The sequence below is a fragment of the Mya arenaria genome, chromosome 10, assembly GCF_026914265.1.
Source record: "Mya arenaria isolate MELC-2E11 chromosome 10, ASM2691426v1".
NCBI classification, from domain to species: domain Eukaryota; kingdom Metazoa; phylum Mollusca; class Bivalvia; order Myida; family Myidae; genus Mya; species Mya arenaria.
Window position 1 is genome coordinate 45,207,762 of NC_069131.1, and position 144,179 is coordinate 45,351,940.

General features: G+C 36.6%; 2 protein-coding genes across 3 annotated transcripts; both read right to left on the reverse strand.

Annotated features, from left to right (window-relative positions):
* Positions 1-8,258: 8,258 nt before the first annotated feature.
* LOC128205293 (sorting nexin-17-like) lies at positions 8,259-82,536 on the reverse strand. 2 transcript variants are annotated; one of them, XM_052906825.1, is made up of 16 exons: positions 82,014-82,535; positions 76,247-76,321; positions 71,657-71,774; positions 71,273-71,337; positions 62,060-62,170; positions 58,952-59,042; positions 56,971-57,061; positions 56,165-56,234; positions 48,656-48,748; positions 48,087-48,227; positions 45,881-45,943; positions 45,403-45,507; positions 22,776-22,853; positions 21,271-21,357; positions 15,256-15,318; positions 8,259-14,101 (listed from the first exon to the last, which is right to left on the reverse strand). In XM_052906825.1, exons 1-16 carry the CDS (start codon positions 82,071-82,073, stop codon positions 14,009-14,011), a joined length of 1,404 nt encoding a protein of 467 aa, XP_052762785.1. In that variant the 5' UTR covers positions 82,074-82,535; the 3' UTR covers positions 8,259-14,008. The 2 variants fall into 2 exon arrangements, with proteins under 2 accessions (XP_052762785.1, XP_052762786.1); XM_052906826.1 differs by lacking the exon at positions 15,256-15,318 and having other exon boundaries at positions 82,014-82,536.
* A 38,638-nt stretch (positions 82,537-121,174) lies between these two features.
* Positions 121,175-124,257, reverse strand: LOC128204738 (zinc finger MYM-type protein 1-like). The gene is made up of 2 exons (XM_052906142.1): positions 123,980-124,257; positions 121,175-123,233 (listed from the first exon to the last, which is right to left on the reverse strand). Exons 1-2 carry the CDS (start codon positions 124,255-124,257, stop codon positions 121,175-121,177), a joined length of 2,337 nt encoding a protein of 778 aa, XP_052762102.1.
* Between the last annotated feature and the right edge of the window lie 19,922 nt (positions 124,258-144,179).

Sequence of the window (144,179 nt, forward strand, 5' to 3'; positions counted from 1 at the left end):
CATAGTCTTATGATTGAACAAGGACGATACTATAATATTTCTAGAAAATTCAGACATTGTTTTTATTGTGAAGGTATGGTAGAGAATGAAATACACTTTGTTTTGATTTGTCCTCTATATAATGATATTCGTGAGGAGTACATTCCACCTGCTTTTACATGCAACCCTTCTCATGTTGTTAAGTTTTGTCAAATAATGTCCACAATAAATGAAGAAACCATTCGAAATCTTGCTATGTATTTGTATTATGCATTTAAACGGAGATTTGACTACTTAAAAATATTTGAATAGACTATTTGAATAGATTATCAATAATTTATACAAAATGACTTGTTATAGAATATATAAATACTGATGTTTAATAATGGATAACACTTTATGTATTATTGTATGTATAACTAGCATATACTGTATGTTTTCGTAATAATGTATATATTGTTGTGTATGGGCCGGTGGCCTGCATATCACGAATAAAGTTTGAAGTTTGATAACCACATATATTCTTAAAGTACAATCTTTAAATTACCTTTAAAGCCAATAAAAAGGGGGGGGGGGGCAAGTTATTCCTAAGAAAAATCACTTCACTTAAAAAACAAACTCTAAAAATTGCACCGTCCGCCATGACAGTTCTTCCAAAATGACCTTTCAACTATAGGGCAGCGGTTTATGCTTTAATCTCTACTCTAAATGATAAATCAAGCAAGAATAGATACTTAAGGTATAAAAGTTTCAGGAATAATGATATTTTTATTTACAGTGTATTGAGCATGTGAAAACATGTCTATCAATCATAAGAACAATTTTTTATTGAGAATTTTCCACACAACGGAAGTACATATGACGTAATGGTGACGTCATTCCTGATAAGGCTACATTCTACTTAACAAATTAGCGCTCGTGAAATAAATAACTATTTTTTTTAGATGGTGCGGGCGCAAGTGATAAAAAAATAAAAAAATATTATTTTTTTTGCTTTTCTGAAGAACTAGGTGCGGGAAATCCGATGAACAAGTTATTAATTTGGTGTGGCCTAATGTGTATTATCAAAATATTATAATTCGGCAAATAAGATTCCTTAATAATTTAGAAAGCCTCGCATTAAAAAAGCCGCCATATTTGAGTCATCCGTTGATTTATAAAGCTGGTAATTTAGCGCCCATCTTGTGTGGAATTAGATATTTTGTACAACAACCATAACAAAAATCCCTAACATAAAACTGATCAGACACTCTAAGATTTCTAATGTTATCATTTAATTAACAAAAACAATTGTTCGAATAACGTCATGCTAAACGTTTTAATACAATACGTATTGAAAAAGAAACAGGTATAGGGGTTAGATTATTTGATACTGCGCAAAAACGAAGTCAGTAAGGTACACTTTTCTTGATATCAGGCGATTTGTAATAAAACATCGAAGACATGTATTTAAAAAATCAAAAATTGAACGAGCAGCTTTTTCAAAAATTAAAGAACGGCGCACGTTATCCAGAGAAAAACGACGCCGTGTTTTCCGCGAAAAAATGACGTTTTAGACGAATTTAAAATAAAAAAAACGTAAAACAAGCGAAAGAAAATTATATGTGCGTGAACGTTTTCACAACAAAGTTGACAGAGTTATGATGAAGATGCAGTTCTAATGAACCTTTCAAAAGCATTCGCCTGTCCCATGATCTAATCAACATTCTATTATATAGTGGTATTCGTCACTATTGCAACGTGTGCATTTTCTATTCTCGTACGGGATATTACTTCACTTGACATGGTAAGTTGTGACTTCTCGTTCGATATTTTGCAGTGTTTGCGTCTTGATCAATGTTAAAAGGTTGTCGACGTGATATATGCGCTACGTGGCTAGGTGACCCGATGTGGGACATACTGGGTAAAGGAAACCATATCGAATGAGAGCTCCTTATAATACTGACCATTTAAGAATGATTCTCATGACTCAATTTTGCCTAGATTTGATCCGATTTATTAGTCTTGCTGGAGTTTTTTTTTAAGTTAAAAGCATTCTTGATAGTTCATGTTCAATAAGGACTAGGCAAGATTCATGTTAATGGCGTCACGTACATTTATGTGTCTACAATTTGTTTATAAATACTAAGATTTTGTGAGTAGAAAGAAGACCATGTACATGTACATGTATGTACGATTATAAATCTGTCACGACAATGACCCCGATCTAATAAACACGATTTCATAGCATGATAAACGCTTTAGATGCGGTTAAAATGCGACTCCAGTTTGATCTTCTTCGACACTATCTTGAATAGACTCATCAACAAATGCTCAACTATGGCTATTTTACGATCAACAACACTGTCATCTTATATTCTTTTGCTACGTTACTGCTATGACAATGCAGTGATAAGCCGTGCAGACGTCATCTATCGTCGAGTAAGTCACGGTAATTGTAGTAGTAGACCGTGCCTTAGAGATAGCGTTGAACCGGGCTGAATGCATACAAAATGTTGATTTTCCCTAAAAATGACAAAAGCATTGTACCTCCCGATTGATGTGCAAATTGACTTGTTTTATAAGCTAGTTAAACCAATACTTCTTTATGGATGTGAAATATGGGGATTAAGAATCTTGGCGCTCAGCAATATAAAAGGTAAAACATTTTTTAAAGCACTTTTTAAGCCTTCGCTCCTCAACACCAAACTCAATGGTGTGTGTTGTGACTGAAGTATGTCCTGTTCAAATTGACAGAAACATGGATGGTTAAGTTTTTGGCAAATCGATTTCAACCTCGACAATTAAGCTGTCTACAATACTGTACTATGTAACATATTGTCTTTATGATGATAGGCATAATAACGGTATTGAAAATAAATTCAGCTGGATAAATAAACAATATGTTAATTAAGACAGGCATACATGGAATTCGGTTATCACACACATTTAGTAAATGTAGGTGACTAGCCCTCTCAGAAACACAAACAGTTAAATTATTTGTTTATTAATGACTGGTACAGTAAATTAAATACGTCTACAAGGTTTCGATTTTATAAAAACATTTTTAAAAAAACCAAACTTTGCAAATGATCTTTAGAAAACTTATGACATGTACAAACACTGCAAAATATCGAACCAGAAGTCACAACTTAACATGTCAAACTTGGCGGTGAAATAATATACAGTACGAGAATAGAAAATGCACACGTTGCAATAGTTCAATAGGTGACGAATACCGCTATATATTAATTTAATGTCCCGATTTTGAGGCTTAATATCGCTAGGCCTGCAGACTTTTATAACTGCGGTTGTCAACGACCTACTATATATTTACATTTACATCTAAATGATCTGGTCTCCAATCTGTTCTTAGTAGCTTGCTAAAAGTAGCGCTAATTCGCTGTAGTGAGTATTTGCAATATATATATTAATATAGAGCGTCAATAAGCTGAGTTTTTGCGTACTTACTCAATTACAATCGTAGAAAACGCATTATTGATATCGAGGAGGTACAAAACGCTATATTTAAAACAAAAGAATTAGCAAATAATTTCAAATGAACGCGTACTGAACTTGTTAATGTGAGGTTGGACACATCTGGCGTGCAACTCAAGTGTGACTAACGCATGACTAGCGTGTGCCTAGCGTATGAGGTGCGTGAACCAGCAATCGATTAAGACAACCCTGAAAACTATCAACGTGTGCTGCTGTGTCACTGGCGCGCTTCGAACGACTGACGAGCGTGTTGAGCGCGTGACTAACGTGTGTGACTTAAGACGTTTGACATCATTCACATGCTGCGTGCGCTAGCGATACGTTCAATGGTCGTTGACAGGTCGCCAGTGAGTGGTTCACTGCAAAGCAAAAATTGTGAAAACAATAAAAAAAAAAACATTAAACCAATGTAACGAATGACTAACAATAGCCGAACGCGTGCAACGTTCGGTGGACGTTAGTACAACGTTCTACGGACGTTCTTCAGTGTTTAAAGTGAAACGTTCTATGAACGCTGCTATCCATGATAACTGTTCTGCATGTTCAAAACTTTATTTTCTGACCAACGTTCTCCGCCGAGCATCGCCGATACCAGCTTTACCAGCGTTCACACAACGCTCTTGGTGATAGTAATTCATTTATAATTTTATTAGTATATTTTCTATGTTTAAAATATCCTTAATCGGTTCTTGCTTGATAATTTTTGATAAAGATTGTAAGTATGCACAAAATGTGTGTTTTCGGTCCGTTATCGTTGTGTGTTAAAACGCAAAAACCCGGGCGTTATCGGTAGAAAACGTGCATTATTCATAAATTCACGCGCCGTTAATGACGGGCGTTTTGTTTTACATAAAAGCATTCAGGGCTTGCTTCATAACAATGGACGCTGAGCGACCTGGTTTCTGACCGAAAGTGGGTCAACGATGCCAACTTTTGCACAAAACGAATTTCAGCATATATAGCTGTATACAAATATCAACAAATTAAACAAACCGCATTTAACTTAGATATTTTCTTCTGAGTTGTCTTTTCCTGGCAGGCTGATGTGTTTACTAGATTATATTAAAGTATCTTCCATGGCCGGGAGTGCCAGTAAGATAGGTTCATTCCGAACCGAGCGAAGGGTGTTTTGCGGAAACGAGGTTTATTTTTTTTTTTGCTGGAACTGTTTTGTGCGTTGTGACGTGGATATTTGATAACTCGTTTAGTCTACATCGGCTCGATTGATCAACACGTAGCAATAGAATACAACTATTTTCAACAATATACATTGTACTTTAAAAACATATTCTTCATTAATTTTATCATCTATTTCAGGTTTTTTTTCTTTATTTGACCGATTTACACTAGTCCTTATTTAAATGCTGAGAAATTTTCTGACTGAGTTCCCTTCTCCAAAATTGCGGAAAACGCGCGTTTAACGCGCGTTAAACGCAGCGGTATTGGCACTGCGTTTTAAACGTATTTTTCTTACCGAGTGCGCAAAAAGTGAATAAAATTAAACAGAAAACTTACATAAGCGTATTTTTTTCTGCGCTTTTTACAAAAAACGCACTAAAAACGCACTTGAGTGTATTTTAAGTGCGTTTTTGTAACAAAAAATACGCTTAAAACGAACTTACACCAAAAAAAACGCACTAAGTGTGTTTAAACCGCGTTTTATGGGGGTAAAAAACGCACTCAAAACGCACTTCTGTGTAAAACCGCACTTAGAAGTGCGGAAAACAACCGCACTACGCAAAGAAGGGCGTTTAACTGCGTTTTTAACCCCAAAATGCGCACTAAAAACGCACTTGAGTGCGTCTTTTCTAGAAGTGCGTATTCTTTCCCAAAAACGCTGTTTTTTGGGGAAAGAATACGCACTTCTTGAAAGTGCGTTTTTAGTGCGCTTTTTGGACGTAAATACGCACTTCTAGAAAAGACGCACTCAACTGCGTTTTAAGTGCGCATTGTTGGGTAAAAAAACGCAGTTAAACGCACTGCAGTAAAGAAGTGCGTTTTAATCCCTAAAAAACGCGCTTTAAACTCACTTTCTTTTTACTGATTAAAAGGGAATCTTTTGCACCCAAATTTTATGAAAAAATGCGTTAAAAGTGCATTTTTTCTTTGTTAAAAGAGCATTTTTCTGTGTTAAAAAAGAGCACAAATTCACTCTGGTGCATTTTACCTGCATTAAAAGTGTCCATTTATGCAAATATATATATATATATATATATATTGAACCATCAAAAATAGAACACATTTGAATAAATAAATACACATTTTGTTTCATTTAAATGTCCTAAACATGAGTTTGTGTTACATATAATTTATATATTTATTTTTTTATCTCATAATTAATTTAACACGACACCTTGTAACTGGACATATTGTATTTGCAGTCAGACAAACAAGTACATATTTGTCAAAGTTAGCAATAATAAAATAACCTTTTACTCAGTGGCAAAAATATGATAGAAAATCATGAAACTGTAAGCTACAAATTGGAAAATGACAGTCTCAAGGATCTTTTGTTATATTTTTGTCAAATCTAGAGATTCCCGACAGCTCTGGAATAAAACAGGGTATCATATTTTAAATAAGAAATGACTTTATTAGTACTTAACTTAAATTGATTGACCCAATTTGGCCAGTTTCCAATAACTTACCAGTTACCATATATGTGGCAGATGGCAGTTTTATGACCCCTCCAAAAACCAACACTGTAATCATTTGTATAGCTTTAAAGGTGCTAGTGTGCATATGTATGGAAACATGGCAATTTCAGCTTAATATGTTAATATTATGTTAACATATATAAGGATAAAAAAAGTGCATCTTCATAGAGTTTTCAAACTACATCTACTATCTGGGACCAATAATCCTACTTTCAGCTACAACAGCATTGTTATTTATTAAAATATATGTGCACTAGATTGAAAGTTGACAAACAAAAGTCCCACAAGTAGTCAAATGTCATACCAGTGAAATTAACAACTGAAATAAAGAATACATACTATGACTTGAGTGCTTTCACATGTCAGTTTATCACAAATCATCCAATAGTGGTATTGTCATGTTTCTAATCATAGTTCATATAAATCCCTTTAATATTAATTTGTTTTAATTGGTGTAAATTCATTTATTAATTAAAACATCATCAATATTCTTTTAATGAAATCCCAACAAAATGGCTACCAGTAGCTTTGATTTGAAATTGGCTACCTAAATGTTGAGATTTGATTGGTCCTTGGTACAATCAGATAAGATCAGGCTTATCATGCATGTTGTAAAATTGGAAAGGAAATGACAAAATTTGGTAGTCATTACAAGAAACTTAAGGAATAATAATTCTATAAATATTGTAATTACATGCAATTGATTCTTGCCTATAAGTAAAATGTGTTATTTTGATTACACAATAAATAAGAAATTATAAAAGATTTTTGATTTTTAAAATAATTTTTATTTCATTATTTTTATTTTTTTATTTTGAAGGTATATTGATCAATAATAAAATGCTTATTTACTGGTTGATTGATTCATTCATTCATATTCTTGTATTTCATAAATGTTTTTTTGAGAAGGGCATGAATCACATTAATATTAAAAAAAGTAAAAGATTCACTTCTTAACAAAAAGACGCACTTAAAACGCACTTACTGGTGGTCAGAAAAATATCAAAATAAAAGACGCACTTAAAACGCACTTATTGGTGGTATAAAAAGAAACAAAATAAAAGACACACTTTTCCCTTAAAAGATCCACTTAAAACGCACTCTGCTGAAAACGAAAACCAAAACGATTCACTTTTAACGCACTTCTGTATAAAAAGCGCACTTATTGACACAAAAAATACACTTAAACGCACTTCTGTTAGAAAAGACGCACTTATTCACACACAAAAATACACTAAAACACACTTCAGTTAAATAAGACGCAGAAAAAATGCGCTTATTTAGATAAAATACACTTATAACGCAGGTATTCATAAAAATACGCAGAAAAAATACACTTTTTCAGAAAAATGCAGGAAAATTACCCTTTTTAGTGTTTTAAGCGCGTTTTGGTAAAAAGCATATTTTTTTGAGAAGGGTTTTTTGAAGATTGCTTGAACACTGATCAACTCGTTAAAAGAAATAAGAAACTTTAACACAAAAGTTTGTCTCGATAATTGACCTAATTCTTTTAACAGAGATGAGCCATAGTCACACTGGTCTTAAATATCATGTGGAGTAATATGCTTACCATGTTTCATGAAGATCAGATAAAATGACACACAAACTGTAAGGTAATACAATATTCGTTACAACATAAGGTTTTGGTTTGTGCAATACAGCAATACTACTCAACATTCTTGTAAACAATTTAATTGCAAACAATAATTGCTTAATTGGTAATAGTCCATCTAATCATACTTTTTTTCTCATTTTGTTACAATAGTTATGATTTAACTGAATAAGTTAATTTCCCTTTCATATCATATTAAGAGGAACACATGGTATTTTTTTAAAGAGTAAATGATGTCATGAACATGTTGCAAATTATGAGGTCATCAACTGGGTGTGACATCACCATTTAAAAGAAAGCAAATTTCGTGAAAAGTAAATTGTTTATGTTGATAATTATTCTTACTGGATATCATCTTAGTATTCATTTTCAGTATTCATTTTCTAATAAACAGAATTAAAATTCTTATTGATGGTAATCAAAATACTTAGTAAAACTGTAGCTATTAAATTGAAAAACATTTGACAAGGTATTCAAACTATTTGGGTCTTGGATATAATTTATATCCATGAAAAAAGGACACAACAAGCATGTTCCACTTTATTTGATTTATTATGGTTATTTGGCACAATTTACATTGCAATAATCTAAAATAGAAGCAGTTATTTCTCATTATAATATAGGCTGTACGAGCATGTACTAAGGCCGAGTTATGTGTCAATTGTAATGAGTTTATCGTTGCAAATAAGTTTCATATTGTAATATGTACTATAAGGAGGGCATGCATGTTTTACCTTAAATGAGTACTCATGAACTAGTGAAGTTTGTTTACTGTAACAAATGTTACATTTAAGAATATAAAGAATATAAACAAAACTCTGAAATATATTTTAGAAACACAGATTGAAATTAAAAAAATTACCATAATCAAAATTGAATACACTCAAGTATGACACAAAAATGATATTGTCTAGTTTTCTAACAATTCAACAAACAAAGGCAATCAGTGCAAATATGTTGAACACATTTAAACCAATCCATTTCATAGGATATCAAGCACAATTAACTGCTCTGAAATCTGCATGGAGAACACATAACTGGATTGTTCATTATGTCAGTTCCAGAACACATGAAAATAAACACACAGAATGAAGGTCTTTTATAGGACTAAATGTGCTGAACATGAATGGTACAAACAGAACAAAACAGTACAATAAGAAACGTAATTCAATGTGAGAACTGTAAAGACATAATTCAAAAATAAAACATCATTTTCAAACTGCTTACAACCAAGATGTGTTTGACTATTAATATTGTGAAATTTTAGTATAAAATAAAACAATGGAAAACATTAGTCTACTTTTAAAACAAAGTCCAAATTCAGTATATTTTGGTATATACCCGAGATGTGTACAGTTATCAAGGATGTTTTGCTGCTATCAATTTCAAACTTATAATATCTGCTGATCTTCAAACACTTGATATTTGGCCAAAACACTTATTCACAACCAATTAATAGCAAAAGTTACATGTCATAAAACATGACGGTCTTCTTTGTAAATGTGCACACACTCTTAATGTAAACAGTTATCATCATGTATTTTCATGGAGTAATTTGTTTTGCAATAAATAAAGAAAATCTTACATGATGGTTTTGAAAAAAAATATTAATTCTGTTTACGCTAGCAATTCTAGCATTAATTGCAATTAACTTTAGCAATTCTAGCAATGTAATTCTTACATTAATCTAATGTACATAACTAAAAGTGTTTGTCACTAAAACATTGCTTCTTAACTGTAAAAGAACCTTGATTCTAGAAGGATTCATACAAATAACAATCAAGGCACAAATCTAAACTAAAGTGCATACGCAATTTAAGCTTGAAAAGGAAACATAACACATGAACTTTTTGACATAAATGTACAATTTAGAAATGTAGAAATTAAATGTACAAGCAAATTAAAATGGAATGTGTGTTTTGAAAGGAAAGAATTAGCATGAATGGTCATTGAAACACATGGACATATAATAATATCAAAACAGATATATACAAAGGCATGCCCTTTTTAGTCAAACATAATCATATTTCATAAACATTTATGTAACTTTAAATATTCTAAAATATACTTACATATAATATATACTTTATAAATAATTGTTAACTGACAGTCATGTTACCAATACAAGAGGACCATGATCGCCCTAAATTGCTCACCTGAGTAAAGTGTGAAGTGTAAAGTAAACCTTTGTAATCAATAAAACTTGATATTTGTTCTCAAAGCTGTACATATGGTCCAAATTTCAAAACTGTAGCTTCAAAAATAAGGAAGTAGGTCAAAAGGTCACCTGACAATGTCAATATTGATTATGTTTCCAAACTGTACACATGCTCGAAAAATTCATAACAGAAACTTCAACAATAAGAAAGATCAAAAGGTTACAATTAAGGTCATCCAAGCACAGCATTGATATTTGTTTTCAAAACTGTACACATTGTCCAGATTTCAATGCTGTAGCTTCAAAAAAAAGATAGTACATCAACAGGTCAAAGTCAAGGTCATCCAAGCACAACACTGTTAGTTGTTTACAGAACTGTGAACATGGTCAAAATGTTTTTGCTGTAGTTTCAAAAATAAGACAGTAGGTAAAAAAGGGTGGGACCGACTTTGACCCAAGGGGTATAATTTGCACAATCTTGGTGTTTATAGGACCACTATAATTTTTATGATGCTTGTAACAAATTATTAAAGGTCTGGGCCTATCAGTTTCAGACAGGAAGATTTTCGAGAATACCCTATATAAGCCCACAGGAAACCTGGGGGTGTGGCTACTTTTGACCACAGGGGCATAATTTGATGTTCACAAGCAATGTGTTGAGTACAGACACACAAACGACGGACAGTGCACCATCCAATAAAAGCATTCAACTACATTAAACTCGCAGGATTTGATAAAACTGCACATATATTAGGTTCTTCCATCCAACACAACATAGATTTTCTTATGTACATGAGAATCAAATTCTTGTGTTTATAAGGTGTATTCACTAACCACATAAAATATAATATTGTACCTTTCAATGGTCTACATGTAGTTCAATGGAAAAGTCTGATAATTAAATTCATCATTGAGTTAAAACAGAGAACAAAGAGACATAATAATTATAAATATAATAATTACTTTAAGCTATAAACATACAAAAAGAACAATTATTACCTTAGAAGTGACTTCTTTGAAGAATTATTAAAATTTAAAATATATTCCCTTGTCACTAAAAATAGACAACTAAAAATAGACAATAATGTTATCTCCAAAAGAAAGGGAGACCATATAAGCAAGATTGCTTCCCTTGCTTCAAGAGTAAACTTAACATAACTATCAGATTTTAACAAAATTTATATTGAAATTTAAACCAACAGGGTGGGGCCAATTTTGACCCCTGGGGCATAATAAGAACAAACTTGGTAGACAACTACTAGACAATGTTACATACAAAATATCTAACCTCTAGGCCTCATGATTTTTGTCAAGAAAAGTTTTGTAGTTTTTCCCTTGCCATGGAATTCATTTCTTTGAACAATTTTTTAAGAGCACCAACCACGGATCATTCCTATAAAGTTTCATTGTTCAAGCCGTTTCAGAGAAGATGATATTTATAAGCAATTGTTGAAGCTGGACGACAAGACATAGACAGATCACAATAGCTCACCTTGAGTACCTTCCTTATGTGACCTTAAAACATACCAACAATATCAACTTAAAACATACCAACAATATCAATGCATTTATAACCATGCAAAATCTAGAAAATACTTGCAGTGATCTATAACCATGCACAATCAAGTAAAATACTTGCAGTCATTTATAACTATGCATAATCCAGTAAAATACTTGCAGTCATTTATAACCATGCAAAATCTAGAAAATACTTGCAGTGATCTATAACCATGCACAATCAAGTAAAATACTTGCAGTCATTTATAACTATGCATAATCCAGTAAAATACTTGCAGTCATTTATAACCATGCACAATCCAGTAAAATACTTTCAGTCATTTATAACTATACATAATCCAGTAAAATACTTGCAGTCATTTATAACCATGCACAATCCATCCAAAAATACTTATATTCATTTATAACAATGCATAATCCAGGAAAATACTTGTAGTCATTTATAACCATGCACAATCCAGTAAAATACTTGCAGTCATTTATAACCATGCATAATCAAGTTAAATACTTGCAGTCATTTATAATTATGCATAATCCATCCAAAAATACTTATATTCGTTTATAACAATGCATACTCCAGGAAAATACTTGCAGGTCATGTATACCAATGCACAATCCATAGGAAAAATAACATGTAGTCATTTATAACCATGCATAATCCATAGGAAAATACTTGTAGTCATTTAAAACCATGCATAATCCAGGAAAATACTTATAGTCATTTAAAACCATGCATAATCTAGGAAAAAACTTGTTGTCATTTATAACCCAGGTTAATACTAGCAGTCATTTTTTGAAAAAATAAAACATGTTTACATTATACATGTATCTATAAAAGATATCACATTCATGTATCTATAAAAGATATCACATTTAGTAATTAACTCAACAACTGCATTTAACTTTGACATGTATAGTCCACATCCTAACACTATTGAAGAGTACATTTGACATAAGACAGACAGACAGACAGACAGACAGACAGACAGGCAGGCAGGCAGGCAGGCAGGCAGGCACACAGACAGACACTTTTATTGTCATAAACTTGTTTCAAAAAGTTTCTTGACAAAAGATAAATTAAGAATAGCTTTCTAGGTGTACATGAAACTATTGCCAAACTAAAATGTTTGATCCTGCGCTAAGAGCCATCATAATGAACAGTACTCCTTAAATCAACATTTAACAAGCGATGTTTGTAAAACATTTATTCCCTCCTTATAGCATCAACTAAGTCCTTTTGCATTCAATATCTGTTAGGTAACTTAAGGTTATGACCAACATCCCTTCCAAATTTGAGGATAGTCGGTCTAGTTATTGACCTGTTCTAAAAGTTGTTATAAAAGTTTTAGATTCCAGTAAAAAAAGTATATTCCTCCTGAGAGCATCAAATGAGTAACATGGATAACATAAAGTTAACAATATGTACAACACATGTAATACAAATTATAATACAGATACATGTAGTTGTTAAAAGTTAAATTGAAGAGGTCACCAATATGTTTATAATAATATGACAATGGTCAAATTCTTGTATCTTTCAAGCAAAACATCAAGTTTTTAACAATTTATAAAATTACCTCTTTTTAAAGGTAACTCATGTTTAATCTGGTGACCTTGACCTTTTGTCTTTCAACAGGGATCAACAGGTCAAGACCCACCAGGTTTGTTACAGAAGATGCAAGGTTCTCCTTATATCAGACAGAAGTTTTTGTGTTTAAGGTCACTGTGACTTTAACCTTTGACGGACTGATGTTCATTTCAATATTGGTCCTCTGCAGGTCATGACCAATCTTCCTTCCATCTTTAAGGACCTTAGTTATCAATGGACAAGCTATTTGTGTTTAAGGTCAACATGACCATTGACCTCAAAATCAATCAGGGTCATCTGCTGGTCATAACCAACCTCCCATTCAAATAAGAGGACCTAAGGCCCAAGTGTACTCTATAGTTATCATTTGGATAATGGTCTTATCTACTGACCAACAAACCAACATGAGCAAAGCAATATACCACTGCTTCTTTGAAGGAGGGCTTTATATTATAAATGTTTAAGTAAGGTGAGTTAAAACAAACATTGGTGGAACTGTGTACTGAAAACTAAATGCATCATAAAAAGTGCACAAAAGTCCATCAACATATTTCTTAATAAAATGTTTTATCAGTATTATAGTCTTGTAAAGGTACCTTAGTGTTACAAGAAGGATCGAGTAAATGGCAAACCATAAAATATCCCAAACCTTTATTTAACTAGGCTAAATCAGTTAGTTTTCCAATCAAAAGTCCTTGCTACATATTACAATAATAAGTAAAGTCTAGAGGTGAATTACATCCTCTAGATACACACATGTGTTGGTCTTAATGTGCTGCTTGAACACCTTATTGCTGATATATCTCTGCACTAGGTAATGTTTTCTTTGTTAGTTCATATACTCATTCATTATAGCATAATTGTGAAGTCAGCTATAATCTTTTAAGTTACAAAACAGTACTCATTTCTTTTTTGAGGGCCCAAGAGAACATCCCTGGGAGAACCAGCACGCCCACTAGGGTGAGAGGCAGACCAGCTCAAGACCATTCTCACCCTCTATTTCTCCAGAACATTTGTGACTAGAGATCTTCATCTCCGATAGCAGCATCAAATGCACTGTTCCCCACTGAGTCTCCATTTTGGCCTCCTTTACTTTTACCCGATTTGAAGTCCTGCAAATAAAAATGTTGCAGTTATTGTATTTCTCTAACTCAATCTAAGTGGTTTTTTTACCAAGATAGTTATATAGGTGATTACAAGGGGCTTAACTTAAATTTACCAAAAAAAATAATTAATGGACATATAAAAGAGTAAATCAAATATAATTTTATGATCAGTGGCCATATAAAAGATTTTCTATAATCAGCTATAGTTTTTGTATTAAAATTGATGCAAAGTGTTAAAGTACCTTGGTACATGTATATAAATTATTCAACAAGTATATATTTAGAAATATTTATTAAAAAACTTTCAAGAAACAGAAAAAGTCTGAGTCAAACCACATCTTACCATTTGATATCACAAAACCAAATATTTTAGCACTTTAATTTAAGGTTACCATTTCAAAACAAGAGCCCACACAGATGCAAAATCCTTTTTTTAGACCACCAAATTAGCCAAATTTAGAAAGAGAACACTGTACAGTTTTTGCAAATTCAAAGGTCATAACTCTGGAGAGACTTCTAATGTTATTGATCAGACAAGATCAATTTAAAGTATTTTGTATAATTAAAGGACACCCAAAATATAATGCCCAATATACACCTTCTGACCATGTTTGGACAAAGGCTTCTAATGGTATTGATCTGACAAGACCTATTTTAGATTATTGATATAATCCAAGGCCCATAACTCTTGAGTGACTCCAGAGATATGTTTGGTTATCAAACTTGTCTGATATATTCTACCCATACACATTCTGACCTAATTTGGTGATGACTGGAGAAAGCTTCTTAAGTTATTGATTGACAAGACCAACTTAAGGTAATTTTTTATTGATCAGACAACATACTTGATGCTGCCAGCCTGAAACAATTTATACGTCCCATTCTATCAACAGGTGTTTAATTAAGATCACTGGTTCCAACCAAGGCATCCCAGTAGATTCCTTGAATGGGACTATTTTGATTTTGGATTTTGGTCTGAAAAACAAGTTTCCTCTGGGAACCATTGTTTCCCCCACAATCAAGACCATACTCATCATGCGTACAAAAGTAAATAATATAATGTTGTAATAATTGATTTCTTAATTTTGTAAAATGAATAATTTCAAAATAATATACTAGAAACTCTTGGCACATTATCTTCATCACATTCATCTACTTACAGAGAAGTTGACCTGTCTGGTGACCAGTCTAGGGACAGGTTTTGACAGGTGCTTGTCATCTCTCTGCAAGGGGAAAGGAGGGGGAGTTTGTGCAAGGCTATAATAAGGGGAAGAATTGGAACATGATTGATATTTGCAATTATACATTCTCTTACCTATTTCGGATCATTTAAGAAACATAGTGTAGATATGACCGTATGGTATTCTGATAAATGTTGCTAAGGAAAATAAGGGTGTGGAACATGGAGCACTTTGAAAATGCTTTGGGTCATAAAATACGATAAATATTAGTTTGCATGATACAAAATTTATATTAAATATAACTCAACATATAAGTGATATTTAATAACCCGAATAACTCTTTAAACAATTTGTACAAAATTTGAATGTAATTATCATTTTGCAGTTAATTCTGAACATTTACCCCGAACACCTGGTCGTATTAACAATGGATAGGAATGTGAATACCGTATGTTTTCTCAAAATAAGGTATAAATTCAATTCAATTCTGGCTTAAAACGAAATGTTTCTGACCAAGAAACTGTTTTTAAATGGGACTTAGAGGGTTTTCATTAGAGTTGTGCAACCAGAATTTAAATTACAGTCCAAACTCGCTATGTCGACGTCAGATATCTCAACTTTCCGGTTGTGTCGACTTTTTTCTCCGGTCCAGAATTTATTCCTTCTTATTCTGCATAAAATAAATCTGCTTAAGTCGATTTTTCTATCTCCATTTTTTTCGCTATGTCGACCTTCTATTTCAGTCCCTGTGGTCGAATTTCATGCATGATCCTTGTTTCTTATGTCAAACTGTAGATCGGGTTGTAGGTGCCAAAATATTCATGATGGTTTGCGGCATGTCGCTAAATTACCGTGTGTGTCAAAATAACAAACTGTCATAATTGGAGGTTTTTTGGTAAATGTGAATAATTAAAGTTGTTTGTTTATGTGTTTGATTAAAGAGACATTTATATTGCTCAAGCTTTTCATTGAAACGCACAAGGACGCCGATGACAATTCATCGGAAAATTTGAAACATTGAAAGTTATGTGACGAAGACATTTCTATATACTGCATTTAGAAAACAAACAGGCATAACGACCATTTAAAGTTGTTGTCATATGTGCTACACTGTTTGCTTACACTGTACAAGTGTATGTTTATTGTGGTTTTATATCTGTTTTGTGTAATCCATAAACGTGAATAAAATGAATGTGACACTAATAATTCATTTTTCTTCACTTTATTTTTCAATAAAACATTAACTATTTTCACGACGGTAACAAGATCGTTCAATTGCAGAAGTCGGATGACGACATAATTAAAACTCAAATGTGTTGGGATTCGTGATATTATTTTTGTAATTTATTTGTGTTGAATGTTCGTTATCTCGACTTTTTTCTCTAGGTCCTGACAAAGTCGACATAGCCAGTTTCGACTGTACATGATAAATATGAGAAAAAAAAGAGAAAACAATCCAAATAGAAGGAATAGGACGTCGAAAATGGGTGGCAGTTGGTGGAGTATTGGAACGGTTGGCTAATTACTGGTCTTTGCAGTTTCATAATATTAAATAATAAAGAAAACACAAAATAAGATTAGTCTTTGAAATAATTTCCCCTTTATTTCTTCAGGATGCCATAATGTGTCAAAGTGCTCCGTACGAAAAGTGATGGTTGTAACAAATAACACATAAAGAGGCTTCCAATCAACATTTTGAAATGAAATTTTCAATCCTTTATCACAAAATTTATTGAATGACATGTGGTATATGTTACACTGTTACAGGTGGAATGATTTGCTCCTGTCCACAAACTTTAGGAGCAGCCCTCGTACATGATTGTACATACAAAATGTTTTCTCCCATCATTGCCCATTAATACAACAACATTTTCAAATACTAAAATATTGTTAAATTGACTTCACTTTCACATATGAATTTAGAAATCAACAAGAAACTCCGCAGTGGGATGAAACCAGGTTTTAAATGAATGACAGAAGAACTTCAGCCTTCGTTGTGTGATTCAGTTTTAACTGTTTTTCTTCTATTTTTAGTAACAGTGACCTTGAGGTTGACCCTGCAATGGGCTCCAAAAGCAATCCAATGGTAGTCCTCCATAAACTTTTCCTACATACCAAGTTGGTCACAATATGTCAACCCTAACTAAAGTTGTTCAGTACCAAACTGTTATCTATTTTAGTAGCAGTGACCTTGACCCTTGGGGCCTCGAACGCAATCCTATGAAAGGTCTCCATAAACTCTTCCTACATACCAATTTGGTCACAATATGTCAACTCTAAAGTTGTTCCGTACCAAACAGTTATCTACTTTTAGTAATGGTGATCTTGAACCTAGGGACCCCAAACACATTCCCATGAAAGGTATCCATAAACTTTTTCTAAAGACCAAGTTTGGTCAAGATAAGTCAACCCTTATTGAAATTATTCAGTTTCATAGGTGAGTTTGACATAGCCCAGCAGCCCACCCGACCGGCCGCGTCATTACTTACGTCATTCTAGTGTCAAACTATGTGAAAACCTGGTTAAAAACTGTTCTCTACCATTGTTTCTCTGAAATAATATAAGTTTACTACTTGGTAAAGAACTTCAATTGACCGAGTTAATGAAATAGTTATAAAAAATATATGATTCTTTACAATTTTGATATTATTTGTGTTTTTCATTGTAATTGTGTATGAGTAATAAGTTGCTGTATTGGTATATTTTAAATGCACTCTTACTCCCAAGTAAGATGTTCCACAATTAATACATTTTTTTATTTACTGAAAAGGATAAATAAACATAAAAAAACAATGGTTCTTATGGATTATGCCATGTTTAATTCTGATGTCTCCCCTTAAACTGGGACTTAGTTGTAGACAGATAATAATGAAGGACGGGCTAAAATAGTTTCTAAATTAGCATTATAAAAATAAACAAGTGGAGATAACTCTGCAATTAAGTGTCCCAAGTGAAAGTTTTAACCTGTGTTTTTTTGTGACAATAAATGAGTTTGATGGTTTATAGTCATGCAATTTGGGATTAATAGCAAACTTCTATCTTCTGGAAAAATAATACATTCTTCGGATTAATCATAAAATAAAACATTTTGTAAGGTATCATTTGACAGATATATTTCACAATGATATTATTGACTGTTATCATCTTGTCAAAATAACACAAGCAGTTTTATCTGACAAATTTGCATTACATTGCAAATCAATATTGCAAACAATGTCTTGCAATGTCTGCTTGTATTTGACTGCATACTTTTTGCTTGCACACTGACTGGACTACTTGCCTGCACTCTGACAGGACTTCTTGCTTGCACACTGACAGGACTTCTTGCTTGCATATTGGCATTGTCAGAACACTGAAAAACTTCTTGAATAAATACTAATTGGATACATTGTCTGCATAGCCACTGGCAAGACTTGATACAGCTGCCTTGTAGACTGACAGGACTTGATACAGTTGCCTGCACACTGACAGGACTTGATACAGTTGCCTGCACACTGACAGGACTAGATAAGTTGTCTGCACACTGACAGCATCTGATACAGATGCCTGCAAACTGACGGCAGCACTTTGTGCAGTTGCCTGTACACTGACAGGAATATGTTCAAATGCCTGCACACTGAATTCTTGCTTGCACATTGGCATTGTCAGAACATTGAAAAACTTCTTGAATAAATACTGATTGGACATATTGCCTGCATAGCCACTGACATAACTTGATACAGCTGCCTTGCACACTGACAGGACATGATACAGTTGCCTGCAAACTGACAGGACTTGATACAGTTGCCTGCACACTGACAGGACTTGATACAGTTGCCTGCACACTGACAGGACTAGATAAGTTGTCTGCACACTGACAGCATCTGATACAGATGCCTGCAAACTGACAGCACTTTTTCTATAGTTGGTCCAAAATAACCAATAATTTATATAAAATGAGATCGTATTTGTTTATCAGGCAGTCCATCCTTGTTGTTAGAATGTCACATGTCCTAACCTTTGCTCGAACCTAAAAATATCATTTGGAGTAACAAATGTACATAACCAATTTACCCTGGTGTAGCTGTCAAAATGAGGAAATATACTACCTTAAGGCCACACCAAACTGATCTTTAGTTCTGCGGATTTACTGCTCCGATTTTTTTGAAAATGTGCGCCCGCACCTACATTTTGATCGCCAACCAGATTTTTTCTTGAAATATTTTTTTAAAAGGCTAAAAAATAATCAATAATTTTTCTATGCTAGTTTAAGTGTTTTTGTAAAAGGAAGCTACGGATGCGTGATGTCTTTATACTGTATATCGAACGGTTAATCAAAACGGCGGCTTCTGGTATAAACAAAGTGGCTTGAATTTTGGAAATTAAATTTAATTTTGACAATAAATGTGTTTTGAGCATGTTTAAAGTCATTGTATATTTTCTCATGCACTTAAGGATCATTAATAAAAGCAATAATTATGCAATCAGCATGTGTATCTGAGACTGGTAGCTATAATATTGCGTAATTAGTGATTCGTTTTGGGTGGAAATCGGAATTATCAACTAAATATTATTTAATTCAGGTCATAATACAAGTGAGCCTAAGTTTATCACTTTAATGTTGTTTTTTTTCTTTTGCAGCATAATTCGGGATTATAATGCACCAGTCAACAATTGTAATCACTGCCTCCAAACCCACTCACCCCCAGTCTGGAGGGAACAGGGGACAGCGGGGGCAATGGGCTGTGTTTTTACCTTTCAGATGGCCCTGCAGTGTCTAGTGAATGCTGTGATTTTGTTTTCACTCGGAAAATAGTGGGGAATGGGCTTTTACCTAGATATCCCGGGGATGTGGGGGCATTTGGCAGGGATTTTCCCAGCAGTTTGACCCTGCAGGTATTTTACTCAGAATTGGATGGACCAAAAGTCAAAGTCCCAGTCATTCCAGACATATGGGGGTGTATGCAGTTGGCTGGTGCATTAAAACATCTAAATGACCATAAAAGTATTCTGAACATACCCTTGTTCTTTTTATTTTGATAAGCACATGACATTGCATTTCCTGTGATAATAAAAACAAGAAACCCCGCAATGCGACGAAACCAGGTTTTTAATGATTGACAGAACTCCAGCCTCTGTCTGTTTTTCTATTTATAGTAATAGTGACCTTGACCCTAGATACCCCAAATGCAATCCCATGAAAGGTATCAATAAACTCTTCCTTTACACCAAGTTGGGTCAGGATATGTCAACTCTAACTTTAGTTATTCAGTTTCAACAATTTTTCTATTTTTAGTAACAGTGACCTTGACCTTGAATCTAGGGACCCCAAACGCAATCCCATGAAAGGTATCTATAAACTCTTCCTATAGACCATGTTTGGTCAAGATATGTCAACCCTTACTAAAGTTATTCAGTTTCATAGGTGAGTTTGACGCCGCCCGGCCGCCCCCCCCCCCCCCCCCCCCCCCGCCCAAACAAGGACGTTCGTCATTCTAATAACCAGGTTTCACTATGTGAAAACCTGTTTAACAAAACTTAGTCTAGAAATTTAAATGTATATGGAGTCTGATGTTTGATGATGCCTTTGTTAAACATCATTTAGTTTCCGGACAAGAAAAAAGTAACAAAGGGCAATTACTCTGTAGTTGGCTGAAATAGAATTGCGGTTCTTGTACACTACACTTCCACTCATTATGATCTATCATTGTATGAAGATTTATTAAATTCCATCCAATAGTTTTCAAGTTATGCTCCGGACAAAAAAAAGAAACAAAGGGCAATTACTCTGTAATTGGCTGAAAAAGAATTGCGGCTCCTGTACCACTGTCCTGAAATGGGCACACAACACACACACTGTCCTGAAATATGAACACAGGGCACAACCACTGTCCTGAAATGTGCACACAGCACACACACTGTCCTATGAAATGCACACCACACACACACTGTCCTGAAATATGCACACAGCGCACACACACTGTCCTTAAATATGCACATAGAATGCACACCTACCTCTGTACTATTCTGATGAGACAGACCAGAAGCAAAGCTGTTTTCCCTTGCAAATGTTCGCTTCCCCCTCTTTGCTCTATCTGATGGCTTGAAAACAAAACAACATTCAAATGAAAATATGCCTCAACTTAATCTTCCATGCCTTCTGGTGAACAAAAAATCATTCTGACCAACATTTATTCGTTTTGAAAAAATTAGACATGAATATGAACAGCAGATAATCACATTTTTTAGATAAAACTAACTGTGAATATTCTTTGGGACAGTGTGCTGTCATTCTGTGTTTATTTCATTTTCATGATGATCGTTTTTTTAGGATAATTCTTGCCTTAAAAAACAAATGTTTTTTTTTGTACAATTAAACCAAAATTTCTGTTTCAACCTAACTTTTTCCACAAACCATATCAATCAATTAACAAGAGCTGTCGTAAGACAGCGCCCTCGACTATGCCGCTTTGACTTAGAAGTGAATACAATATTGATGTATGTGCCTGTCTTAAGCAATAAAATTCAAATTAAAAAGTAAACAGTGACCATTACTCTCAGGGGCCCAAAACACAATCTCATGAAAGGTCTGTGTGAACTCTTTATACATACCAAGTTTTCTCACAATATGTCAACCCTTACTTAAGTTATTTAATACCAACCATTTTTTCTATTAAAAATAACTTTTACCTTGACCTTGATCCTACCGGCCTCAAACGCAATCTCATGAAAGGTTTCTATAACCTCTTCCTATATACCAAGTTTGGGCACTAGATGTCAAACCTAGCTAAATTTATTCGATACAAAAGGTGACTTTGACGCTGCCCTCCCACCAGCCCGCCCAAAACAATGACACAAGTCATTTTTACAACTTGTTTTCCCTTTGTGAAAATCTGGTTAAGAATATAAAAATGTGCTTGTCATAAGAAATAAAACGAAATTAAAAAAAAAAAAAAAAAGGGCCATAAATGGTATTTAGGGTTTAAATGGAGTTATGTAACCTTATTGTAAGATGGTCGTCATTAATTGTGCGAAGTATTAAGTCAATTGAATGAAGGGTATAGAAGTTATTAATAAATATCCCAACCTGCCCTAAAACTTTAACCTAAGTTCCAAAGTCAATCAGAGGCCATAACTTGTATAAAGGATACTATGAAGTTATCTAACCTCATTGTGTGATGGTCCTGAACAACTGTGTGAAGTATCAGGTCAATTGAATGAAGGGTATAGAAGTTATTAATAAATATCCCAACCTGCCCTAAAACTTTAACCTAAGTTCCATAGTCAATCAGGGGCAATAATTTGTATAAAGGATAATATGGAGTTATCTAACCTAATTATGTGATGGCCATGAACAACTGTGTGAAGTATTAAGGGAATTGAATGAAGGGTATTGGACTAATAAGTGAAAATCCCCATTGCCTTAAAACTTTAACAGGACGCCGACACTGACGCTGTGGCGGGTAGTAAAGCTCTCCTTATTCTTCAAATAGTCGAGCTAAAAACTATTGTGCACAAACCTTTTTCATTTTCTTTCCCTGTTTCTTCGTAATCAGCTCTTCCACCATTCCTTGGAGGCACATGCTCATTAAGATTGCCTGAAAAATAATGAAGTCATCAATATAAAAGGTTCCAACAAGAGCAGTAGTAACAGTTATCAATACAATAGGTTCCAACAAGAACCATAGTTACAGTTATCAATATTATAAGTATCTATCATGTGTTTCCAGTACGGATAGAAAAATCCGATTAAAGGGCACAGACTTAAGCTGGTAACAAAGCTTGCCGAGTTACCGGTCATGCAGCGTGCCCAATGGTCGGATTTTTCCATCCGGACCGGAAAAACATGATTGATATTTTTTTTTTAAATACCTAAAATTATGAAATTGTGGAAAAAATGACATAGAAAACAAACTTTTGAACAATTACACCAAAAAGCGCGTGTGACGTTGTTTACTGACGTGATAGAGGGCAGTAATTTTAAATAACTAAAAATAGCGTTATTACGATGAATTATTTTGAATTTTAATTAAACGTCTTGCAAACATATATATTTTATTGCGCTTTATTGAAATGGCATAATATATCTTTAATAAACCATACAATAATTGAAATAAGAAGTGGCGCATTGTTGCGCATGACTCATCTTACATGGGGTATGTAAGATGGGTTTTTCCAGCACTGGTCACATGACTGGAAACACACGTCCGGTATGCAAGAAAATAGGTTCCAACAAGAACCGTAATAACAGATGCCTATATAATAGTTCCAACAAGACGTCAATGTGGCAACGCCGCATTAAAGCCGGATTTTTTATTTGATGATGCAATTTTGCAAACCTAATATTTGAGCTAGTATTTTTAACCCAAAAGACCCATATTTATACTTAATGGTGCCAGAGTGGTAGTCTGTAGTTTCACTGTGGTGCTGACAGGTCAATGGTGTGTGTGCAAGTGTGAAAGCATGTGTGCGCGTGTGTGTGTGTATGTATGTAAGATAAGCAATTGTCATGAAAATTGAAAAAACTGTAATCTTTGCTAATTTTTTATTATAATTTAATGTGACTAAGATATCCTGGAGAAAAATTTTTTGTAAAAGTTTCATGAAAATTTGAGAATTTTTTTATGAATTGGGAAAATATTTCCTAAGATTTGACCTAGTTTTTAATCTGAGGTGACCCATATTCACAAATGTTTAAGACAACAAGTAGACAAATATTCTGAGCAAGTTTAATAAAGATTTGACAAAAATTAATGATTTTTTATGGCCGTGGAGTTCTTTCTCCTAAGGCAGTAACTCTGTAATTAGCTGAAATAGAATTGCAATTCCTTTACACTGCACTCCCTCTCATTATGATCTATCACTGTATGAAGTTTTATTAAATTCCATCCAATTGTTTTCAAGTTATGCTCCGGACAAGAAAAAAGTAACTAAGGGCAATAACTCTGTAATTGGCTGAAAAGGAATTGCGGTTTCTGTACATTACACTTCCTCTCATTATGATCTATCACTGTATGAAGTTTTATTAAATTCCATCCAATAGTTTTCAAGTTATTCTCCGGACAAGAAAAAGTAACAAAGGGCAGTAACTCTGTATTTAGCTGAAATAGAATTGTGGTTCCTGTACAATGCACTCCCTCTCATTATGATATATCACTGTATGAAGTTTTATTAAATTCCATCCAATAGTTTTCAAGTTATACTCTGGACAAGAAAAAGTAACAAAGGGCACTAACTATGTAATTACCCGAAATAGAATTGTGGTTCCTGTACACTGCACTCCCTCTCATTATGATCTATCACTGTATGAAGTTTTATTAAATCCCATCCAATAGTTTTAAAGTTATGCTCCGGACAAGAAAAAAGTAACAAAGGCCAGTAACTCTGTAATAAGCTGAAATAGAGTTATGGTTCTTGTGCACTTCACTTCCTCTCATTGTAACCATTGTATGAAGTTTTAATAAATTCCATTGAGTAGTTTGCAAGTTAATGTCTGGAAAAAAAATTGACAGCAAAAAAATAAATAAAGGGCAATAACTCAGTAATAAGTTTAGGTAGAGTTATGGTTCTTGAACACTGCACTTCCTCTCACTGTGCTTTACCATTGTATGAAGTTCCAATGAATTCCATCCAGTACTTTCCAAGTTATACTCCGGACAAAAAAAAATAACAAGGGCAATAACTCAGTAATAAGCAAGAATAGAGTTATGGTTATTGTACACTACACTTCCTCTCACTGTGCTTTACCATTGTATGAAGTTCCAATGAATTCCATCCAGTACTTTTCAAGTTATACTCCAGACAAAAAAAGTAACAAGGGGCAATAACTCAGTAATAAGCAAGAATAGAGTTATGGTTATTGTACACTGCACTTCCTCTCATTATGCTCTACCATTGTATGAAGTTTGAGTACCACTGGGTAAAAACTCTTGATTTTATTACATAAAATGAAAACTTTAACGCAAAATTGTTAATGCCCGCCCGCCCAACCGTTATCAATACAATAGGTTCCAACAAGTGCAGTACTAACAGTTATCAATATAGTAGGTGCCAACAAGAGCAGTACTAACAGTTGCCAATACAATAGGTGCCAACAAGAGCAGTACTAACAATTGTCAATACAATAGGTTCCAACAAGAGCAGTACTAACAGTTGTCAATACAATAGGTGCCAACAAGAGCAGTACTAACAATTGTCAATACAATAGGTGCCAACAAGAGCAGTACTAACAGTTGCCAATACAATAGGTGCCAACAAGAGCAGTACTAACAATTGCCAATACAATAGGTGCCAACAAGAGCAGTAGTAACAGTTATCAATACAATAGGTGCCAACAAGAGCAGTACTAACAATTGCCAATACAATAAGTGCCAACAAGAGCAGTACTAACAATTGTCAATACAATAGGTGCCAACAAGAGCAGTACTAACAGTTGCCAATACAATAGGTGCCAACAAGAGCAGTACTAACAGTTGCCAATACAATAGGTGCCAACAAGAGCAGTACTAACAATTGTCAATACAATAGGTGCCAACAAGAGCAGTACTAACAGTTGCCAATACAATAGGTGCCAACAAGAGCAGTACTAACAGTTGCCAATACAATAGGTGCCAACAAGTGCAGTACTAACAGTTGCCAATACAATAGGTGCCAACAAGAGCAGTACTAACAGTTGCCAATACAATAGGTGCCAACAAGAGCAGTACTAACAATTGTCAATACAATAGGTGCCAACAAGAGCAGTACTAACAATTGTCAATACAATAGGTGCCAACAAGAGCAGTACTAACAGTTGCCAATACAATAGGTGCCAACAAGAGCAGTACTAACAATTGTCAATACAATAGGTGCCAACAAGAGCAGTACTAACAATTGTCAATACAATAGGTGCCAACAAGAGCAGTACTAACAATTGTCAATACAATAGGTGCCAACAAGAGCAGTACTAACAGTTGCCAATACAATAGGTGCCAACAAGAGCAGTACTAACAATTGCCAATACAATAGGTGCCAACAAGAGCAGTACTAACAGTTGCCAATACAATAGGTGCCAACAAGAGCAGTACTAACAGTTATCAATACAATAGGTGCCAACAAGAGCAGTACTAACAGTTGCCAATACAATAGGTGCCAACAAGAGCAGTACTAACAATTGTCAATACAATAGGTGCCAACAAGAGCAGTACTAACAATTGTCAATACAATAGGTGCCAACAAGAGCAGTACTAACAGTTTCCAATACAATAGGTGTCAACAAGAGCAGTACTAACAGTTGCCAATACAATAGGTGCCAACAAGAGCAGTACTAACAATTGTCAATACAATAGGTGCCAACAAGAGCAGTACTAACAGTTATCAATACAATAGGTGCCAACAAGAGCAGTACTAACAGTTGCCAATACAATAGGTGCCAACAAGAGCAGTACTAACAGTTGCCAATACAATAGGTGCCAACAAGAGCAGTACTAACAATTGTCAATACAATAGGTGCCAACAAGAGCAGTACTAACAGTTACCAATACAATAGGTGCCAACAAGAGCAGTACTAACAGTTGCCAATACAATAGGTGCCAACAAGAGCAGTACTAACAGTTATCAATACAATAGGTGCCAACAAGAGCAGTACTAACAATTATCAATACAATAGGTGCCAACAAGAGCAGTAGTAACAGTTATCAATACAATAGCTGCCAACAAGAGCAGTACTAACAGTTATCAATACAATAGGTGCCAACAAGAGCAGTACTAACAATTGTCAATACAATAGGTGCCAACAAGAGCAGTACTAACAGTTGCCAATACAATAGGTGCCAACAAGAGCAGTACTAACAATTGCCAATACAATAGGTGCCAACAAGAGCAGTAGTAACAGTTATCAATACAATAGGTGCCAACAAGAGCAGTAGTAACTGTTGCCAATACAATAGGTGCCAACAAGAGCAGTACTAACAGTTGCCAATACAATAGGTGCCAACAAGTGCAGTACTAACAGTTGCCAATACAATAGGTGCCAACAAGAGCAGTACTAACAGTTGCCAATACAATAGGTGCCAACAAGAGCAGTACTAACAGTTGCCAATACAATAGGTGCCAACAAGAGCAGTACTAACAGTTGCCAATACAATAGGTGCCAACAAGAGCAGTACTAACAGTTGCCAATACAATAGGTTCCAACAAGAGCAGTACTAACAATTGCCAATACAATAGGTGCCAACAAGAGCAGTAGTAACAGTTATCAATACAATAGGTGCCAACAAGAGCAGTAGTAACTGTTGCCAATACAATAGGTGCCAACAAGAGCAGTAGTAACAGTTGCCTTTATAATAGGTGCCAACAAGAGCAGTAGTAACTGTTGCCTTTATAATACGTTCCAACAAGAACCGTAGTAACAGTTTCCTATATAATAGGTTCCAACAAAAGCAGTAGTAACAGTTATCAATAGAGTAGGTGCCAACAAGAGCAGTACTAACAGTTATCAATAGAGTAGGTGCCAACAAGAGCAGTACTAACAGTTATCAATAGAGTAGGTGCCAACAAGAGCAGTACTAACAGTTATCAATAGAGTAGGTGCCAACAAGAGCAGTACTAACAGTTATCAATAGAGTAGGTGCCAACAAGAGCAGTACTAACTGTTGCCAATACAATAGGTTCCATAAGAGCAGTAGTAACAGTTTCCTATATAATAGGTGCCAACAAGAGCAGTAGTAACTGTTGCCTTTATAATACGTTCCAACAAGAACCGTAGTAACAGTTTCCTATATAATAGGTTCCAACAAAAGCAGTAGTAACAGTTATCGATATAATAGGTTCCAACAAGAACTGTAGTAACAGTTGCCAATATAATAGGTTCCAACAAGAGCAGTAGTAACAGTTAGTAAAACAAAAGGTTCCAACAAGAATTGTAGTAACAGTTGCCTTTATAATAAGTTCCAACAAGAGCAGTAGTAACAGTTGCCTATATAATAGGTTCTAACAAGAACCGTAGTAACAGTTGCCTATATAATAGGTTCTAACAAGAACCGTAGTAACAGTTGCCTATATAATAGGTTCCAACAAGAACCGTAGTAACAGTTGCCTATATAATAGTTCCAACAAGAGCAGTAGTAACAGTTATCAATGCAATAGGTTCCAACAAGAGCAGTAGTAACAGTTATCAATACAACAGGTTCCAACAACAGTTGTAACAGTTAGTAACAGTTGCCAATCATCTGTTTTCTCATTCAATCAAAGATGCATCACTCATAACTAAATACTTCAAAGTCACAAACTTACAACTCTTCTGTGTACTGTAAATGACTGGGTATAAGACGATAGGGTGTATAAGACGCAGGTAAAAAAAAAATCCATGAAAAATCTGAGTAAAAAACTTTTAATCTATGTTTTGGGTTATAAGACGCATAGAAAATATGTCAAAATTGTCTGCCGCGAACGATCACAATGTTTGATGACAGTGACGAAAAAAGAAAAAAATCGTGAAAATGGCGATGGTTATTTTTAAAACCATACAATACTAATACAAAGAACACAAATGTTATTTAAAACATAACAAATTATTTAAAATTTGTAGCTGGATGGCACTGAAAAGTACCTTTTATGACAATTTGTAAGATTTGATTTGTAAAATTTCTTTCTGACAGTATATCATAAACGATAACCTGTCAAGCATGAAAAGTTTAGTAATGCAAAAACCTTATATTGTACGGGTTTGTTCTCAAAATGTCAACACCTACAGAAAAGAATAAAAAATGTGGCAAAGTACGAAAAAACAAGACCATTATCGCAACAGTTTGTAGTATCGGTATGTTAAACAGCTTTAATGGCAGTGCGAGTTTTTCACACCTTATCGTACAACTGACAAAAATATTTTGACAGTGCACAGCTTTGCTTCTTTATATGCATGTTTAATTATTGTTATATTCTAAATAATATAGAATAATTTTAATAATTTTAATCGTCTTACGATATACCGTATCCCGATCTTCAACTGCCGTTTTAACCCATATATACTGGATCGATATTTCGCGAGTAACATCCCTTTCTACATAAATCTAAACAAACGCTCGGCCCGAAATCGATATCAGAAAAAAAGTTCAAAAGCTTGTTACTGGTAATAAGACGCAGGCATTTTTTTACATCGAAATCTGAGGGAAAAAAGTGCATCTAATACCCAGTCATTTACGGTATTGTCTTGATGGACATTTGTTAACATCCTAAAGGGTATTAAAGTTTTGGCGAACATTTTCCCATATACATATATCATTCCACAAGGACAATAAAACCAAGGCAATTACATGACCTTAATGGGGGGTTTTTATTAAAAAAAAGAGGAGGTAAAAATACATTGTTAGAAATATTGGTTAAAGTATAGTTAAAAAGTGACATGTATGGTTTAAAATTAAAATTTAACCTAAAGATGACCACTGACTAGGGATAGTTTCTAAACACCACACTTATCACTTTGGCTCACTTATTTGACTTTATTGCAATCAGACAATTGTGATTGGATTTAAATTTAAATTTAATGTGATAATACAAGGGCTATTTTTAAAGTTGGTGGACAATATTAAAAACTGAAAATTATGTTTACCTAAAACAAGTAATAATAATACAGTCAAATGGTACATATAATTTACACAGAGAAATTACAAAACAAGAGCTGTCATAAGACTAGACTAAATGCTGGACTAAATGCTACTTTGTCTTAGAAATAAATACAATAATGATGGTATATGTCCCTGTCAGTAAACAATAAAAAAAAATCAAATTAAAAAATAAACAAGAAACGCCGCAATGTGACAAAGCCTGGATTTCAATGATTGACAGAAGAACTATATGTATTGACGCCGTCTTCCAGCTGGCCAGCCAGAACAACAACATAACGTCATTCTAATAACCAGATTTAACTTTGTGAAATACTGGTTAAAAATATTATAAAGTTTTAAGTAAATAAAAAAATATGTATATAAAAGTCAAGACCCGGCCTTAATTTGTATTTAGGGTTAATATGGAGTTATGCAACCTAATTTTTTGATGGCCCTTTACAACTGTCAGAAGTATTAAGTCAATTGAATGAAGATTACAGAAGTAATTAGAGAAAATCCCAAATTGCTCTAAAACTTAATTAAACTGGTCACAATGTGCTCTTTAACTTAAACCTAAGTTCCTAAGTGAATCAGGGGCCATAATATTTATTTATTATGAAATGGTGTAATGTAACATTACTCAGGCATGCACAACGGCTTCTAAAGGCATACAAAACGGCAATTCTTTTTTCTTTCTGCTCATTTTTTAAGTAGGCTGGGTACCCATTTTGCACAAACTTTCCGCAATGCTGAGGCTCTGGAAGATAGTCTGATAGACAAAATTTGCACAAATTCCCATTGTATCATTTATTTTCCAAACACTGTTCCTGCAACCAGTTTGAACAATATCTCCTACCCATGCTTTATTGAGTTCAGCCCTATACAGCAGGCCTGTTTTTACAGTACCCTCCAAGCTGTTCTTGCTGTCTCTAAAATGCTTGAGAAATTAAAACACAAGACATCTGGAACATTTCACAGTACCACACTCCAACTTCAGAATTGCTGCGGTGTCATTCCTGTTATAGCACAATGTTTAATAACTGAATTTGATGTTGGCTGAGCGCATTCACTACCTACACGTGCTGTAATCATCGTTATTCGTTACAGCAATCAAAACTTGTGTAATAATGTTAATATTTCTGCTAAGTATAAATATGATACCATAGAAGTTGCACTCAACATGTAGACACAATTTGGCACCAAATTACTGTTTAAATGCCTTAAAAGAGAAAGCTCTTGTTTCATGTTATGATTTGAAACCAAAAGGCTCCATAATGACTATACTAGGTTTCTTTAAGGACAACTTTAAAGTTTCTTTTCTCCATAATGACTATACTAGGTTTCTTTAAGGACAACTTAAAAGTTTCTTTTCTCCATAATGACTATACTAGGTTTCTTTTAGGACAACTTAAAAGTTTCTTTTAGATTTTTTTTTATATTGATGCAACATTGAGTGTTTAACTTTTGACTGTAATATATATGTTAAAAATGTTAAGTATTTCATCAAAACTGTTGTTTATTTAAAGGGAGTAGACACCAGATGGTCCCAAAATTGGCAAATACAGTATCTCCTCAAAACATTAAGTCTAGAATTATCAATACAATCTTGTATGACGCCAATAATTCATCATTTTACATGATTAAAAGAATATTTTGTTGCTGTTTCAGCTGAGTTTTTAGATTTACTGGGATTGACGTGATAGACAAACCCAGTAAAATACGGAAAAACTTCAAAAGATACATGTGTCGTAATTGATGTGATATATCAGTTAGATTCAATGCATTGTACACAATGAAATGAATTATATGCAAGTTTTTGACAATTTCTCTTTTTTTTCTTGCAATGGTATTATCTGGTGTCTAGTGCCTTTAATAACGTTAATTTATAAATTTCCAACAACTTTAACCAAAAGCCCTCAAATTTAAGTATTAGGATGTTTTATGAATACTTGTAACCCTGAAATTTTGATTATGTTCTAGGGTTTATTAATTTAAATTGGCACTAGTATTTAAAGCTGCACTCTCACAGATTAAACGTTTTGAAAACTTTTTCAATGAAAACCAGTTATATTTAAGTTCAAAAATTGATGTTTTATGCATTTTTCTTAAACCGTTAGTAACTGTTTAAGCCATAAAACATTAATTTTCGAACAAAAGTATAAATATCTAAGATCTGATTTTTTGTCAGCAATCTTATATCATTGTTTTGCAGATATTTATGCAAAAATTTGCTCTGTCTAAGACAAAAAAAAAAAAGTTGTACAAATGGTATATCTGTGAGAGTGCAGCTTTAAAATCGATACATACACATGTATAACGAACATAAATTTTGAGTGATAAACCTTGAATTACTTACTAAATAATGCATACATGGAAATGGAAAATATTCAAGATTGTAACCATGTATTTAAAAGTTGAAAACGCACATTCCACAAATATTAAATGACTGGTGGGTCCTAAAAGATTTACAGTGATCAACTATCATCTCTTAAGGTAGAAATGCCTTGTTTTCTGCACCTTTCTTTCAAATTAAACATAGTATCCTTCATAATAACCATTATATCATTGTTTTTGATATTTATTCATCGTTTTAGGTAAATTAAAATAAATGTTTTACAGAGATCAACAAATTAAAACAAATGTTTTAATTGTTGTACATCTTTAAATTGTCATAAACAAATTGCTTTGAAAACTAAAATAAAATCTGAATTAGGATGTATTATAAAAACAGACCAAGATTAAACATTTCCTACCTGAGACTCTACTATGATCCACTAAAGAGTGTCTAGAGCTATGATGTACGTACCTGTTGAGACTGTTCTGTGTAGGGATGGCAACGAGTAGTAAAATTAATACTCGAGTACTCGGACGATCGTTCGATCGAGTACTCGGGTACTCGATTACTCGGAAAAATTGAATATGTGTTCGCAAAGACAAGATTGTTTATACATGTATCGTTAATGACGTATATTGTGCGTTGGTCGTATTATTGGTCATTTTCACCTTTAAAGTAAACTTTCATTACATATTTTTACTATTTTAACAAAAAAATGATATAAAAAGAAAACAAATGTTGTTTCAGGCTTTTAATTTGTCTTATTCGTTTCATTTTATACAAGTATGCACTGCAGAAATGAACAACAATCAGAATTACAATGAACAAAAATTAATGGCATACATAAAAATAGTGAACTAAATTCAATACGAAGTTCAGTTGTTGAGTTGTTTACTCTACATTTTTTTTTTAAATGATAGTTTTTCGTACTGTGTAAGTGTTGTTTACCTCATTAATATTCATAATTCTTGATTTAATATCAACCAATAAATTGTGATAATCATTGCAAAAATAGTTAAAATACGCCCATTAAGAAATCAATTCTCGTAACGGTCTCTAATTGAGATACAATAGAATAGTGTAGGTGAAAGTACCGCTATCAAAACTTCGCTAATTGACTTCAGTGCTAATTTGAATTAGGGGTCGTTTGTTGACAGTTTGCAACTATCACAACAACTGTCAACTAATTGATTGAGGTCAATTGTGTATACAGCGGGGATTAAAGGGACCGTAAATTGTCCTCTTGGCAACTAACCAGATCTGATATTTTGTCTTTAAATCGTGTATTTGGTGATTTATATAGTTTTGTTTTTTTCCGAGTACTCGAGTAGTGATTTGGTACTCGAGTACTCGGACGTTCGATCGAGTACTCGAGTACTCGGGTACTCGTTGCCATCCCTAGTTCTGTGATACAATGCAAGGTGGGTGTTACCTGGTAAGACTGCACTGATCAGCTGCAGTGGTATTAAGTGATGAGGTAACCAACATATTGAGACTGTTCTGTGATATACTGCAGTGTGGGTATCATTTGTTGAGACTGCACTGTGATCCACAGCTGTGTGTCTCCAGCCATGAGGTTACCAACCTGTTAAGACTGTACTGTGGTTCATTGGAGTGTGTCTTCAGCCATGAGTTTACGCACCTGTTGAGACTTTACTGTGATCCACAGCAGTTGTGTCCAGCCATGAGTTTAAGCAACTGTTGAAACTTTACTGTGTTCCACAGCAATGTGTGTCAAGTCATGAGTTTACACACCTGTTGAGACTGTACTATGATCCACAGCAGTGTGTCCAGCTATGAATTTACACACCTGTTGAGACTGTACTGTGATTCACAGCAGTGTTTGTCCAACAATGAGTTTACGCACCTGTTGAGATTGCACTGTGGTCCACAGCAGTGTGTGTCAACTCATGAGTTAACGCACCTGTTGAGACTGTACTATGATCCACAGCAGTGTGTCCAGCCATGAGTTTACGCACCTCTTGAGACTGTATTGTGATCCACTGCAGTGCGTCCAGACATGAGTTTACGCACCTGTTGAGACTGTACTGTGATCCACAGCAGTGTTTGTCCAGACATGAGTTTACACACCTGTTGAGACTGTACTGTGATCCACAGCAGTGTTTGTCCAGACATGAGTTTAAGCACCTGTTGGGACTGTACTGTGATCCACTGCAGTGTTTGTCCAGCCGTGAGTTAATGCACCTATTGAGATTGCACTGTGATCCACAGCAGTGTTTGTCCAGACATGAGTTTACACACCTGTTGAGCCTGTACTGTGATCCACAGCAGTGTTTGTCCAGACATGAGTTTAAGCACCTGTTGAGACTGTACTGTGATCCACTGCAGTGTTTGTCCAGCCATGAGTTAACGCACCTGTTGAGACTGTACTGTGATCCACAGCAGTGTCTCCAGTCATGAGTTTACGCACCTGTTGAGACTGTACTGTGATCCACAGCTGTGTCTTCAGCCATGAGTTTATGCACCTGTTGAGACTGTACTGTGATTTACAGCAGTGTGTCTCCAGCCTTGAGTTTACACACCTGTTGAGGCTGTACAGTGATTCACAACAGTGTATGCCCAGTCATGAGTTTACACACCTGTTAAGACTGTACTGTGATTCACAGCAGTGTATGCCAAGCCATGAGTTTACACACCTGTTGAAACTGTACTGTGATTTACAGCAGTGTGTCTCCAGCCGTGAGTTTACGCACCTGTTGAGACTGTACTTTGATCAACTGCAGTGTGTGTCCAGCCATGAGTTTACGCACCTGTTGAGACGGAACTGTAAATTACAGCAGTGTGTGTCCAGTCATGAGTTTACACATGTGTTGAGACTGTACTGTGAATCACTGTAGAGTGTCCAGCCATGAGTTTACGCACCTGTTGAGCCTGTACTGTGATTTATAGTTTTGGTCTCCAGCCATGAGATTAAGCACATGTTGAGACTGTACTGTGCTCCACAGAAGTATGTCCAGCCATGAGTTTATGCACCTGTTGAGACTGTACTGTGATTCACAACAGTGTGTCTCCAGCCATGAGTTTATGCACCTGCTGAGACTGTACTGTGATTCACTGCAGTGTTTGTCCAGCCATTAGTTTACGCACCTGTTGAGACTGTACTATGATTCACTGTAGTGTTTGTCCAGCCATTAGTTTACACAATTGTTGAGACTGTACTGTGATTCACTGCAGTGTTTGTCCAGCCATGAGTTATCCCATCTGTTGAGACTGTACAGTGATCCACTGCAGTGTGTCTCCAGCCATGAGTTTACGCACCTGTTGAGACAGTACTGTGATTTACAGCAGTGTGTCTCCAGCCATGAGTTTACCCACCTGTTGAGACTGTACTGTAATCCACTGCAGTGTGAGTCCAGCCATGAGTTTACGCATCTGTTGAGACTCTACTGTGATTTAAAGCAGTGTGTCTTCAGCCATGAGTTTACGCACCTGTTGAGACTGTACTGCGATTTACAGCAATGTGTCTCCGGCCATGAGTTTACGCATCTGTTGAGACTGTACTGTGATTTACAGCAGTGTGTCTCCAGCCATGAGTCTACGCATCTGTTAAGACTGTACTGCGATTTACTGCAGTGTGTCTCCAGCCAGGAGTTTACCCACCTGTTGAGACTGTACAGTGATTAACAGCAGTGTGTCTCAAGCAATGAGTTTACCCACCTGTTGAGACTGTACAGTGATCCACTGCAGTGTTTGTCCAGCCATGAGTTTACCCACCTGTTAAGACTGTACTGCGATTTACAGCAGTGTGTCTCCAGCCATGAGTTTACCCACCTGTTGAGACTGTACAGTGATTAACAGCAGTGTGTCTCAAGCAAAGAGTTTACGCACCTGTTGAGACTGTACAGTGATCCACTGCAGTGTGAGTCCAGCCATGAGTTTACGCACCTGTTGAGACTGTACTGTGATTTACAGCAGTGTGTCTCCAGCCATGAGTTTAGGCACCTGTTGAGACTGTACAGTGAACCACTGCAGTGTGTCCAGCCATGAGTTTACACACCTGTTGAGACTGTACTGTGATTTACAGCAGTGTGTCTCAAGCAATGAGTTTACCCACCTGTTGAGACTGTACAGTGATCCACTGCAGTGTGAGTCCAGCCATGAGTTTACGCACCTGTTGAGACTGTACAGTGATTTACAGCAGTGTGTCTCAAGCAATGAGTTTACCCACCTGTTGAGACTGTACTGTGATCCACTGCAGTGTGAGTCCAGCCATGAGTTTTCACACCTGTTGAGACTTTACAGTGATCCACTGGAGTGTGTCTCAAGCAATGAGTTTACGCACCTGTTGAGACTGTACAGTGATCTACTGCAGTGTGTCTCAAGCAATGAGTTTACACACCTGTTGAGACTGTACTGTGATTTACAGCAGTGTGTCTCAAGCAATGAGTTTACCCACCTGTTGAGACTGTACTGTGATCCACTGCAGTGTGAGTCCAGCCATGAGTTTTCACACCTGTTGAGACTTTACAGTGATCCACTGGAGTGTGTCTCAAGCAATGAGTTTACGCACCTGTTGAGACTGTACAGTGATCTACTGCAGTGTGAGTCCAGCCATGAGTTTACACACCTGTTGAGACTGTACTGTGATCCACTGCAGTGTCTCCAGCCATGAGGTTACGCACCTGTTGAGACTGTACAGTGATCCACAGCTGTGTCTTCAGTCATGAGTTTACGCACCTGTTGAGACTTTACTCTGATCCATTGCAGTGTTTGTCCAGCCATGAGTTTAAGCATCTGTTGAGACTGTACTGTGATCCACAGCAGTGTCTCCAGTCATGAGTTTACGCACCTGTTGAGACTGTACTGTGATCCACTGCAGTGTAAGGTCAGCCATGAGTTTACGCACCTGTTGAGACTGTACTGCGATTTACAGCAATGTGTCTCCGGCCATGAGTTTACGCATCTGTTGAGACTGTACTGTGATTTACAGCAGTGTGTCTCCAGCCATGAGTTTACGCATCTGTTGAGACTGTACTGCGAATTACTGCAGTGTGTCTCCAGCCAGGAGTTTACCCACCTGTTGAGACTGTACTGTGATTTACAGCAGTGTTTGTCCAGCCATGAATTTACCCACCTGTTGAGACTGTATCGTGAATTACAGAAGTGTGTCTCAAGCAATGAGTTTACCCACCTGTTAAGACTGTACAGTGATTTACAGCAGTGTGTCTCAAGCAATGAGTTTACGCACCTGTTGAGACTGTACAGTGATCCACTGCAGTGTGAGTCCAGCCATGAGTTTAGGCCCCTGTTGAGACTGTACTGTGATTTACAACAGTGTCTCCAGCCATGAGTTTACGCACCTGTTGAGACTGTACAGTGAACCACTGCAGTGTGTGTCCAGCCATGGGTTTACACACCTGTTGAGACTGTACTGTGATTTACAGCAGTGTGTCTCAAGCAATGAGTTTACCCACCTGTTGAGACTGTACTGTGATCCACTGCAGTGTGTGTCCAGCCATGAGTTTACACATCGGTTGAGACTGTACTGTGATTTATAGCAGTGTGTCTCAAGCAATGAGTTTACCCACCTGTTGAGACTGTACAGTGATCCACTGCAGTGTGAGTCCAGCCATGAGTTTTCACAACTGTTGAGACTGTACAGTGATCCACTGGAGTGTGTCTCAAGCAATGAGTTTACGCACCTGTTGAGACTGTACAGTGATCCACTGCAGTGTCTCCAGCCATGAGGTTACGCACCTGTTGAGACTGTACAGTGATCCACAGCTGTGTCTTCAGTCATGAGTTTACGCACCTGTTGAGACTTTACTCTGATCCATTGCAGTGTTTGTCCAGCCATGAGTTTAAGCATCTGTTGAGACTGTACTGTGATCCACAGCAGTGTTTGTCCAGACATGAGTTTACGCACCTGTTGAGCCTGTACTGTGATCCACAGCAGTGTTTGTCCAGACATGAGTTTAAGCACCTGTTGAGACTGTACTGTGATCCACTGCAGTGTTTGTCCAGCCATGAGTTAACGCACCTGTTGAGACTGTACTGTGATCCACAGCAGTGTCTCCAGTCATGAGTTTACGCACCTGTTGAGACTGTACTGTGATCCACAGCTGTGTCTTCAGCCATGAGTTTATGCACCTGTTGAGACTGTACTGTGATTTACAGCAGTGTGTCTCCAGCCTTGAGTTTACACACCTGTTGAGGCTGTACAGTGATTCACAACAGTGTATGCCCAGTCATGAGTTTACACACCTGTTAAGACTGTACTGTGATTCACAGCAGTGTATGCCAAGCCATGAGTTTACACACCTGTTGAAACTGTACTGTGATTTACAGCAGTGTGTCTCCAGCCGTGAGTTTACGCACCTGTTGAGACTGTACTTTGATCAACTGCAGTGTGTGTCCAGCCATGAGTTTACGCACCTGTTGAGACGGAACTGTAAATTACAGCAGTGTGTGTCCAGTCATGAGTTTACACATGTGTTGAGACTGTACTGTGAATCACTGTAGAGTGTCCAGCCATGAGTTTACGCACCTGTTGAGCCTGTACTGTGATTTATAGTTTTGGTCTCCAGCCATGAGATTAAGCACATGTTGAGACTGTACTGTGCTCCACAGAAGTATGTCCAGCCATGAGTTTATGCACCTGTTGAGACTGTACTGTGATTCACAACAGTGTGTCTCCAGCCATGAGTTTATGCACCTGCTGAGACTGTACTGTGATTCACTGCAGTGTTTGTCCAGCCATTAGTTTACGCACCTGTTGAGACTGTACTATGATTCACTGTAGTGTTTGTCCAGCCATTAGTTTACACAATTGTTGAGACTGTACTGTGATTCACTGCAGTGTTTGTCCAGCCATGAGTTATCCCATCTGTTGAAACTTTACAGTGATCCACTGCAGTGTGTCTCCAGCCATGAGTTTACGCACCTGTTGAGACTGTACTGTGATTTACAGCAGTGTGTCTCCAGCCATGAGTTTACCCACCTGTTGAGACTGTACTGTAATCCACTGCAGTGTGAGTCCAGCCATGAGTTTACGCATCTGTTGAGACTCTACTGTGATTTACAGCAGTGTGTCTTCAGCCATGAGTTTACCCACCTGTTGAGACTGTACAGTGATCCACTGCAGTGTTTGTCCAGCCATGAGTTTTCACACCTGTTGAGACTGTACAGTGATCCACTGGAGTGTGTCTCCAGCCATGAGTTTACGCACCTGTTGAGACTGTACAGTGAACCACTGCAGTGTGTCCAGCCATGAGTTTACACACCTGTTGAGACTGTACTGTGATTTACAGCAGTGTGTCTCAAGCAATGAGTTTACCCACCTGTTGAGACTGTACAGTGATCCACTGCAGTGTGTGTCCAGCCATGAGTTTACACACCTGTTGAGACTGTACTGTGATTTACAGCAGTGTGTCTCAAGCAATGAGTTTACACACCTGTTGAGACTGTACTGTGATCCACTGCAGTGTGAGTCCAGCCATGAGTTTACGCATCTGTTGAGACTGTACTGTGATTTACAGCAGTGTGAGTCCAGCCATGAGTTTTCACACCTGTTGAGACTTTACAGTGATCCACTGGAGTGTGTCTCAAGCAATGAGTTTACGCACCTGTTGAGACTGTACAGTGATCTACTGCAGTGTGAGTCCAGCCATGAGTTTACACACCTGTTGAGACTGTACTGTGATCCACTGCAGTGTCTCCAGCCATGAGGTTACGCACCTGTTGAGACTGTACAGTGATCCACAGCTGTGTCTTCAGTCATGAGTTTACGCACCTGTTGACACTTTACTCTGATCCATTGCAGTGTTTGTCCAGCCATGAGTTTAAGCATCTGTTGAGACTGTACTGTGATCCACAGCAGTGTCTCCAGTCATGAGTTTACGCACCTGTTGAGACTGTACTGTGATCCACTGCAGTGTATGGTCAGCCATGAGTTTACGCACCTGTTGAGACTGTACTGCGATTTACAGCAATGTGTCTCCGGCCATGAGTTTACGCATCTGTTGAGACTGTACTGTGATTTACAGCAGTGTGTCTCCAGCCATGAATTTACCCACCTGTTGAGACTGTATCGTGAATTACAGCAGTGTGTCTCAAGCAATGAGTTTACCCACCTGTTAAGACTGTACAGTGATTTACAGCAGTGTGTCTCAAGCAATGAGTTTACGCACCTGTTGAGACTGTACAGTGATCCACTGCAGTGTGAGTCCAGCCATGAGTTTAGGCACCTGTTGAGACTGTACTGTGATTTACAGCAGTGTCTCCAGCCATGAGTTTACGCACCTGTTGAGACTGTACAGTGAACCACTGCAGTGTGTGTCCAGCCATGGGTTTACACACCTGTTGAGACTGTACTGTGATTTACAGCAGTGTGTCTCAAGCAATGAGTTTACCCACCTGTTGAGACTGTACTGTGATCCACTGCAGTGTGTGTCCAGCCATGAGTTTACACATCGGTTGAGACTGTACTGTGATTTATAGCAGTGTGTCTCCAGCCATGAGTTTACGCACCTGTTGAGACTGTACAGTGAACCACTGCAGTGTGTGTCCAGCCATGGGTTTACACACCTGTTGAGACTGTACAGTGATTAACAGCAGTGTGTCTCAAGCAATGAGTTTACCCACCTGTTGAGACTGTACAGTGATCCACTGCAGTGTGAGTCCAGCCATGAGTTTTCACACCTGTTGAGACTGTACAGTGATCCACTGGAGTGTGTCTCAAGCAATGAGTTTACGCACCTGTTGAGACTGTACAGTGATCCACTGCAGTGTCTCCAGCCATGAGGTTACGCACCTGTTGAGACTGTACAGTGATCCACAGCTGTGTCTTCAGTCATGAGTTTACGCACCTGTTGAGACTTTACTCTGATCCATTGCAGTGTTTGTCCAGCCATGAGTTTAAGCATCTGTTGAGACTGTACTGTGATCCACAGCAGTGTCTCCAGTCATGAGTTTACGCACCTGTTGAGACTGTACTGTGATCCACTGCAGTGTATGGTCAGCAATGATTTTACGCACCTGCTGAGACTGTACTGTGATCCACAGCAGTGTCTCCAGTCATGAGTTTACGCACCTGTTGAGACTGTACTGTGATCAACAGCAGGGTGTGTCCAGCCATGAGTTAACACACCTGTTGAGACTGTACTGTGATTAACAGCAGTGTGTCTCCAGCCATGAGTTTACACACCTGTTGAGACTGTACTGTGATTAACAGCAGTGTGTCTCCAGCCATGAGTTTATGCACCTGCTGAGACTGAACTGTGATCCACAGCAGGGTCTCCAGTCATGAGTTTACGCACCTGCTGAGACTGTACCGTGATTAACAGCAGGGTCTCCAGTCATGAGTTTACACCCCTGTTGAGACTGTACTGTGATCCACAGCAGGGTCCCCAGTCATGTGTTAACACACCTGTTGAGACTGTACTGTGATCCACTGCAGTGTCTCCAGTCATGAGTTTACACACCTGTTGAGACTGTACTGTGATTAACAGCAGGGTCTCCAGTCATGAGTTTACACACCTGTTGAGACTGTACTGTGATTAACAGCAGGGTCTCCAGTCATGAGTTTTTGCACCTACTGAGACTGTACTGTGATTAACAGCAGTGTGTCTCCAGCCATGAGTTTACGCACCTGTTGAGACTGAACTGTGATTCACAGCAGGGTCTCCAGTCATGAGTTTACGCACCTGCTGAGACTGTACTGTGATCCACAGCAGTGTCTCCAGTCATGAGTTTACACACCTGTTGAGACTGTACTGTGATTAACAGCAGTGTGTCTTCAGCCATGAGTTAACGCACCTGCTGAGACTGAACTGTGATTCACAGCAAGGTATCCAGTCATGAGTTTTACGCACCTGCTGAGACTGTACTGTGATCCACAGCAGTGTTGCCAGTCATGAGTTTACACATCGGTTGAGACTGTACTGTGATCCACAGCAGTGTCTCCAGTCATGAGTTTACGCACCTCTTGAGACTGTACTGTGATCCACTGCAGAGTGTGTCTAGCAATGAGTTTACGCACCTGTTGAGACTGTACTGTGATCCACTGCAGTGTGTGTCCAGCAATGAGTTTACGCACCTGTTGAGACTGTACTGTGATCCACTGCAGAGTGTGTCTAGCAATGAGTTTACGCACCTGTTGAGACTGTATTGTGATCCACAGCAGTGTGTATCCAGTCATGAGTTTATGAACCTGTTGAGACTGTACTGTGATCAACAGCAGGGTGTGTCCAGCCATGAGTTTACACACCTGTTGAGACTGAAGTCTGTGATTAACAGCAGTGTGTCTCCAGTCATGAGTTTTCACACCTGTTGAGACTGTACTGCGATTTACAGTAGTGTGTCTCCAGCCATGAGCTTAAGCACCTGTTGAGACTGTACTGTGATCCACTGCAGTGTGTGTCCAGCAATGAGTTTACACACCTGTTGAGACTGTACTGTGATCCACAGCAGTGTGTGTCCAGCCATGAGTTTACTCACCTGTTGAGACTGTACTGTGATCCACAGCTGTATCTCCAGCCATGAGTTTACGCACCTGTTGAGACTGTACTGTGATCCACAGCTGTGTCTCTAGCCATGAGTTTACGCACCTGTTGAGACTGTTCTGTGATTTATAGGAGTGTGTCTCAAGCAATGAGTTTACCCACCTGTTGAGACTGTACTGTGATCCACTGGAGTGTGTCTCAAGCAATGAGTTTACACACCTGTTGAGACTGTACTGTGATCCACTGCAGTGTGTGTCCAGCAATGAGTTTACACACCTGTTGAGACTGTACTGTGATTTATAGCAGTGTGTGTCCAGCAATGAGTTTACACACCTGTTGAGACTGTACTGTGATCCACTGCAGTGTGTGTCCAGCAATGAGTTTACACACCTGTTGAGACTGTACAGTGATCCACTGCAGTTTGTGCCCAGCAATGAGTTTACACACCTGTTGAGACTGTACTGTGATCCACTGCAGTGTGTGTCCAGCCATGAGTTTACGCACCTGTTGAGAGTGTACTGTGATCCACTGCAGTGTGTGTCCAGCAATGAGTTTACACACCTGTTGAGACTGTACTGTGATCCACTGCAGTGTGTGTCCAGCCATGAGTTTACACACCTGTTGAGACTGTACTGTGATCCACTGCAGTGTGTGTCCAGCCATGAGTTTACACACCTGTTGAGAGTGTACTGTGATCCACTGCAGTGTGTGTCCAGCAATGAGTTTACACACCTGTTGAGACTGTACTGTGATCCACTGCAGTGTGTGTCCAGCCATGAGTTTACACACCTGTTGAGACTGTACTGTGATCCACTGCAGTGTGTGTCCAGCCATGAGTTTACACACCTGTTGAGACTGTACTGTGATCCACTGCAGTGTGTGTCCAGCCATGAGTTTACACACCTGTTGAGACTGTACTGTGATCCACTGCAGTGTGTGTCCAGCCATGAGTTTACGCACCTGCTGAGACTGTACTGTGATCCACAGCAGTGTCTCCAGTCATGAGTTTACACACCTGTTGAGACTGTACTGTGATTAACAGCAGTGTGTCTCCAGCCATGAGTTTACGCACCTGCTGAGACTGAACTGTGATTCACAGCAGGGTATCCAGTAATGAGTTTACGCACCTGCTGAGACTGTACTGTGATCCACACCAGTGTCTCCAGTCATGAGTTTACACAATAGTTGAGACTGTACTGTGACCCACAGCAGTGTCTCCAGTCATGAGTTTACGCACCTCTTGAGACTGTACTGTGATCCACTGCAGAGTGTGTCTAGCAATGAGTTTACGCACCTGTTGAGACTGTACTGTGATCCACTGCAGTGTGTGTCCAGCAATGAGTTTACGCACCTGTTGAGACTGTACTGTGATCCACTGCAGAGTGTGTCTAGCAATGAGTTTACGCACCTGTTGAGACTGTTCTGTGATCCACAGCAGTGTGTGTCCAGCAATGAGTTTATGCACCTGTTGAGACTGTACTGTGATCAACAGCAGGGTGTGTCCAGCCATGAGTTTACACACCTGTTGAGACTGAAGTCTGTGATTAACAGCAGTGTGTCTCCAGTCATGAGTTTTCACACCTGTTGAGACTGTACTGCGATTTACAGTAGTGTGTCTCCAGCCATGAGCTTAAGCACCTGTTGAGACTGTACTGTGATCCACTGCAGTGTGTGTCCAGCAATGAGTTTACACACCTGTTGAGACTGTACTGTGATCCACAGCAGTGTGTGTCCAGCAATGAGTTTACACACCTGTTGAGACTGTACTGTGATCCACAGCAGTGTGTGTCCAGCCATGAGTTTACTCACCTGTTGAGACTGTACTGTGATCGACAGCTGTGTCTCTAGCCATGAGTTTACGCACCTGTTGAGACTGTACTGTGATTTATAGCAGTGTGTCTCAAGCAATGAGTTTACGCACATGTTGAGACTGTACTGTGATCCACTGGAGTGTGTCTCAAGCAATGAGTTTACACACCTGTTGAGACTGTACAGTGATCCACTGCAGTGTGTGTCCAGCAATGAGTTTACACACCTGTTGAGAGTGTACTGTGATCCACTGCAGTGTGTGTCCAGCAATGAGTTTACACACCTGTTGAGACTGTACTGTGATCCACTGCAGTGTGTGTCCAGCAATGAGTTTACACACCTGTTGAGACTGTACAGTGATCCACTGCAGTTTGTGTCCAGCCATGAGTTTACACACCTGTTGAGACTGTACTGTGATCCACTGCAGTGTGTGTCCAGCCATGAGTTTACGCACCTGTTGAGACTGTACTATGATCCACTGCAGTGTGTGTCAAGCAATGAGTTTACACACCTGTTGAGACTGTACTGTGATCCACTGCAGTGTGTGTCCAGCCATGAGTTTACACACCTGTTGAGACTGTACTGTGATCCACTGCAGTGTGTGTACAGCAATGAGTTTACACACCTGTTGGGAGTGTACTGTGATCCACTGCAGTGTGTGTCCAGCAATGAGTTTACACACCTGTTGAGACTGTACTGTGATCCACAGCAGTGTGTGTCCAGCCATGAGTTTACGCACCTGTTGAGACTGTACTGTGATTCACTGCAGTGTTTTTCCAGCCATGAGTTATCCCACCTGTTGAGACTGTACTATGATCCACAGCAGTGTGTCTTCAGCCATGAGTTTACGCACCTGTTGAGACTGTAGAATGAATAAATGCAGTGTCCCTGGAGGTACAAACTTTTTGAGACTGTACTGCAATATAATGAAGTGTGTCTTGAGCTATAAAGTAAGTACCTGTTGAGACTGTACTGTGATCCATTGCAATGTGTCTCGAGCCATGAGGTATTCAAAGGACAACTCCAGGTTTGTGTTGTCTTGCTCTGGTTCCTTGTCAGCCACCTGGGTAGGAATAATAATAATAACATACTAGATTTATCTTAAAACCTGCCCAAAGTCATGAACATAATCAATGATAATAATTAATCTAACAGATTATAATAATCATTTTTCAGGTTAATGCTACAGATAACCACTATGACTCATTCCCTTTTTTAATGAGAAAAATATTTTATCAAACATTGCAAATATAAAATAAATGTTCAGGAAATTTATACAAACTACACATAGAGTATTTGTTTAAAATTTAAGATGAGTGTGCTTAAAAGTAATACAACGATCCGTGTAGCTTTTAAACAACATTTATTTTGAAGATAACTTCCTTAGACAATAATAATGAAATGTAATTATTGCAAGGCGCAATTTGCACACTTACAGTTGTGGTAATTCTCCAGCACCGGATTCTTGTGATCTTGAATGATCCCTCCTTAACTATGTCCTGGCAAAAATAATGCATTAATTTAACATTCAGTTGAATTTTTCACTAGGAAGTATTTACATGTATTAATGAATTATGAAGACAAGAGCACTGAAAGTGGATGACAACATCTGTTGTTTATTAAGTCAAAAAGGGGCATAACTTAACAATTATTAAAGGCAGAGTTAAAGGTCTTGCTACATGTTTGTGTATTTTCTCTGCCAACATGTGTCTTCAGTTTCAAAGGAATATCTTGAACATTTTTTATTTCAGATATGGCCTAGGTTAAAGCGTTTGCACACTGACTACAGTCACACCATGGCTTTCACAATACTTCAACTTATTTTTTTGATAAACAGATGAGCAAAAAAAACAATATACATATATTTTATTTTCATACATCAAATTAAATGCCAGAACTTATCTAATTGATTTGATTTGGATTTAAACTGCTTAAAAATAATTAAGACTGTATTTTTTGTTTTAATATGATCTCTATTCACTTCAAGTTTTATCAAAATATCGTCGGCTCCACGCGCAATTGACATATCTATGTTTTGGAGAATCTTTGTTTTTTATATCAACTTCTGATCAAAACTCTCCAGCGTTGTTTGCTCAAATGCTGTATCTATCAAATCAGAAAGCAGGGAGATATTCATGTGATTAAATGACATTAATTGATTGGTTCTTAAAATCTCCATGCGCAAAAGAAGAAATCTATACTGGTGTGATAAAGTAAATGCCAATTATCAATGTTGTGTTTTCTACAGTACTTACAATCATTAAAAATTCTGAATGTTTCTAAGTGCACAAATTGGTTGATGAAGATTTCCGAGTGATTTTGTTGTGTCAGGATATTGACCACTTATAACTTTCATATACAAATATCTCATCAACAACAATTGTGTCAGTCTGCTCAGTTCTTGATCTGATGGTCCTCGAACAAGATTGAACAAAAGTGTGACAGCGTCTATAGTGTCAAAGAACAGTGAAAACCAAAACACAAAAGGGCAGAAGAGAAACTAGAAAAAACTTCATCATGCTATTTATGTGCCTCAGCACTAAGTGGATGCCACTGTCTCTGCATGAAAGATTCCTGGTCCGTACGAGGTGAAATATGTAGATTCTTCATGGACTACAGCAAACTTGGTAGATATTCATCCATAAGACCTGGTAGCAGTGTAGGATCACCAACTGTGAGTGATATCAGATTATTGAAGTACACGGATGACGGTAAAATAATGTACAAGACAAAGTACGATGAAAGCTACAATTGTTTACCAGAGCCTCACAAGAAGGTCGGTTCTGAAGAAGGATCCATAACCCGACTGTACCGAAAAAAAAATCCTATTAAATATACCAAATTTCAGCATATAATTTTACATAATTGTACTTATGTTTCTAAGTGATAGAAATGCAGGCAGTATTTTGCTTTATATTCTTGAATCTTTAAGATTGTGACAAAACAAATCAGAGGTATTTCTAAGTGTTGATACCCTTATCATTGATTTCAGAGATGAAATACTTAAGGTCAGTATTGTGATTGTATTGAATAAAAACAGTTGTCATGACCCAAGTGTCATCAAAGCGTCTGTCCTTATAGCAAAACATTCTGATTCACCGCCACGTAATGTGTGAGGGGATTATAAAAATGGCCTTCGTCTGTCAGTCTGTCTGTCTGTCCGTAATAAGTATTTTGTGTCTGCTCCGTATCTCATATTCCCTTGTGTTTTGTTTTCATGAAATATGGGTCAAATGTTTTACTCATTCAGCCAATGTCCTGAGCCCAGGTCTCGGCCATGCCAGCTCAGGGTCAAGGTCACACTTGAAGTTCAAAGGTTGGAATCCTCACATTTGGTGACCACTGCGTATCTCCTATACCCCTTGAAGGGTTTTCAAGAAACATTTAGTCGTTTAAATGTCTATACAATCAATTCCACTTTAATGCTTTATTTTAAAACAAAATATTGTAACTCACACAAACACAAATGTTAAGTACATATTTGACGTTTTTTCTGTTCCCGTTCGTACAAAAGATATGAAGTTTTTCTTCTCCTGAAAAGTAATGGTTTCTTAGCTATGTCGTTTGCGCATGGAGTCGACAATATGCTGGTTTAGGAGTTAAAAAGAGATTGTTAGAAATAGTTAACACAAAAAATTGTACCGGTTTCAACTGTACTTGGAAGTTGAGTTCCTTATTTCCTGCTGATATTAATACTGAAGAGTCAGGCTGGGGGTAGTCTGCCACACACGGGTGGAACTGCATGTAACCGTAGTGCTTCAGGGTCCGAGCCAACCGCAAAAACTGGAAATAACCAGTTCATGCTGTAGAATTGTCTACTTATGCTTACATAAATGAACAATAATTGCTTGTTGTCAAAGTGCTTAAGTCTCCAGGTAAGTCTAAAAAAAACAAGTGCAAAATTACCAATCACCATTGAGCTTGTTGTTTCAAAAAACAATAGTACACAAACTGAATTAGCCTAAATGGGATTGGTGTTCCCTATTCTATACCATTTCCTTTGTCTTTAAATTAGCAAAAACATTGTTAAATTTTTTACCAGTGTTAAAAAATAGATAAGTTGTTTGTCTCATAGTCTTATTGTGTTGTAATTGATAAGTCCAAATGCATGAATTTAATTGTTCTGGCAACAAGATCTTAATCAAGATCTTTTTCAAAAGTGTTACTTGTCAATGATTTTTGTATCGCTCAGCAGACACCCTAAAATGTACCTCTCTCTTGGATCCCTTCTGTTGAAGAGACTTCAAATGCTCCAGTTGTTCTTTCGTGGCATACACCCACTTTCTCTCAATGTCGCTCACAGCCTGTGTTACAGAACGTCAAACATCATTCGTCGTATGCATCATTTGAAATACTGTTGATGGTAAATTTTTATATAGTTTTCAAGGAAAGTGTGAATTAAGAACTATGTTGTTTTATTGTCATGGCCAAGTCCCATGTTCTTTCTTTTATTATATTGGCTTGTATTATTGGCTTATTGTTGTAAGAACTTGATTTTAGTCCAGCTTTATTAGTATAATCAATTAGAACATTTCCAATACAAAAAGAACATACAAGATAGCATTTAGTGAGAGCATAAATCCTTAACTTATTGCTATTGATACAAAATAAATATTTTCAAATTAAGGCTAATATGAATTAATTTGGTCCAGTTGCCTTTAAATGGGGGCAGGGGGTAACATTTGTTTTTTTCTTCTTAGATGACTGTTTCACCTTTTAATATGTGTTCATGCAATTTCTTATTACATATGGGAACATTATTATAATATATTGATTATATAATATAAATAAATGTGTTTCTAGAGGAACCACAAACACCATCATAACTCCTTTTTACATGTGAACGTTTACATTCACACAGGCTGAAAAACGCCGTTCACAGACAGTAACTGACTGATACGCATGAAATACAGACCCAGTCCAACATTTTTGTTTGAGTCAATAAAATTTAAGGGGCAACGAAACAAAAAAGGAATGAAAAAATAACTATTAATTTATAGTTGCCTAACATTACACTGAAATTTTTCTAAATTTCTAACAGGTCCTTGAAAAATGTAAAGTGAAAAGCATAAAATGCTTGAATAAAAAACAAACACTGTACATTGTCTAATTTTGGTGAACATATCTTGGCAGTTTTGGTTGTTTGGTAGTCAAAATCCTTCAAGAAAGTGTAGATATGTTGAGCAGATACTAAAATAGACATATTACAGTCTTATGCCTATGTAAGTGTGTAAGGCGACAAAAACCAGGTCTTTAATATGCCTGGTTATCAGAAATTATAGCCATTTTCTTAACTTTATCAAAAAGAGACGTAACTGAAAATTACTCCAGTTAAGTGTTTCTTATATGTTTTGTTTTTTTGCAAGACCTTTTTTTTTTACAAAGCAAAATGATTAATCTGATTATAAACACTTTTATATAATGCAAATTTCAATTTCCATGTAAATTCAATGTTTGTTCAGCAATATTTGAGAAAATGTCTCAACATATTTAAAATCATATTCAACAATGGCCCACTGTTACTTTGTCAAGCTGATTACAATATGTCATATACGGAAAAAGTTATATAACATTTCAAAATACCTTTTAATATTTCAGAGTCTTTAGTTTTTATCTTACACTCAACAAATCAAATACATTGACCTTCTTCCCAACCTTCAAAAGCATCGGAAACCATTTTTCTATTTTTAGAAGCCATGACCTTGTCCTTGAACCCACCCCTTCAAAAGCATTCCAAAGCTAGCTCTTCACATAAGGTACTTACACATCAACTTTCATTTATGTCCGTCAATGCTAACTTAAACAAGAGATGTTTGTCATTATGCCCCCCAATGTTATCACAATAATTTAGACAATTGAATGAAATTGGACCACTGTTTGCAATTGACATTGGATGCTTTTGAGGCAGTTTAAAGATTATGACCATTCCAAGTGTGAGGAAAATCATGTTTAGATGAGGACTGATTTTGCAGATGAAAAAGTATACTCTAAGCAGCAGGGAATATGTAAATATGACATAAATTTTAAAGATGAATATGAGTTATGACCTAAACCTTTTACTCTGTGACCTCATAATCAATAGGGATCATCTACTGGCCCAACCTCCAAGTCAAAGGGCCATGGGTGCAGGCATTGTCCAGTTATCACTCAGACAACCTTTTAGAATTCAAGGTTGCTGTGACCTTGACTTTTGATCTGATGACTCCTTAAATCAATAGAGGTCATCTACTGGTCAGGCCCAACCCCAAAGTCAAATTTGAGGGCCATGGGTGCAGGCATTGTCCATTTAACACTCGGACAATCTTTAAGCATTCAAGGTCACTGTGACCTTGACCTTTGACCCAATGACCCCTTAAATCAATAGGGGTCATCTACTGGTCAGGCCAAGCCTGACCATTGACCATAGGTCTAGGCATTGTTGAGATATCACTTGGACCAGCTTCGACAACCTTTTACCATTAAAAGTCACTGTGAAGTTGACCTTTGACCTGATGACCCCTAAAATCAATAGGCCCAACCCTTTGTGTCAAGCATGTCCAGGAATTGTCAAGTTATTACTCGGACATTTGCTTTGGTCTATGGACCGACTGACTGACCAACATGGGCAAAGCAATATACCCCCTCTTCTTTGACGGGGGCCATAATTTTTAAGCAGAAACCAATGTTTGACTTCCACTTGACTTTTTTAATTTTTCTTTATTTCTTTCCAACATTTATGTGCTGTGTTTTAGACAAATTATATTAATCACTCTCAAGTAATACATCGAACACTCAGTCATCCAGATAGGAGACTTTTAAGTAGGAAAAATAAATCATCTTTATTCTATTATAATATGACAATATCGCGAGCTTCATTCACCTTTACCATTCTTTACACTTTTATCAACAAATGCCCTATCATACAGAAGACTAGAAAGTAAATCAATACTATCATCAAAGTGACAGTCTCCACTAAGAATACTATTAACAATATCATAAAAATCATTTCTTCAGGATGAGATATAAGTCATACACATACCTCTGTTTTCTTTGTTCCATGTAAATTTCACAACCTCAGCATAATTGTAACTATTTTCAAAATTGTGCATGTTGACTTTTAACATAAATGAGATTGCAACAAGGGAAGTCACCAGTACAAATCATGTACTCAATCAAGTTGAACTAAGCCATCACAGAACGTGATAAATACCCCCGCACACCCAAGTGGGGAATATACTGTTTGGATAGAAAAATTAAAGCAATCAAATGGCACAGAATTCGCAATAAAGTACAGATCTGAGGAATATTGGAAAATATTGATACTGTAATGTATTACCATATACAACACATAAACTTAAAGAGCAAAATACTAGCGATCCTTAATGAGATGAAATATTATTAAATTATAAAATCATTAATATTATCAAATGCATTGAAATCTGTACTGTACATTGAGACACATTCTCATACTATGATGGTCACCAAATAATTTTAAAATCCAATCTGTACGACAAAGACAATAAAGACGAGACGCAAACTATCATCAGTAAGGCCTGTATAGCAAAACCATGTACTTTTCCTATATACGAAGTTTGGTCAAGATAAGTCAACCGTTACATAAGTTATTCAGTTTCATTTTCCTATATTTGGTAATAGTGACCTTGACCCCAGAGCCCCCAAATTCGATCCAATGAAAGTTCTCCATATACTTTTACTAAATATATAATAATCAGGTTAAGTCAAGATATGTTAACCCTAACAAATTTTATTCGCTTTCAACCATTTTTCTATATTAAGTAACAGTGACCGCAGGGACTCCAAACACAATCTCATGAAAGGCCTCCATAAATTATTCCCCATATATTCTGCCTTTATGTATGCTGATGACGTAGCCAACTGCGTGGATACCACCAACAATCTCTAGTTACAACTCAATGCAGTATCTAGCTTTAGCCATGTAACTGGTATGCAAGTTATTAAAAAAAACACAGACTATTGTCTATAGAAATAGTTGGCCTTTGTGTAACTAAGAGAAAAAGTTTTTAAATGGTCAACAAGCAAATACCATATCCATATATAAGTATATGGGTTTGTTATTCACCCCTAAACTATGCTGGATCTCAGTAAAACTAAATTAGCAACACAAGCACACAAAGCTGCTTTCTCCATTAAACAATTTCAAAAACCATTTCGTTATTTTTCAAATTCGAAATCATCACTTCTTGATAGTATGGTTACCCTGGTCTGAAATATGGGGCTTTGCTTACAGTGAAATCATAGAAAGATCACTAAGTCGTGCAAAATTCTGTAAATATTTTTGGGGGATTGAATGTCACAGTCAATACTGGTATGGTCCTAGGGGAATGCAGCTGTGTGGTGCTTTGCATTATATACTAATGTGAAATCATTTTTATTTGTTGGCATGAACTTTTGTGGTTTTCCGAAAATTTACATTTTCGTGGGTACTTGAATTTGTGGTTTCTCATTTTTTGAAAAAAAATAATCCAAAACTGCGATCCTTCTAAATTGTCTGCATAATCTCAACGTGCTGGGCACGTGATTTCCGTCTTCATCGTCACCGTGTTTATGACACTCGCTATAGGTGTACGACATGCCAATTAGTGCATATACCCATGTCAATTATCGATTTAATTGGAAATTAAGGTCATAAAAGAAGATTCACCCTGATCAAAGATATAGATGAGCAAAGCCATTGAATAGCAATTAAGAATTTTGCACAATGTGAAAACGTAGAGAAGGTGCGTATATTTGAGTAAACAATCAATGTAATCGATTCAATATTTGATTAAAGAAACTATCGAGTACCAACTACAAAAAAAGACGAGAATGTGACATTGGATTTGGCTTGTTTGTCTAAAGGCAATAAAGTTATACCAACATATCGCATACCATTTTAATGGGCATTGGCTCCTCTTTTCATGTCACCCATTTTAAAATGGATTGTTTGTATGTTGATTAAGAAACTAAAAAAAATGACTCCTCTACTGTGAAATCTGGTACGTTTGAGTTACATACCTCGTTTCTTTTCTTGTATATCAAAGACATTTAATTCCTTCAGATGTGTTGTTTGTCTCAATATTTTTACCCAAAATGATATTAATCAACATTTTAGACACAAACAATGTGCCAGATGCCTTATGTTTTGCCAGTGCGAGTTTCAGTGACTATTAAAAGCACTACAAAAGTATGGATGCTCATATTAAAATCATGCATATATAATTATTTATGTGTATTTTTTATTTAATTGTGCAGTGTTAAATACTGTGGAGTTACAGTTGAAGAATATATTTACGTTGGCGTGAATCAGTTGACTTGTGGCGTTTAGGGAGTAAAATGAATATCCAAATGTTTAAAAAAGTTCCTTAAACATGCATTATGCACCAGTCAATTGTAACCATGGACCCCCAGGTCCGGGGGTATATAGGGGATAACTAGAGAAACGGGCCGTGTTTTTACCTTCCAGGTGGCCCCGCAGTGCCGAGTGAATGCGGTGGTTTTGTTTTCGCGCCGAAAATTGTGGTGAATGTGCCTAACCTTGGGGTGCGGGGAATTTTTGCGGGGAATCTCCTCCATTCTCCGGGCCCTGGGGGGGGGGGGGGGGGGGGGCGTAGTTACAATTGACTGGTGCATTATTGTGGCTACTTGAAAATGACATCTTTGTTTGACTTTATTATACAGATCTATTATACAACAGGCAGTATGGAGAACAAAAAAAGTGTGCACAACTTCAAAACATACATTCTATAAATGTTTCCGAAAAAAATACGAAAAATCCATCTTATTTTTATTTATTTTCTCGACGCTCATTTTTCGACATCTTTTTCTTTATTTTATTCTCTCCTCCTGGCGCTTATTTTTGAAAAATTTCTCGTAAAACGAAAAATAAAACTAGAAATGTGTCCATAGGACACGGATACCCCCACTTCGATTTTTTGTCACAGAAAATAAGCCATAATGATTATTCAGGATAATCTCAAGTCTTTTTTTGCAAATAAAGGGCCGTAACTCCTAAATGACAAAAGCGATTTCCATGGCTATCGAACTTGATCAAGATATTATGGTCACAATCATGTATGTAAAGTTTGGTGAGGATTGGACACATACTTTTCAAGAATTAGATTGGAAACATATATTTTTGAAGTATTTTTGGCAAAAAAGGGCCGTAACTCCTAAATGACTAAAGCGATTTCCATGACTATCGAACTTGATCAAGATATTATGGTCACAAACATGTGTTTAAAGTTTGGTGAGGATTGGACAAACAGTTTTCAAGAATTAGATCGGAAACAATCTTCGGGACGTACGTACGTACAGACAGACAGACAGACGTACGTACGGACAAGGGCAACCCTATATGCCGCCACTTTGTGGGGGCATAAAAACTCTGGCCTGAGTTCGGTATTTACCCTGTATACCGCTGTTTACGGCGACCTCTGTAAAGAGTATACTAGAGTATGTCCATAACAAGGCAATTGAAAAAGTGAATAAAGGGTCTATATTTCTTGGGATCTTGAATTCATGGATCAACCAACCCACGGAAAACCACGAACATTAATGTCCCATGAACATTAATGATTTCACAGTATTCTAAATGTATCAAGTATTGGTTCTCTTTATTGCAAATGCTGAATCAAAGATATCCAGTCAATTGATATAAAATGTTGAAAACGTTAGACGATGTGGGTAAGAGGACATGGGCAACTAGTGTTAAAGATTTACTGTTTAAGTACGGTTTTGGATATGTGTGTGTCGCTCAAGATGATTGGGACATAAATATGTCTATGCATACTTTTAAGCAGCGGGTAACGGATTGCATGACACAAAATTGACACAATATAGATACTTCTTTGCGCTGTGACACCTTAAAAATATTATGAATCACTGCTATAATGCCTGAACCGTATTTAACAATCGACCAACCCTTTTAGATTATAAGAGCACTGGCATACTGTAGATGCTTTAATCATACAATGTACCATGTGAAGACCAAGATTGTCTGCATTGCTTCACACACTTAAATGTGCAAGTCATTGGAAATGAGTGTCATGCATTTTTCGAGTGTCCTCAATATGACGATATAAGGACAAACTATCTTTTTTATTGGTACAGAGGTCAGAGATGTCAAAAGTTGAGTCTCCATAACCTCTTCCTAAATACTAAGTTTAGTCAAGATATGTAACCCTAACTAAAGTTATTGGGTTTCAGCTGTTCTTTTTCTAGTAGCAATCACTGCTACTAGAAAAACCTTGACCCCAGGGACCCAAACACAATCCCATAAAAGTTCTCCATTTTATACTCTTCGTATATATGAAGTTTGGTCAAGATATGTCAACCATAACTTAAGTCATTAATTTTTCTATTTTGAGTTTCCGTAACCATGACCCCATGGACCCCAAACACAATTCAATGAAAGATCTCCTTTATCTCTTCCTTTATACAAAGTTTTGTCAATATATGTCAACCCTAACTTAGATATGTCAACCCTAACAAAAGTTTTTCAGTTTCAGGTGAATTTGACGCCTGCCCGGATCATATTATTAGATGTAACAGATCTTTCATGCCATTTAGGGTACAAAGGTCTTGCTAGGTAAGCTTTGGTTACCCTTGACACTTCATCTACTTTCAAAGCTGATAACCACCTTTGTTGAACTGATATTCTCTCAATTGACATACCTTGACCAATTGTGTAGAATACCAATACAAAAGCTTCAAAATATTACCTGAACATACAAGAGGTTCATTGCGACTTTATTTGCTAACAAGTCATCATCAAAACCAGTGTCCCAGAAACTACAAAAGAAACAGAATTTGCAGTTTTATGCCAACAGAGTAATAAACAGAATAAGCAAGAATGGGTGATCTACGCTCTGTTTCAAATAGGCAGGGCAGTTCAGATGATACATAAAACTTTACAATAAGTCTATTGAGACTTAGCATAGTAATGGTAACTTACACTTTAACTCAATAGAAGTTATCTCAAAAAGCTTTACAAATTAAAACTAGATTTCCCTGAAATGGATGCATTGCCTACATGGGGCACTTATCATAGTCAAACCAATTGTAACACTTATTTTAATGTAAAAGAAGCCAATGATTCTAGTAAAACAAGAACTTTGTCTAATAATCATATCAAGCCAACTGTATTTCAATGTGAAAGGAGCATAAACATGGCATTACTGAGGTAATTTACCTCACGATCATAACATAATGCCTATAAACACTGTCACCAAGTTTCATCATGATCAGATAAAAATAACTGAACAATTTTTCTTAACAAGACATAAACCAAACATTTTTCCATGTAAAAGGGAGTTTCTAAGGCTATTAACACCAGAATCCAACACTGTCACCAAGTTTCACCATTATTGGTTAAAATATACCGAAGTTTTTTTAGTATGATGTATCAAAATAAAAAAAATATCTTCAGTAACAAAATAATACCCTTGGGTTCTGGTATACAGATGTTTTCTTTTGAGCTGAAATTCTGGTACTGTTATTAACTACCGGCTATTTGCCCAAGACTTACCTTTTTCTAAGTACAACCCTATGGAAAGCCTGCTTAGTTGCAGACTTGAGTGAAATATACGGGGATTCAAAGTCCTGGAGCTTCCGGACAACTGGAAAATTCAAATACATTTGTTACACAAAACCGGAAACAAAGTTTCATATTTAAGAGTTTCAGGCAAGGTTTTCCACACACTAGGGAGATATTTCAATCAAGTCATGTCTTCTGCTTTAGTTTATAATTGGAGAAAAACTTCTCAGGGAGTACAAAATCAACTTCTGTAAGGCCCCTTCTAGGTTGATCCACATATATAAAGTCACATTCAGAAATATTGTCCTTTTTTGTTAAAAGCAAAAAATAAAGTCATTATTTGGAGACAGCCATAAATAAGGTCATTATTTGGTGACAGCCATCAATAAGGTCACTATTTGGTGACAGCAAGAAACAAGAAACGCCGCAATGCGACGAAACCAGGTTTTCAATGATTGACAGAAGAACTTCAGCCTGTGTCTGTTTTTCTATTCTTAGTAACAGTAATCTTGACCCTAGAGACCTTAAAGGCAATCCCATGAAAGGTCTCCATATACTCTTCCTTTATACCAAGTTTGGTCAAGATACGTGAACCCCGAATAAAGTTATTCAGTTTCAACTGTTTTTTTCTCTTTTTAGTTAACAGTGATCTTGACCTTGACTCTAGGGACCCCAAACACAATCCCATGAAAGGTCTCCATAAACTCTTCCTTTATATTAATTTGGGTCACGATATGTCGACCCTAACTAAAGTTATTCAGTTTCATAAGTGAGTTTGACACCCCCCCTCCCACCGGTAAGAATATGGGCCATCACGAAATAAGGTCAATATTTGGTGACAGTCAGAAATAAGGTCTCTATTTGGTGACAGTAAGAAATAAGGTCAATATTTGGAGGCAGCCAGAAATAAGGTCCCTATTTGGTGACAGCCATAAATAATCTCACTATTTGGTGACAGCCAGAAATAAGGTCCCTATTTGGTGACAGCCAGAAATAAGGTCCCTATTTGGTGACAGCAGAAATAAGGTTAAAATTTGGTGACAGACAGAAATAAGGTCAATATTTGGGGGCAGCCAGAAATAAGGTCCCTATTTGGTGACAGCCAGAAATAAGGTCCCTATTTGGTGACAGCCAGAAATAAGGTCCCTATTTGGTGACAGCCAGAAATAAGGTCCCTATTTGGTGACAGCCAGAAATAAGGTCCCTATTTGGTGACAGCCAGAAATAAGGTCCCTATTTGGTGACAGCCAGAAATAAGGTTAAAATTTGGTGACAGACAGAAATAAGGTCAATATTTGGTGGCAGCCAGAAATAAGGTCCCTATTTGGTGACAGCCAGAAATAAGGTCCCTATTTGGTGACAGCCAGAAATAAGGTTAAAATTTGGTGACAGACAGAAATAAGGTCAATATTTGGTGACAGCCAGAAATAATTAAGGTCCCTATTTGGTGACAGCCAGAATTAATGCCACTATGTGGTGACAGCCAGATATAAGGTCCCTGTTTTGTGACAGCAAAATAATAAGGCCAATATTTTGGGACAGCCAGAAATAAGGTCACTATCATTCTGGTGACAGCCATAAAAATGGTCAGTATTAGGTGCCTAGTATTTGATATAGATTTATCTGTCTCAATAACATAATACCCTGATTCATACTATTAGGAATTCAAATTTCCAAGTGTCATGTTAGTGTATATGTTTCTAGAGGTTTTTGTTCAATTATTAATTGAGCTACAGACTTGTGACAAATCTCCAACAAAGTGGATTCAGCACATGCCAATTGAAATGTTCATCTATTTTGTAAGTGATGGACAACAATGAAGATTTTATACAAACCTTTGCCATGGAACAAATCAATTTCACAATTAGTTTTCTAACAAAAACATACAAGCAAATGATGTATAACTAGCTCAGTATAATATAATCCCACTGAAATGTATGAAATTCTAAAATATAAATCTATTTGCACTTACTAGACGTGTCCCCACTTTCTTCCTTTTGGACCAGATACAACCCAAAGTAATACACAAAGTCTTCTGGCAAGTCTATTTGAGATGAAGCTGCCTGAAACCAACAAACAGTATAAAAAATATCAAAAATATTAGGAAAAAGTTCACTGAACAGATTCAGCATCCAGAATGGCAAGTTAATTTTTGTTAATTGCTCAATATGGCTAATTTATTGTTTAAGCTTGCACTCCTTAGAAAATTGCAACTACTGCCTCTTGTGTTCATACAGTATAAACACACAGTTAATTGTAATAATTCCCTATAATTCCTGTGTCTGCTCTTACTCTTTTCGAAAATATTGAGTTGATTAGTAAAACATTAATTAAAACCTACACTAAAATAACAATGTCAATAAGAAAGAACATGTTCGCTCATTACAACCTTAACAAGGCAGTCCAAAGGATGACTGTATCCCCCGCCTTTATTTTTTTAGAACATTTTGTTTTTCTAAAAACTTACATAATGAAATAGATGAGATCCAGGAGAAATGTTAATGTTGTCACAACAAAAGTTTCCAGTAGATCACTTAATGAGATCCATTTCTACTAGGGATGCAAACGAATGGCAAAATTGATATTTGAATATTTGGTAATTCTTTCGATCGAATATTCGAATATTCAATTACAAAAATACATATTTTTAGAAGATGTAGTAAACTACTATTATTATTTGCTAAAGTAATAGCCAGGGCATTTTAACCCTACTTTTTCGTAGCCAGTAGGCGCAGCGGACCCTGATTTTCCCCAAATGAACCTTTGAAATTTCGAATTTCGGAGATCTCCATTTTCAGGAAGAAAAAAGCAATACATTATGAACAAACAAACAACAAAACCAAATAATTTCAATTCCACTGCCTTTATATTTGTGAACAATGTGAAATAGATGGATTCCTAGTCAAACAGCGTTTTGCACCAATGGAGGGTCTTTCCATAGGACATGCAGCCTCGTTCTGAGAATGACCTCTAAGATGACTTAATATATAGCTTTGGAAAACCCAAACCAACTCGGGAACTGGTAAAATAAAAAAACGAAAACATATGTAAATTTCACTCATCTATTGTACAAAAAAATAGGAAATATATAACCTAAAATGCTATACAACATACATTTACATTTCAAAGCACGAACATTGTATCGAAACATAGAAAACAGTTTAAAGCACATATATGTCACAACATTATTGTAGCGCATGGCATCCATATCATCACAGTGATTTGAGCTATGTTGCACAGCTTAATTTGCAGCCAAGACAACACATTGGTGTCAAAGCTGATTTCTAGTTAGTAAATGTAAAATTAGGGGGACTCTTTATAGTACCCGATGATATGTCCCTAGTGTAAGATAGGTTCATTCCGACCCGAGTGTAGGGTGTTTTGCAGAAACGAGGTTTACCGAGTTTCCGCAAAACACCAAGCGCGAGGGTCGGGATGAACCTATCTTACACGAGCGGCTATGGTAGATGCTTTTTCTCCCACCTCAACAAAATGAAGTAAAAATGTATTTTTTTGCTGGAACTCTTTTGTGCTTAGTGAAAATAATTGCGTACGGATATGCGATAATTTTGTGGTTGTCATGGATATTCGCGCAGGGATTCAGAGTATGTAAATGGTCTGATCGGTCTTTAAATAGTTCTAAGAAGAGTGAAGCATTATTTCTTGAAAGGTGCGTGAAAACTGTTTTCTGGTTACATGTGAAGCGAGAAATAATTAACTAGGGTTCTAAATATTGCCACAAGAATAGGTTTCCATGATGCGCTACAGACGACAGTCTTCAACAAGGGAGGTAATTACAATGTGGTAACAATTAAAAGAAGTTCCATAGAGGCATTTTATCTTCGCCCGTGGGCAAGATAAGAATTTCTAGCATGGTTAAATTAATGGATCTACTTATCTGAGGTGGGAGAAAGCTATATCCCCCGCCTCATGGGGGCATTTTTAGTAACGAAAGCCAATAAATGGCAAGGGTAGTTTCTCAGGAACATAAGAAATGCGTAAAATTTAGAAAGGGCAATAACTCTTTCAAAAATGGTCAAATCACAAAAGCCAGACAATATGCGCTGCGTCACTTTATGATCATCAATCTGTGAAAGTTTGGTAGAAATCGCATGAAAAACGTAAGAAGTTGCGAAGAAACCAATTTTAAATGTAAAATAACCAAAGGTCAATAACTCTTTCAAAAATGGTTGAATCGCAAAAGCCCGACAATATGCACTGCATCACTATATAGTCATCAATCTGTGAAAGTTTGGTAGAAATCACATGAAAAACGTAAGAGGAGTTGCGAAGAAACCAATTTTAAATGTAAAATAAACAAAGGGCTATAACTCTTTTAAAAATGGTTGAATCACAAAAGCCCGACAATATACGCTGCGTCACTTTATGATCATCAATCTGTGAACGTTTGGTAGAAATCACATGAAAAACGTAAGAGGAGTTGCGAAGAAACCAATTTTAAATGTAAAATAAGCAAAGGGGAATAACTCTTTTAAAAATGGTCGAATTGGGAAAGCCCGACAATATGCGCTGCTTCACTTTATGATCATCAATCTGTGAAAGTTTGGTAAAAATCGCATGAAAAACGTAAGAGGAGTTGCGAAGAAACCAATTTAAATGTAAAATAAGCAAAGGGCAATAACTCTTTCAAAAATGGTCAAATCAGGAAAGCCTGACAATATGTGCTGCGTCACTTTATGATCATCAAACTGTGAAAGTTTGGTAGAAATCGCATGAAAAACGTAAGAGGAGTTGCGAAGAAACCAATTTTAAATGTAAAATAAGCAAAGGGCATTAACTCTTTTAAAAATGGTCGAATCGGGAAAGCCCGACAATATGCGCTGCTTCACTTTATGATCATCAATCTGTGAAAGTTTGGTAGAAATCGCATGAAAAATGTAAGAGGAGTTGCGAAGAAACCAATTTTAAATGTAAAATAAGCAAAGGGCTATAACTCTTTCAAAAATGGTTGAATCGCAAAAGCCCGACAATATGCGCTGCTTCACTTTATGATCATCAATCTGTAAAAGTTTGGTAGAAATCGCATGAGAAAAAAAAAAGAAACCAGCATAAAACCTACCTCAAGCACATCTTCTGTCTGGTCAGTGGAAATTATTGAGATGGAAATCTTGTGGTCATTCATCAGGTAAATGTCCAAGGAAACATTTTCTGGCTCTTCTTTTTGGGTCTCCTGCAATGTGCCATACATTCCAACATAATAACCATCCATTTAAAAAAAAAAAAAACATACAGTTCAGAATAATCACCATATGTTTTAGCAAAATAACCATACATTCCAGCATGATAACTATATATTTAAGCAAAATAACCATACATTCCAGCATGGTAACCATATGTTTAAGCAAAATAACCATACATTCCAGCATGATAACTATATGTTTTAGCAAAATAACCATACATTCCAGCATGGTAACCATATGTTTTAGCAAAATAACCATACATTCCAGCATGATAACCATATGTTTTAGCAAAATAACCATACATTCCAGCATGATAACTATATGTTTTAGCAAAATAACCATACATTCCAGCATGATAACTATATGCTTTAGCAAAATAACCATACATTCCAGCATGGTAGCCATATGTTTTAGCAAAATAACCATACATTCCAGCATGATAACTATATGTTTTAGCAAAATAACCATACATTCCAGCATGGTAACCATATGTTTTAGCAAAATAACCATACATTCCAGCATGGTAACCATATGTTTAAGCAAAATAACCATACATTCCATCATGGTAACCATATGTTAAAAACCATACATTCCAGCATGGTAACTATATGTTTTAGCAAAATAACCATACAATCCAGAATGGTAACTATTCCAGCATGGTAACTATATGTTTTAGCAAAATAACCATACATTCCAGCATGGTAACTATATGTTTTAGCAAAATAACCATACATTCCATCATGATAACCATATGTTTAAGCAAAATAACCATATATTTAAGAATACAGTCAAACCTGTATTAAGTGGCCACCTTTGGGAAAAGGTAAAAGTGGCTGCTTACTACAGGTGGCCACTTAGTCCAGGTTGGACTTTTCTAACACTTTGGCTTTGTTCAAACAGAGGTCGATTATGTATCTTAACCACCACCTCACCCCACAATCAGTATCATCAGTACCATTAAAGAAGGTTGAATGCAAATGTAGAAAAAACAAGTTCTTCTTGCACTACGGCCGTTTTCTAATAGTTTAAACTCGACACGTTCTTTTAGAGTCAAACACTTCTGATTTATTTTATTGTCAGCAATGACCAAAATTAAAAAGACTAGAAATGTGTCCATAGAACACGGATGCCCCCACTTCGATTTTTTGTCACAGAAAATAAGCCATAATGATTATTCAGGATAATCTGCACAAGGGCAAATCCTTTTCAAAAATTAGATCGGATAAGATATTTTTTAAGTATTGTTGGGAAATAAAGGGCCCTAACTCCTAAATGATTAAAGCGATTTCCATGGCTATCGAACTTGATCAAGGTATAATGGTCACAAACATGTGTTAAAAGTTTGGTGAGGATTGGACAAACAGTTTTCAAGAATTAGATTGGAAACAATCTTCGGGACGTATTTTTCAAGTCTTTTTTTGCAAATAAAGGGCCGTAACTCCTAAATGACAAAAGCGATTTCCATGGCTATCGAACTTGATCAAGATATTATGGTCACAATCATGTATGTAAAGTTTGGTGAGGATTGGACACATACTTTTCAAGAATTAGATTGGAAACATATATTTTTGAAGTATTTTTGGCAAAAAAGGGCCGTAACTCCTAAATGACTAAAGCGATTTCCATGAATATCGAACTTGATCAAGATATTATGGTCACAAACATGTGTTTAAAGTTTGGTGAGGATTGGACAAACGGTTTTCAAGAATTAGATCGGAAACAATCTTCGGGACATACGTACGTACAGACAGACAGACGTACGTACGGACAAGGGCAACCCTATATGCCGCCACTTTGTGGGGGCATAAATATCACGAACAATGCAATGTAAGTGTCCGTTCGTAGAAGTATAAAGCCGAACACTTTGAAAATTAATACGAAAATGAATGCACATCGTAACTCGTTTCACACCATCAAGTGACAGTGCAAACTGTAAATTCATAATTATCATATTCGGCCTTCTTTGTCGGTATTTGTCAATTATCTTCGTAATTATTAAAATATCTTCATTAAGTGTGTCAATTCTGATCGATACATTCGACGACGTGTTATAATCATGATCTCTCGATAAGTAAACATGCATGGTAATCGTGTGATGTTATAGGCATTTTCATTGGACAACAGAAATATCAGAGACAGTCGTTCTTTTCCGTCAACTTCAGTATCAATTAAAGCTGTGTATTGGCAAACATTACTTGCGGACGTATCAGTGACAAGGGATAAGTGGCCACTTATTAGTGTTTTTATGGCTTCACGGGGACAAATATTAGTGGCCACGGCCCCGTTAGACAGTTAACATTTTTGACCTGGTGTCAAATGGGGCTACAAACTATGAAATTGCTGTAGCCTGAGCCAGATTTCCATAGCCCACCAGTTAACAGAAAAATGCACCCGATCTGATATGGTTAAAAACAAGGAATGATATGACAAGTTTTTGGGAGTAGGATTGTTATTGGTCCCAACAACTGTACATTATCTTAGTTTATTTTGTATGAATACCATTAAGGTGGTGGTAAAAGTGGTTCTGTGCTGCTAGGGGGCGGGGAGGCTGTTGGTACTTCGATTTCGAGGGGTGGGAAGGGGGTAGGCTGGTTCATTCAAGGCAGTTTGAATGTTTATGAAGGTCCTGTCAACTTACATGTGCTGCTTGTGGCACTAGTGACAGGATTTTACTAACATTCATTTCATATTTTTCGGTAACTTAATAATCCAAAAGAAAAAGGGTAAAATAGGGATATAAAGAGCAAAAAGTAGGGATAGTAGGGCTCTTTACGTACATTTTTGGATGCAAATAAATGACTACTAAACTTATTCATCAATTGTTATGTACAGGTAGTTATCTTTGCTTAGAAATCAGTTTTTTTAAGAGGGATTCAGCCACAGTATGCATGAACAGATGAACCTAGAGTTGGAATCTCTGATTTGTCAACATGCGACACTCATTCCATATATGCCATATTTTTGAGAAGCTTCCCAGGGGATTTTGGTCTGAATTCCAGGGGATTTTGATATTACAGCAGGGGATTTTTAAGCAGCAAAATTTTGCGCAATATCAACATTTATAATATAAGAATAAATACAGAAATACACTCTAATTACAATTATTCTTGACATTCTAAAACATTCACCCGACATTTTTTTTTCCAACCAGCGCGATGAGTTTATCGCCAGTCGGGCTATCTTAAAGGATATTTTCGTAGCCCAGGCCATTTTTTATAACCATATGTTTCAGCATAATTATATATATTTCATTATAAAAGCAATAAGTTTCAGCACTTAAAATGTATAAGTTTTATTAAGATTTTTGTGTTTTTTATATCAGTAAAGCGTTCTATAATCAAAACATTTTGATGTGTGTCAATTATTGAACCATATGGTTTTACACAATGTTTAAAGTTAACGTTTACTCTGACTGTTTATCTATTGTCACAAAATACTTCTTCAGATAACAGTTATTCCTAACTCCAGTTATTGAATGGAAACTAGTTATTTTATAAACAGCGACCATAATCAAACCAATTATTGTGCTGTGGGGTTTTAACTATAAACCAGTATTGTGCCATGCATTTTTTAACTATCAAACCGTTATTTGGGCACCAATGGGGAATTAGCTTTAAAGTCCAAAACAAAATCCTGTTCACGACACCAAGTTCTTTCACGATTTTATTCTGTTGTTCTTTCCTTAACAAATACTTGATGCAATAACACAGTATGTGCAGTCCAAAATATTAACACCAAATATGTTGTATAACAGCAACAACGCTAAAGTTTGCTGGACTGTGGTAAAACCACCTCCGAGCTCAGACAAATTTCAAGTGTCCGTATTCTGTTAACAACTTCCTCTCTAAACATTTAAAAATATGTTACCTTATATTGTGCGGCCCGGTCATGCATAACATAAATTTAACCAATAGAAAAACAGAAAATACTTCAAAAAGACTGACAGCTCAAACTAATTACTTCTGATTTCAAATAGTTCTCTATCAAAACATTTGTCAGGGTGCTAAAATAGATAGAAAGAAACAATAAAACAGTTAGCTTAAGTCAATATGGCTGCGACTGACACCTCCTTTTTTTGTTTATTAGCAACATCCTAATCTGTTGGGGTTTGCTAACCTGTTACAAACACAGTTTCATATTTCAAATAACAAGTGTAAAAACATCTAACAAATAATTTGTAAATAGGCAAACGCTAAATTATGAAACTGGTTTCAATAAACAGATACATTTTTAACACAAGAATGGCATATTATGTACAGCATAACACAATCAAATATTCGAAAGTCATGATAATTATTGAATTGTTTTTGTTCCCTTTATCATTTACATTTCACATAGTTATATTTCAAATAACAAGTGTAAAAACATCTAACAAATAATTTGTAAATAGGCAAACGCTAAATTATGAAACTGGTTTCAATAAACAGATACATTTTTAACACAAGAATGGCATATTATGTACAGCATAACACAATCAAATATTCGAAAGTCATGATAATTATTGAATTGTTTTTGTTCCCTTTATCATTTACATTTCACATAGCAGGTTAAAAGATAAACATCTTCCATGCTTTCATCTGAACACCGCATTCTCCTTGTAATATAAAAGAGGCAACAAAAATAAAAATAAAACTACAAAGGGAAGTCAAACACAAGGGTTAAGGTAAAAAACATGACCCCATGATATAAATTTACACTTTTATGAAATTTAAAGTCCACTTAAAATGTTACTTATGACACTAATTGGGATATATCAACCACTAACAGCAAGTGAACTAAACTTAGCCCAGTCGACTATAAATAATTAACTTCCACTCGATTCGAGGTCATCATGTACAATACTGTGCTACAATATTTGACTCACCGATAAGCCTCATGGGTGTACAAGATCCAGCTGTTTAAAAATACTCGCCTTATCTTGCGCAAATCTGGTTGGATTCCCCTTTGTGAACCTTAACCTTTATTTATTCCGGTCATGTGTTTCACAAGATGCCCACACGGAAACCATTACTGATAGACATACATGTACCGCGCTTTCGATCCGACATCATGCCGGATAACTACACTTTTACCAAGAAAACATTTGAATTTGAGTGAGTAACGTTATAGTTTAAACATATTGTTGTGTGTATTGACCAACAGATGGAACATTAGCCGTGATTGATAAGAATGCACGGACTTGAGGAGTCTTTCAAATTTTGAATCGCAAAATAAAATGCATATGCTGTGTGAGACTAGCGGATAATTCAAAGGGGTACGTGGTCGTGAAAGATGGAGGTAACCTTTCTATTTCTCGTTTTACCAGTATTGGTTTTGAAATTGTGTTTGTGTTTGTCTGTCTGTTCTCACTTTTACAACTATTTTGTTCGATTTACATCGAGTAGTTCATTGCGATTAAGAATGCTTAGTTCATGCTTCACAAAATATTTGGTTGGGTATCAATACTATGTTTGTTAAAACCATAATTACCTTATATTTGCCTTGTTACATAATTTTCACCCGAAACGCATTCTCGCAATCATTAAACTTCACAAAGAAATTCACATGTGCAACGAAAAGAAAGATATCAGTATTAACCCTCGGCTTTCTGCGAAAGTTTCCGAGTAACTACAATTGCTAACGGTGTTTAATCATAATGAAGCTTGCCGGAATCTACTGAGTTCACATATATTCATTTTAATATGTTCGTTTAAACAACAAAATGTTAATTAAGTTCTGCATTATGCCGGAATAACGGTTTTACCGTATTTTCTCGACTATAAGGCGATTCGCTTATAAGACGGCCCCCTAACTTTGCCCATGAAATCTGGTGCTTTTTGTTTCGACTCGCTTATAAGACGGGGTCAATTTTTAAGCAAATCTAAAATGCTAAAATTCTTCCTAATGTGTAAAAATGTTCAAGCTCAACGGACAATTATCGACTTTCGCGGTAACTGTTTTTGTTTTACTCAAAGAAAATGGCAGTCAACTGTGAGCTCTCTATTTGGAGGTAGGTTAAAAATGAGTACATAAGTTTGCAGGACAGGTTGTTACTTTTTGAACTTGTAATAATTAATCAATAACAACATATGTTTGTTTTAGTTTATTTTTTTATTGAAGACACCAATGAAGTTCTTCAGCAAAATAAATGGCTTCAAAAACATAACTGCGAAAAGCCGAGGTATGAATAGGTGTTTGTTTAGCAATAATGCTTTAGGCAATATTGTCCCTTGATTGGCGACGAAAATAAAGGATTCATATTCGCATTGTCATTTGTTTGCTTAATGAAATTGACAGTTAGGTACCTACATCATATTAAGATTCCAATTTATTGATTTGATATATCTGTCAAACTAATTATACTGACACGCGCCATGAGAAAAAGTGCAGATATAACGGTACACTGTGTGACGTCAGAGCACGCGCGGTGAAGAGATTTCGTATTGTTGTTTACTTAATTGCCCCATACTTATATCAGCAGACGATAAACTTGATAGACGAATACCCTATGTAAAATTTAACTAATTTTGACTTGAATCGTTTTTTAATATTTTATCGACTCGCTTAAAAGACGGGTCCCCTACTTTGGGGGTAAAAATCAGGACCCAATTTCCCCGTCTTATAGTCGAGAAAATACGGTAGTATTTATTTTAAAAACAATCTTAATATTAACAAATTTATTAAAGCGACAGTCCGCAAAAGTAACCGTATTTCGAAAGTTTTTAATAAGTTCCACATTGTTTCAGACCGACTGAACCGCAATTATTTTTTAAAAAATCGCTTTAATAACTTAGATTTAACAAATTGAAAATTGCCGAAAGTTGCTATTTTTAGACGGCAAAAGAGAAAGTAGGTCTACGGTTTTTCCGACTACTCTTGGGGGCGATACTATTTCCCGGTCCCGGTCTCCTCCGGTCTCTGTTTTATAGTAGCTATCGGGCGTGATCAAAAAGGTGTTAATGACCGCGGGGGGTAATAGGATTACAAAAGATTACAGTTGATTAAAACATTAAATATTTGATGATAATTATGTCACTATTTATTTCAAATTTTATATCAATAAAACATAAAATAAATTTAGGCAAAGATAAAAACATGAAATATGCACATGTACTGAAATTAATGTCATGAATAACAAACACATTGAGTGTGTGTTTTTTTCATATTAAATTCAGTTATAAGTATACTATTGATAATAGTAATACAAAAATAACAATGCTTGACTACATGTAAATCAGATATGAGTCGGATATGCAAACATGGAATTTTTCAATTGTAATCATTTATGCTTAAAAATTTTTATGTCGGGGGGGGGGGGGGGGGGGGGGGGGGGGGGGTAAACATAAAAGGAAGAACAATAACATAACATAATTTAAAAGGTGCAATTCTAAGTTACTTCATACTCTAGCCGTCCTCAATCTTTTATGCAAAAAACATGAGCATTTGTACTGCATCGCATCTTTCTCTACACCTTTAACACGAATTGCATAAATAGTGTATACCTATAACAAATTGCATAAATTAAGACATAATGTTTATATATTTTATACCATTTTGTTACATATAAAAACAAATAAGATTGTCAAAATCGTGTTATAAACATCAGCAACACAATCCGTTGCCTGGGGCCATAAGTTATGAACCGGGAATTATGAGACCGGATGAGACCGGATTTTACGAGGAGAGACCGGGAAATAGTATCGCCCTGCGCATGCGCAAGAACTTTGGAATCCCACTGTTTTTTCTATTTATATAACCGTTAACTCTCGGGGGCCGATAGTTAAAAAGAGATATTGAAAATGACACGAAAAACTCATTTCTAGGTCGATTTGAACCAAATTTTTTTTGGATTCGTCAGTCAGGAATGCTTATCAACACATAGATGAATTTTATTTTTTTTCATGGCTAATTTGCCCGATTTGCGGACTGTCGCTTTAAACAGAAATAACTGCATATACATGTGTTCTTCTTGATATTTCAGCAGCCACTTTCACGCGCAGAATTTGACTGCATCTCGTTGGCTCGATATCCTCGTTGGCTCGAACCAAGGACCGATTTTTATTTACTCTTTGTTCATATAAATTTCGATCGGATGGCTTGATATCTTGAGGGTCGATATTTTTCCACGCTCGAAGTCGTTTTCGCGGTCCCAAACAAGAATTTCACACTTTGATTTGTTTGCTTGGGTCGATGTCATTTTCGTGGATTCAGTTAAGAATCTCACACCTTGATTTGTTTGATTGGCTTCATTTAGCACAAGTCGCTAATCGATTAAAATTGCTTGACTGATATTATAATTATTATCGAATTTAAATTGTTTATCTGTTTGAATAAACATGCCATCACTTTAAGTTCTGTCTCTAATTGTTATCCATCCCTAAATTTGATATAACTTTTAAACTATGTTTGAGTTACCCACTGTTTACAATTGCTTGTTTTCGCATAAATGTATTTTTATTATAAATAAAAAAATAAAATGATATTTTTAATAATCAAATAAGTCATATTACGAAATTTAGGGTGCGTAACTATGCCCAATAAATACTCTTCCTTCTCTCTGAATTTATATATGAAATGCAGAATAAATTGAGTAAACTTTAGTATGGTTATTCACATTGTTTTTAAGTCCGTTAATTTTACATAGTGTTTGCATGAAAATTATTGCGCACATTTATAATTAAAATTAATTAAACTCCATGTGGCATACGTATGAATATCCGCCTGTAGACTTAAATTCTGCGAGTAACTGAAATTCCGTCTGAATCTGAAATTCTGCCCACGACCGAAATTCCATCTCATTCTGAATTTCGCTCTTAATCTGAAATTCCGCCCGTAACTAAAAATCAAGCTAAATCTGAAAATCCGCCCGTAACCTGAAATTCCGCCTGGAATTTGAATTCCGTCCCACCTCATTTACATATTTTGCCCCCAAAACCCGGCCGGGATCCGGCTCTAACACTTTACATTATATTATTCAAACTACGCCTGGAAAATAATTCTGCCCGGAACTTATAGTTAAATTATGTGTCAATTCCAGGCGAAAATTTTTGCTAAAATCACAAAAAAACACCTTATAAAATGAAAGCCTTCCGACGAATATTTTTATCTATTACCTGCTGTGCAGTGAGTAAAAACTGGTTGAAAATATCACTGTTTGCAATAACAACCTCTTGGCTTACTGAAAGTATACAAGTAAAGGAAATATGAAATGTTTTCAGAATGATTAGGGACATATAGAAATCTCCAAAGATATGTATAAGATCTTATAATTATCTTACTGAATGCTACATACAAGTACAAGAACTTTATCGGGTGGTTAAACATGTTCATTTCACAACTATTTAAAATATGCTGAATATTCATTAGTTTTACTTTTGTTTCAAATCTGTTGTTTATCCATAGAAGCAGGTTATAGTTTTTCGAAGGAATATAGATGAAAATCAATTGTTTTTGGAAAATGATCAAAGCCTTGACTGATTTAAAGATAATATGATTACCTATCTGGATATATCGTTCCAGCATTTGCCTTCTTTCTTCCAGTTTTGGCCCAGTTACCTGGAAAAGCTTCTTCGGTGGAAAGGGGGGCAAGCTATTGACACCAAATTCCTTTTTCAGCTGAAATGGGAGGATGATTTTAAAAATGAAAGTATTCCTGTATCATAGGGTAAAAAAGAGTGATGCACCTTTTGTATATTACTACATAATAATTAGCCTTTCATTTAGTTAAGAGATTCTTACATTCAGATCTATTAATCATTTTTGAAAATTGAACATTTTTCTGATTTTATATCAGAGCTCCAGATATTTGTTCAGCATAAAGGGTTCAGTACACCCTCAATGTTTTGGCGAGATGGTATTGGACCCCATAACATTCAGCTTTAAGGGGTAAACTGAAATCTTACTGGGTATTGTATCTGTATTTGAAATGTAAAAGTTATTTGTCACAAGCATATATATATAAATTCAAAACTAACTCACAAGAGATTTGATTTCTGTTAAATTCCTTAGATGTAACCTGCCAGTGTCTATACTACTATGTCACATCTTGCGTTTGATTAGTTTCACTTCCTGTGTACACACCAACCACACGTTTTTTTTTGCAGATTTCACATATCACTCCATTTTTCCTTACAGCTGATGTTATCTTTTTATTCTTAATTTGACTATACCCGCAATTCATTTCTAAATTTTACCACGTTCCACTGCATCGAGTCATCCCGTTGTGAACTATTAATTACGGTAATTAAGGTAGCTGTAAAATTTCTAAAGGCTTTTTCTTTGTTCCCATCCAAAAATAGAATTATACCGTAAATGACTGGGTATAAGACGATAGGGGGTATTAGACGCAGGGAAAAAAATATGTTAAAGGTCGGAGAAAAAACTTTTAATCTATGTTTTTGGTTAAAAGACGCATAGAAAAAATGTCAAAATCGTCGGGCATTTTCCACCATGTTTGTTGACAGTGACAAAAAAAAAAAATTCGTGAAAATGGCGATGGTTATCTTTAAAACCATACAACCATGCTGTCGAGAATGAAAAGTTGTTATGCAAAAAATATTTTGACAGTGCCCAACTTTGCGTTTTTATATGTAAGTTTGATTATTGTTTAATTCAATTTATTATTCAAAATACTTTTGAATACCGTAATTCACAAGAGTTCGGACACCATAAATTAATAAATTTTTTCGCTCTCCGAATACATAGAAAATTATCATTTTTACATTTTATTTACATGTTTGATGATATAAACATTTCCTTTATAGATATGTATAATATTCACTTTAAACCTTACATACATATTCGTTATGTTTAATTTATGAAAATTTGTATTTCATATATGTGATATCTAGGTGACTTATAGGCCCGATGGGCCGGGTGTAATTGCTTAAACTATTTATATTTGTATTGATTTGTAATGATGTATATATACACATGTCACTATAATAAATAATTACTTACTTACTTACTTACTTACTTACTGTTTGTTTAACCTGCCTTTTTTCTTCATGGTTGCTTTTTACCACTTATTAATTTATCCGTAGTAATCAATGGTCATAAACTTATTTATTACGCCTATAAGTGTAAACCCTTCAAGAAACTTCTTTTTTCTTTTTTGTATATTAAAGACACTAAATATCTTCAGATGTGATGTTTATCTCATTGTATGTACCCACAACGGTTTTAAACAATATTTTAGTGACAAACAATGATTCAGATGCCTGTGGTCTATAAGTGTGGTACAAGTTTGAAAGTTTATTGGCAGATCGTTTTACAAACATGTCATGTCGATGTTTTCTTAATCCCTTGATTGCCCTTGTTGTTTGTTTAATCCTCAAATAAATATATCACACTTCCTTTTAAACAGGCAATAAATCGTTTAGGATGGGTAGTAATTAATTAAATTGTCACAGTGGTGTATACGGTTAGGTAATCTAGCCAGGCATTGAAAAGATAAAAATCAATAATCTTCGTCTGTGAAACTTGGTAACTATGAAAGTTATGATTGATGTCCTTTGGGTGTCCGAAAATTAGGTACGCAAAATAAATTATTTTCGGAAATAATTATGGGTGTCCAAATATTTAGTGTGTCCGAACTCTTAGGTGAATTACGGTAACTTTAATCGAAAAATATTTTTGTTGAAATTATAAACGTCTTACGATCTTCAACTGCCGTTTTAACCCGTATATACTCGATCAATATGACGTAGTTCATTTTGTTAAACTCGTACAAACTCGACCCGTAATATACAAATAATTTGGATTGTACTCAGAACCTAGCTTGACCCCTGAAAATTATGCAAAAATACAGCTGTGAAAAACAAAATCCTTCATTTCGTAGTCTGACTTAATTTCCAGTTTGCTTATATGTGACACTTAATTCACTTTAACCATAAGCGTAATATTCGCAAAGAAGTAAACAAAATTAACATATTACAAATTGCATTTAAACAAACTCTCTGCGCAATGAAAAGTTTTTAAATGGAAACTAAATTTAAGACAACAGTTCCATATTTTTTAAAATATTTCAGCAGACCATTTGCATCTGCATCACCTTCAGCAGCAATATTGGACAGTGTAGCAAAAACAGAACTTTTTAGTAAACTGTTTCCACAACACCATTATAAGACCTAGCCATATAACACTGTGTGGTTCTTTGATTGTCAATTCTGGCTAAGCAAATGGCTTTGATTTGCATTTCATTCAGATTCGATGCCTTTGATTTCAACTCGAAAAGAAGCCCTCTATATGGAATATGATCGAAAGGTGTCTTTATATCAAGAGATATAACAGCCGCTTTTACCAACATGATTTTTCTGTTTCTTTTCCACTCTATCATCAACTGACTAGGTATGATGGCAAATAATAACTCTCACAAATCAGGAAGCATGTTTTGATTCTTCCTGTGTGAAATAATTTTGAATAATGCCAGCAGCTGGTTGCTGTTAGTTACATTGTAGTCTCTCCTTAAACTTGTGTTTGCTCAACTAACACAATGATAACTCATAGAAAGGTTGTATTGATTAACCCGAGTACAAAGGGTAAATGCACTTTATTCAAAAACCCGGATATGCATTTTCATCAATTAAAAATATAAATCCAAGATTGAATTTGATGTTTCCCATTTTCAAAAAAATGAAAGACATATTTATACAATTAAAGCTGCACTCTCACGGATTGAATGTTTTGACTACTTTTTTATTTTTTGTCTTGGAACAAGCCAATTTTTACGAAAATCCATGTAAACCAGTTATATAAGACTGCTGACAAAAAATCAGATCGCAGAATTTTATATTTAAGTTAAAAAATGATGTTTTATGCATTTTTCTTATACCGTTAGTAACAGTTTAAGCCATAAAAAATTAATTTTCAAACGGAAATATGAAAATGTATGATCTGATTTTTGTCAGCAATCTAATATCATTGGTTTGAAGATATTTACGCAAAAAAATTCTCTTTCCGAGACGAAAAATAAACAAGAGGTGTCACAGAGACAGCGCGCTCAACTATTCCGCCGCTTTTCAATGTAAGGATTGAAAAAAATTGGCGAAACATGCATGGATCACTGTTAGATTAGATTTCAATGCAATACATGATGTGCTGAGATAATAACATAAATGTGGTTACATGGAAAATTTTAACCAGAACTTTTAAGTCTAATAATAAAGGGCCATTATTTGCAAAATACAGTTATCCAACTTGGTTATTCAATTACGTTTGGTGGTTGAATACCATTGTACAAAGTCTCAACGCAATACATCAAGTAGTTGCTGAGATACTATCCTATGTGTGCTAACATGCAAGACCTTAACCAGAATTTCTAAGTCTTATAATAAAGGGGCAAAAATTATATAATATGAAATATAGAGTTATCTTACTTGATTAAAGTAGAGGGTTAATGGTTGGGAACCTGTATGTAAAGTTTCAATGCAATACATGATGTATTCGCTGAGGTATTGACTTAAAAGTGGTAACATGCAAAACCTTAACCAGAATTTCTATGTCAAAAAAGGGGCCATTATTTGAATTTAATGCAAATTAGAGTTATCTAACTTGGTTAATTAAGTAGGTTGAATGGTTGAGTCCCATTGTATCAAGTCTCAATGCAATACCTCAAGTAGTTGCTAAGATATTAACCTATGTGTGCTTACACACAAAACCTTAACCAGAATTTCTAAGTCGAATAATAAAGGCCTATTATTTGCATTAAATGCAAACTAGAGTTTTCTAACTTGGTTAACTAAGTAGGTTGGATGGTTGAGTACCATTGTATAAAGTCTCAATGCAATACCTCAAGTAGTTGCTCAGATATTAACCTATGTGTGCTTGCATGCAAAACCTTAACCAAGGTGTGACGCCAACGCTGACGCCTGCGTCGACGCCGACGCTTGGGTGAGTAGTTTAGCTCTCCATACTCTTTGAATAGTTGAGCTAAAAAGGTGTTAAAATGGCCAATCTGTGAGAGTGCAGCTTTAAGCACGTTATCTGGAGCTCTGTATATATCTAACAATACTTGCAATGATCATTGTATGGGTTCTAAAGGCAAACCATAATTCTTCTGCCCCACAAATATTTGATAAAATACATACCTGTTCATGAAAACTGTGCAGCAAGCTGAATCTTGCTGTGCAGTGGAAAACTCCATTGATATGAATGTTAAAACTCTGAAATAATCATTTATATGAGATTGATCAACACATTTATTTAGTTTGTAACATGATATTATTTTTTCCTCTAAAAAAAGGACAACCATTATAATCCTACATACTATAAAAATCTTTACAACAAAACGTTACACTTGTAAAAGTTTCTTAAGTAAGATTTGACTACCACAGTTTTTTTTACCTCAAAATTTAGGTCAAAGAAATCATCTAAAAAAATGTTGGGGTTCAATTCAAATTTTCTTTTTGTGATTTTTTTCACAAAAAAACATTGGTTGAGAATGTCTTAAACCATGCATTTTTTGGCCTTGATGAACCTTATAAGTGCAGAACACAGTATTTATAATCATTTTTACATTGTCTATGAATGTTTAAGTTTTCATCTTTTCTTGCAATAAATTAATCCATTTATTGCTTTATAGATGTTATATCATCATTAAACCATAATTTCTGCCCTATAATTATAGCAGTCAAGGTTTTTTATTTCTTATGGCAAATTATCTTTTAGAAGTATTTATCTAAATACACTTATATATAAGTCAAACCCACTCCGACCCAATATACGCCAGTACATAATTATCCCCCTCACACCGTAGACCGTAATATGAAATAAACACTAGTTGCTTCAACTGTTTTGTATTTCACAATGCCTGTTGAGTAAAGTTTTTACAGTTAGAAAGGTGAATCTTCGAATATTTGCCTCATGTAGTTCCTTAATGGTGTGGTGACAGCAGTTGGTTGTATACAAACTTCCTGGTTTCTTGCAAACTCAGGATATGTTAGAATTCTCAAACATTCCAATTAAGGAAGGGCAAGACAGTTTAAAGGCAACTGTACACTAGATGAAGGTCAACTGAGACTTAACAATGGCACATAACATACGTGTGGCTTATCTGTGGCAATTGACCATACTTGAAACGATAACATTATTTGAAGCTTGGAAACAAAATTTACAATATACTTTGACACTTGACCCAAATTTTGCTGAAGTACTTGAGTTCGTCGATGGAACAACATGGGAGCGGATGACAACTGCTCACCCATTACGTGGCTTCAATAATGACGATGAGGGAGTTCAAGGTGGGCGTAGAGCTGCTCAGGTTGCTCAGCTAGAGTTAATGTTGGGACAGATTGCCAACTACTGCCCAGTGATATCAAGAAACACAATAAAAAATAGTTAGTCTGGCAAGCTATAAGACTGCATTTTGGTTTTCCGTCAACTGGTGTCCACTTTCTTGCTTTTGATGCTATTAAGTTAAATAATCAGGAACCAGGAGAAAGGCCAGAGGACCTGTATCAAAGTCATGCAAGCTTTCTTGACAACAGTCTTCTCAAAGGTGGGAGTTCTATCAGTCACTATAGCGAGGTACCTGCAGATGACGAGGAACTTACTCCCACTGTTGAACATTTCATAGTCCTTACTTGGCTCAGGCCCACTCATCCTCAACTTCCAGCTCTTGTGAAACAGAAATAAGCTACTGAGCTCCGTTCCAGGACTCTGGCATCTCTTAAGCTGGAAATATCTCTAGCAATTACTAGCCTGCTTCATGAGGTACACTCCCTTCCAGATGCTAAGGTTTTGCGCTCTACGTTCAGATATGCACATACCCAAAGGCGCAGCCAGTAAAGCCCAGCCTGTCCAATTAGCAAACAAACAGGACAGTCTCAGTTTCAACACTTTCTGAGTAAGTGTAAGTTACTTCCAGAAGTAGACAGAAAGTATATCAGTTCTACCGCCAATATCCGTCACACAACAAATTGTTCAGATTCTGAAGATACCCGTAGGGCAGATGTCCAAGAATCTGACACGGAGTATGCGCTACACTATCAACGAGTTGTACATTCTTCAAGATGTGTGGTCACCAAACAGTCACCTTGTATGAAAGCATTTCCCATTGCAATTAACATTGGACAGTGGTGCAGAAATCAGTATGATAAAGCAATCGGTAGCAAAGTACATGTAGGCGCACCAGTAAAGACCACAAATCAGAGCGCTCTACAGGCAGACAGCATTACTCCAATAAATATTGATGGTAAAACACATATAACTTTAGGCTATAAATAAAATATTGTTGGTTTGCAGTGCTCCGACCGACTCACCGAAATTAGACCCAATCTTTTTTATCACTACCACTGCCGATTTTTGTTTTATTTGGTCTCATTTCGTTTCTTTGGGCCAATTTTATCTTTGGGCCAAATGCCATACGAAATTCAGAATAACAGACACATGGTTTGATGTATTTGACATTACGACATAGGGGATCAATGTTGATGAAAATGTTGTAGAAAACTTCGAAAAAAATGCCAAAGTCATTGTATCATCGAAACTAAATGACTGACTGTCAGGTTTTTAACGCAGACCCATATGACATGATTAAGATACCAACAGACTTTGACAGTTTCTTAAAATATGTTACAATAAATGTGAAGAATGATGTCTCCATAGAAGCTGGCCCAGGTGAACCTATGTTGTGTGAACCAGCAAAAGCATTTGACATTCTGATGTCAGGTGCACTCGAAAGAAAGGAGCCACCGATGTTTAATACAGTTGGATAATCCACGGTTCACTGGTATTTTCTTTATTTTATAAATTTGTTAGGGCTCACATCTGACAGAGCATTATTGAAACATGTTTTAGTCCAACAAGTTTCATTGATTTGTTTTAACATCCAAAGCACTGTCATCTGAGGGTCATAGGCACATAATGCAATTGATGGTGCATGTACAGCTTTGTCCATTAGAGCCTTATAACATATTTTATATTTTGAAACATATGTACATAACTCTTTCAAGTCTGTAATATCTTCATCTTAGAAATGAACTCTAAAGCTGGAATCTGTGCCAAGAGTCAAAAATATAAATGTCTGAAAAGTTTAGAATTAATCCAAAAATACTCTTGTTTTAGTATGTTAAGAATTTGTGGTTCCCTCTTGAAGCGTCCAAAACCATTTTTGCATGTTTATTAAATATTTATTATGGATATTTTTTATTTCACAACTTCAGTATCAGACGTTTCAAATATTTTGTAAACATTTCAGCCAAGGATAAGCTTTACAATGACTTTGTGGAGAATGAAGATTTCCATTACCCAGCATCACTTTAAGCAGCAGGTGAATTGACTTGACAAACAATGACGATTGTTGACGCACTCTGGTACACTGACGGCAGCTTTGACAAAATTACTGATTCAAGCAAGGCAATCCCTGCCAGTTACACAGTCCATAGTATTTGACTTTAGTATAGTATACAGTACAGTTTATCTTCCCAATATTTTAAAAATATTTCCAAAAGATTTTATAATTTCTTTGAAAAGTTGTTGCCATTGGGGTTCTGATATTGTAGTGCTCAACAGCATTTTAAATCAAACAATTGTTAAGTATTTAATGTGGTTTAGCCTGAGAAATGTTAAATTTAATGTGTTTAAAAACTTAGATGTGTTTCAGATTTGCCAAGTACACCGACTACAATGAGTTGTACTGCCAATCTGCAAACCCTGCAAGGACTCTGGGAGACCCATTATTAAAAGACTTCCTAGAAAGAATTAGTGCACACATGTATCTGAAAATAAATAAAATGGTTCTGTAGTTGAATTTTCAGTGCTGTTAACAAAAACATGCCTGCCCCTTACCTCAGACCGAGGGTCATATAGATTTGCCTTTGTCTTCTGACTGTAAAAAAATAAAAAAAATCCCTACCTACCTATCCAACCCAAAAATGCTGGGTAGGAGAACCGCAAACAAACATTTTTTAATGATGGCCTTAACTAGGGGTGATTGTGACTTAAGAGTAAAATGGAAGCTTTGGTTGTAAATGACCTAGATGTCAAGGTACTTGCTGGTATTCCTTTCATGGCATGCAACAAAATAGCTATCCACCCGGCTAAACGTGACCTCTCTATTAGCAACAATAACAAGGCTCAATATAGACCAGATCGAGACATTTCATTGACCAATGTTGTACGGCGTTGTGTTAAGATCTGAGCGTCCCACTTCTGTCATTTGGCTTGGGTTGTTCATGACAAGTAATTTACCTGCTGACATGGATCCTGAGGCAACATTCACACTGTTTTTCTATTCATCCTGACAATTGGTTGCCAGAGTTATCTAAAAGTGAATTCTGAGATCTGATTGAAAGTACAATGACGTTTTTTCTCCATATATAGCTGTCACGGCCTTCTCAGATGTAGAATGATACTCCAAACCACAACAGAGCTTACTTCCAGATGTAGACTCCACACTACAAAATATTGGCCAGTGGAAATATATTACGGTATCAAAAGTGTGGGTGTCTATACATGTTATGCTATGATCATGCCAGGGCCTGGGACAGCGTTGGAAGAACTTATGTGTCGAGTACTTGGTGATCTTGTACAGGATGGTGTGGTAGCCAAGCTTGCCGATGATTTGTACTGTGGAGCAAACTCTGTAGATGATCTTTTATGCAACTGGCACTTTCTATGAACATAACTTCCTTCTATAACGGAATGTTATACTATGAACGCACATCCGTCTAGCCAAAATCATTCTTGTTATGGACAGTAAACCACTCTTCAATGCATGCTTTGGAGGGCACAAATACCGAACAATTAAAGGTATTGTAAATACACCAATCTAAAAATTTTTGCTCAATTTTGACAAAAGGATGCAGAAACAGATGAGTGCTTTAAGTTTCTATCTTTTGTTTTCGCTGCTTTACAAAACACTTGATTTGCAAAGGTAAAGCATGATTTCTACTTATAAAGATCTTGATTGTCAGTCAACATAACTGCAAGGCCTCAAAGATGCACATGCACACTTTGATGTCATTCCCTTACGTGCTACATTAAATGTTCTTTAAGCATATTAGATAATTGAATGGCTTTTACTACATAATTACTCAACAAAACAAGGTGAAACTAAGGAAGTGCTGCTAGGGCAAGCCTCTGTATTGATCCAGATAATCGAATTATCATTCACCATTAACAGGTGTTCGGGATTTGTATACTGTCCAGATTTGTACTAGTCCATATAAACAGCCGCTTCAGAGTCTTTGACGATTTTTTATTATTAAAGTGACTCTATGCGTCCATAACCCACTTGTTGTTTTCCTAGCCAAGAATGATAGATTTCAGCGCTTAGTATTTTGAGCCGAAAGATAACGGGCACCTGCTAGATGGTTTCAAAATGGAGATGCTTTATTAACAGGAGTTGATCTAAATTAAACTAATTATTTGTGTTTTATAAAACACTTAAGTCCAATAAGTAAAAGGTATTGGCTAAAAAAATTAAAGTGTAACTTTTGTGTTTTAATTTAACAGTGTTTTAACAAGTTTTAAGTATTGTGGAGTAAAAGTTGAAGAATATATTTTACATTGGTACTGCTCAGTTGACTTGTGGCATTTAGGGAACTAGTCCAAATAATTGTACCTTGACGGATTTTTTTTTATTTTTGATATGGCAAATCCTTCACGTACGATGTTAGGGATTGAAAGAATCCCGTATAACATGTCTATTATTCTAGACTATAAGGGAACAAAATGAATATCCAAATGTTAAAGAAAGTTACCTTAAAGTGCATTGTTGTGACTAGATTTAATTGTACCATCAACCAGTAGACATAAAAGGAAGTTTCCAATCCATTCTTTAAAGGTTAGTGCAGACACCATGCATGAATACACATGTATCTTAACAGTTAAACATATTTACTGAATACTTACTGTATACGTTGATCCAGATCCATCATTTATCTCCTGTGTATCAGGGATTGAGAAATGCATTTCGATGAAACAATGACTATCACTGTCCAAGTTGCATTACACACTGTATAACTTAAATAATATTGTGTATTATAATGTAATTTTTTTATTGAATACTACACAATAGTATAAGATGACATTGCCCTGCTAATTCATAAAAAAGGTGCTACGATAACGATAATGCTCCCATTCAACACACGTGAGCTGAAGCACTTTATTTAAAGCGCTATCTGCAAACAATGCGTATTGTCAACACCAGTGTCACCACCCCTTTTTGGTTTAAGTTTCAATTAAGTCTTGAAAAAAACAAACAAGTAATAATTAAGCAAGAATCGATAAAGAACGTTTATATAACGTGATTTCTTTTAAAATCATAAGACATTATCTCTGCAGTGAAGAAAATATCTTTAATATGTTAAAAGTTTCGTGAACTGTCAGATTCCTCATCAATGTCGGGGTCAAAATATATTGGTTTTGTCACAATCATTCAACGGTTACAAACCACTATATGTAACCATTCGGAACTCCTTGGCCATTTTTCTAGAAAACAACATGTAATATATTCTAGCACACCGGATAGCGGTGCGGGGTGATACAGGAATCCAGTGGATTTCACGTGAAATCCACTCAAAACGTGAAATCCACTCAGAACTCAGTTATTTTAATTAATATTTTTTTTTTGTAAACATATTGGAAAGTGCCTCATGAAGGGTTTATATTTCAAATTTTATTGAAATTGGTAAAAAAATAAAGAAGTTAGAGCAATTTTTCAATTTTTTCCAAAAATAGATCGGAAATCGAGGTGAAATCCAAATTCCGATAAGTGAAATCCACTCATAACTCATTAATTTTAATAAATAATTTTCTGTTTTTGTATATTTATTAGAAAGTGCCTCATAAAGGGTTTATATTTCAAATTTTATTGAAATTGGTCAAAAAATGAAGAAGTTAGAGCAATGTTTCGAAAATAGATCGGAAATCGAGGTGAAATCCAGTTTTCGAGAAGTGAAATCCACTCTTAATTCAGTTTTATTAATTAGTAATTTTTATTTTTTTGTATACATTTTGGAAAGTGCCTAATGAAGGGTTTACATTTCAAATTTTATTGAAATATATCAAGAAATGAAGAAGTTAGAGCAATTTAATCGAAGTGAAATCCACATTTTGACAAGTGAAATCCACTTTTTCAAACGTGAAATCCACTCATAACTCATTTATTTTTAACAAATATTGTTTTTGTTAAACAAATAATTGAAAGGGCTTCATAATGGGTTAATATTACAAATTTTATCCAAATTGATCCAAAAATAAGAAAGTTGTAGACCTATTTTGAAAAAAAGATTGGAAATCGAAGTGAAATCCACATTTTGACAAGTGAAATCCACTTTTTGAGACGTGAAATCCACTCATAACTCCATACACATCCAGGCCATACCACGTGGAGGCGACCTCAATCATGGCCCCTTTTTACTTTCGAATTTTGACAAGCCTCGTTACCTGGCAACGCAGGTGCCCTCGGGTCGGATTTTTTTATCCGGATCGGGAACACATGACAGATATTATTATTCTAGCACACCGGATAGGCATTTCCGGTGAATTCAGCCGTACTGGAAAACTCCATCTGGCATCCCCCCATGCCAGATGAGTCACGTGCTGTGACGTAATAATTTCAATTTCTTTTATAATACACTTAATGTAATCATAATTATGAGATTTAAATAGATAAGTTCCATTAACATTAACTTTACAAAAATATAATTTAAAAACAACAACATAATAACCCTTAAAAGATGTGATACTGTAGGAACTTCTTGACGTATGCAGTGAATACAAATTACTGCGCGTCATGACGTCAGTAAACATCATCACACGCGCTTTTTGGCGATACTTATAAAAATGCGCTTTTTTATGTATTTTCTCCATATTTTTTTTGTAATTTATGTATGCTAGAAAAAATATCAATCATGTGTGTCCGTTCCGGATAGAAAAATCCGACTCTCGGCACGTCCTCGGGCACGCTGCGTGGCCGGTAACTCGGCAAGCCTTGTTACCTGGCAACGCAGGTGCCCTCGGGGCGAATTTTTCTATCCGGAACGGGAACACATGACAGATACCAAACTCCGCGCAGTGTTACTTCCCTTGCAGTACAGTAATCAGGCCTAAAAAAAATAATGTCTGTTTCCTGTAACATGCTGAAAAAAAGATGGGTCGGTAGGTAGGGACTTTTTTTTTTTTTTTTTTTTTTTTTTTTTTTTTTTTTTTTTTTTTTTTTTTTTTTTTTTTAATGTCAGAATGATCCAATATTCAAGTTTATTTCAGGTGAATTATTTTAATAAGAATTCGGTGTGATATATAGATTCAATCTTTCTGCCACTTATAAGCTAAAACTGCTAGCTTGACAGCCATCAAAACATAAAATACATCATCATTGTAATAAATCAAGACTAAGTGATTTTTTCACATCTATATATAGGTGAAGCTTGACAAAGAAACAGCATTGTTTATCAGTTATTTTTAGCCATGGTACATGTATTTCAGTTGTAGAATGCATCCTGTTGAAAGGCAAGCCATGGGTTTGACTCCCAGCGGTGGCAACATTATGTGCAATTTTGAGCATTGTCAGTATGTTCACCAGGGAAGCAGTTCATCTTTAGACTTTGCAAATATAACCCAGTGAAAGAGTGAATCAAAGAACATTTAGACAATTTATTTTTGGCAAATGTTATAAACAAAACTTTCAAAATGCATACATTTTCTAATAATAAAACATGATATTATTGCACAGACTATTTTAAGATAGACTGTGTAATAATATCAAGTTGTATTACAATTAAATGTACATGACAACTATTATAAAATAAAATGCTGTTACAACAAGAACAGGCAAGAATCTCCACAAAACATAATTTTATATAAATCAATACTTCAATTGATAAATGACTAGAATCAATGACTTAACCATTTAACTCTTAGAGGCTGTCAGAATTGTACAGATCTTTGGGACCAGTGTAGACCCATGGTCTACGCTGTTCACTGCTTGGACACTTAAACCTTACCTGCTGACTCGACAGCGAACAGTATAAAATAACAGATTGGACTGGAATATGTTTAAATAGACTAGAATCAGTATCAAAAAAGCTTAGACTGACTACTAAATAGAGGATATTTGTTTATTTCAGTGTAAGATCGTATTTTATTTCACGAGTGTCATAGAAAAACATATTTTCACGAGTGGCGAAGCCACGAGTGAAAATGTAGTTTTTTTATGATCACGAGTGAAATTGAATACGATCTTACACTGAAATAAACAAATTTTCTGTTTCTTTTATGCTTATTTTCGGAGTTTTATGGGTTTTTTATTTATTTCTGAATTACCCCCTTTTTTGAAAAGGGTGGGCTTTATGCCGCTACCCGTGGGGCGCCCCTCATGCATAATTATAGCTGTCAACTTTTCTACTTTCGGTTTGCTGAGAAATAGTTCGCTGCTATTCATTTTTATAGCTTAATATTCGCTCGTTTTTTTATTGCAAAGCTTTATGAACAGTAAAAGATGAAGTATTATTAGTGCACAAATGTTCCAAAAAATAATGAAAACACTATTTTAACCAAATTATTAAGTAATGTAAAGTAAAGTAATACCATTTTCTTTTTTAAACAGTAAAACAGCAAAACTAGTACACGTACAGTACCTTAAATAGTTTCCACAACATTTTTTTTTAACAATTTTCAGTGTTTTAAAAAGATCTGCTGTATTAGATCCACTGTTCATTCTGTAAAAATCTCAAGCACGATAATCAATGTTACTTTCAATAGAATACCTTGTTGTTTTTTCCTTTTCTGGACTTGACTGGACTACGGGGGTTAAAACATTCCCAGAGTCAAAACTTGGTAAAATATGTTCTGACTCTGACGAACATATTATTTAGTTAATGCATCTTCGTTATGTAATCCAGTGCATCCTTGTCAAATTCCAATATGCACCAGCGATTGTTTAGTTGCAACGACATCTTTCTTACTTTAACTTTCACTTTCAGGTTTATCTTTTTTTCCGGAAGTAAACAAAAACATTTAACGTTCCTATTGCCAGTATTGCAACATCGTATTTTTCATAAATGGCAAAACCATAACAGTTTTGTTATAGAACCACGGACCTATAAACCAGGTCCGTGATAGAACTAAACTATAACACTGACAACGATCTACGTTGTTCTCCTTTCACTTTCATTAAAATTGACAGGAAGTTAGCGTGCACCTGTTTTCCGTGCTTTTTAGACCATGTGGTATGAAAAATGTTTATTTTTCAGTTAACTCATTAAAAACTTATAAGAATATTTTTTAATTAACTGGAGATATAATAAAAAAAACTTAAAATAAATGAACAAAATATATCCTAGCATTGTTGTTTTTCAAAACCATTGCACTTAAAGAAAAAGCTGAAGGTATCCGATAATTTGCATAATGGGCGGAGTTAATATTACGTCATTGAGTTTGAGTGCTGCTAATTGACAAGGTTACCGATCAGATTCCAGATCGATAATCACTTGTCACTTCGGGTGTAAATTGCTCTTGCGGGTTAAACAAACATTCAGATCATGCATTGAGGCTCCTTTCAGATGATACCGACTCTCATACCGAAATATCCCGTGTCAAAACTGATGCATATTACAAGTGGATGATGCGTTGATTTCGGGTCATTTACGATTCCTGTGCGTCAAAACCCGGGAGCTCGGGTCAATTGAAAGCCCTGCAGTTTAATGTCACAGCCATTAAGGTTTTTGCCATTGTTTCAACTTGCCAAACCGGAAACGTTTGTAACTATGCAACGATTCGGACACTACCAAAATATTTAAATTATCGTTGTCATTATAGGCCAGAGATCGCTAAAAATCTGACTTTTCGAATTTTGGGGCATAAAAAAATTGCGGTCGGCGGTAAAAAATTACGGTCGGTCGGGTTACAGGAAACAGACAAAAAAATTTTTTAGGCCTCACTGCCTTCACAAATATCACGTGATGATAGAAACGGCACGTGATTGCAATTTACAAAATGGACGGAACACCTTTAAAAGAAATTCCAGCAACATGTTTCATTTGTTTAGAAAATAAACATTCGATTTGTTTTGGTTTTGCTTGCAATCCTGGTTCAAAACGTTCGATACATGTCTGAATAGCTAACAACACATCCATGTTGATATTGTAATTTGTAAATCCTACTTTCAATTTGAAAAAAGACCGAACATTTCCGAATGTTTTTTTTTAATTGTTATTTTTTTATAAAACATATTATGCCTATCAACTGGCGTAAAGTAATTATTTAAGAAAGGATATAAGAATAAATATATATGATTAAAAAAATGCCATTAAAAGTTTTCATCCAATTTTGGATGAAAATCTTGTGGTGGCAGTGATTACTGTACTGCAAGGGAATCGTAACAACTCGGCCATCTCCGGCAAGCTTCTACCCTGGGTTACCTGCCCTTACCATTTCATATTCACTCTTGTTGTGCAGAGTACGCTGGGAACCAGACAAGATAGCTAATTCCTGTTGGATACTGCCAGAGGTGTTCCAATTGGTAATATGGTTCTTTAAAACAATACAAGTTCTTTGTCTTAGTATTTCCTATTATAGGAAACTGTATGTAATATATGTCTACTTTGTTTATATATATATACATATATATATGTTTAATTAATTGTTTGTTAAAGTGTTATTGTTCTGATCACATGGTTGTAATAACCCATGATCTAAAAAAATCTTTAATCTTTAGTAAAATCTGGGCAGTTATATTCGCTGGGACTCGGTAAAGCCGGGACTAGTAATATTGATCCCGGGTCGGGGCCAATTAAATGCTATTTGCCAGGACGAATCCGGGTCAATAGGCCCAATTACCTTTTCGGCCTGGTCCTTTTCGGCCTAGTCCAAATAATTGTACGTTGACGGATTTTTTTTAGATTTTTGATATGGCAAATCCTTCACGTACAAATTGTTTAGTATCAAAAGTGGGTAGTTGTTCCGATCAGGATTCCGGGTTAAAGCATATAGCGTCTATAAAATATCATAAAAACAAGAAATATTACCAGATAATGTTATTTTATATTAGTTCCGTACACAATTTTTTTTTTATCCAACTTATAATTATGAATTTGACGGCTTTTCTTCATTTCATTCTGTCAAAACATAACGATATATACATGAAGGGCACCTGCAAGGCTTCAGGGCACAGTTTTAATTCGCTCGAAGCTTTGTCGGAGGAGGCCGAGTTATTACGATTGTATCGAGTTGTTCCACTTCGCATAATTGTTATCTGTGTCAGTCAACTTTCGTTTTATTGGAAAGGTAAACAACTTGTTTTAATGCATTAAATGCTTGTTTAGTGCAAAATAACATTTCACTTACATAGCAAAATATGAAAATAACTCTTTATGATCAATTTCAACCATAAAACACTTCACTTAAAACAATTTCAATATTTTTAAAACACCCCCGTTTTTTGCACATTCCCGTTTAGACGTTAGGGATTGGAAGAATCCCGTATAACACGTCTATTATTTTAGACTATTTTCGGCCCAGTTACCATTTCGGCCTACTTTTATTATTTAATATTCTGATACTTACTATTCTTATTTATATATAATGAATTAATAATAAATAATATCCAAAGTATGTATAGTAAGTTATACCCTGGTGTAGTAGATGACTCGATGTTGTTTAGAATATTAACAGACATGTTTTTCCTTAAGAGCCAAAATGGACTCAGAAAGAAAGAGAAATACGATGTTTCAAACAATTATTTCATTACTAATATACTCTTAAATCAACCACATCGCATAAAAGGATAAACTACATAAATACATAAAACATATGGGTGATCTCAAGTCCACCACGATACAAAATGTTACTTTGCTCAGCTCGAGAATAGGCATATTAGGCTCTCTCTGAATTCATTTTTAATCCCAGCAAGGTCAACAGAAAAACGTCAGACCTCCACTTGTCTTTGATGCGTTGTTAATTGCATGCAAAAGTCGGCCGAAAAGGACTAGGCCGATTTGGACCAGGCCGAAAAGGTAATTGGGCCGAGTTGACCCGACACCGCCAGGACCTTCACAGCCGGGACCTAGGTATAAAGTGGTAAAATAATAGACGTGTTATACGGGATTCTTCCAATATCAAAAATCTAAAAAAATCCGTCAACGTACAATTATTTGGACTAGTAATGGGACTTGGACTGAGGACTCCCAGTTTGCAAGTTTGTGCTCTATCAATTTGGCTCACAGGCCCTTAGAACTTAAAATAACTTAAAGCTTACAGTTAAATTGTTCAACCAGCTCGACAAACTGTTCCTGATAACTTAATTTGCAAACAATCTGACCTTTGTGGGTTAGTACTGGGACACACTCATGAACGGTATAATATTAGTACGGTAAACCTGGGAGCAAAAGTGGGACAGGTTCACAGACTTCCCGAAAGTTGAAAAAAGTGGCAGACATTCGGTCTGACAAGACATCAAAATCTGTCAGACCGAAAGAAAATCTGTCAGACCGAAACGAAAGGAACAAAAACGAAGTAATAACATTGCTTTTATTCATCAATAGCAGCTTATTTCTAAATAAAGGCTTTATAGTATTTCTCTTAAGAAACATCATTAGTCTGTCAAAATTCAAAAGTTCATCTGGATATTCGAAACACTTCTCATCAATATTGGAGTCGGGTATATACAGGGATGATAACAGAGCCAAGTTGCCAATCCTGAAAATGTCTGCGTGGGGTTCAGGGGGCCGCTTAAGGGTCCCGATGGGTCCAGGGCAGAGCCCTGGTGGGCGGACAAGGGGGGGGGGTGCGAAGCCCCCCGAAGCTTTCCATATTTCAGGGATTCTAATACCCTTTTTTGCCTTAGAAAGGTGTTCAAGGAGTACACCTTTCGGTTTGGTAGATATAATCATGTTCAACACGAGACATCCACAATCAGAACAATTATCAAGAATCTTAGCAGTGAAGTTTAACACCTTTGTCTTTAAACAAAGTTAAATTTACTTTTTTTACCTGAAGTCACAGGCATTAGACAAGTACCTGACATTTTGGTTCAGTTGTCCACTTCCCATAAAACTCAACTGGCTATGATCAAATGCCTATGTATGAACAGTCTACACTGTGGGATGTTTGATTTATAATAATAAACAACATATCAATTATCATGCTTGCAAATGTTCATTGTAAAAGTGGTATTTATTCAATTTGTATGTATCATTAGAGTATTTATTCAATTTTCTGCACATTTGATGAGAATATAATGTTATTAATTATTATATATATGATTCAAATTAATATCCAAACGGTACTTAAATGCTTTGGCAGCATAGCCGTTGTGGACATGGTGGACATTGATGTATTCTGGTCCTCAAGCCAGATTTTTCCCCCTCATGGTGTTACATGAGTCCAGCAGCACACAAACTAGATTGTCCCACGGCAGTTCAAGTCTCTCGACAGACTTTCAAATTCTATGAAAATTGATTTAGAATCAGCCCTTGTGATTTTTAAGGAGGCCAAATGTCTCAACACTATTTCTTTCTCTATAGCAGAAAAAAAGCTGCAACAGTTTTCTCATTGTTTGTGTTTGTTGACTTGTCTTAGTTGAAACAAAACCGAGATCCATTAACTCCTACACATGTTCATCATTGAAATGGCTAGCCACTCCGTAAGTCATCTTGTATGATGCTGTAAACCTTTGAAGTTTTAATTCGCTGAGAGCTTTTGTATCTTGGCAAGTGTCACTACTACTGTGGTGCCAGGGAGCATGTTCAGCCATTAGTCCAAATAGTTCAGCCATAAGTCCAAGTATCATGGCCTCTGGATTGAATTGTCAGTCATTGACAGGAACAACTGGATGCACTGGCTGAGGTGTCTTTCATCCCTGACTTTTGTATCCATCAACATACCTGGATGGGGAAATACAAATTACAACTATAGAATTTAATTCTCCTCAAGAAGTTTTGTTGAACTGTCTCAAATAGAAAATAAAATGACTGCCTCCACGTAATTTATTTTACTACTACAAAATATTTCTTCATGTTTTTTTTTTTAATTTGAACCAAACCAATTTTCACTTTAACCTCCCATTATGGTCAACACCACTTCTTATTGAGAACAATGCTTCAAACATGAGAATAATAAAGAAACGGTTTACAGCGTAAACTTCAATCGGCCAAATAAAAATCGATTATTATGACACAATCCGAATCGGGATGTCCGAAATAATGCTACATGTGCAAAATTCATTCTCAGTTTGATCACTTTCTATTTACTTAAAAATAAACGTTTCGGGAATTTCACTTAACAATAAATGGCAAATATACCCTTAAAATCGGCGATTCGATGTTTTTAGAAGTTGGTGGTGGTTGTTTTTTTTTCAATTTTCCAATACCCGTTTATTCGTCTTCGTCGTCTGTCATATCCGGATACGACCATCCGGATACTGTCTTCTAGTCCCATCGGTAATTTCCGTAATCACCGGATGCTATCTTAACCAATCATATAGCTCGATTGCAAGGACGTAAATAGGTTCGTTAATTTCCGGCTTTACACTTCCGGAAAACTCACCTTTCGTACCCATATTGTTCGAACTGAGCTCGAATCGCTCCCTGTACCCCTCCCCCCCCCCTAGAAAAAAACTCAACGGATTTACATTAATCTCAAAATCGAATCGTGAGGCCTTAAATCCGGAATTCCGGAATTCCGGATTAATCCGGAATTTTATCATCCCTGTATATATAAGTCCTGTTTGTCACGAAGAGTGTAAAATCTCCCTTTCAAGAGCCTCATGTAAGGACTTTCAGACACATGATTAACAGAATCCTGTATCATCTCAGTATGAGACACAGGTAAAAGTTCTGTGGCGAGGTCTTTTATATCCTGCTGGAATCCCTGCTCGGAAGCCCTAGAGACTTTTTCAGTGTTGGACAGGGTGACAACCTCCTGTGATGCCAATGGTTCTGGTGTAGTCTGTTTGATTATATGCGCATGCACATCTAGACTCTGCCTAAAAGTACAAAATTTATCATGGACAGTGGATGTACAAATAAACTATTATCAACATTTTTTTTCCACAAATAAAATGCCTTTCTGGCCTTCAAAACATGCCAAATATTATATTACAGGTGAATTTAGATTACACTTTGATAGCTTATTATTGATTTGTTTGTTTTTTACAGAATAAATTATTTTTTATGAAGATAGAGCTATTTTTTAAAGATAGAAGTAAAAATTGCCTACAAACAATGTGTCCATAGATTTCTGTGGATGGAATGTTATATTTCTGGATGTTTGAGTTTCACCATCATCATCGCAGGTTATTACTTTTAGTCCAAATAATTGTACGTTGACGGATTTTTTTTAGATTTTTGATATGGCAAATCCTTCACGTACAAATTGTTTAGTATCAAAAGTGGGTAGTTGTTCCGATCAGGATTCCGGGTTAAAGCATATAGCGTCTATAAAATATCATAAAAACAAGAAATATTACCAGATAATGTTATTTTATATTAGTTTCGTACACAAAAAAATAAATATCCAACTTATAATTATGAGTTTGACGGCTTTTTTTCATTTCATTCTGTCAAAACATAACGATATATACATGAAGGGCACCTGCAAGGCTTTAGGGCACAGTTTTAAATCGCTCGGAACATTTCGGCCATGGCCAAGTTGTTACGATTGTATAAGGAGGTCTATCTCAAAGCTTTGTCGGAGGAGGACGAGCTATTACGATTGTATCGAGTTGTTCCCCTTCGCATAGTTGTTGTCTGTGTCAGTCAACTTTCGTTTCATTGGAAAGGTAAACAGCTTGTTTTAATGCACTAAATGCTTGTTTAGTCTAAAATAATAGACGTGTTATACGGGATTCTTCCAATCCCTAACGTCTAAACGGGAATGTGCAAAAAACGGGGGTGTTTTAAAAATATTGAAATTGTTTTAAGTGACGTATTTTATGGTTGAAATTGATCATAAAGAGTTATATTCATATTTTACCATGTAAGTGAAATGTTATTTTGCACTAAACAAGCATTTAATGCATTAAAACAAGTTGTTTACCTTTCCAATAAAACGAAAGTTGACTGACACAAAAACAATTATGCGAAGGGGAACAACTCGATACAATCGTAATAACTCGGCCTCCTCCGACAAAGCTTCGAGATAGACCTCGTTGTACAATCGTAACAACTCGGCCATGGCCGAAATGTTCCGAGCGATTTAAAACTGTGCCCTGAAGCCTTGCAGGTGCCCTTCATGTATATATCGTTATGTTTTGACAGAATGAAATGAAAAAAAGCCGTCAAACTCATAATTATAAGTTGGATATTTATTTTTTTGTGTACGGAACTAATATAAAATAACATTATCTGGTAATATTTCTTGTTTTTATGATATTTTATAGACTCTATATGCTTTAACCCGGAATCCTGATCGGAACAACTACCCACTTTTGATACTAAACAATTTGTACGTGAAGGATTTGCCATATCAAAAATCTAAAAAAAATCCGCCAACGTACAATTATTTGGACTAAATGCTTGTTTAGTGCAAAATAACATTTCACTTACATGGTAAAATATGAATATAACTCTTTATGATCAATTTCAACCATAAAATACTTCACTTAAAACAATTTCAATATTTTTAAAACACCCCCGTTTTTTGCACATTCCCGTTTAGACGTTAGGGATTGGAAGAATCCCGTATAACACGTCTATTATTTTAGACTAGTTATTACTTGTCAATAACGAGTCATTTCCTATTTCTCTGCAATTTAACAAAATGATTATTTCATGACATTTCGTTTTATATTCATTTTCCTTTCAGAGCATTCATCGATCGAAAATATTCTCTTTATTTACCTAGCATCCGTAAAATGTTAGAGAAGCCATGTTGGATGCGCAAATGACTGATAGTATGAAACATGCGCGACGATTGGTTATTCTACGGGCACTGTGCAGAAAGCGACCAATGAGAACACGTGAAACGTTTTTCTAAGGCCCTCATGCTAAAACTCGGTTACCGGGATTTTATGCTAAAACCCGGTTACCGGGAATTAAAAAATAGCCGGACAGTGTTCAGAAATCGTCGGACCGAATATTTGCCGGTCATGTCCGTCGGTCCGACGGCTTTCGGGAAGTCTGGGTTCAGATCTTGAACCCCACGACTGATGACTACTTGAGCTCAAGCAATGGCTTTATTAAAACAGAAAGCACCTTGCATTTAAAGAAAAATGTCAACCATATTTTAAGCTTCAGAAAGAAAACAGCCTGTTTATAAATAAATAGATTATTCATTTTTTATTTCATTTTTTTTGTGGAATGATCCACATCACTGGATACTGTATATATGTAACATTGCATGTGAAAATGCATAGCAACAAGTGATATAAGACTGCTGAAAAAATAGCATTGCAAGTTTTCATATTTATTTTCAAAAATTGATGTTTTATGCATTTTTCAAAAACATTAATTTGCGACAGAAATATGAAAAACTGCGATAAAATCTTTTGTCAGCATTCTTGTATCGCTGGTTTTCAGATGTTTACACAAAATTTGCTCATTCCTGGACAAAAGATAAAATATTATTAAAACTGTTAATCTGTAAGAGTGCAGCCTTAAAGAAAACAAATGAAATAAAAAGGGTTTTTAATGATTTCTAACAGATAAGTCTGTTGTCAAAGAACCAAATTCAAGGTATCATTATAGCCGTCTGTCATGTCAGAGACAATTCACTAATGTTATTGTATTATATTTGTATATGATGTATAGGTCCTAATTATTAGGTCTATAAATCCGGCTTTAAGTGATTTTGAGTTGTGCCCTAAATATCTAACTGAGGAAACAACTGATGTTTTATTATACGTATTTTACAAGTGGCTCTGAGAAATATTCTGTGACTGTTAAAAGGGTTAATTTAAAATATTTTGTATATATGTACTCAAATTTTTTTATCATTGTTTTTTTTGCTCCTAAATAATTTTTGTTTTTCGTTTCAGAGACTCAGCGCCATGTCACAAATACTTCAGAACCTAGAATGAAAGTTACCGAAAGAGCAATAGACTTTCCAATCTCTACAAAATTCATCTTAGCTGTTTTTCAAGGTGATACTTGAGACTACCAAAGACTTTTCAAGGACAGAATTCACAAAACAGTTTATGCCACCATCTCATATCAAAGGATTGTGCTTTCAACACCTTCAATGGATTCATTCTGATTCAGTTTACCCTTGCTGTGATCTGAGCAACTATTTACATCAATTCAACATTGTAAATTGTTTAAACTTGAAAATTTTGTCTTCGTGCAACTCACATGAATCTATTTACTGTGGACTTTGATGTTGACTCTATACAGGAAGAAGAGACCATCTTTATACATGCTGGCATATCTTTTAAAAAGGAAACAAATATTATAACCAACATACTACACTGTTATGTCATCCAAGGACTCAGCTTCTGACTCAATTTATAAATACTTCAAAGGAAAAATGTCTCTGTCAATGTAATTACTGCTGTGCATAATAAGACATTTTTTATTATGCGCCCCTTCGAAGAAGAGGGGTATATTGCTTTGCACATGTTGGTCGGTCGGTATCGTCTACCGTCTGTAGACCAAAGCTTATCCGAGTGATAACTCAACAATTCCTGGACGTATGGTCATCAAACTTGACATGAAGGTTGGGCCTGACCAGTAGATGATTTAAGGGCTCATCGGGTCAAAGGTCAAGGTCACAGTGACCTTGAATGGTAAATTAATTTTAAAGCTTGTCCGAGTGATAACTCAACAATACCTAGACCTTTCGTCATCAAACTTGATATGCCAGTTGGGCCTCACCAGTAGATGACCCCTATTGGTTTTGGGGATCATCGAGCCAAAGATCAAGGTCACAGTGACCTTGAATGGTAAAAGGTTGTCCAAGTGATAAATCAACAATGCCTGCCCACATGGCCCTCAAACTTGAATCGGAGGTTGGGCCTTACCAGTAGATGACCCCTATTGATTTTAGGGGTCAAAGGTCAAGGTCAAAGTGACCTTGAAAGCAAACTCGACAATTCCTGGACCAATCATGCCATTCAGTCTGAATGGTCATCAAACTTGACATAAAGGTTGGGCCTGACCAGTAGATGACCCCTCTTGACTTTGATGGTCATCAAGCCAAGGTCAAGGTCACAATAACCTTTAATGCAAAAAAGATAACAAATCCTCTCTCAGGGATATCTCAACAATGCCTGAACCTATTATCATCAAACTTGACATGGAAGTTGGTCCTGACAAGGAGATGACGCTTATTGATTTTAGGAGTCATTGGGTCAAAGGTCAAGTTCACAGTGACCTTGAATGCGAAAATGTTTCGAGTGATAACTTGACAATGCCTGTACCCATGGCCCTCAATCCTGACTTGAAGATGTGTCTGGCCTGTAGATGAGTCCCTTTCATTTTAGGGGTCATCGGGTTAAATGTCAAGGTCACAGTGACATTGATTGAAAAAAGCTTGTCTGTGTGATAACATGTCAATGCCTGAACCCATGTCCCTCAAACTTGACATTTAGATTTTTGTACACCAGCTGATGACTCATATGGATTTTGAGGTCATAGAGTCAAAGATCATGGTCATAACACACTCTATCCTCACACTTTGAATGGTCATAATCTTAAAACTGCCTCAACGGCATCCAATGTCAGCTGTCATTTCGGTCCATGCTTATTTCATTCAATTGTTCATATAATCCTGACAACATGGCGCTCAGGTGGGGGCATAATGTTTGACAAACATCTCTTGTTGATACTTGGCTCATTTCGTAATGTAGCTCTAACATTTTGGGCAACTTCTCAATTATTTTGTTTAAGACATTTTTCATCCAGCTCATCTAAGCCTAAGTTAGTGTTCATGTTAACTTTTATGACTGCCTGTTTATTGTACTTTTTATAAATTATTTTAATGACTTTTTCTCAAGAACCATTTGGCTAAGTATGTCTCCTCCTGAAATAGACTAATTCTTTTAGCTCCAGTTGTCTGTCTGTCCGTCTGTAACAAATTGTGTCTGCTCCATGTCTCTTTAACCTTTTGAAGGATTTGATATAACTTCCCACAAATGTACACCGCATTGAGAGAAAGGGTTTATTATTATAACTGTTGAGCAGTTTCTGAACTTGACTATTATATCTTGCATTTACCTCAAGCTGTTAAGTGAACAATATAACATTGACCAATACAAGGAACAAAACCTTCTAGGTCACCATTTTGGAATAAAGTAATACTTAAAGCTCATATTTCCATAAGAATCTGCTCATATACAGTTTAAATAGCTTATACAAGTATATCATTTCAACATAACATCAGATCCTCCACTGTTTTATGTTTGCAACATTTTTTTTTAAAACTTTGATTTATATATCATGACTTTTATGAACAAATACCAAACAGCAACTCACAGATCTATACTCATTTGGGCAGAATTTTGTAAATCCAAGCATTGTCATTTGATATTCAATGCTTTTTGGCAAATTGGGGCATTTTCTGTCACATTAAAATCAATATTAACAATAAAGCTCCAACTTCAATATTCTCATATTTTTGTGCCCATTCTTTGCCAATTATTTGTTTGTCTATTGGTACATGTATGTTTATTCATACTGTTTTTCAAAATAACGAATTAATAAAATGTTTGAAATATTTTATTTGTTCATAACTTATTTAATATAACAAAAAGATGACTGCATTTTGTTTTATTTCACATCATGATCACTCATAGAGCAAGACTTTAAGAAGTATAGTGATATAGCCACATGTGTTTGTCTGACTTTCTCCTACACAAGAGGGCATGTGTTTGAATCCCAAGTTGGAAAACACAGTTCAAAGGTCAGTTGATGTATCCTGATTGCAGGCAAAGAGAAACACTCTTTGATGGGCACCTGTAAAATAGAAGATACATAATCTTTACTATTATCCGTAAAACGTGAAAGTTGTTAGTAAAATAAAAAAAAGAAATGGTCTAAAAAAAATTTCAAATACAATTCTTGATAATATTTCTTGTAAAAGTACACATTTATCTTAAGAGATAAAAAAACACTACAGTACAAATTTGTTTTGTAAAAGCCATTTCTCAAATTCAAATGAAATGCCTGCCTTATTTTGTATTAAGATTACAGATATTGGTAAAAAAAATCGGTAGTTTGCAAGAAGCAGAAGCAAGTATTTTCTTATTTCATACTATGTGATAATGGCAATTGCATATGTTTTTGAAAGACTGGGTCTAATAACACTAAAAAATATAATAATAATCCCCGATTACTGTTTGCATAGTTTTTGCAGTAGTTGGTTTAATCATACGCTGAGATATACAGTCATCCCCAATGCTTTTCAGTGCTGCAACACTGCATCTCAGATGACTGAGCTTTTCTTTCAAAAGATTGCCTGCAATGAAAATCTTAATTAATCATATCAATAACAAACAAAGAGGATACTGTAATTGACAATACATGTAGGTCTACCTATTTGTAATGACAAATGTCATTTGTATACTGGTTAGTATATAGAATTGTATATTAAAACATATTTGAGTGTGTAAACTTACATACCTTAAGGAAACAGTTTAAATGATATTCGCTAACTAAACTCTTTCTTAATTTGTACTTCCGTTTTCAATCGAATAGAACAAAGAATTAACGAACGTAATAGTACATTTACCTTTTGGGATGTGATTATTTAACAGGTTAACGCCATAACAGTTATTATACACAATACAAGCGATAACAAATGAATATAGTTGGTATCGAAATGTGTCATAACCTGAAAACATTGCAATGTGACACAGGAAACAGCTGTTTAAACGGGTTAAACCATGCCGTAGCAACCGTAGTCGACAAAACGTTACCACCCACTATATTTATTAAAATAAATAGTAAATGTCTATTTTGATTATTCGAAAAGCGAAGCAAATCAAATCACTATTTGCGAATGTTTTTTAGTATACTCACATCTACGGTTTGTTTACATTTTCGTCCGATCCTTCCCCATTTTGAAGAGTAAAAATTTTACGTACGAAAGCGTTAATAAAACGGTCGCAGAAATCTTCGTATGCAACTTCGTACGAAGTGTTCGCTTGCTTAACATGCATTCATAAAAAAATAGTCATGCATGACGAAAGTTGGCTCTTGAAATAACCAAACTGTCAATAGTTGATAACAACGACACGATTTTGAAACCAGGCAGCTCTCCCTGTATATTTTTCTGCACATACACCAGAGGCACCGTCCCTCAGCACTTTCAGTGCTTTGATTTTCCTACAATGTACCTGACCCAGAACCGTAACAACACTTTCACCTTGCATAGCATATAACATGTATCATCCTGGACTTCTAATCTTTCTATCGTTGTGTACATGCTTGATAAATCGTTGAGCCTTTATAATTTTGACATTTTTTTCCGATACTGGTTTCGTGTGACGTTTTTTTTGTTGTGGTGGCCTGCATTTAATAGTTTATGGTTAGATCGATGTGTAACATCATGTTTTATATTACCTCATCCTTTCCGATGATGTGAAGGCGAAAGAAGAAAAGAAAAGAAATGTTTTGTCACCACAACGTAGATTTGATTTAATAATAATTTATAACTTCTAAAAGTAATGGAAACCCAAATTATAACGTGTTGTGTTGACTGTGTGGTTTAGAAATTAACAGGTGTTACAAGTCTGCCCGTTGCAATGACACTTTGATATTAGCGCATTGTCCACTCTAACACTGTTATTGCAATCGTAACAACTCGGCAAGCTTTGATCAAATTATGCATTATGAATACAGAAACTGAAGAAAAAAAACAGATATTAATTATTAAGATATTTGTATATTGTAAACATATTTGCCAAAATTGTCAAATATCATGGCTTTTGGATAGATGTAATCAAAGCATATATGCTATATATAGATAAATTACGTATTGACAAAGTAAAACAATTTTTGCATATGCCTTTATTCTATAACCATCACTTTAAAAATGGAAATGATGTATTCATGAATGCCTTATTTAATAAGGGACAACACTATGTCAAAGACTTACTTGATTTTAACGGTAAAATGCATGGTCTGAGTGCTTTAGAACTGATGGTTGGCATTTTTTTTACATTTTAATGGACTAAAATCTGCAAAAGATTCATATATAAAGAAAAAGAACATTATCTTAAGAGGAATTGATTTTGCTTTTTGTACTAATCCATGTGTAAATTGTAATTTATATCCTATTTTGGTAAATCAAGACCTTAATATTTTTCTATACAAAACATTTATTAAAAACACTAATATACCAACTAGTCAACAAAAGTGGATACTACCAACAAAATCGTTGCATTATAAATTGAAATTAGTTGATGATAATCTATGTTCTTTTTGTGGACGCTGTGAGGAAACTTTGCTTCATCTTTTTTGGAATTGTTATAAAATACAGCCTGTGCTACAGCATATTTTGCAAAAAATTAATTCCATTAATCCGAATATTGCCATAGATAGTATGTTAGTTTTGCTAGGGTCTGAAAGTTATAATTTCAGTTTTGACTTATTGTTCCTTGAATTCAAAAGATTCACTTTTCTCTGTAAAAGAAAACACATAATTCCAACAGCTAGTATCAGAGTTTAATAATAGCCTTACTCGGAATGGATCTGAACATTATTATCAGAAAAACGAAGTTAAATTGGACAGTTGTAGAACCTTTTCTAGTGTTGTGCCGATGATCGATTATAATCGACAATTGATCGGAAAGGCCTACGTCGGCGACACTCGATAGTGCATTCGGAGCTCCTCGGCCATTTTATCGAAAACAACATTCGGAGCTCCTCGGCCATTTTATCGAAAACAACCTCGGATGTATGCAGGTACATCAGTTGAAGTAGTTCGTAAAATTTTGAATTATATCATTAATTAAATGTAGTGTTTTTGAGTTGTATATATTGATCTAAGTTTAAATTAATTGCCATTGAATTGTATTATTGCAAACATAATAAAGAATCCCAAGAGTTAAGTCACAAAGTTTAACTGCTAAATAAAATTACTACGCGATCTACTTGCAGCGGACTTAAACGTACCACTTTTTGAGTATGTAAACCGTCCAAATACATCCGAGGTTGTTTTCGATAAAAAAAAATGGCCGAGGAGTTCCGAATGTTTTCGAAAAAAAAAATGGCCGTGGAGTTCCGAATGTCGATAGTGAAATTTAAACAATCGATTATAAAAACAAGGGACGTAACCCTTACCGACTAGTTTTCTTGTTCTACTTAATGCTGAAATGTTAATAGGGTGTAACTATGTAAAGTTATCTAGTCACATTCTTATCAAGTCAGTATTATAAAGTTACTACAGTACCTTATTACATTTTTTTTGTTATTTGACTGCTTCAGAAGTGATTCTCAACTTCTCATGTATGCGGTTTAAAACGTAACCATTTACTCCTTACCTTGTAAGAATTTAGTTTTCTGAAAGAAAATATTCTTGTAAAACATATAAAATATTCAACTGCTTGATGTATTTGTTACTGCCTGATAATTAAAAAGAAATTGATATCTTTCTTTGTGTTAGTGACTTGTAAACACTAAAAGACTGTTGCGTTCTGAAAATATGATGTAATTTATACAAAGAAATGTACAAACAATATTGTAAGGGAACACTGATGCTTAAAACGTGTGCATGTACTGTATATGTATGCCTTAACATGATTACTAAAGATATATAGGACATTTCTGTCCGATTCCCAACACTAACGTTTTCTAATGTAACTACATTTCTAATAATTTTACTAGAATAATAATTCAATATATAACTTACATTGACAATGTGTGATTTACTTGCATGTTTTGTGTGTGTGTTTTGTGTGTGTGTTTTTTTTTGTTTTTAATTCTTATTTTCTTTCCATTTTTTCCTCTTCATTGTAATCATGGAAACTTCTTCGGCGTTTAAAGCGCTATAATATAAAACGCTTCATTATTGAGTGATATTCACTAAAATAATAATCACTCAACATAAGATCATCAACTTAGAAATTGTTAAAAATATATTATAGTTGTTTTGTCAATTCTTTGAACTGTAAACTGTACATGTATACCGGACTATAAAATAGACCCAACTATTGTTTTATTACTTGGAATGTATAACTACAATATATAGCAAGTATAAATGTTTCTTTGCTTGATCTGTATGTACTCTGTACTGACTGTTTGAATAAATGAAATGTCCATGAAAAAAATAGTTGTATCATATATATGATCAGTTAGATACTGAATTTAAGACATTAAACAAGATAAGTTATGACAATATATATTTCGTGAACACCAGTCCTGCTTTGTAAGCTATTTAAGGTACTGCTTCGTCATTTCACATCTATCGTGTTCTCTTATTTTCCATTAAGAACCTGTAACAGGATTCAACCTTGGAATACCGTATGATATCAAATTACTTAATTAGACACAACAGTCCCGGTTTTTCTCAAAAAGCGATTCCGTCAGTAACCAGCTAAGTTACCGACCTTTGCGGTCCCAAATTAAACATAAAATTCGTTAAAAGCGCATTCAAAAACATTTAAGCATTTAATGCATTTTTCATATGTGTTTTTTAAATATATGCATTGAATTATTTTTTATGATATTAATATTTTAAGGCATTCACTATTTTAAATAGCTTGTACAATCTCAAATATCACCAGCGAAACGATAAATCCAAAATTGAAATTTGGATCCAGGGTCACGGCAAGTATAACTGCCCGTTAAACCTGGAAAAATAAGTTATTTAGACTGGTATTCTCATTCTCTTTTCTCAAAAAAATATAGATCAGATTTTTTTACAAAACGTGGCATAGGGTACCAGTTATTCTATAGCATTTTGAAGTGTAATATTTTATACACTACTTTAGAGCTTTACAAATAGACTCTATATGAAAGTTTGTATTCTTTAATTGATTATAAATGTGCGTTAACATGAGATTTAAGCATATCTACGCTGTGTAATTTGAACATTAATCAAAGCGCGAATGCGCTGAAAGACTACCTGCGGGCAAATATGTGAGAGCTGCAAATTTTATTTGAACAATGGGAATGAGTGAAGGGCACATAGATAAAAGTGAAAGGTCAAGAGGTTCAAGAGCGTTTGTGCCGGCACTTCAATCGTCGTAATGCCCCATCCCCATGTATTTAATGTTACTATGCATGCCCCTTTCAATCGCTTCCAAGGGTTTTTTAAGGGTTGCTTTGATTAGATATCATACGATAGGAAAGTATATTACATCATATATATCATTTCCTTTTATGAACATACACGTTTTGTTTAAGGAAAATCATTTTTTTTAAAACAACTTCAGCAATTATGCCATTCAAAATGCACAGCTTATCACTTCAGTCGACGTATCCCCCATCCTCATGTATTTTAAGTTATAATGCATGCCCCTTTCAATCGCTCCTAAAGGTTTTTCGGTGATTTGATTAGATATCATACGCTAGGCAAGTTCAATGAACATACACTTTTTAAGTGTTTAAGGAAAATGATTTGACCAACAACTTTAGCAATAATTCCTTTCAAATGTGGTCAGTTAATGTATGTAGAAACTATTTTTAGAATATCGGTCAGTTAATGTAGTTGAAACTATTTTTAGATTATCGGAAATTGTGTGTTCTAAGAATGAGAATATGAGTGTGCCTTTTCAAGTTTTATTGATAAATAAATGTCATTTATCACCGGGGATAAGCAAAAAAAAGTCACGTGACCACAAATGCAAACGCCAGTAGTATTTTGGCTCGATTGATCGTCAATCAAGGTAAGTTTCTTATCGATATTTTTGTTATTCCCGAGAGTTCGTTCAAATGACATAGCGCAAAAAAAGAATGCATTGTTTTGTCTTTCGATCGGTGTATTGGTCACCATTCATGTCTGCATAGTTTCCGAGAACACTTCGATACAAATTGTGTCCATGAATGCAAACGCACGTAGGTAGTGTTAAAATGTCACATATTTTGATAAATTGCCACATTTTATTCAAATGTTTGTATTTCAGTTGTTCAATAATTGTTTTTAATTGCTTTATGAATACTTTGTGCGATGCAATATGTACAAAAATGCATTTTCTGAAGTATTTCAAATTTGGCAAACGTACGTAGTCTACCTAAAATGGCAAACGCACGTAGGCATCTTATAATAAGGAGCAAACGAATATTTCGTTAGCCTTTAATTGAAGATATTTATCCGCTTTATTATTAAATATCCATCATAATGAAAGTTATACAAATTTATGATACGTAACAAACATTGACACGATATTATGCGGGAGTGTTGCGAGAAATATGAGTTCTCGAACAAACTCTCATTCGGCCATACCGGTGGTATGCTCTTAACTAACTTAACAATGCTTGTTAAATGTTTATCTCGAACATTTAGAACAGCTGTTGTAATGTCACATTTCAGGAACCACACGTTTGATACAAAGAGTCGGAGTACAGTACAGTACGGGACTGTTTTGATAAACAGAAATGCATTACAGAAGGGAACTATTGGTGTGTGCTGGGAGCGGGCCAGACGCAACGATTCTAAGATGTTTGTAACAGATCGCATGGGGATAAATATTTAATTTGAACATAATTCAAACATCTTTAATGAACCTTTTATTTAGCCATTCTTTATGTCGTGATGATAATACTGTCATGATAATTGTTAATGACAGATATTGTGATAATGATAACCATAAAATGACATTGCGATGATACAATGCCAATGTAAGCTCTACCCGGAACAATGTTTATATCACTGAAAATACTCTTTGAACTGTATGTTTAAGTGCTGTTTTACAGAAATAAAGACATTTTAATAGAAATGTTCTTCATTTATTCTATAACTGTATATCTTAGATTAGTTTTATACATTGAATAAAATGATTGACAATAAAAGCGATCACAGATAATCAGATAAAATCAAAGATAAGTAATCAAATAACATAACGATTAATTAATAAACAATACTTTTGTTATGATCTGCCTGAGATTCTACTTTCTTCCACATCAGATACGTTGACCTAAAAATTTGGCAAAGGCCAAGATAAAACAAGTACCCGTATGGATTTCATTTTTTTTAATCGTCATCACACAATTACCTCCCTTGTAGACGACTGTCGTCTGTAGCATTATGGAGACATTGTCTCGCGGCAATTTAAATCATAACATAAACATAATCTGAATCACTGCACGCATATACATAACAACCACGAATTATTACAAATCTATACGCGCATTATATTCACTAAGCACAAAAGATTTCCAGGTTTTTCCAGGATCATCGCCGCTCGTGTAAGATAGGTTCATCCCACCCCTCTCGCAGGGTGTTTGGCAGAAACACGGTAAACCCCGCTTCCGCAATACACTCTATGTTCGGGTTGGGATGAACCTTGCACTCTCGGCCATGAAAGATACTTATTATCTAAAATTTGATGTTTTATTTGGTGTGTTTAATATTTTTTTGCTTGCACAATCTACTTCTATGCCGATAACATTTCCCACATTCAGCACACTGGTATGATTTCTCGCCAGTATGGCCGTCCATATGAGCCTTCAGGTCTATTTCTCCTCCATTGAAATCCCACATATGTCGCACGTATAACGTGTCGTGCCATCTTCTCCTCGCCAATGCCTGTTCAGGTACGTATGTGTGGTGACCTCCTGCATGCATTTCGGGCACAGAAACTGCTTATTGGATCCATGTGTGGTGCACCTATATAAATACATGTATGCCTTTAAAAGTATGCAATTAAAATACTTGTAATTGCAATATTTGGGTAACCTTTAATAAAAACGCCTGAGCTTGCGACTGGTAGATAATTGCTTAATTATAGAATAAAGCAAGAATAATATAAGCATTTTTTAATACTAGAATACTCTTACATATGGCGCGTCAAGCTCTCCGTGGTGTATAACTGTTTCTGATAGCATGCTTTTACACCGTCATGGCGGCGCTCATGCAATTTCAGCCCCCATGTCGTTTTCAAAGCATTCCCACAAACGTGGCAAACAAATGACTGAAACAGACACTGTCATTCATTAATTAAGCGCCACTTGATTTACTTCGCAAAACATATTACACAAATTGTAGTTTGTTAAAAGAATATCATCTGTAAAGGCATTTTCATAAAAAATACGTCTCGTGCAAACAAACGCTTATTAAAATCTTAAAAGATGGCTTATCTATCTAAGTAAAACGACATAAAGCGTTTCACTTTCCCTTATGCATATGACCGCAAGCATTATGATCATAATAATAATTAAATATAAATTCAAAAATCTTACAGCAATAGTTATGGATATAAAAAGAATAAAAAGTTTTAAAAGCTTTCGACTTATATGATAACTCATTATTATTATTATATAAGATGCCTACGTGCGTTTGTCATTTTAGGTAGACTACGTGCGTTTGCCTAATGAAAATGCCAACGTGCGTTTGCCAATTTAAATTCTTCAGAAAATGCATTTGTTTGTACAAATTGCATCGCACAGAATATTCATAAAACAAATAAAAGCCATTATTGAACAACTGAAAGTCAAAACAATTGAAAATATGTGGCAATTTATCTTAATATGTGACATTTTAACACTACCTACGTGCGTTTGCATTTATGGACACAATTTGTATCGAAGTGTTCTCGGAAACTATGCAGACATGAATGGTGACCAATACACCAATCGAAAGACAAAACAATGCATTCTTTTTTGCGCTGTGTCATTTGAACGAACTCTCGCGTATAACAGAAACATCGATAAGAAACTTACCTTGATTGACGATCAATCGGGCCAAAATACTACTGGCGTTTGCATTTGTGGTCACGTGACTTTTTTTGCTCATCCCCAGTGTTTATGTTTTATGTAAGTATCTGTGTAGAAATAGTACTAGTGCTGTTATGAATACTTCGCACTCTTTGGATGTTTTACATGTTTAATCCGAACTACTTTGCTTCATCAATCTCACTGTCGTATCAGGGCCGGCATGTGTGCTAATATAAATTGAAAGCCTAATGTCTAAAACTATGCCAAGACTACACCGGAACAAAGCTTTTATTCAAAAAAAGGAAAACATCTTTAGTAATATAAACGCCTAAAAACCATAGAATTAATAGTATTTTGTTATTGTATAGCAGGCAAATCAGTGACATTTTTAAAGATTCTTTAGATAATAATATATCAAGCCTGGTTAAAGCTATTTAGTGGCTAAGAAACCACCTCGCGGAGAGAACTCGCTATATCCGTCATCATTGAACGGCCTGCGATTGGTCTTCGTCGCCGTTGATTTGCGTTGCAATTTGAATTATTTTCAAAGACGTCGTAATGCGCCTCAACGTAACATCCTTGTCACTGTAGTAGTCGGTCATGTTAAACAAGAAAGGTTTATATCTCTAGGTTCCACAAATGGCTCATTTCAAGGCAATGAAATTTTGTCCAAACGGTCAATCTGTGAGAGAGCAGCTTTAAGGTTGTAAAATGCTTAAATATTTCGCAATTTGCTGCCTTTTCAGTGATATTGTTCTAGTTTCGTTTGATAATTAAAGCCTTTTGAAGAAATGATCAAAGCCATAGAGACCAGCTCGCGGAGAAACCCGTCATATCCGTCATCAAATGGTCGACGTCCCCGTTTATTTTCGTTGCAATTTGAATTTTCGTCAACGACGTCTTCATGCGCCACCCGCAACGTTTTATGTTCGTTACTGTAGTAATCGGTCATATTAAGAGGCCAATTTCAAGACAAAACAATTGTTGTCAAAACTTTCAATCTGTGAGAGAGCAGCTTTAAAGGATGTAAAATGCTTATATTTTTCGCATTTTGCTGCCTATTCAGTAATATTGTTTCAATTTCGTTTGATATTTCATGTTATGAAATATGTGCTTTTCCTTCTTACATTTAATTACATGTTATGTCAATATATATTGGTTTTTGATGGCTAACAGGTCGGAAACCTACGAAATGGTCGATGCGTTGGTTGTCGTCCCCTTTGATTTGCGTTGCAATTAGAATTCTCGTCAACGACGTCGTTTTGCGCCACAACGTTACATCCTCGTCAGGGTAGTAGTCGATCATGTTAAACAAGAGATGTGATATAAATCACAAGGTTCCACAAATGGTATAAGAGGCCAATTTCAAGACAAAACAATTGTTGTCAAAACGGTCAATCTGTGAGAGAGCAGCTTTAAAGGATGTAAAACGCTTATATTTTTCGCATTTTGCTGCCTATTCAGTAATATTGTTTCAATTTCGTTTGATATTTCATGTTATGAAATATGTGCTTTTCCTTCTTACATTTAATTACATGTTATGTCAATATATATTGGTTTTTGATGGCTAACAGGTCGGAAACCTACGAAATTGTCGATGCGTTGGTTGTCGTCCCATTTGATTTGCGTTGCAATTAGAATTCTCGTCAACGACGTCGTTTTGCGCCACAACGTTACATCCTCGTCAGGGTAGTAGTCGATCATGTTAAACAAGGGATGTGATATAAATCACAAGGTTCCACAAATGGCTGATTACAAGGCAATGAAATTTTGTCAAAACTTTTACTCGGTGTGAGAGCAGCTTTAAGAATGTAAAATGCTTATATTTTTCGCCTTTTCTTGTCCATTCAGTGACATTTTTAGATTCTTTAGATATAACAAGTCGGGTTGAAGCTCTTTAGTGGCTAGGATAAAACCTAGCGGAGAGAACTCGCTATGTCCGTCATCATTGAATGGCCCGCGATTGTTCGTCGTCACAAGTTATTGTCGTTGCTTTTTGAATAATCGTGAACGACGTCTTCGTGCGCTTCCCGGAACTTAACATGCTCGAAACTGTAGTAATTGGTCATGTTAAACAAGAGAAGTTTATATATCACAAGGATGCACAAATGGCTCATTTCAAGGCGAAGGAATTTTGTCAAAACTTTCAATCTGTGAGAGGGCAGCTTTAAGAATGTAAAATGCTTATATTTTTCGCCTTTTCATGTCCATTCAGTGACATTGTTTAAGTTTCTTTTTAAAATCGAGAAAGGTCGAGGCTATTGAGTGGCTAAGAAACCACCTTGCGGAGAGAACTCGCTTTGTCCGTCATCATTGAATGGACTTGGTTGGTCTTCGTCACCGTTGATTTGCTTTGCAATTTGAATTCTTTTCAAAGACGTCGTACTGCTCCTAAACGTTACATCCTTGTCACTGTAGTAGTCGGTCATTTTAAACAAGAGATGTTTATATCACTATGTTCCACAAATGGCTCATTTCAAGGCAACGAAATTTTGTCCAAACGGTCAATCTGTGAGAGAGCAGCTTTAAGGTTGTAAAATGATTATATTTTTCGCAATTTGCTGCCTTTTCAGTGATATTGTTCTAGTTTCGTTTGATAATTAAAGCCTTTTGAAGAAATGATCGAAGCCATAGAGACCAGCTCGCGGAGAAAACCCGTCATATCCGTCATCAAATGGTCGACGTCCCCGTTTATTTTCGTTGCAATTTGAATTCTCGTCAAAGACGTCTTCATGCGCCACCCGCATCGTTTCATATTTTTCGCATTTTGCTGCCTTTTCAGTAATATTGTTCAAGTTTCGATACATAATTGTGACAGAGCAGCTTTAAAGAATGTAAAACGCTTATATTTTTCGCATTTTGCTGCCTATTCAGTAATATTGTTTCAATTTCGTTAGTTATTTTATATAGTGAAGTATGTGCTTTTCCTTCTTTTCCTTGTTTAAATTTCGTTAGAAAATTAAATCGTTTTGAAGAAAGGATCTTAGAAACCACCTCGCGGAGAAAACCCGCCATGTCCGTCATCATTGAACGGGCCCCCGTTATTTTCGTTGCAATTTGATTTCTCGTCAACGACGTCTTCATGCGCCACCCGCAACTTTTCATGTTCGTTACTGTAGTAATCGGTCATGTTAAAAGGCCAATTTGAAGACAAAACAATTATTGTCAAAACGGTCAATCTACAACTACTACTACCCAGTAGTCGATCATGCTAAACAAGAGATGTGATATAAATCACAAGGTTCCACAAATGGCTGATTTCAAGGCAATGAAATTTTGTCAAAACTTTCAATCTGTGAGAGAGCAGCTTTAAGAATGTAAAACGCTTATATTTTTCGCATTTTGCTGCCTATTCTGTAATATTGTTTCAATTTCGTTAGATGCTTCATATAATGAAGTATGTGCTTTTCCTTTTTACATTTAATTATATGTTATGTCAATATATATTGGTTTTTGGTGGCTAACAGGTCGGAAACCTACGAAATAGTCGAAGTGTTGGTCGTCGTCCCCGTTGATTTCGGTTGCAATTTGAATTCTCGTTAACCACGTCGTTTTGCGCCACAACGTTTCATCCTCGTCAGGGTAGTTAAACAATAGAGGTTAATATCACAAGGTTCCGCGAATGGGTCATTTCAAGGAGAAGGAATTTTGTCCAAACGTGTATTCTGTGAGAGAGCAGCTTTAAGGTTGTAAACCGCTTATATTTTCGCCTATTCAGTGACATTTATAAAGATTCTTTAGATATATGAAGCCTCGTCGAAGCTATTTAGTGGCTGGGAAACCATCTAGCAGATAAAACGCGCTATTCCCGTCATCGTTGAACGGCCCGCGATTGTTCGTCGTCACCATTTATTGTCGTTGCAATTTAAATTATCATCAACGACGTCTTCGTGTGCTTCCCGGAACGAAACGTGTTCGAAACTGTAGTAATTGGTCATGTTAAACAAGAGAGGTTTTAATCACAAGGTTCCACAAAGGGCTCATATGAAGCCAAGAAATATTGTCAAAACGGTCAATCTGTGAGAGTGCAGCTTTAATGGTTGTAAACCGCTTATATTTTTCGCATTTCGCTGCCTATTCAGTAATATTGTTTAAATTTCGTTAGAAAATTAAATCGTTTTGAAGAAATGATCGAAGCCATTCATGGGCTTAGAAACCACCTCGCGGAGAAAACCCGCCATGTCCGTCACCATTGAACGGCCCCCCGTTATTTTCGTTGCAATTTGATTTCTCGTCAACGACGTCTTCATGCGCCTCCCGCAACGTTTTATGTTCGTTACTGTAGTAATCGGTCATGTTAAGAGGCCAATTTCAAGACAAAACAATTGTTGTCAAAACTTTCAATCTGTGAGAGAGCAGCTTTAAGAATGTAAAATGCTTATATTTTTCGCCTTTTCATTTCCATTCAGTGACATTGTTTCTTTATAAAAATCAAGCAAGGTCGAGGCTATTTAGTGGCTAAGAAACCACCTCGCGGAGAGAACTCGCTATGTCCGTCATCATTGAACGGCCCGCGATCGGTCTTCGTCACCGTTGATTTGCTTTGCAATTTGAATTCTTTTCAAAGACGTCGTACTGCGCCTAAACGTTCCATCCTCGTCACTGTAGTAGTCGGTCATGTTTATATCAGAATGTTCCACAAATGGCTCATTTCAAGGCAATGAAATTTTGTCCAAACGGTCAATCTGTGAGAGAGCAGCTTTAAGGTTGTAAAATGATTAAATTTTTCGCAATTTGCTGCCTTTTCAGTGATATTGTTCTAGTTTCGTTTGATAATTAAAGCCTTTTGAAGAAATGATCGAAGCCATAGAGACCAGCTCGCGTAGAAAACCCGTCATATCCGTCATCAAATGGTCGACATCCCCGTTTATTTTCGTTGCAATTTGAATTCTCGTAAACGACGTCTTCATGCGCCACCCGCAACGTTTTATGTTCGTTACTGTAGTAATCGGTCATGTTAAGAGGCCAATTTCAAGACAAAACAATTGTTGTCAAAACGGTCAATCTGTGAGAGAGCAGCTTTAAGAATGTAAAATGCTTATATTTTTCGCCTTTTCATGTCCATTCAGTGACATTGTTTAAGTTTCTTTATAAAATCAAGCCTGGTCGAAGCTATTGAGTGGCTAAGAAACCACCTCGCAGAGAGAACTCGGCATGTCCGTCACCATTGAACGGCCCGCGATCGGTCTTCGTCACCGTTGATTTTTGTTGCAATTTGAATTCTTTTCACAGACGTCGTACTGCGCCTAAACGTTACATCCTTGTCACTGTAGTAGTCAGTCATGTTTATATCAGAATGTTCCACAAATGGCTCATTTCAAGGCAATGAAATTTTGTCCAAACGGTCAATCTGTGAGAGAGCAGCTTAAAGGTTGTAAAATGATTAAATTTTTCGCAATTTGCTGCCTTTTCAGTGATATTGTTCTAGTTTCGTTTGATAATTAAAGCCTTTTGAAGAAATGATCGAAGCCATAGAGACCAGCTCGCGGAGAAAACCGGTCATATCCGTCATCAAATGGTCGACGTCCCCGTTTATTTTCGTTGCAATTTGAATTTTCGTCAAAGACGTCTTCATGCACCACCCGCAACGTTTCATGGTCGTTACTTTAGTAATCGGTCATGTTAAGAGGCCAATTTCAAGACAAAACAATTGTTGTCAAAACGGTCAATCTGTGAGAGAGCAGCTTTAAAGGATGCAAAACGCTTATATATTGTTCGCATTTTGCTGCCTATTCAGTAATATTGTTTCAATTTCGTTTGATATTTCATGTTATGAAATATGTGCTTTTAATTACATGTTATGTCAATTTATTTTGGTTTTTGATGGCTAACAGGTCGGAAACCTACGAATTGGTCGATGCGTTGGTTGTCGTCCCCTTTGATTTGCGTTGCAATTAGAATTCTCGTCAACGACGTCGTTTTGCGCCACAACGTTACATCCTCGTCAGGGTAGTAGTCGGTCATGTTAAACAAGAGATGTGATATAAATCACAAAGTTCCACAAATGGCTGATAACAAGGCAATGAAATTTTGTCAAAACTTTTACTCTGTGAGAGAGCAGCTTTAAGAATGTAAAACGCTTATAATTTTCGCATTTTGCTGCCTATTCTGTAATATTGTTTCAATTTCGTTTGATATTTCATGTTATGAAATATGTGCTTTTCCTTCTTACATTTAATTACATGTTATGTCAATTTATATTGGTTTTTGATGGCTAACAGGTCGGAAACCTACGAAATGGTCGATGCGTTGGTTGTCGTCCCCTTTGATTTGCGTTGCAATTAGAATTCTCGTCAACGACGTCGTTTTGCGCCACAACGTTACATCCTCGTCAGGGTAATAGTCGGTCATGTTAAACAAGAGATGCTTATATCACAAGGTTGCAAAAATGGCTCATTTCAAGGCAAAGGAATTTTGTCAAAACTTTTAATCTGTGAGAGAGCAGCTTTAAGAATGTAAAATGCGTATATTTTTCGCCTTTTTATGTCCATTCAGTGGCATTGTTTAAGTTTCTTTATAAAATCAAGCAAGGTCGACGGTATCTATGTCCGTCATCATTGAACGGCCAGCGATTGGTCTTCGTCACCGTTGATTTGCTTTGCAATTTGAATTCTTTTCAAAGACGTCGTACTGCTCCTAAACGTTACATCCTTGTCACTGTAGTAGTCGGTCATTTTAAACAAGAGATGTTGATATGTTTCACAAATGGCTCATTTCAAGGCAATGAAATTTTGTCCAAACGGTCAATCTGTGAGAGAGCAGCTTTAAGGTTGTAAACCGCTTATAATTTCGCCTATTCAGTGACATTTATAAAGATTCTTTAGATATATGAAGCCTCGTCTAAGCTATTTAGTGGCTGGGAAACCATCTAGCGGATAAAACGCGCTATTCCCGTCATCATTGAACGGCCCGCGATTGTTCGTCGTCACCATTTATTGTCGTTGCAATTTTTGATGGCTAACAGGTCGGAAACCTACGAAATGGTCGCTGCGTTGGTTGTCGTCTCCTTTGATTTGCGTTGCAATTAGAATTCTCGTCAACGACGTCGTTTTGCGCCACAACGTTGCATCCTCGTCAGGGTAGTAGTCGGTCATGTTAAACAAGAGATGTTTATATCACAAGGTTCCACAAATGGCTGATTACAAGGCAATGAAATTTTGTCAAAACTTTTAATCTGTGAGAGAGCAGCTTTAAGAATGTAAAATGCTTATATTTTACGCCTTTTCTTGTCCATTCAGTGACATTTTTAGATTCTTTAGATATAAAATGTCGGGTTGAAGCTCTTTAGTGGCTGGGATAAAACCTAGCGGAGAGAACTCGCTATGTCCGTCATCATTGAATGGCCCGCGATTGTTCGTCGTCACAAGTTATTGTCGTTGCTTTTTGAATAATCGTGAACGACGTCTTCGTGCGCTTCCCGGAACTTAACATGCTCGAAACTGTAGTAATTGGTCATGTTAAACAAGAGAAGTTTATATATCACAAGGTTGCACAAATGGCTCATTTCAAGGCGAAGGAATTTTGTCAAAACTTTCAATCTGTGAGAGAGCAGCTTTAAGAATGTAAAATGCTTATATTTTTAGCCTTTTCATATCCATTCAGTGACATTGTTCAAGTTTCTTTATAAAATCAAGCCTGGTCGAAGCTATTGAGTGGCTAAGAAACCACCTTGCGGAGATAACTCGCTATGTCCGTCATCATTGAACGGCCCTCGATTGGTCTTCGTCACCATTGATTTGCTTTGCAATTTGAATACTTTTCAAAGACTTTGTACTGCGCCTAAACGTTCCATCCTTGTCACTGTAGTAGTCGGTCATGTTAAACAAGAAAGGTTTATATCACTAGGTTCCACAAATGGCTCATTTTAAGGCAAAGAAATTTTGTCTTAATGGTCAATCTGTGAGAGAGCAGCTTTAAGGTTGAAAAATGCTTAAATATTTCGCAATTTGCTGCCTTTTCAGTGATATTGTTCTAGTTTCGTTTGATAATTAAAGCATTTTGAAGAAATGATCGAAGCCATCTATGGGCTGGTTTAGCTCGCGGAGGAAACTCGACATGTTCGTCATCAAATGGTCGACGTCCCCGTTTATTTTCGTTGCAATTTGAATTCTCGTCAACGACGTCTTCATGCGCCACCCGCAACGTTTTATGTTCGTTACTGTAGTAATCGGTAATTTCAAGACAAAACAATTGTTGTCAAAACTTTCAATCTGTGAGAGAGCAGCTTTAAGAATGTAAAATGCTTATATTTTTCGCCTTTTCATGTCGATTCAGTGACATTGTTTCTTTATAAAAATCAAGCAAGGTCGAGCCTATTTAGTGGCTTAGACACCACATCTCGGAGAAAATCCGCCATATACGTTATCATTGAACGGCCCACAATGTTCGTTACTGTAGTAATCGGTCATGTTAAGAGGCCAATTTCAAGTCAAAACAATTGTTGTCAAAACGGTCAATCTGTGAGAGAGCAGCTTTAAAGGATGTAAAATGCTTATATTTTTCGCCTTTTCATGTCCTTTCAGTGTCATTGTTTAAGTTTCTTTATAAAATCAAGCAAGTTCGAGGCTATTTAGTGGCTAAGAAACCACTTCGCGGAGAGAACTCGCTATGTCCGTCACCATTGAACGGCCCGCGATCGGTCTTCGTCACCGTTAATTTGCGTAGCAATTTGAATTCTTTTCACAGACGTCGTACTGCGCCTAAACGTTACATCCTTGTCATTGTAGTAGTCGGTGATTTTAAACAAGAGATGTTTATATGTTCCACAAATGGCTCATTTCAAGGCAATGAAATTTTGTCCAAAATGGTCAATCTGTGAGAGAGCAGCATTAAAGTTGTAAAATGATTAAATTTTACGCAATTTGCTGCCTTTTCAGTGATATTGTTCTAGTTTCGTTTGATAACTAAAGCCTTTTGAAGAAATGATCGAAGCCATAGAGACCAGCTCGCGGAGAAAACCCGTCATATCCGTCATCAAATGGTCGACGTCCCCGTTTATTTTCGTTGCAATTTGAATTTTCGTCAAAGACGTCTTCATGCACCACCCGCAACGTTTCATGGTCGTTACTTTAGTAATCGGTCATGTTAAGAGGCCAATTTCAAGACAAAACAATTGTTGTCAAAACGGTCAATCTGTGAGAAAGCAGCTTTAAAGGATGCAAAACGCTTATATATTGTTCGCATTTTGCTGCCTATTCAGTAATATTGTTTCAATTTCGTTTGATATTTCATGTTATGAAATATGTGCTTTTAATTACATGTTATGTCAATTTATTTTGGTTTTTGATGGCTAACAGGTCGGAAACCTACGAATTGGTCGATGCGTTGGTTGTCGTCCCCTTTGATTTGCGTTGCAATTAGAATTCTCGTCAACGACGTCGTTTTGCGCCACAACGTTACATCCTCGTCAGGGTAGTAGTCGGTCATGTTAAACAAGAGATGTGATATAAATCACAAAGTTCCACAAATGGCTGATAACAAGGCAATGAAATTTTGTCAAAACTTTTACTCTGTGAGAGAGCAGCTTTAAGAATGTAAAACGCTTATATTTTTCGCATTTTGCTGCCTATTCTGTAATATTGTTTCAATTTCGTTTGATATTTCATGTTATGAAATATGTGCTTTTCCTTCTTACATTTAATTACATGTTATGTCAATTTATATTGGTTTTTGATGGCTAACAGGTCGGAAACCTACGAAATGGTCGATGCGTTGGTTGTCGTCCCCTTTGATTTGCGTTGCAATTAGAATTCTCGTCAACGACGTCGTTTTGCGCCACAACGTTACATCCTCGTCAGGGTAATAGTCGGTCATGTTAAACAAGAGATGCTTATATCACAAGGTTGCAAAAATGGCTCATTTCAAGGCAAAGGAATTTTGTCAAAACTTTTAATCTGTGAGAGAGCAGCTTTAAGAATGTAAAATGCGTATATTTTTCGCCTTTTTATGTCCATTCAGTGGCATTGTTTAAGTTTCTTTATAAAATCAAGCAAGGTCGACGGTATCTATGTCCGTCATCATTGAACGGCCAGCGATTGGTCTTCGTCACCGTTGATTTGCTTTGCAATTTGAATTCTTTTCAAAGACGTCGTACTGCTCCTAAACGTTACATCCTTGTCACTGTAGTAGTCGGTCATTTTAAACTAGAGATGTTGATATGTTTCACAAATGGCTCATTTCAAGGCAATGAAATTTTGTCCAAACGGTCAATCTGTGAGAGAGCAGCTTTAAGGTTGTAAACCGCTTATATTTTCGCCTATTCAGTGACATTTATAAAGATTCTTTAGATATATGAAGCCTCGTCTAAGCTATTTAGTGGCTGGGAAACCATCTAGCGGATAAAACGCGCTATTCCCGTCATCATTGAACGGCCCGCGATTGTTCGTCGTCACCATTTATTGTCGTTGCAATTTTTGATGGCTAACAGGTCGGAAACCTACGAAATGGTCGCTGCGTTGGTTGTCGTCTCCTTTGATTTGCGTTGCAATTAGAATTCTCGTCAACGACGTCGTTTTGCGCCACAACGTTGCATCCTCGTCAGGGTAGTAGTCGGTCATGTTAAACAAGAGATGTTTATATCACAAGGTTCCACAAATGGCTGATTACAAGGCAATGAAATTTTGTCAAAACTTTTAATCTGTGAGAGAGCAGCTTTAAGAATGTAAAATGCTTATATTTTACGCCTTTTCTTGTCCATTCAGTGACATTTTTAGATTCTTTAGATATAAAATGTCGGGTTGAAGCTCTTTAGTGGCTGGGATAAAACCTAGCGGAGAGAACTCGCTATGTCCGTCATCATTGAATGGCCCGCGATTGTTCGTCGTCACAAGTTATTGTCGTTGCTTTTTGAATAATCGTGAACGACGTCTTCGTGCGCTTCCCGGAACTTAACATGCTCGAAACTGTAGTAATTGGTCATGTTAAACAAGAGAAGTTTATATATCACAAGGTTGCACAAATGGCTCATTTCAAGGCGAAGGAATTTTGTCAAAACTTTCAATCTGTGAGAGAGCAGCTTTAAGAATGTAAAATGCTTATATTTTTAGCCTTTTCATATCCATTCAGTGACATTGTTCAAGTTTCTTTATAAAATCAAGCCTGGTCGAAGCTATTGAGTGGCTAAGAAACCACCTTGCGGAGATAACTCGCTATGTCCGTCATCATTGAACGGCCCTCGATTGGTCTTCGTCACCATTGATTTGCTTTGCAATTTGAATACTTTTCAAAGACTTTGTACTGCGCCTAAACGTTCCATCCTTGTCACTGTAGTAGTCGGTCATGTTAAACAAGAAAGGTTTATATCACTAGGTTCCACAAATGGCTCATTTTAAGGCAAAGAAATTTTGTCTTAATGGTCAATCTGTGAGAGAGCAGCTTTAAGGTTGAAAAATGCTTAAATATTTCGCAATTTGCTGCCTTTTCAGTGATATTGTTCTAGTTTCGTTTGATAATTAAAGCATTTTGAAGAAATGATCGAAGCCATCTATGGGCTGGTTTAGCTCGCGGAGGAAACTCGACATGTTCGTCATCAAATGGTCGACGTCCCCGTTTATTTTCGTTGCAATTTGAATTCTCGTCAACGACGTCTTCATGCGCCACCCGCAACGTTTTATGTTCGTTACTGTAGTAATCGGTAATTTCAAGACAAAACAATTGTTGTCAAAACTTTCAATCTGTGAGAGAGCAGCTTTAAGAATGTAAAATGCTTATATTTTTCGCCTTTTCATGTCGATTCAGTGACATTGTTTCTTTATAAAAATCAAGCAAGGTCGAGCCTATTTAGTGGCTTAGACACCACATCTCGGAGAAAATCCGCCATATACGTTATCATTGAACGGCCCACAATGTTCGTTACTGTAGTAATCGGTCATGTTAAGAGGCCAATTTCAAGTCAAAACAATTGTTGTCAAAACGGTCAATCTGTGAGAGAGCAGCTTTAAAGGATGTAAAATGCTTATATTTTTCGCCTTTTCATGTCCTTTCAGTGTCATTGTTTAAGTTTCTTTATAAAATCAAGCAAGTTCGAGGCTATTTAGTGGCTAAGAAACCACTTCGCGGAGAGAACTCGCTATGTCCGTCACCATTGAACGGCCCGCGATCGGTCTTCGTCACCGTTAATTTGCGTAGCAATTTGAATTCTTTTCAAAGACGTCGTACTGCGCCTAAACGTTACATCCTTGTCATTGTAGTAGTCGGTGATTTTAAACAAGAGATGTTTATATGTTCCACAAATGGCTCATTTCAAGGCAATGAAATTTTGTCCAAAATGGTCAATCTGTGAGAGAGCAGCATTAAAGTTGTAAAATGATTAAATTTTACGCAATTTGCTGCCTTTTCAGTGATATTGTTCTAGTTTCGTTTGATAACTAAAGCCTTTTGAAGAAATGATCGAAGCCATAGAGACCAGCTCGCGGAGAAAACCCGTCATATCCGTCATCAAATGGTCGACGTCCCCGTTTATTTTCGTTGCAATTTCAATTCTCGTCAAAGACGTCTTCATGCGCCACCCGCAACGTTTCATATTCGTTACTGTAGTAATCGGTCATCTTAAGATGCCCATTTCAAGACAAAACAATTGTTGTCAAAACGGTCAATCTGTGAGAGAGCAGCTTTAAAGGTTGTAAAACGCTTATATTTTTCGCATTTTGCTGCCCTTTCAGTAATATTGTTCAAGTTTCGTTACATAATTGTGAGAGAGCAGCTTTAAAGAATGTAAAACGCTTATATTTTCCGCATTTTGCTGCCTATTCAGTAATAATGTTTCAATTTCGTTAGATACTTCATATAATGAAGTATGTGCTTTTCCTCTTTACATTTAATTATATGTTATGTCAATATATATTGGTTTTTGGTGGCTAACAGGTCGGAAACCTACGAAATAGTCGAAGTGTTGGTTGTCGTCCCCTTTGATTTGCGTTGCAATTAGATTTCTCGTCAACGACGTTGTTTTGCGCCACAACGTTTCATCCTCGTCAGGGTAGTAGTCGATCGTGTTAAACAAGAGATGTGAAATAAATCACAAGGTTCCACAAATGGCTGATTACAAGGCAATGAAATTTTGTCAAAACTTTTACTCTGTGAGAGAGCAGCTTTAAGAATGTAAAATGCTTATATTTTTCGCCTTTTCTTGTACATTCAGTGACATTTTTAGATTCTTTAGATATAACAAGTCGGGTTGAAGCTCTTTAGTGGCTAGGATAAAACCTAGCGGAGAGAACTCGCTATGTCCATCATCATTGAATGGCCCGCGATTGTTCGTCGTCACAAGTTATTGTCGTTGCTTTTTGAATAATCGTGAACGACGTCTTCGTGCGCTTCCCGGAACTTAACATGCTCGAAACTGTAGTAATTGGTCATGTTAAACAAAAGAAGTTTATATATCACAAGGTTGCACAAATGGCTGATTTCAAGGCAATGAAATTTTGTCAAAACTTTCAATCTGTGAGAGAGCAGCTTTAAGAATGTAAAATGCTTATATTTTTCGCATTTTGCTGCCTTTTCAGTAATATTGTTCAAGTTTCGTTTGATAATTAAAGCCTTTTGAAAAAATGATCGAAGCTATTTAGGGGCTTAGAAGCTACCTCGCGGAGAAAACCCCCCATGTCTGTCATCATTGAATGGCCCGTAATTGGTGGACGTCCCAGTTGATTTTTGTTGCAATTTGAATTCTCGTCAACGACGTCTTCATGCGCCACCCGCAACGTTTCATGTTCGTTACTGTAGTAATCGGTCATCTTAGGAGGTCAATTTCAAGACAAAACAATTGTTGTCAAAACGATCAATCTGTGAGAGAGCAGCTTTAAAGGATGTAAAACGCTTATATTTTTCGCATTTTGCTGCCTATTCTGTAATATTGTTTCAATTTCGTTAAATACTTCATATAATGAAGTATGTGCTTTTCCTTTTTTACATTTAATTATATGTTATGTCAATATATATTGGTTTTTGGTGGCTAACAGGTCGGAAACCTACGAAATAGTCGAAGTGTTGGTCGTCGTCCCCGTTGATTTCGGTTGCAATTTGAATTCTCGTTAACCACGTCGTTTTGCGCCACAACGTTACATCCTCGTCACGGTAGTAGTCGGTCATGTTAAACAATAGAGGTCAGGCGCGTAGCTGGATCAGAATCAATGTGGACGCCCATTGAGGCGGCGAAGCCGCCGAAGTGCTAGGAGGGTCTGGGGGCATGCCCCCCCGGAATTTTTTGAAACTGTTGAATGTAAATGGTGACATCTGACGCATTTTGGAAACGTATTATTGCCTTAAAATACTGAAACAAATTTCTCTTTTCACATCTGATTTATTTATTTGTGAACACATTCATTAAACAAAGTCAAGCCTTCGGCTTTTGCTTCCAGCGAATTTAGACACTACCTGGTCAATGTCAATGTTAACATCCCGATATACGTGCATCAGGGCAAGTCCTGTCATGCGCTCTGTCCGCATCGTCGACCTCAGGTAGGTTTTCACCCTGCGCATAACGCTAAAGCTCCGTTCAGCAGTAGCAGATGATGCCGGCATGGTCAGAAGAATGGTGAGTACTGTATAAACTCCCTTGTAAAGATCCGGATTGGTTGATGCTACAGTTTCACCCAATGTGCTTGGTTTGTCATTTTCATCCATCAATTGCCATCTAGCCTTCCACCGCCTAACCTCGTTATGGAATGACTGGTTTCCCTGAGGTAGGTCCACCGAATACCCCGCAAAAATGAGATCCACCATTCCGTCTGTGCAAAGGTTCAACTTGGATGGAATCAAGTACTGTGCACGGAATCTTTCCTCGGCCACAATCAATCTGTCGCTAAGTTCTTGACACAAATGGTCCAAGAAAGGGAAATAGAGAGCTCGCTGCCAATACTGTTGTGGATCATTGGCCGGTGGGTTTGCCCGGTTTCGTTGGCGTTGAGCAAGACGGGGCATTGAAGGTTCAATCTCAAATTCTGCTGCAATATCTTTAGCGCTCTGAAACAATGCTTCCCAGACATTAGGGTCTGCCCTTTCGTTTTGAAACTGGCGGATGAGGGTTTGACTTTCTCGCGTTGCCTCAAGCAAATCGCAGTCGACTGCCTGAAGAAGATAAGACAACGGAACTGTACTTTGCATAACGTGCTCAGCAACGACCAGTCCGATTATGAAGTCAAACTTCATGATCGACGCCAAGTGTTGGCCTGCCTTGTCATCGCCATCCTCCTGTAGCTGTTCAAGGGCATGAACAACAACGCTGTATGCTGACTTGAACGTTGAGAGGGCATCGGCTCGGCTAGTCCACCTAGTTTCACACAGAGTTCTCAGTTTGGTGCGTTTCTTCAGCTTTTCCTGTGCGTCTTGGTCAGCAGCAAGTTCATCAACAAAGAAGTTTAGTCTTTTGGCCGAATAATCAAATGCAAACCCTACCTCTTGCACAGTTGTCATCACTGACCTTATGCATGGGTCCTTGCTGCTATGCATAACTGCTAGGTTGAGGCAGTGGGCTCTACAGTGTACATACAGCGCAGACGGCACCCGTTGACGAATTCGTGCCTGTACGCCCCTGTGCTTTCCAGACATATTTGCGGCACCATCATAAGCCTGAGACCGCATCTTATCTACTTCGATTCCATGATTTTCAAGAGAGGTCAAGAGTAGTTCTGCAAGTACCTCGCCAGTTGTTCTACTTGCTTGAACAAATCCAAGAAAATCTTCACGGACTCTAAATTGCTGGGAACCGCTTCCACGTTGGACAAATCGCAGACACACGGACACCTGTTCTTTTGTTGACTTGTCGGTCGACTCATCGGCTATAAGAGCGAAACAGACTGCATCATTGCATGCCTGCACAATTTCGATCTGTATCTGCTCAGCACACAAACAGATCAGTTCATTCTGTATGTCGGGCGATGTGTATGTTGCCCTACGATTTTCTGGAACATTTAGATGCTGTGCTAGGATAGGGTCATCTGCTGCCTTTGAATGCAGTATGGCTAAAAAATTGCTTCGTTCTTCTGTATTACCTCTGATAGCGATATTTTGCTTACCACAAAGGACGATTACTTCTATAATTTTCCTGAGAATATGGCGGTTCTGCTCCACTAGGCGTCTGTGACTGTCCGATACAGAACTTGTGATGGGTTCCATCTTACCTGATTGTATATCAAGAAAATGTTCCGCCATAGCTGTAACATTGTGATGGTTTGACTCTGCTAATTCGTGCCTCTTGACGTACTTGGCTAGGTTGGACCAATCCTTCACTGGTGTACTGATGAAAGTTTTCTCCTTCGCATCTTTCCGTCCAAATACGAAACAGGGGGCGCAGAATAAGGCATCTGTAGAAATCGAGTATCTGAGCCAGGGGTGGTCTGTCAACCAACTTGATGACAGCTTTCTCATTTTCCCATGGATGCTTCTACAAAAGAGAAAACAAAAGATGTATTAGTTGACCTGGTTCTGACTTCTATCAAGGAACAGTTTTCACCAAGAAGTGTCCGGTAAATTGTATTATAAATTTACCAAAGCTCTTTTTTGATGCAACTACCATAACCTATAAATGTTTAAAATATAATGCAACTAGGGTCTACACTATTTTGTTTACCTAACCCTGTACCTGCTATTCGCGACTATTCATGCTTACTCAAACAGCTTGAATCCAGACCAGACGCCGAGTATCTCATCTGGATCCAAGTTTTTTTTTAATACTAGAAAAAGGGTATACCAAATTTGAAGAAAATCGGACGATATTTAAAATTGAAGTAGACGATATTTTTAGCAGACGACAATTTTCGTAGCCGCCCGGCTAAGGGTAAAAAGCATGACTAAACATATATGTTACATACTTAACTAATATCGACGACGTGATCGAGATTTAAAGGTCTGTCAGACTGGGGGCGTATTCATAAAGCTTCTTAGGAAAATCTCAAATTAGAGTGATAAATTCAAAGGCAGATTTCTCGGTTTTTACCCACAACACTTCAATGAAATTGTGTATGCTCAAATGTTAAACAACGTTTTACACAAGCATGCCATGTTGCAATGAAGTATAATTGAAAATAAACTGGAAATTTGCATTTTAAATTTTTACTTGAGTTGGGGATTTTTAAATCTGCGTGTCACTTAATTGTATTTTTTTTGCATTCAAAAGACAACACAACCTACCTTGAGGGAAAGTTGAACATATGGCAGTCAGTCCATGTGTCTTTCAATATCGACCATTTCCACTTTGCTTCAAGTTCTCCACTTGCCGCAGTAGCTATATCAGGATATGAAGGACCACTGTGGGTAGACTTAACTGGCTGAGCCTGTCCAGGTTTGGTGCTGTCAGATTCTGTGGCAGATAGATCTAGGTCCATGCTGTTTGCATGCTCCGAAGGTGCCGTGCCGGTTGCTTCTGGGCACGCAGTCGCTGTCGCGGTTTCAAACATCCGCTTGAACATTTTGTCCAGTGTCATAGGTTTTGTTTTTTTCATTTTTTACAACAGCCCGAGGACGACCGCCATGAATTAATAAAATATTAAAAATATATTGACGTCACTTTCATATGTAGTGGATGACATCACTAGTTGTGACGTCAAGGTTATGACCGCATAGTATGACACAGTTATCGACCGGGTCACCCAGAGTGGCGTGTAATTGACCTGATGTGCCGTTTTACTTTAAGTATTACACACTTTTTTCGTTTAAATTATTAAAAAAAAAATACTTTTATTTATTCAATAAAAGTAAACTCGTGAAAATAATGTGCACGCCCGGGCGTCTTGGCGTAAAGGCAGCTACGCGCCTGGAGGTTGATATCACAAAGTTCCGCGAATGGGTCATTTTAAGGCGAAGGAATTTTGTCCAAACGTTTATTCTATGAGAGAGCAGCTTTAAGTTTGTAAACCGCTTATATTTTCGCCTATTCAGTGACATTTATAAAGATTCTTTAGATATATGAAGCCTCGTCGAAGCTATTTAGTGGCTGGGAAACCATCTAGCAGATAAAACGCGCTATTCCCGTCATCATTGAACGGCCCGCGATTGTTCGTCGTCACCATTTATTGTCGTTGCAATTTAAATTATCATCAACGACGTCTTCGTGTGCTTCCCGGAACGAAACGTGTTCGAAACAGTAGTAATTGGTCATGTTAAACAAGAGAGGTTTTAATCACAAGGTTCCACAAAGGGCTCATATGAAGCCAAGAAATATTGTCAAAACGGTCAATCTGTGAGAGTGCAGCTTTAATGGTTGTAAACCGCTTATATTTTTCGCATTTCGCTGCCTATTCAGTAATATTGTTTAAATTTCGTTAGAAAATTAAATCGTTTTGAAGAAAGGATCGAAGCCATTTATGAGCTTAGAAACCAGCTCGCGGAGAAAACCCGCCATGTCCGTCATCATTGAACGGCCCCCGTTATTTTCGTTGCAATTTGATTTCTCGTCAACGACGTCTTCATGCGCCACCCGCAACTTTTCATGTTCGTTACTGTAGTAATTGGTCATGTTAAGAGGCCAATTTGAAGACAGAACAATTGTTGTCAAAACGGTCAATCTGTGAGAGAGCAGCTTTAAAGGATGTAAAACGCTTATATTTTTCGCATTTTGCTGCCTAATCAGTAATATTATTTCAATTTCGTTTGATATCTCATGTTATGAAATATGTGCTTTTCCTTCTTAAATTTAATTACATGTTATGTCAATTTTTATTGGTTTTTGATGGCTAACAGGTCGGAAACCTACGAAATGGTCGCTGCGTTGGTTGTCGTCTCCTTTGATTTGCGTTGCAATTAGAATTCTCGTCAACGACGTCGTTTTGCGCCACAACGTTACATCCTCGTCAGGGTAGTAGTCGGTCATGTTAAACAAGAGATGTTTATATCACAAGGTTCCACAAATGGCTCATTTCAAGGCAATGAAATTTTGTCAAAACTTTTAATCTGTGAGAGAGCAGCTTTAAGAATGTAAAATGCTTATATTTTTCGCCTTTTCTTGTCCATTCAGTGACATTTTTAGATTCTTTAGATATAACAAGTCGGGTTGAAGCTCTTTAGTGGCTGGGATAAAACCTAGCGGAGAGAACTCGCTATGTCCGTCATCATTGAATGGCCCGCGATTGTTCATCGTCACAAGTTATTGTCGTTGCTTTTTGAATAATCGTGAACGACGTCTTCGTGCGCTTCCCGGAACTTAACATGCTCGAAACTGTAGTAATTGGTCATGTTAAACAAGAGAAGTTTATATATCACAAGGTTGCACAAATGGCTCATTTCAAGGCGAAGGAATTTTGTCAAAACTTTCAATCTGTGAGAGAGCAGCTTTAAGAATGTAAAATGTTTATATTTTTCGCCTTTTCATATCCATTCAGATACACTGTTCAAGTTTCTTTATAAAATCAAGCATGGTCGAAGCTATTGAGTGGCTAAGAAACCACCTTGCGGAGATAACTCGCTATGTCCGTCATCATTGAACGGCCCTCGATTGGTCTTCGTCACCGTTGATTTGCTTTGCAATTTGAATTCTTTTCAAAGACGTCGTACTGCCCCTAAACGTTCCATCCTTGTCACTGTAGTAGTCGGTCATGTTAAACAAGAAAGGTTTTTATCACTAGGTTCCACAAATGGCTCAATTTAAGGCAAAGAAATTTTGTCTTAATGGTCAATCTGTGAGAGAGCAGCTTTAAGGTTGAAAAATGCTTAAATATTTCGCAATTTGCTGCCTTTTCAGTGATATTGCTCTAGTTTCGTTTGATAATTAAAGCCTTTTGAAGAAATGATCGAAGCCATTTATGGGCTTAGAAACCAGCTCGCGGAGAAAACCCACCATGTTCGTCATCAAATGGTCGACGTCCCCGTTTATTTTCGTTGCAATTTGAATTCTCGTCAACGACGTCTTCATGCGCCACCCGCAACGTTTTATGTTCGTTACTGTAGTAATCGGTCATGTTAAGAGGCCAATTTCAAGACAAAACAATTGTTGTCAAAACGGTCAATCTGTGAGAGAGCAGCTTTAAAGGATGTAAAACGCTTATATTTTTCGCATTTTGCTGCCTATTCAGTAATATGGTTTCAATTTCGTTTGATATTTCATGTTATAAAATATGTGCTTTTCCTTCTTACAATTAATTACATGTTATGTCAATATATATTGGTCTTTGATGGCTAACAGGTCGGAAACCTACGAAATGGTCGATGCGTTGGTTGTCGTCCCCTTTGATTTGCGTTGCAATTAGAATTCTCGTCAACGACGTCGTTTTGCGCCACAACGTTACATCCTCGTCAGGGTAGTAGTCGATCATGTTAAACAAGAGATGTGATATAAATCACAAGGTTCCACAAATGGCTGATTACAAGGCAATGAAATTTTGTCAAAACTTTTACTCTGTGAGAGAGCAGCTTTAAGAATGTAAAATGCTTATATTTTTCCCCTTTTCTTGTCCATTCAGTGACATTTTTAGATTCTTTAGATATAACAAGTCGGGTTGAAGCTCTTTAGTGGCTAGGATAAAACCTAGCGGTGAGAACTCGCTATGTGCGTCATCATTGAATGGCCCGCGATTGGTCTTCGTCACCGTTGATTTGCTTTGCAATTTGAATTCTTTTCAAAGACGTTGTACTGCCCCTAAACGTTCCATCCTTGTCACTGTTAAACAAGTCGGTCATGTTAAACAAGAAAGGTTTATATCACTAGGTTCCACAAATGGCTCATTTTAAGGCAAAGAAATTTTGTCTTAATGGTCAATCTGTGAGAGAGCAGCTTTAAGGTTGAAAAATGCTTAAATATTTCGCAATTTGCTGCCTTTTCAGTGATATTGTTCTAGTTTCGTTTGATAATTAAAGCCTTTTGAAGAAATGATCGAAGCCATTTATGGGCTTAGAAACCAGCTCGCGGAGAAAACCCACCATGTTCGTCATCAAATGGTCGACGTCCCCGTTTATTTTCGTTGCAATTTGAATTCTCGTCAACGACGTCTTCATGCGCCACCCGCAACTTTTCATGTTCGTTACTGTAGTAATCGGTCATGTTAAGAGGCCAATTTCAAGACAAAACAATTGTTGTCAAAACGGTCAATCCGTGAGAGAGCAGCTTTGAAGGATGTAAAACGCTAATATTTTTCGCATTTTGCTGCCTATTCAGTAATACTGTTTAAGTTTCGTTTGATAATTAAAGTCTTTTGAAGAAATGATCGAAGCTATTTAGGGGCTTAGAAACCACGCCGCGGAGAAAACCCGCCATATTCGTTATCATTGAACGGCCCACAATTGGACGTCCCCGTTTATTTTCGTTGCAATTTGAATTCTCGTAAACGACGTCTTCATGCGCCACCCGCAACGTTTTATGTTCGTTACTGTAGTAATCGGTCATGTTAAGAGGCCAATTTCAAGACAAACAATTGTTGTCAAAACTTTCAATCTGTGAGAGGGCAGCTTTAAGAATGTAAAATGCTTATATTTTTCGCCTTTTCATGTCCATTCAGTGACATTGTTTAAGTTTCTTTATAAAATCAAGAAAGGTCGAGGCTATTTAGTGGCTAAGAAACCATCTCGCAGAAAGAACTCGCTATGTCCGTCACCATTGAACGGCCCGCGATCGGTCTTCGACACCGTTGATTTGCGTTGCAATTTGAATTCTTTTCACAGACGTCGTACTGCGCCTAAACGTTACATCCCTGTCACTGTAGTAGTCGTTCATGTTTATATCAGAATGTTCCACAAATGGCTCATTTCAAGGCAATGAAATTTTGTCAAAACTTTTACTCTGTGAGAGAGCAGCTTTAAGAATGTAAAATGCTTATATTTTTCGCCTTTTCTTGTCCATTCAGTGACATTTTTAGATTCTTTAGATATAAAATGTCGGGTTGAAGCTCTTTAGTGGCTGGGATAAAACCTAGCGGAGAGAACTCGCTATGTCCATCATCATTGAATGGCCCGCGATTGTTCGTCGTCACAAGTTATTGTCGTTGCTTTTTGAATAATCGTGAACGACGTCTTCGTGCGCTTCCCGGAACTTAACATGCTCGAAACTGTAGTAATTGGTCATGTTAAACAAGAGAAGTTTATATATCACAAGGTTGCACAAATGGCTCATTTCAAGGCGAAGGAATTTTGTCAAAACTTTCAATCTGTGAGAGAGCAGCTTTAAGAATGTAAAATGCTTATATTTTTCATGTCCATTCAGTGACATTGTTTAAGTTTCTTTATAAAATCAAGCAAGGTCGATGCTATTTAGTGGCTAAGAAACCAGCTCGCGGAGAGAACTCGCTATGTCCGTCACCATTGAACGGCCCGCGATCGGTCTTCGTCACCGTTGGTTTGCGTTGCAATTTGAATTCTTTTCACAGACGTCGTACTGCGCCTTAACGTTCCAACCTTGTCACTGTAGTAGTCAGTCATGTTTATATCTGAATATTCTACAAATGGCTCATTTCAAGGCAATGAAATTTTGTCCAAACGGTCAATCTGCGAGAGGTTGAAAAATGATTAAATTTTTCGCAATTTGCTGCCTTTACAGTGATATTGTTCTAGTTTCGTTTGATAATTAAAGCCTTTTGAAGAAATGATCGAAGCCATAGAGACCAGCTCGCGGAGAAAACCCGTCATATCCGTCATCAAATGGTCGACGTCCCCGTTTATTTTCGTTGCAATTTGAATTCTCGTCAAGTACGTCTTCATGCGCCACCCGCAACGTTTCATGTTCGTTACTGTAGTAATCGGTCATGTTAAGATGCCAATTTCAAGACAAAACAATTGTTGTCAAAACGGTCAATCTGTGAGAGAGCAGCTTTAAAGGATGTAAAACGCTTATATTTTTCGCATTTTGCTGCCTATTCAGTAATATTGTTTCAATTTCGTTTGATATTTCATGTTATGAAATATGTGCTTTTCCTTCTTACATTTAATTACATGTTATGTCAATTTATATTGGTTTTTGATGGCTAACAGGTCGGAAACCTACGAAATGGTCGACGCGTTGGTTGTCGTCCCCTTTGATTTGCGTTGCAATTAGAATTCTCGTCAACGACGTCGTTTTGCGCCACAACGTTACATCCTCGTCAGGGTAATAGTCGGTCATGTTAAACAAGAGATGTTTATATCACAAGGTTGCAAAAATGGCTCATTTCAAGGCGAAGGAATTTTGTCAAAACTTTTAATCTGTGAGAGAGCAGCTTTAAGAATGTAAAATGCGTATATTTTTCGCCTTTTTATGTCCATTCAGTGGCATTGTTTAAGTTTCTTTATAAAATCAAGCAAGGTCGACGGTATTTAGTGGCTAAGAAACCACCTCGCGGAAAAAACTCGCTATGTCCGTCATCATTGAACGGCCAGCGATTGGTCTTCGTCACCGTTGATTTGCTTTGCAATTTGAATTCTTTTCAAAGACGTCGTACTGCTCCTAAACGTTACATCCTTGTCACTATAGTAGTCGGTTATTTTAAACAAGAGATGTTGATATGTTTCACAAATGGCTCATTTCAAGGCAATGAAATTTTGTCCAAACGGTCAATCTGTGAGAGAGCAGCTTTAAGGTTGTAAACCGCTTATATTTCGCCTATTCAGTGACATTTATAAAGATTCTTTAGATATATGAAGCCTCGTCTAAGCTATTTAGTGGCTGGGAAACCATCTAGCGGATAAAACGCGCTATTCCCGTCATCATTGAACGGCCCGCGATTGTTCGTCGTCACCATTTATTGTCGTTGCAATTTTTGATGGCTAATAGGTCGGAAACCTACGAAATGGTCGCTGCGATGGTTGTCGTCTCCTTTGATTTGCGTTGCAATTAGAATTCTCGTCAACGACGTCGTTTTGCGCCACAACGTTACATCCTCGTCAGGGTAGTAGTTGATCATGTTAAACAAGAGATGTGATATAAATCACAAGGTTCCACAAATGGCTGATTACAAGGCAATGAAATTTTGTCAAAACTTTTACTCTGTGAGAGAGCAGCTTTAAGAATGTAAAATGCTTATATTTTTCGCCTTTTCTTGTCCATTCAGTGACATTTTTAGATTCTTTAGATATAACAAGTCGGGTTGAAGCTCTTTAGTGGCTAGGATAAAACCTAGCGGTGAGAACTCGCTATGTGCGTCATCATTGAATGGCCCGCGATTGGTCTTCGTCACCGTTGATTTGCTTTGCAATTTGAATTCTTTTCAAAGACGTCGTACTGCCCCTAAACGTTCCATCCTTGTCACTGTAGTAGTCGGTCATGTTAAACAAGAAAGGTTTATATCACTAGGTTCCACAAATGCCTCATTTCAAGGCAAAGAAATTTTGTCTTAATGGTCAATCTGTGAGAGAGCAGCTTTAAGGTTGAAAAATGCTTAAATATTTCGCAATTTGCTGCCTTTTCAGTGATATTGTTCTAGTTTCGTTTGATAATTAAAGCCTTTTGAAGAAATGATCGAAGCCATTTATGGGCTTAGAAACCAGCTCGCGGAGAAAACCCACCATGTCCGTCATCGAATGTTCGACGTCCCCGTTTATTTTCGTTGCAATTTGAATTCTCGTCAACGACGTCTTCATGCGCCACCCGCAACTTTTCATGTTCGTTACTGTAGTAATCGGTCATGTTAAGAGGCCAATTTCAAGACAAAACAATTGTTGTCAAAACGGTCAATCCGTGAGAGAGCAGCTTTAAAGAATGTAAAACGCTAATATTTTTCGCATTTTGCTGCCTATTCAGTTATACTGTTTAAGTTTCGTTTGATAATTAAAGTCTTTTGAAGAAATGATCGAAGCTATTTAGGGGCTTAGAAACAACGCCGCGGAGAAAACCCACCATATTCGTTATCATTGAACGGCCCACAATTGGACGTCCCCGTTTATTTTCGTTGCAATTTGAATTCTCGTAAACGACGTCTTCATGCGCCACCCGCAACGTTTTATGTTCGTTACTGTAGTAATCGGTCATGTTAAGAGGCCAATTTCAAGACAAACAATTGTTGTCAAAACTTTCAATCTGTGAGAGGGCAGCTTTAAGAATGTAAAATGCTTATATTTTTCGCCTTTTCATGTCCATTCAGTGACATTGTTTAAGTTTCTTTATAAAATCAAGCAAGGTCGAGGCTATTTAGTGGCTAAGAAACCATCTCGCAGAAAGAACTCGCTATGTCCGTCACCATTGAACGGCCCGCAATCGGTCTTCGACACCGTTGATTTGCGTTGCAATTTGAATTCTTTTCACAGACGTCGTACTGCGCCTAAACGTTACATCCCTGTCACTGTAGTAGTCGTTCATGTTTATATCAGAATGTTCCACAAATGGCTCATTTCAAGGCAATGAAATTTTGTCAAAAATTTTACTCTGTGAGAGAGCAGCTTTAAGAATGTAAAATGCTTATATTTTTCGCCTTTTCTTGTCCATTCAGTGACATTTTTAGATTCTTTAGATATAAAATGTCGGGTTGAAGCTCTTTAGTGGCTGGGATAAAACCTAGCGGAGAGAACTCGCTATGTCCATCATCATTGAATGGCCCGCGATTGTTCGTCGTCACAAGTTATTGTCGTTGCTTTTTGAATAATCGTGAACGACGTCTTCGTGTGCTTCCCGGAACTTAACATGCTCGAAACTGTAGTAATTGGTCATGTTAAACAAGAGAAGTTTATATATCACAAGGTTGCACAAATGGCTCATTTCAAGGCGAAGGAATTTTGTCAAAACTTTCAATCTGTGAGAGAGCAGCTTTAAGAATGTAAAATGCTTATATTTTTCATGTCCATTCAGTGACATTGTTTAAGTTTCTTTATAAAATCAAGCAAGGTCGATGCTATTTAGTGGCTAAGAAACCACCTCGCGGAGAGAACTCGCTATGTCCGTCACCATTGAACGGCCCGCGATCGGTCTTCGTCACCGTTGGTTTGCGTTGCAATTTGAATTCTTTTCACAGACGTCGTACTGCGCCTTAACGTTCCAACCTTGTCACTGTAGTAGTCAGTCATGTTTATATCTGAATATTCTACAAATGGCTCATTTCAAGGCAATGAAATTTTGTCCAAACGGTCAATCTGCGAGAGGTTGAAAAATGATTAAATTTTTCGCAATTTGCTGCCTTTACAGTGATATTGTTCTAGTTTCGTTTGATAATTAAAGCCTTTTGAAGAAATGATCGAAGCCATAGAGACCAGCTCGCGGAGAAAACCCGTCATATCCGTCATCAAATGGTCGACGTCCCCGTTTATTTTCGTTGCAATTTGGATTCTCGTCAAGTACGTCTTCATGCGCCACCCGCAACGTTTCATGTTCGTTACTGTAGTAATCGGTCATGTTAAGATGCCAATTTCAAGACAAAACAATTGTTGTCAAAACGATCAATCTGTGAGAGAGCAGCTTTAATGGATGTAAAACGCTTATATTTTTCGCATTTTGCTGCCTATTCAGTAATATTGTTTCAATTTCGTTTGATATTTCATGTTATGTGCTTTTCCTTCTTACATTTAATTACATGTTATGTCAATTTATATTGGTTTTTGATGGCTAACAGGTCGGAAACCTACGAAATGGTCGATGCGTTGGTTGTCGTCCCCTTTGATTTGCGTTGCAATTAGAATTCTCGTCAACGACGTCGTTTTGCGCCACAACGTTACATCCTCGTCAGGGTAATAGTCGGTCATGTTAAACAAGAGATGCTTATATCACAAGGTTGCAAAAATGGCTCATTTCAAGGCAAAGGAATTTTGTCAAAACTTTTAATCTGTGAGAGAGCAGCTTTAAGAATGTAAAATGCGTATATTTTTCGCCTTTTTATGTCCATTCAGTGGCATTGTTTAAGTTTCTTTATAAAATCAAGCAAGGTCGACGGTATTTAGTGGCTAAGAAACCACCTCGCGGAGAAAACTCGCTATGTCCGTCATCATTGAACGGCCAGCGATTGGTCTTCGTCACCGTTGATTTGCTTTGCAATTTGAATTCTTTTCAAAGACGTCGTACTGCTCCTAAACGTTACATCCTTGTCACTGTAGTAGTCGGTCATTTTAAACAAGAGATGTTGATATGTTTCACAAATGGCTCATTTCAAGGCAACGAAATTTTGTCCAAACGGTCAATCTGTGAGAGAGCTGTTTTAAGGTTGTAAACCGCTTATATTTTCGCCTATTCAGTGACATTTATAAAGATTCTTTAGATATATGAAGCCTCGTCTAAGCTATTTAGTGGCTGGGAAACCATCTAGCGGATAAAACGCGCTATTCCCGTCATCATTGAACGGCCCGCGATTGTTCGTCGTCACCATTTATTGTCGTTGCAATTTTTGATGGCTAACAGGTCGGAAACCTACGAAATGGTCGCTGCGTTGGTTGTCGTCTCCTTTGATTTGCGTTGCAATTAGAATTCTCTTCAACGACGTCGTTTTGCGCCACAACGTTGCATCCTCGTCAGGGTAGTAGTCGGTCATGTTAAACAAGAGATGTTTATATCACAAGGTTCCACAAATGGCTGATTACAAGGCAATGAAATTTTGTCAAAACTTTTAATCTGTGAGAGAGCAGCTTTAAGAATGTAAAATGCTTATATTTTACGTCTTTTCTTGTCCATTCAGTGACATTTTTAGATTCTTTAGATATAAAATGTCGGGTTGAAGCTCTTTAGTGGCTGGGATAAAACCTAGCGGAGAGAACTCGCTATGTCCGTCATCATTGAATGGCCCGCGATTGTTCGTCGTCACAAGTTATTGTCGTTGCTTTTTGAATAATCGTGAACGACGTCTTCGTGCGCTTCCCGGAACTTAACATGCTCGAAACTGTAGTAATTGGTCATGTTAAACAAGAGAAGTTTATATATCACAAGGTTGGACAAATGGCTCATTTCAAGGCGAAGGAATTTTGTCAAAACTTTCAATCTGTGAGAGAGCAGCTTTAAGAATGTAAAATGCTTATATTTTTAGCCTTTTCATATCCATTCAGTGACATTGTTCAAGTTTCTTTATAAAATCAAGCCTGGTCGAAGCAATTGAGTGGCTAAGAAACCACCTTGGGGAGATAACTCGCTATGTCCGTCATCATTGAACGGCCCTCGATTGGTCTTCGTCACCATTGATTTGCTTTGCAATTTGAATACTTTTCAAAGACTTCGTACTGCTCCTAAACGTTCCATCCTTGTCACTGTAGTAGTCGGTCATGTTAAACAAGAAAGGTTTATATCACTAGGTTCCACAAATGGCTCATTTTAAGGCAAAGAAATTTTGTCTTAATGGTCAATCTGTGAGAGAGCAGTTTTAAGGTTGAAAAATGCTTAAATATTTCGCAATTTGCTGCCTTTTCAGTGATATTGTTCTAGTTTCGTTTGATAATTAAAGCATTTTGAAGAAATGATCGAAGCCATTTATGGGCTGGTTTAGCTCGCGGAGGAAACTCGCCATGTTCGTCATCAAATGGTCGACGTCCCCGTTTATTTTCGTTTCAATTTGAATTCTTGTCAACGACGTCTTCATGCGCCACCCGCAACGTTTTATGTTCGTTACTGTAGTAATCGGTCATGTTAAGAGGCCAATTTCAAGACAAAACAATTGTTGTCAAAACTTTCAATCTGTGAGAGGGCAGCTTTAAGAATGTAAAATGCTTATATTTTTCGCCTTTTCATGTCCATTCAGTGACATTGTTTAAGTTTCTTTTTAAAATCAAGAAAGGTCGAGGCTATTGAGTGGCTAAGAAACCACCTTGCGGAGAGAACTCTCTTTGTCCGTCATCATTGAATGGACTTGGTTGGTCTTCGTCACCGTTGATTTGCTTTGAATTCTTTTCACAGACGTCGTACTGCTCCTTAACGTTCCATTCTTGTCACTGTAGTAGTCGGTCATGTTAAACAAGAAAGGTTTATATCACTAGGTTCCACAAATGGCTCATTTTAAGGCAAAGAAATTTTGTCTTAATGGTCAATCTGTGAGAGAGCAGCTTTAAGGTTGAAAAATGCTTAAATATTTCGCAATTTGCTGCCATTTCAGTGATATTGTTCTAGTTTCGTTTGATAATTAAAGCCTTTTGAAGAAATGATCGAAGCCATTTATGGTTTAGCTCGCGGAGAAAACCCACCATGTCCGTCATCAAATGGTCGACGTCCCCGTTTATTTTCGTTGCAATTTGAATTCTCGTCACCGACTTCTTCATGCTCCACCCGCAACGTTTCATGGTCGTTACTGTAGTAATCGGTCATCTTAAGAGGCCAATTTCAAGACAAAACAATTGTTGTCAAAACGGTCAATCCGTGAGAGAGCAGCTTTAAAGGATGTAAAACGCTAATATTTTTCGCATTTTGCTGCCTATTCAGTAATACTGTTTAAGTTTCGTTTGATAATTAAAGACTTTTGAAGAAATGATCGAAGCTATTTAGGGGCTTAGAAACCACATCGCGGAGAAAATCCGCCATATCCGTTATCATGTAACGGCCCACAATTGGACGTCCCCGTTTATTTTCGTTGCAATTTGAATTCTCGTCAACGACGTCTTCATGCGCCACCCGCAACGTTTTATGTTCGTTACTGTAGTAATCGGTAATTTCAAGACAAAACAATTGTTGTCAAAACGGTCAATCTGTGAGAGAGCAGCTTTAAAGGATGTAAAATGCTTATATTTTTCGCCTTTTCATGTCCTTTCAGTGACATTGTTTAAGTTTCTTTATAAAATCAAGCAAGTTCGAGGCTATTTAGTGGCTAAGAAACCACTTCGCGGAGAGAACTCGCTATGTCCGTCACCATTGAACGGCCCGCGATCGGTCTTCGTCACCGTTAATTTGCGTAGCAATTTGAATTCTTTTCACAGACGTCGTACTGCGCCTAAACGTTACATCCTTGTCATTGTAGTAGTCGGTCATTTTAAACAAGAGATGTTTATATGTTCCACAAATGGCTCATTTCAAGGCAATGAAATTTTGTCCAAAATGGTCAATCTGTGAGAGAGCAGCATTAAAGTTGTAAAATGATTAAATTTTACGCAATTTGCTGCCTTTTCAGTGATATTGTTCTAGTTTCGTTTGATAACTAAAGCCTTTTGAAGAAATGATCGAAGCCATAGAGACCAGCTCGCGGAGAAAACCCGTCATCAAATGGTCGACGTCCCCGTTTATTTTCGTTGCAATTTCAATTCTCGTCAAAGACGTCTTCATGCGCCACCCGCAACGTTTCATATTCGTTACTGTAGTAATCGGTCATCTTAAGATGCCCATTTCAAGACAAAACAATTGTTGTCAAAACGGTCAATCTGTGAGAGAGCAGCTTTAAAGAATGTAAAACGCTTATATTTTTCGCATTTTGCTGCCTATTCAGTAATAATGTTTCAATTTCGTTAGATACTTCATATAATGAAGTATGTGCTTTTCCTCTTTACATTTAATTATATGTTATGTCAATATATATTGGTTTTTGGTGGCTAACAGGTCGGAAACCTACGAAATAGTCGAAGTGTTGGTTGTCGTCCCCTTTGATTTGCGTTGCAATTAGATTTCTCGTCAACGACGTTGTTTTGCGCCACAACGTTTCATCCTCGTCAGGGTAGTAGTCGATCGTGTTAAACAAGAGATGTGATATAAATCACAAGGTTCCACAAATGGCTGATTACAAGGCAATGAAATTTTGTCAAAACTTTTACTCTGTGAGAGAGCAGCTTTAAGAATGTAAAATGCTTATATTTTTCGCCTTTTCTTGTACATTCAGTGACATTTTTAGATTCTTTAGATATAACAAGTCGGGTTGAAGCTCTTTAGTGGCTGGGATAAAACCTAGCGGAGAGAACTCGCTATGTCCGTCATCATTGAATGGTCCGCGATTGTTCGTCGTCACAAGTTATTGTCGTTGCTTTTTGAATAATCGTGAACGACGTCTTCGTGCGCTTCCCGGAACTTAACATGCTCGAAACTGTAGTAATTGGTCATGTTAAACAAAAGAAGTTTATATATCACAAGGTTGCACAAATGGCTCATTTCAAGGCAATGAAATTTTGTCAAAACTTTCAATCTGTGAGAGAGCAGCTTTAAGAATGTAAAATGCTTATATTTTTCGCATTTTGCTGCCTTTTCAGTAATATTGTTCAAGTTTCGTTTGATAATTAAAGCCTTTTGAAAAAATGATCGAAGCTATTTAGGGGCTTAAAAGCTACCTCGCGGAGAAAACCCCCCATGTCTGTCATCATTGAATGGCCCGTAATTGGTGGACGTCCCAGTTGATTTTTGTTGCAATTTGAATTCTCGTCAACGACGTCTTCATGCGCCACCCGCAACGTTTCATGTTCGTTACTGTAGTAATCGGTCATCTTTGGAGGTCAATTTCAAGACAAAACAATTGTTGTCAAAACGATCAATCTGTGAGAGAGCAGCTTTAAAGGATGTAAAACGCTTATATTTTTCGCATTTTGCTGCCTATTCTGTAATATTGTTTCAATTTCGTTAAATACTTCATATAATGAAGTATGTGCTTTTCCTTTTTACATTTAATTATATGTTATGTCAATATATATTGGTTTTTGGTGGCTAACAGGTCGGACACCTACGAAATAGTCGAAGTGTTGGTCGTCGTCCCCGTTGATTTCGGTTGCAATTTGAATTCTCGTTAACCACGTCGTTTTGCGCCACAACGTTACATCCTCGTCACGGTAGTAGTCGGTCATGTTAAACAATAGAGGTTGATATCACAAAGTTCCGCGAATGGGTCATTTCAAGGCGAAGGAATTTTGTCCAAACGTTTATTCTATGAGAGAGCAGCTTTAAGTTTGTAAACCGCTTATATTTTCGCCTATTCAGTGACATTTATAAAGATTCTTTAGATATATGAAGCCTCGTCGAAGCTATTTAGTGGCTGGGAAACCATCTAGCAGATAAAACGCGCTATTCCCGTCATCATTGAACGGCCCGCGATTGTTCGTCGTCACCATTTATTGTCGTTGCAATTTAAATTATTATCAACGACGTCTTCGTGTGCTTCCCGGAACGAAACGTGTTCGAAACAGTAGTAATTGGTCATGTTAAACAAGAGAGGTTTTAATCACAAGGTTCCACAAAGGGCTCATATGAAGCCAAGAAATATTGTCAAAACGGTCAATCTGTGAGAGTGCAGCTTTAATGGTTGTAAACCGCTTATATTTTTCGCATTTCGCTGCCTATTCAGTAATATTGTTTAAATTTCGTTAGAAAATTAAATCGATTTGAAGAAAGGATCGAAGCCATTTATGAGCTTAGAAACCAGCTCGCGGAGAAAACCCGCCATGTCCGTCATCATTGAACGGCCCCCGTTATTTTCGTTGCAATTTGATTTCTCACAAGGAACGAAACGTGTTCGAAACAGTAGTAATTGGTCATGTTAAACAAGAGAGGTTTTAATCACAAGGTTCCACAAAGGGCTCATATGAAGCCAAGAAATATTGTCAAAACGGTCAATCTGTGAGAGTGCAGCTTTAATGGTTGTAAACCGCTTATATTTTTCGCATTTCGCTGCCTATTCAGTAATATTGTTTAATGAACGACGTCTTCGTGCGCTTCCCGGTACTTAACATGCTCGAAACTGTAGTAATTGGTCATGTTAAACAAGAGAAGTTTAAATCACAAGGTTGCACAAATGGCTCATTTCAAGGCGAAGGAATTTTGTCAAAACGGTCAATCTGTGAGAGAGCAGCTTTAAGAATGTAAAATGCTTATATTTTTCGCCTTTTCATATCCATTCAGATACACTGTTCAAGTTTCTTTATAAAATCAAGCATGGTCGAAGCTATTGAGTGGCTAAGAAACCACCTTGCGGAGAGAACTCGCTATGTCCGTCATCATTGAACGGCCTTCGATTGGTCTTCGTCACCGTTGATTTGCTTTGCAATTTGAATTCTTTTCAAAGACGTCGTACTGCGCCTAAACGTTCCATCCTTGTCACTGTAGTAGTCGGTCATGTTTATATCAGAATGATCCAAAAATGGCTCATTTCAAGGCAATGAAATTTTGTCCAAACGGTCAATCTGTGAGAGAGCAGCTTTGAGGTTGTAAAATGATTAAATTTTTCGCAATTTGCTGCCTTTTCAGTGATATTGTTCTAGTTTCGTTTGATAATTAAAGCCTTTTGAAGAAATGATCGAAGCCATAGAGACCAGCTCGCGGAGAAAACCCGTCATATCCGTCATCAAATGGTCGACGTCCCCGTTTATTTTCGTTACTAATTCTCGTAAACGACGTCTTCATGCGCCACCCGCAACGTTTAATATTCGTTACTGTAGTAATCGGTCATGTTAAGAGGCCAATTTCAAGACAAAACAATTGTTGTCAAAACGGTCAATCTGTGAGAGAGCAGCTTTAAAAATGTAAAATGCTTATATTTTTCGCCTTTTCATGTCCATTCAGTGACATTGTTTAAGTTTCTTTATAAAATCAAGCAAGGTCGAGGCTATTTAGTGGCTAAGAAACCACCTCACGGAGAAAACTCGCTATGTCCGTCACCATTGAACGGCCCGCAATCGGTCTTCGTCACCGTTGATTTCGTTGCAATATGAATTCTTTTCACAGACGTCGTACTGCGCCTAAACGTTACATCCTTGTCACTGTAGTAGTCAGTCATGTTTATATCAGAATGTTCCACAAAATGGCTCATTTCAAGGCAATGAAATTTTGTCCAAACAGTCAATCTGTGAGAGAGCAGCTTAAAGGTTGTAAAATGATTAAATTTCTCGCAATTTGATGCCTTTTCAGTGATATTGTTCTAGTTTCGTTTGATAATTAAAGCCTTTTGAAGAAATGATCGAAGCCATAGAGACCAGCTCGCGGAGAAAACCGGTCATATCCGTCATCAAATGGTCGACGTCCCCGTTTATTTTCGTTGCAATTTGAATTCTCGTCAAAGACGTCTTCATGCACCACCCGCAACGTTTCATGGTCGTTACTGTAGTAATCGGTCATCTTAAGAGGCCAATTTCAAGACAAAACAATTGTTGTCAAAACGGTCAATCTGTGAGAAAGCAGCTTTAAAGGATGCAAAACGCTTATATATTGTTCGCATTTTGCTGCCTATTCAGTAATATTGTTTCAATTTCGTTTGATATTTCATGTTATGAAATATGTGCTTTTAATTACATGTTATGTCAATTTATATTGGTTTTTGATGGCTAACAGGTCGGAAACCTACGAATTGGTCGATGCGTTGGTTGTCGTCCCCTTTGATTTGCGTTGCAATTAGAATTCTCGTCAACGACGTCGTTTTGCGCCACAACGTTACATCCTCGTCAGGGTAGTAGTCGGTCATGTTAAACAAGAGATGTTTATATCACAAGGTTCCACACAATGGCTGATTTCAAGGCAATGAAATTTTGTCAAAACTTTTAATCTGTGAGAGAGCAGCTTTAAGAATGTAAAATGGCTATATTTTTCGCCTTTTCTTGTCCATTCAGTGACTTTTTTAGATTCTTTAGATATAACAAGTCGGGTTGAAGCTCTTTAGTGGCTGGGATAAAACCTAGCGGAGAGAACTCGCTATGTCCGTCATCATTGAATGGCCCGCGATTGTTCGTCGTCACAAGTTATTGTCGTTGCTTTTTGAATAATCGTGAACGACGTCTTCGTGCGCTTCCCGGTACTTAACATGCTCGAAACTGTAGTAATTGGTCATGTTAAACAAGAGAAGTTTAAATCACAAGGTTGCACAAATGGCTCATTTCAAGGCGAAGGAATTTTGTAAAAACTTTCAATCTGTGAGAGAGCAGCTTTAAGAATGTAAAATGCTTATATTTTTCGCCTTTTCTTGTCCATTCAGTGACATTTTTAGATTCTTTAGATATAATAAGTCGGGTTGAAGCTCTTTAGTGGCTGGGATAAAACCTAGCGGAGAGAACTCGCTATGTCCGTCATCATTGAATGGCCCGCGATTGTTCGTCGTCACAAGTTATTGTCGTTGCTTTTTGAATAATCGTGAACGACGTCTTCGTGCGCTTCCCGGAACTTAACATGCTCGAAACTGTAGTAATTGGTCATGTTAAACAAGAGAAGTTTATATATCACAAGGTTGCACAAATGGCTCATTTCAAGGCGAAGGAATTTTGTCAAAACTTTCAATCTGTGAGAGAGCAGCTTTAAGAATGTAAAATGTTTATATTTTTCGCCTTTTCATATCCATTCAGATACACTGTTCAAGTTTCTTTATAAAATCAAGCATGGTCGAAGCTATTGAGTGGCTAAGAAACCACCTTGCGGAGATAACTCGCCATGTCCGTCATCATTGAACGGCCCTCGATTGGTCTTCGTCACCGTTGATTTGCTTTGCAATTTGAATTCTTTTCAAAGACGTCGTACTGCCCCTAAACGTTCCATCCTTGTCACTGTAGTAGTCGATCATGTTAAACAAGAGATGTGATATAAATCACAAGGTTCCACAAATGGCTGATTACAAGGCAATGAAATTTTGTCAAAACTTTTACTCTGTGAGAGAGCAGCTTTAAGAATGTAAAATGCTTATATTTTTCCCCTTTTCTTGTCCATTCAGTGACATTTTTAGATTCTTTAGATATAACAAGTCGGGTTGAAGCTCTTTAGTGGCTAGGATAAAACCTAGCGGTGAGAACTCGCTATGTGCGTCATCATTGAATGGCCCGCGATTGGTCTTCGTCACCGTTGAATTGCTTTGCAATTTGAATTCTTTTCAAAGACGTTGTACTGCCCCTAAACGTTCCATCCTTGTCACTGTAGTAGTCGGTCATGTTAAACAAGAAAGGTTTATATCACTAGGTTCCACAAATGGCTCATTTTAAGGCAAAGAAATTTTGTCTTAATGGTCAATCTGTGAGAGAGCAGCTTTAAGGTTGAAAAATGCTTAAATATTTCGCAATTTGCTGCCTTTTCAGTGATATTGTTCTAGTTTCGTTTGATAATTAAAGCCTTTTGAAGAAATGATCGAAGCCATTTATGGGCTTAGAAACCAGCTCGCGGAGAAAACCCACCATGTCCGTCATCAAATGGTCGACGTCCCCGTTTATTTTCGTTGCAATTTGAATTCTCGTCAACGACGTCTTCATGCGCCACCCGCAACGTTTCATGGTCGTTACTGTAGTAATCGGTCATGTTAAGAGGCCAATTTCAAGACAAAACCATTGTTGTCAAAACGGTCAATCCGTGAGAGAGCAGCTTTAAAGGATGTAAAACGCTAATATTTTTCGCATTTTGCTGCCTATTCAGTAATACTGTTTAAGTTTCGTTTGATAATTAAAGTCTTTTGAAGAAATGATCGAAGCTATTTAGGGGCTTAGAAACCACGCCGCGGAGAAAACCCACCATATTCGTTATCATTGAACGGCCCACAATTGGACGTCCCCGTTTATTTTCGTTGCAATTTGAATTCTCGTAAACGACGTCTTCATGCGCCACCCGCAACGTTTTATGTTCGTTACTGTAGTAATCGGTCATGTTAAGAGGCCAATTTCAAGACAAACAATTGTTGTCAAAACTTTCAATCTGTGAGAGGGCAGCTTTAAGAATGTAAAATGCTTATATTTTTCGCCTTTTCATGTCCATTCAGTGACATTGTTTAAGTTTCTTTATAAAATCAAGAAAGGTCGAGGCTATTAGTGGCTAAGAAACCATCTCGCAGAAAGAACTCGCTATGTCCGTCACCATTGAACGGCCCGCGATCGGTCTTCGACACCGTTGATTTGCGTTGCAATTTGAATTCTTTTCAAAGACGTCGTACTGCGCCTAAACGTTACATCCCTGTCACTGTAGTAGTCGTTCATGTTTATATCAGAATGTTCCACAAATGGCTCATTTCAAGGCAATGAAATTTTTTCCAAACGGTCAATCTGTGAGAGAGCAGCTTTAAGGTTGTAAAATGATTAAATATTACGCAATTTGCTGCCTTTTCAGTGATATTGTTCTAGTTTCGTTAGATAATTAAAGCCTTTTGAAGAAATGATCGAAGCCATAGAGACCAGCTCGCGGAGAAAACCCGTCATATCCGTCATCAAATGGTCGACGTCCCCGTTTATTTTCGTTGCAATTTGAATTCTCGTCAAAGACGTCTTCATGCGCCACCCGCAACGTTTCATGTTCGTTACTGTAGTAATCGGTCATCTTAAGAGGCCAATTTCAAGACAAAACAATTGTTGTCAAAACGGTCAATCCGTGAGAGCAGCTTTAAAGGATGTAAATCGCTTATATTTTTTCGCATTTTGCTGCCTATTCAATAATGCTGTTTAAAGCCTTTTGAAGAAATGATCGAAGCTATTTAGGGGCTTAGAAACCACATCGCGGAGAAAATCCGCCATATCCTTTATCATTGAACGGCCCACAATTGGACGTCCCCGTTTATTTTCGTTGCAATTTGAATTCTCGTAAACGACGTCTTCATGCGCCACCCGCAACGTTTTATGTTCGTTACTGTAGTAATCGGTCATGTTGAGAGGCCAATTTCAAGATAAAACAATTGTTGTCAAAACGGTCAAT

Coding starts and splice junctions, on each gene's coding strand:
- LOC128205293 (XM_052906825.1), bottom strand. CDS start 82,073: ATGCATTTCTCAATCCCTGATACACAGGAGATAAATGATGGATCTGGA. Junction 56,235..56,970: donor AGGGTTGTACTTAGAAAAAG/GTAAGTCTTGGG, acceptor TTTCTTTTGTAG/TTTCTGGGACACTGGTTTTG. Junction 14,102..15,255: donor CCAGACAGGTCAACTTCTCT/GTAAGTAGATGA, acceptor TTTTATTTGCAG/GACTTCAAATCGGGTAAAAG.
- LOC128204738 (XM_052906142.1), bottom strand. CDS start 124,257: ATGTTCAAGCGGATGTTTGAAACCGCGACAGCGACTGCGTGCCCAGAA. Junction 123,234..123,979: donor ATGTTCAACTTTCCCTCAAG/GTAGGTTGTGTT, acceptor TCTCTTTTGTAG/AAGCATCCATGGGAAAATGA.